This window comes from Malaclemys terrapin, chromosome 6, assembly GCF_027887155.1.
Source record: "Malaclemys terrapin pileata isolate rMalTer1 chromosome 6, rMalTer1.hap1, whole genome shotgun sequence".
NCBI classification, from domain to species: domain Eukaryota; kingdom Metazoa; phylum Chordata; order Testudines; family Emydidae; genus Malaclemys; species Malaclemys terrapin.
This window is the reverse complement of record NC_071510.1, coordinates 49621797-49765975: the sequence shown is the minus strand read 5'-3', so window position 1 is coordinate 49765975 and position 144179 is coordinate 49621797. Positions and strand designations below refer to the sequence as shown.

The following is a 144179-nucleotide window of genomic DNA, read 5'->3' as shown; positions in this document are numbered from 1 at the left end:
AGAGTTACAAACATTTCAGAGTTACAAACAACCTCCATTCCCGAGATGTCTGTAACTCTGAGGTTCTATGTACAAACTAAGTTGAGACCAAGCAGTATTTTAAATATTTCTGGAGAGATCTTCTAGGATTTCCTTTTCCCCCCTTTAGTTCTCTCAAAGGCCTTTCATTGGGCTGACCCAACAGTCTAGCTGAGAAAGGATGGACACACATCTTTCTCTGGAGAGTGCTACCACCATTTCTGAGTGCAAGAGAAAAGCAAGGTGGTCTCTTTCAGAGCTTGAGACTGTCAGGGCAACTCCAAGCCATAGTTTTGGAAACATGGTGATATGTTCCTGATACTCTTCATCAAAGATAACTGCGTTGGTTTGTATTATATAGATTTTAAACAAATGATGTTAGAGAGTCATTTTGATTTAAGGTGACCTCATCTCCTGATGTTTTCCCCCCACCATTTTTTATCTGTTACCAGAGCCATGTAGCACTCAGCACACTATTGATAGAGCTGGTGCTTGTTTTCTACATGCCAAAGTTCACCCCTTTATAGCAAATGTAATCCACACTGGCTACAGCCAATATTTTGCTTTGATAAGAGGTTTTAGTTACACAAATTAGTCATCAGTGCAGTTTCTTTCCAAGCACTTATGACTAATCATTAATTACTGTTCTGATGCACCACTATAGCTGAAAAAGAATTTATTAGGTGGTTAGAAATGTTTTGAGTTAAAGCATAATAGATCTCTAGTTTGCCAGACTCTTGACAACCAGGCATCCTACTTTTCTGACCATAAACCTCTAATCCTATACAGTAGAGTAGCTAGCAGGGCGCAGGGGAAGCAGCCGCTTCCCCTCACCCCTTTTCCCAAAAGCAGCGCCTGCCGGGCCGGCACCGGGGACAGCACTGCCGGAGGAGCCATGGGTGGGGTGGGCAAGTGCGGCCGAAGGAGCGAGGGGGCCGGCTCCTCGGCCATCGCGCCGCACCATCACCGCAGGCGCAGCCACCTCCTGCAGCAGCTCAGGGCTCAGCGGCCGAGTGCTCCCCGCCCGGAGCTGGAGCCGGGATTGGCCGGGGACAGGCGGCGGCACAGGACGGCCGGGCCGGCGCTGGGGGCAGCACGGCCGGAGGAGCGATGCGGGGGAGGGCGGCAGGCGCGGCCGGAGGAGCGAGGGGGCCGGCTCCTCGGTCATCACGCCCCACACGGCCCCAACATCCCCGCAGGAGCAGCCACCTCCTGCAGCAGCTCAGGGCTCGGAGGTCAAGCGCTCCCCGCCTAGAGCCGGAGCCGGGGCCGGGATCGGCCAGGGACAGGCGGCGGGGCAGGACAGAACGTGAGAAGCGGGGATCCGGTGCCTTGCACTGGGGGGTCCCCTCCGGGCGAGGGGCTCCCCGGGCCCGGGCCTGCAGGGCAGGGGCGCAGGCCGCACTGTCTGGATGGGGAGCCCTGGTGCGGCACAGGAGCCTGGAGCCCCGGCCGGGGGGGCGGGGGACACTTGCAGAGCGGGCTGGGCAGGAGAGACTCTCCTGGGACCGCGGGGGGACGGGGGTATCCGCACCCCTGGGAAGCCCGCAGGAGTCCTGAGCCGGCCCGGGGTTAATCTGGGGGGGGGGGGAATGGGAGGAGCCAAGGGGGGCATGGCCAGAGGAGGAGCGCCTTTTTTCTGTTTGCTCCCCCTACACTTACCTGGCTACGCCACTGATCCTATATAGGCATTACTACTGCTTCAAGTGGAAAACAGAGTGATTTTAAAAGGAGAACTTGATAACATGAAGTAGCTCTCCCATACCATACGTGCTTCACTCCTCCAAACTTCTGACCACCCTATTTTTTTCCATGTCTCTTTTACTCTTTCATCCCTAGCACAAAAACGGGCAGAATGGAGCAGCTGATCAAGGCCGACATGCTCTTCTTGAGCTTCAAACAGCCCAAAGGGAGCTCAGCCTCCCAGACACACATTTCTTTCAAAGCCTCCAATCTGCACTGTCTCCACAGGAGATGGCTTGCGGAGCAGATTAGGAATCGTGACCATGTGCCCCAGTAGCCTGGAGACAGACAAGGAAATGGAAGGAAAACCCTATTGATTTCAGGCTCTATGGGGGTTCTTCTGCTCTTGCCCATGCAACAAGCTGGCCTGTCCTACCACCAATGGACACCACAGTTTTCCCACAACCAATCCACCTCTGCAAGGTAGAAGAGGAGTGATTGCTGCTCCTTTTTGCATTGGCATGGGAGGGGAATAAATATTTTAGACTAACTGTTCTAATTCTTCACTCCTTTTTTCTGGTCATGCAGGGCAGAGTTCCCACATAGCTGCCACATAAGTGAGGGGAAAAGAGGTTTGAGTCATCATGCCTTCTACATACCAGTACCCACACCAAGCTAGCTGGTAAATAAGACATAATAAGCAGTAGAAGGAATTTTAAAATTTGTAGTTTAAGTACCTAAGACACTGATGCTTTTGTTTTCAGACTTCCACAACTGTAAATTGCTGGAATTCTGTGTGCAAAGGCAGCAACCAGTTTGTTCTGAGGGTTGCAGCAGCCTAGATAGAGGCGAATCACTCATGAAAAATTGGCTTTGTTTTCTTTCATCTAAAATAAAAGTCAATTTGGGCTGAACATAGATGGTTGCTTTGTATGTATGGAAAACAAAGGGAATAATAAAGGTAATTGTTTTAGACCTGGTCTGGAGTGCTATGTGGCTAGGACCATCCTGTAGATCCATCTTGTTCTTTTTAAAAGTTAACTTGAAAGTAGGGCTGTTGATGAATCACAGTTAACTCATGTGATGAACTCCAAAAAATTAATTGCTATTAAAAAAATTAATTGTGATTAATCACTGTTTTAATCACAGTGTTAAACAATAGAATACCAATTGAAATTTATTAAATATTTTTGGATGTTTTTCTACGTTTTCAAATATAATGATTTAAATTACAACACAGAATACAAAGTGTACAGTGCTCACTTTATATTATTTTTAATACAAATATTTGCACTGTAAAAATGGTAAACAAAAGAAATAGTATTTTTCAATTCACCTCATACAAGTACTGTAGTGCAATCTCTTTATTGTGAAAGTGTAATTTACAAATGTAGATTTTTTGTTTGTTACATGATTGCACTCAAAAACAAAACAATGTAAAACTTTAGAGCCTACAAGTCCACTCAGTTCTACTACTTCTTCAGCCACTCGATAAGACAAAGAAGTTTGTTTACATTTATGGGAGATAATGTTGCCCACTTCTTATTTACGTCATCTGAAAGCAAGATATTTACGTGCCAGATATGCTAAACATTCATATACCCCTTCGTGCTTCGGCCACCATTCCAGAGGACATGCTTCCATGCTGATGATGCTCGTTCAAAAAATAATGCATTAGTTAAATTTGTGAGTGAACTTCTTGGGGGAGAATTGTACGTTGCCTGCTCTGTTTTACCCACACTTTGACATATATTTCATATTATAGCAGTCTCGGATGATGACCCAGCACGTTATTTCGTTATTCGTAACACTTTCACTGCAGATTTGACAAAACACAAAGGTACCAATCTGAGATTTCCAAAGATAGCAACAGCACTCGACCCAACGTTTAAGAATCTGAAGTGCCTTCCAAAATCTGAGAGGGATGAGGTGTGGAGCATGCTCTCAGAAGTCTTAAAAGAGCAACATTCCGATGCGAAAACTACAGAACCCGAACCGCCAAAAAACAAACAAACAAAAAAAAAAACCGAAAAACAAAAACAAAAAACACCAACCTTCTGTTGGTGGCATCTGACTCAGAAGATGAAAATGAACATGTGTTGGTCTGCACTGCTTTGGATCATTATCGAGCAAAACCTGTCATCAGCATGGACACATCCCCTGGAATGGTGCTTGAAGCACGAACGGGCATACTTAAGGTGACACTGTAAAGAATAAAGGGGCAGCATTATCGCCTGAAAATGTAAACAAACTGTTAGTCTGAGCGATTGGCTGAACAATTAGTAGGACTGAGTGGACTTGTAGGCTCTAAAGTTTTACATTGTTTTGTTTTTGAATACAGTTATTTTTTGTACATGGGTCTACATTTGTAAGTTCAACTTTCATGCTAAAGACATTGCACTTGTATTAGGGGAATTGAAAAATGCTATTTCTTTTGTTTTTTACAGTGCAAATATTTGTAATAAAAAATAAAGTGAGCACTGTACACTTAGTATTCTGTGCTGTAATTGAAATAAATATATTTAAAAATGTAGAAAACATCCAAAATATTGAAATAAATATTATTCTATTATTGTTCAACAGTGCGATTAATCGCGATTATTTTTTTTAATCACTTGACAGACCCAGTTTAAAGTTTCAGAGTGGTAGCCGTGTTAGCCTGTATCAGCAAAAAGAACGAGGAGTACTTGTGGCACCTTAGAGACTAACAAATTTATTTGGGCATATGCTTTTGTGGGCTAAAACCCACTTAGTCAGATGCATGGAGTAGAAAATACAGTAGGAAGATATATATATATAGGGACACCATATATATTCAAGGGACACCATCATAGGACCTAATCACATCAGCTACACCATCAGGGGCTCACTCACCTGCACATCTACCAATGTGATATATGCCATCATGTGCCAGCAATGTCCCTCTGCCATGTACATTGGCCAAACCGGACAGTCTCTACACAAAAGAATAAATGGACACAAATCAGACGTCAAGAATTATAACATTCAAAAACCAGTCGGAGAGCACTTCAATCTCCCTGGACACTCAATTACAGACCTAAAAGTGGCAATTCTTCAACAAAAAAACTTCAAAAAGAGAATCCAACAAGAAATTGCAGAACTGCAATTAATTTGCAAACTGGACACCATCAGATTAGGCCTGAATAAAGACTGGGAGTGGATGGGTCATTACACAAACTAAAAACTATTTCCCCATGCTAATTTTCCCTCCTACTGTTACTCACATCTCCTTGTCAACTGTTTGAAATGGACTATCCTGATTACCACTACAAATTCTTTTCCCCCTCCTCCTGATAATAGCCCACCTTAATTGATTTGTCTCATTAGAGTTGGTATTGCAACCCCCATCTTTTCATGTTCTCTGTATAGATAGATAGACAGACAGATATCTTCCTACTGTATTTTCCACTGCATGCATCCGATGAAGTGGGTTTTAGCCCACAAAAGCTTATGCCCAAATAAATTTGTTAGTCTCTAAGGTGCCACAAGCACTCGTTCTTTTTTCTAGTTTAAAGTGAAATTAGTTAATTGATCTCAGCTCCTTATTGGCTGGCCAATATTCCAGCTCATGAACCTCAACCATAGTTTGGACCAGCTTAGTATTTAAAGAACAGTATTTAAAGAGAGAGCCAATTATCTTCCTTCCCTTTACAAAAGGTTGTGATGAACCTTAGCCAGTACATTGCAAGGTATTGACAATACAGTACTGAGTCACAAAAACTTAGCTTGCAGCAACTTTTGACCTCAATTGACTTTGAGCACAACTCTCCATGACATTAACATATGCTGGTACAAAGAGGTTTCATTTTCATTTACAGCCAAAACAGGAGACTGCTGTATTTATTGAATGATATTGACCTTTGTTCATGGCAAATATTGTCTGGGATTCTTCCCTTTTGTTTTCATTAAGGACATTAACATTATTGCTTTACTTAGTTCTCTAATCCTCTCTCAGATTCATAATCCTGGAGCTATTTATAGAGAGTCCCTGATCCTTCCTCAGGAGAACATGTTCACCCTAGACAGAGATGACACTGCCTCTCTGAAAGCTTGTAAACAATACCTGGTTAACAAAATCCTCTGGCAAATAACAGATTTTAACACAATTCAACATAAAACACTTTCCACCCTAAAATGTGCCATTCCGATATTTTCCTAGCAGATATAAACATTGAATATTAAGTTGACCATATGGTGGATGGTTTTGTTTTGTTTATTTTAACATAATGGCAAGTTAATATTTTTAGCTAATTCATATCACAGTGGGCATGATCCTGCTCCCTTGGAAGTCAATGGGAATTATACCATTAACTTCAATGGGAACTAGAACAGGCCCCAGACTTGGGGAATGCAACAGGAATGTCCAAGTTATATTAACAGCTTGCCTCCATAACATCTGATCTTAAATCCCATCTAAGATAGCAGTTTAAAGCCAAATCATCCCTCTGCTTGAACACAGAAGAAATGAAATGCAAGCAAATACTGGTCAAAATTGACTCAAAATTTCCTAAGCACAATGCACTTAAGTGGTATCATTCCCCTACCCTTACATTTGTAAAACTACTGTTCCTATAAGCTACACACACAAATTAAAGAACTAAGAAGTAGTACATAATGAAAGCATATTATATTTTACTCATAGTGCTTGTGCTTTCTAAACATACCCTGCATTCCCTCCTCCACCCTCTTTTTTGGCATCTCTTGCTGTGTCCCATGTAATAAAGGGCCTGATCCTGCAAACACTTTCAGTGCTTGCCTCTGCAAATAGCCCCTCTGAAGTCAAGAGGACAGCTCACACTATGGTAGGTAAGCAAAGGTTTACATGATTAGGCCATAGATTGTACGCTTCTCAGAACAGGGATGCATCTTTTTAATTTGCTTGCAAAGCAGCATGCAGTATATAGGAACACAGGATTGGGTAGTACAAATGAGTGGGATGGGCATAAAGCCATCCCAAAATGAGTGCCAATAAAATGTTTATCCCATGTCTCATTATGATGTATTTTGTACATCACAAGTATTAAAAAAAGATATTTTAGGATTATTTGAGAGAGAGAGAGAGAGAGAGAGAGAGAGAATTAAAAGAATTTTTGGGATTTTTTCTGTACCACTCCACCTTTAAACTCAGGTGTTAGTTACCATGAGTTCAACTATACAGATCTCTCTGGAAACCATAAAAATCTCTGAAGAGAACTGAAAATAACTTTCCTACATCTAGAAATGTCACAACTCTCAAGGTTGTAATCTCATGGCCCTGTAAGATTAGGAGCAAGAACTGGAACTCTGTCCATCCCAATGGCATAAAAACTCCTGATTAGAGCTCTTAGATAGCAAACTTTGAAGTTGTGTCCTATTTATATAATTGGTTTAGGACTTTCTGGGCCCAGGCAGGTGTTGATTTTGGCAGGAAATTCACATTTGGAGGAAGAAGCACCTCTTTGGTAGGCTGATTTATAAGATTATAAAAGACAGCTGTCTGAAGCTGTTCAGAGGGTTCAGAATGTTCGAGTATGTGCCAAGAAAGAGAGCAGTTTAAGGTGAAAGCTCATTACCTCCTCTGGTAGGAGACCAAGCCACGTAAATGTGGGCCCGTGCAATATGGGTACAGCAAACTACCAACACTGATCCACACTCTGAGAAACCTTAGTATTATGTTTCAATTCTTCACTTCAGACCTAATCCATTGAAGTTGATGGGAGTCTATTGACTTCAACAGACACTAGATCAAGCCCTTGGAGAGGTGTGAGAAATTGGAAAAGCAAACTTTTCTGTAGCAACTTTGGTTTGACAGTCAATGGGAACACCCTAACACACCAGCACAATATCAAAATGAATGACTAGCAGCCACCTTGAACAGACATTTATCAAACAAAACAAATACTTAGAGAGCTGATTATAGCAGAGGTTCTCAATCAGGGCTGGCTGGGGGTTGTCAGTTACCATTGGTGTAAGGGATCACAATCACATTGCCCTTCTATATTGCTAAATTGAAGGAGAGCCCTGCTCAGATCCCAGCTAGATGGGAGCATGGTTCTGGTATGGAAGAGGCAATCCCAGTATGGAAAAAGTTGAGACTCAATGAATTACAAAATACATAATGATATATGATCAAAAACAAGACAGACAGGTCAATTAATCAAATAATAATACATATTAATAATAACAACAATAACAGTAACACCACCATCTAGCTCTTATATAGCACTTTTCTTCTGCAAATACCAAAGCATTTGACAAAGGTCAGTATCATTATTCCTATTTTACAGATGGGGAAAATTGAACCACAGAGAAGAAAAGTGATTTGCCCAAGGTTATACATTAGGACAGTGGCAGAGCTGGGAATAGAAGGCAGGTCTCCTGAGTGCCAGCCCAGCAGTCAGCCCACTGGTTCACAATGCTCTGAAGAGAAATCATAATACAGACCAGAAAGACAAGGGAGACAGAAAATATAAAATTTCACCACAATGCAAAATAATATTTTAAATAAATAACATCTCTCATACAAAATTCACAACCCTATTTGTACATGCCACATCTGGCATACTATTTCCCAGTCAGGGAAGAGGGGGAAGACAGATGCACATGCATATGAGATATACGAAAACAGAATGCAATTCTCTAGTGAATTTTACTGGAATCACTTTCTTGTCTAATGAGTACAAAGACATAGTGCCCTCTGAACATGAAACAATAAACAACATATTTAGCCCAATGTTCCTAGATAACAAATTAACTAGTGCAAAAATTTTGTAAATTATGTCCCTTTCAGCCTTTTTCAAACTGTGTGAGAGTAACATACTGTATCCATAAAAGGCTAACAGCAAGTTAACTGGGTGTAAATTCCCTTTCCCTGGAAAACATAGATCTTTGGCCACATCCTGTAGTTCTTACTCAGAGAAAAAAAATTAATGTCAAGTAAGGAATGAGTATGGACTATAGGATTTGGCCCTTTACCAAAGTACTACAGGATGGTAGGGCTGTTCAATGCATATAAATTACATTCATTCCTTTTGAATAACAGATTTTCTGCAACTGTGACAGCACTACGGTATTTACTTTGCACCATCTCTTACATACTAACTTTACCCCAAAACATTGTATGGAATTAAAAAAAAAAAAACAATAAAAGAGGAAAAGAGATGTAAGGAAAGGGAGAAAAGAATGCGATTATAAAAATTTACAAGCCATGTGGATTTGAAATGTTGGAAGGAACAATTTTTTTTTTTTTAATCAGAAAGTACACACAGAGGCTAAATAAACATGTAGTATACTTTTATAAAGCATAGCGAGACTCAGGACTGAATTTCCAGCACTACTAATTAGCGTTTGAAATTACAGCATTGACTTTCTGAGCCTCAAGATAGCCTTGGGAAATTAGCTGAGGTTAGCACTTTCTCCCTAGAGAAAACCTGGGCTAGTAAGAGCGTTTCGATAACTATGTTCTGTGCTAAAGTACATTAAGCTGCCGATTGCTGTTAGGTATGCTAGACTTCAGAAGTCAAGAATGCTGATGCAATGAGCAGGTATGATTAGGGAGCAACTCTGAATGATTTAATACTGCCTTAGCATCAGGGCAACAATGAACAACGAGTGTGCCTGCAGCAATGGAAAAACACTGGCATAAAATTCTGCACAAGTTCATTTGCCTTCACTCATTCTCTTTCCCCCTCCTCTCTTTGTCCTTATAGCAATTTGCTGTAATTTCTTTGTGATGTTATCATGTGATTGCTCCTATCTCTTCTCTGGTTCAGACACAGGGTCCTGCACTACTAAAACTCTTTTTTCCCAGGGTTTTGGAAAAGGGTGTGATCTGATGGATACCTACTATTGGGTGGGGTGGGGTGGGGGCATAGGTGTTCTGATGAGGAAAGTTCTAGGTGTTTTAGAGATGGAGTTTTCCCTGGGGTTTGCTGCTGTTTTTGGTTGCATTGTTCCTTTAAATAATGCCCAGAGTGATAGATGGACTCCTTTTTTAAGGTTGTTTATATAGTTTTATTTATAGCAAATGAGAATTTTGCCTGAGAAAGGATATCAGGATTGGCGTAGGTGAGACCTTACTGTAAATTAGTCCTTTCCTCTGTATTGTAGGACTGAATTTCATTTTTTCCTAATGGCTCACATTCTATATAGATGAATTTAATCATTCTAATTAGATTAATTTATATTATGCAGAACATGACTATTTTGCTGCATAATCCAGAGCTCATAATTAATAGGTTTCCTTTCAATTTTAAAAGCTCTTTGTTTTATAAAAAATATTTAAATTATGGCTCTCCTTTCTCTGTTTCTAAAACAGGTAATTTATCTGTTGAATTTTCACTGTGTCTCATATTTCTTAAATATATAGACTTCAGTCATAATCTCCCAGTTTTGTCTAACATTTCATCGTGCATCGTTTCTGCATTTGCTGAACAATTAGGTTGGGTCAGACAACTCAGTCCTCTCAGTAGGCCCTCTCAGATTAAACACTCTGGGGAACCTGGAGAAGAAAATACCTTGATAACCCGCTGGAGGGTAGTCCTCCCATTTGAAGGCTGATGTGCTAGGATCGAACTATGTAGAGAAGTCTGTTTCACTCCCTCCCCATTAAGAACATACTGGTAATGTGTTCTGGTAAGACGTTTTGGCTCAACAGGTCTTCTATTTCTACATCTTTTTTTTTTTTTTTTGTCTTTAAAAAAGAATTTTGGTGATGAGAGAGAGAGAGAGAGCAAAAACAAGTAGGTAATGATGTAATTTGCTAACTTCAGCGGATGAGGTGATTATATTGTAGAACAAAAATGTGCACAGTGAAGATATACTCTAATTATAGTTAACATGACTCTGGAATAGTCAAGACTGATCAATGTCAAAATGTTTTCATCCTCACTATTAAATAAAAGGCTCACTTAACTGCAGTTCAATATCTTTACCTTCGTTAGATGTGTTTGTTAGAGAAAATTTTCAATATTAGGCAAGATGAGAATGAGTCACATCTTTCAAAATATTTACTTAAGAAATGACCAGAACCCTTCAGGTCTTCAAAGGGGAAAAAAAGGGATGATTTACATTTAAGAATTTTCTTTAAAGAAATGTTTTCCTTAAGAACAGTTCTTGTGTGTACATATATATAATTTATTACGATCCCTGGATGTTGAGAGTTTAGATTTCCCAATGATTAAATAATGCAGAAATGTGTTATTTCTCCACTGAGAGGCTAAATTTATAGAGCAAAGGCCATTTACTCAATTATTTGACAAAACTAATCCTGTTGAGAGAACACATTTCATGCAAAACAATCTTCACAGATTCTAGGATTGTGATTAAGCTCTGGCTTCAAAAGAATATCAGATGAAGGACTAACGCTATATCAAACAAATATTATCTCAAGTATGAAATAGTAAAATAAGATTGTCACCAGATATACTAAATTATTAAATCTTGTTAAATGGATTCTGCACATCATTTGTTGTTTTGATGGACAATTAATAATAAACCTTCTAAAGGAATCATGCATTGTACCCCAGGGCAATACATTCAAAGCATCTCTGCTATTTCATATGTGTATCCTGGGGGATGAGAGCAGGAGAACAGGGTGCAGTAAAAAACTGAGGCCAGTTCAGGATGCTATATTCAGTATTTTAGAAGGTCAAAGATGGTGTGTATTTTATAAGACCTCCATCAGTACATTATTGATACACGTACATCTCTACCCATCTAGGTTTGTATACTGCCCCCATCACTGTAGAAATTTGAGCACCATCCCTCTGGGAGATAGAATGTAGCACAGTGGTGAATTCTACCATGTAGCTTAGAAGTTCACCACTCTACTTATGAGTGACCATTTCAATAGGACCTACATAAAACAGTATCCACGATGGGTTTCCTTTGTTGTTCACCTTTCAAGTTAGATTAACTTTATAAACAATAAAAAGGTGAAGCTGTAATCTTTCCTTCTCTAAATAAGAATACCATTAACAATGCTTTATATGGAATGGTATTGCTTTAAGACAACAGAGTACTCGTATTAGGCAGAGTGGTTTGGGATGCTGTGCACGTCACACACACAGGAGGCAGAGCAGAGACCAATCAGAGAGACAGGAGCAAACCAGGAGTAAGCCTAAATCCTCCTGCAGGATCATGGGAAAGAAGAGTGTGGCTGTTGCAGGAAGATTTGGGAATGGGGTGAGCACTACCTCTGTTTTTATTGCACCCTTCATCATCATTTGGTTGACTTTATTCACAGAAAAACTGTCGTTGCCTGAACACTGATCTCTTGCAAAAATCTACCATTTTTTTGTTCTTGAGCGTGATAGTTCTTCAAGTGAACTTAGATGGGATGGTAAGCCTGATGTTAAGATTGCCCCTGTAGCTACAGCATGTAAATTTAATGTGTTTGGGTTTTGGCAAAAAAAAAAAAATAAATAAAAATGCAATAACTTTCTAGACATCTTTAGCAAGGCTTCAAAGTCTAGCTGCTTGGGATGAGTTTATACTAATAAAAAATGCAACAAAATATTTAAAGTCCTATTTTCGCAGAGCCCCAAGGAGAGAGAGGTGTGCTGCTTGAGTGGGTGCCAAGCCTCCAAGTACCATTTGTAAGTACTTCACTTTTTAATTTGTATTTTTTGGGTAATTTTCATGCCTGGTTATTTATGGAGACAGAAAAAGTACTGATGAATACAAGATAAAGATAAAACAAACACATTCAAGTGTAACAGGTATTGACTGATTGCTTAAAATAAAGGGGTTAGTGGAGAAAGAGACCAAGCTGTCTCTGCAATACTGTCTTCTGCAAAGCTCACATGTTTCGGGCTGGAAAAACAAGCAGGAGTTGGTGTTACTTGGAGCATCCACTGCTGTACTGTGCAGAAGCATATGTTTTTGCAGGGAGGGGGTCTCTGTCACTGGCTATGCTCCGGGGGGTTGGGGAGGGGTGCGCAGAGAAGAAGCTAGTGCTGTAATATGGAGGGAAAAAAAGCCTTTTCAGAGTAAACTAGGTTCCCTTCCCAGTGTATGCACAGGGTCAAGAGGCTGCACCCTTTGCCTCTTCTGTAAGCTGTCAGACCGTTCCACTTGAGGGGTGACTTAAGGTAATTTCCTGGAAGAAAATGTTTTGGACCTTTGTGTTATAACTTGCAATATCTGAAACGGGTCAGGAAGACGGCGTGATCCCAGCTCAAAAATAGTACATTTAAGTGTGACCAGGGCCGGCTCCAGGGTTTTGGCCTCCCCAAGCAGCTAAACGAACAAAACAAAACAAAAAGCCGCGATCGCAATCTGCGGCGGCAATTCGACAGGAGGTCCTTCGCTCTGAGCAGGAGTGAGGGGTCGTCCGCCAAATTGCCACCGAACAGCTGGACGTGCTGCCCCTCTCCGAAGTGGCCACCCCAAGCACCTGCTTGGTAAGCTGGTGCCTGGAGCTGGCCCTCAGTGTGACTAATTTTTCCCTGGTTATTTTTCTCCTTTAGTTTTAATTATGCTGACTGCAGGCTAGCAAGCTTACTCTCCCATCAGTTTTCAGAGTAGCAGCCGTGTTAGTCTGTATCCGCAAAAAGAACAGGAGTACTTGTGGCACCTTAGAGACTAACAAATTTATTAGAGCATAAGCTTTCGTGGACTACAGCCCACTTCTTCGGATGCATATAGAGTGGAATAAATATTGAGGAGATATATATACACACATACAGAGAGCATGAACAGGTGGGAGTTGTCTTACCAACTCTGAGAGGCCAATTAAGTAAGAGAAAAAAAAAACTTTTGAAGTGATAATCAAGATAGCCCAGTACAGACAGTTTGATAAGAAGTGTGAGAATACTTACAAGGGGAGATAGATTCAATGTTTGTAATGGCTCAGCCATTCCCAGTCCTTATTCAATCCTGAGTTGATTCTGTCTAGTTTGCATATCAATTGTCACAGCTATAAATTTAATGTAAGATTTGCTTTTAGAGAAAACAGTAGATATGGTTACTTCTTACCAGTTCCAGATTTCAGAAATAACTAATTGTTTGATTCGAACACGCACCACAGTAATTTAGGACTAGATATTTTAATTATGGAATAATCTCTACAAAGATCAGTCAACATTCCCATTACATCCCATGTTAAACAATGGATCCAAAACATATCACGTTTAAATAGTTAGAAAAAGTACATTTCAGCCATTTATAGCTGGGATATCTGTTAAAACACTTGCAATTTAAAATGACTAATCTTGTTTTACAGTTAAGACACAAGAAGGTCCCTTTGATTCCCCCTTCCTGTGGTTGGGGTTGACTTGACCATTAGGCCCTGTCTATAGTATAATTGTAAGAGTCAGGGAACCAGGTTACCACAGAGTGAATAGTAGCAGGGCGGGCAGTGTAGGACCAGGATTTTATAATTGTACTATGAGAATTAATGTATGATTTGATTTCATCCTGCCAGTCACCCTTTTTGAATAGCAGAAAGGAATGACAGACCAGAACAATCCTAATGACTGATTATGGTCTCCCTTTTGTTTTAGGATAAGTTATAATGTCTATTATGGTTTCCTATATGTATTACAAATTAGGCACTCTAGTTAGATATACATTTCTTTATTTTAAGGTTCAGAAAGTAAGAGACAGGATCTTGTATTGTGTCTATGTTAAGGAGATTAGAGGAACGTTAAAGGCCTGGGCCCCAATGTAAATTGTTTTGATTATAAGATTTAGGAAGGCTTAATTTACAATGCCTTTTCTTGCTCAACATAAAAACTGCTGTATAACTTTAACTGTAAAAGACTGTTTGTGTGAATGAGGAATGTATGCATCAGGAAAAGATAAGGTGTGAAGGTCATTGTTATAGCCAGATGGTCAAGGAAGAAGGAGTGAAGAGACTTAAAGGACATCAGAGAATCATCAACACGCATCCATAATGAAGGGCAGATTGACGACCCTGAGGTGAAGGCTGGCACCCCTAAGGACAACTGATTAAATCGAAACAAAGGACAGGATGACTCTCTCGGAGGTGTATTGGAATGTTTACATCAAAAGATACACCAATTAAGAAGTAACCCGGTCACAAACTGACACAGCAAAATCCACAGACTTCAGCAGAGAAAAAAAGACTGTAAGAACAGGGTGCTCTGCCATGGGGCTTTGGGTTCATCTTGCTACACTCCAGGAGCATCGGATCATGACCAACAGAGCCCTGCTCCCCTCTGCGACCAATCTGGCTGGCCACTAGATTGATCCAGGCTCTGGACTGGTAACTATAGGGTTACCATATCTAACAAATAAAAAAAGAGGATCCTCCACGGGCCCTGGCCCCGCCCATTCCCCACCCCAGCCCCGCCCCCTCCTCCCTCCCACTCCCAGCCACATGGAAAGGGCTGCCCGAGCACTACCGCTTCATGGTTTGCCGGGCAGCCCCCAGACCCTGCGCCCCCGGCCGGCGCTTCCCCAGCGCAGCTGGGGCCCAGGAGGGGAAGCGCCCAGCTGGGGGAGCAGGGTCTGGAGTCTGCCCGGCAAACCGTGAAGCCGGTAGCGCTTGGGCTTCGGGCAGCCCCCTTGCCTCCGGACCCTGCGCCCCCAGCCGGGCACTTCCCCTCCCGGGCTCCGGCGGCGCAGGGTCCGGAGGTATGGGGGCTGCCCAAAGCCCGTAGCGCTCAGCTCTTAAACAGAGCCGAAGAGTCGGGGAGGAGCAGAGCCGCCGCGGCCGGAGGCTCTGCTCCTCCCCTGACTCTTCGGCTCTGTTTAAGAGCGGGCTGCCCGAGCGCTACCGGCTTCGGGCAGCCCCCATGCCTCCGGACCCTGCGCCCCCAGCCGGGCACTTCCGGACCCTGCACTGCCGGAGCCCGGGAGGGGAAGTGCCCGGCCGGGGGCGCAGGGTCCGGAGGTATGGGGGCTGCCCAAAGCCCGTAGCGCTCGGCTCTTAAACAGAGCCGAAGAGTCGGAGAGGAGCAGAGCCGCCGCGGCCGGAGGCTCTGCTCCTCCCCTGACTCTTCGGCTCTGTTTAAGAGCCGAGCTGCCCCAGCGCTATCGGCTTTGGGCAGCCCCCATGCCTCCGGACCCTGCGCCGCTGGAGCCCAGGAGGGGAAGTGCCCAGCCGGCGGCTGGGGTCCGGAGGCAAGGGGGCTGCCTGAAGCCCATAGCGCTCGGGCAGCTCGGCTCTTAAACAGAGCCAAAGAGTCAGGGGAGGAGCAGAGCCGCCATTTTCCCGGACATGTTCGGCTTTTTGGCAATTCCCCCCGGACGGGGGTTTGAGTGGCGAAAAGCCAGACATGTCCGGGAAAAAGAGGACGTATGGTAACCTTAGGTAACTATAAACATCAACTGGCGAGACTGTGTGTGTGTGCATGTGTGTATGTGATTAAAAAGCATATGCTAACTGTTGTATTCTCAATAAATGCAGCGTTTTTGACTTCTCTATAAAAGATCCCGTGTCCTTTGTATAGCATAACAGCAGGACCTTGCAGCAGTGCGGTAACTGGACTAATGCTTTCAATTATCCTAGTTGCAGGGGCACAGTTAGATTCTATCTATGTTTCAGTTCTTAATTGTGCTGTCATGGGGTCAGGCAGAGTCAGATGAGGTTCAAGGCACTAAAACATCCTATGGCATACAATCCCGGGCTCACATGATGACATCATAATCTCAGCTTTTTTTTTTTTTTTTTTTTTTTTTTTTTTTTTTAATGAAAGGTTTTAGCCTGTATGGCTGTGAAAAATGCTTGAAAACAAGCCCAGCGTGACTGCTGCAGTGATATTTGCTTGAGCCTGCAGACACCATGAAATGGTTCTGAATAAAATGCCCCTTCACCTTAGCGGTTAATTCTGAAACCTGCTGCTCTTGGGATCCTATGCCAAGATCACCCCAGCAGAGAAATCTGAAGGGGACCTCAGGGAGGCTGGGGTTGCAAATACCGCATAAAGGCTTTGTTGGGGTGGTGGTAGCAGGGCTACCTGCCAGTCTTCTGCTCAGGTGAGTATGCATGAGTTCTCTCTCTGGGATAGACCCCAATTGCCAGAAGGCAGGGAGTGATGGGATGGGATAGGGTAAGCCTCATCCTGCCCAGATAAGAGAGTGGTGGTGACTTCCTATGCCCCCTGCCACTGTCACCCCAAGCAGGAAAGGAGCCCAAATTGCCCAAATACAGCCTGGGGATTAAGGGGACTTTTGTACTCTGATCAGAAGCCTTGCCCATTACAATTGAGATGTGGATGGGGCCTTTAATGGGTTGTCCTCTTCCTGACATACCTGCTCCTTTATTCTCTCACTTGCCTCCAAGCCGGTAGTAACCGATCAGGCAGTTTAGAATTTTAGAGAACTCTGGCACTTCCATTCCGCTTCCTAGTCTCTGTCCTGCCACAGAAATCCCTGTTTAATTCCATTTGTATTCAAGGCTGTTTCCAGTCCAAAAGACAAAACAAGAAGATAAATATTATATTGTTTATGGTACTTTTTCTAAATTTGACTTATTTTGTGTATTACATATTTGCCTGCTATTTAACCTAACAGGTTTATGGGAAAACTTAGCAGAAATTTCAGTGACAATGACGGCACACCCTTTACAGGATTTAAACTTAAACTCCTTTGCAATGTGGTGCAGACTCTCCACTCACATCAGACAACAGAGATCTAGGAAATGCAAGGTGTTATGCTGGAAGGTATTAATGGCTGCCCTCAATCACAAACTAAGTTATAATTAAAGGGTGTACTCAGCTCCCTTCATTCAGGCTAAAAGAAAAGAGCAATTAAATGCCACTTTGGCATAATGATAGTTGAAATAGAAGCTACTGCCCAAGGCATTGACCAGCATGGCATCCCCGTGGAAATAGTGTTAATATAGTTAAGACTGAGAATTCAACTAGGCAAGTCAACAATACGTCTGTTCCATTACATTTCTCTCTGTATGTGATCACAATGCCAGGCAACATCTCATACCATTTGATAAAAAGTGATCATCAAACTTTTTATGATCAAGCTCCACTTTTATCAAAGTCAATGAACTTGCCCCATAACTGCCATGTTGTGTGCAGCTCCATGTGTGAAATGTTTCACCAGTGATAAAGACGCAGATGCCTGCCTCAGTGACAGATGTATATGGGAAGCCAAAGCCTATTCCTTGTACCATGCAAAAAGCAAGGAGGGGAACAGGAGCAGCTAGGGGGTTGAAGCAGCTGAGCCAGGGAAACCTCGGAGATCAAGATGGAGAAGGAGGGAGGAACAGTCTCTTTAGGGATGGAGAGCATGGAATACCCTGGTGGGATTATTAGTGGAGGGAGAACACGGGACAGTTTTGGGGAGAGCCTGGAGTGATCATTTTAACTGAGATCCTGGAGAAACCTCTCCCTTTTGCCCCTGCTTCCCACTTCTCTTAGCATGTCCCCCTTTGAGCCTATCCCCTTCACTTCCCAGCTGGCTGCTATCTCCAGCCGCTCCACTGTGACGGTACCAACAGAGACAAGAGGAAGGGTTCTTTAGTGGTTAGTACACTAACCTAGAACATGGGAGACCAGGTTCAATTCCCCGCTCTGCTTCCTGTGTTCAATTCCAGGCTTCCTGTGTGACCATAGGCAAGTCACTTAGTACTTCCCCTTAAAGGTTTTGTGAGCGTAAATACATTATAAATTGTGAGGCATGACAGTAATGGGGCCATATAAGTACTGAAGATAGACAAAAGAGTTTAAGTACTGACACCAGACCAGCCCTCATTAATTTAAACTGAATTAACAAGATTGTATGCCTCATAGTAGCTTTCAGAATATGTCCCAGGGCTTCTTCTCAACAGAAATATACAGGGACTTGGCATTTTAGCTTGGTCCCAAGTTTTACAGTAAACAGCATGGCTACTTTTAAACTCTCTTACAATCCTTTTTTGTCTTTCCACTCACTGTAGCATGAGCAGACATTTGTCACAGGGTCCACTTACTGCTAGTGCACTTCCTCCTGGCTGCTCTGGGGATTAGTTCCTTCCAGGTCCAAACCCTCTACCCCATCTGCTGCTCATTTGCACGCCCTTGCTTTCACTGTGATTCAGGGCGCTCTCTTCTGGCTTGGCCCTCCAACCAGGTCACTGCAGTCCTCCCCTTTTGGGGTATCAAAGTCTCTCCATCCAAAATGTCAGTCTTCCTTTCACTGGCCAGACCCGGCTGCTTCTCCAGTCGTGATAGGGGAACCTGGACCTACCCTCTACTCCAGATTTCCAGTGCAGGGAACCTATGTCTAGCAATGGCAGCCTGCTTTCTCCCAGACCCTGTTGCTATTTTCCTGGACTCCTTCCTATGTCTTCTGGCTCCCAACATTCTGGGTTTACCAGCCTGAACTCCTTCCTCCCAGGGAGTAACTGAAGACTTCTTTACTCCATAGCCCCAAACACTCCTCCCTTCTCCCAGGGAGGGACTGCAGACTACTTCCCTTGCAGCCTTTTTCTGCTGCCATCTTGGCTTTCTACCAGCCCCACCTGTTCCATTTCAGCCAAGCTCCAGCATTTGTCTTTCCCCATTGGTGCAGTCCATCAGGTTAATTAACGTGGACACCCCATCACATATGGAGTGAATTATACTATTATACCAATTATGCTATTGATCTGAGTGAATTCTTGGCAGGCACAGAATTAATACACCTGGGAAACAGTGCAAGACCCAGAGAATAGATGAACAATCTCATGTTGGTGGGACTCTCCACCGAGATAAAGAAATTTTTGAACCAGTTACTGAAAACATTATTCCTCGATGCAATGCACAATAACATACCACGAGCAAAAGTAACTGTATGCTTCCCCTAGAAGTGAATTTGGTCAGCTGCTGCCATCCTTTCCCTAGAGTCAGGCATGTTCTTTGGGTTCCTGATTCTGTCCTTTGTTTTGAACCTTTTAGGCTACAGGCAGGAAGCTTTTGTGGCAGATTTCTTGCTTATCAAGCAATGGCAGCTTATGACTTTTTTGACAGATGAAGTACAAAATCATAAGATATGTATTTCCATACCTGTCCAATCTATAATTTAATAGCTATTAAAAGCTTACCTTCTTTATGGTGAAGAAACAGCTGGCTGACCCAGGATCTGGAACTGCCACTGGGCTTGGCAGGGGCTCCTCATGCATACGCACGCATACACTTACCCCTTGGGGAAGGGAGACTGGAGAGGTGCAGGGCCTTTGCAAACCTGGCCTAACTTCTACAATCCTGCTGTGGCCTCCCCAAGCAGGGATTACTACAGCAATGTTCTTATAAAGTGGCTCCTGGGTGTGGTAAATTGCTATGGTAACAAAGCAGCTTCTTGAGGCACTATTAGCTATCCCAAGATTTGAGCCTCATGCAGCACTACATTCTTCAAACTTTCTGGCATTGTGTTTTGCTACTGGAGGGAGTTGTGATATTTAAATCAAATCACAATTTGTCTTTAAATCTGTGTCTATCAATGCAATAAAAATATACAAAATGTACTTTGTAGCTTTTGGGAATTCTTCGTTAGAGTTTGCCTCACTTGCCTGGGCTGATGAGCAGTAATATTTAACTCTTTAGCATTTTCCCTCCATATATCTCAAGAGCACTTTAAAAAAAAAAAGCCATTATTCTCATTTTACAGAGAAAGAAATGAAAGTGACTTGCCCAGTGTCACACAGCAAACCAATGGCAGAGATGGGAATAGGACCCCTTTCCTAGTCCAGTGCCCTGTCCACTGGGCCATGCTGACTCCCAAACAAGGGGAGCCTCAGCAGAGAATTGCTGCAGCTTTCTCTGGACATCACAGGTCACATGATGTACTCACATTTTACAAGTATTTCCTTAACATGATGTTTATAACAATGATTTTTTTAAAAAAGTTCTCCTTATTTTTTAATTGCTCAAACTTGTGAAGAGATTTAAAAATGTAAATTGATTCACATTTTCAGAGGATTAAAAAAATACCCAGGGAAGAGTCAAATCATCAAAACACAGTGAAATCCACTCAAATGCCAAACTTAACAGACATGCATACGTTACAAAAAACTTCCTATCACAAGTGGCAACTTCATTGGAGAGCAGGAATAGAATGGGCACAAAGAATTATTCTCATGTCCCAGGGAGATGGGTCCACAGCTTAGCTCAAGGTGAGTACACCTTCATCTTTGGTTAGTGAATCTAATGGAATAACATCAAATGCCGAGTCAACTTCTACTTTTTTGGTAGGTTAACAAACCTAGTGAATAAAAAAGCCACAGCCATTTAAGGCATCTGATACAACATTATAGGGCAGTCTCACAAGCAAACTTAAGTGAGATAATAGGAACACGCATTAAAAAAGTTCTGAGGGCTTGTCTACACAGAGTTGTACTGGTTTACACTTAAAAATGTGGTATTAAATTACTGTAAAAGGCTGTGTGATTCTCTTATTTCATTTGAGTGGCTTCTTTTGGTTTAGATTAAGTCAACGTGGAACAGGTTTAAGGAACCAAAGTAAGTGTTCACACAGAGGTTTGCACTTGTTTAACTAAATCGCTTTTAATAAAACCAGTTGAAGTTTGGGTATAGAGAATGCCTAAGTAATTATTAGTGTCAAGTTGAATGGAGATGTTCCCTGAGGTCTTACAGGGGTCAGGTCTTAGATATAATTAATGACTTGATGGGTAGAGTACAGAGTATGCCAAATTATATATATGCTTCTGTGCATTTGTTTATCTGTGAGAGATTGTTTTGTCGAAGAAGATTTAAAATCTTTAAACCAGAACAATGGATTGAAATCAATAAAATTAAATTAAAAAATGTAGCAAAATTTCACATGTGGTAGGGAAGAATTATCAATTGTATCAAAATGGAATAGGAGATATTAACTAGACATCAGCTTATTTTGGCACTGGTTAGTGCCAAAATGATATTTTGATATTGATATATGATATTTGGATTGTTTCTATACTCCAAATTTGGAAGAGAAATTAATGCGAATTCAGAGAGAGCAGCAATACTAATAAAATGATGAGAACAGAATTTAAAGAAAGCTTACAGGAGTGGCAATGTCAATCTGAAGAAAAGTAACAGGGAAAACAACTCTTTACAAATATAAATGAGATGTTAGAATAGACAGGGATCATTCATTCTTATTTAGTCAGCCACATCACATTGCAGTTAGGAGCATCAGCAAGGAAAACAAATAGAATTGACAGTGTGTCATGCCCAGTAAGATTGCAGAATCACCATCACTGAAGAGAAGGCTGAATTAGACACATCTGTTAGATATGGCTGAAGAATTGAAATCTATCCTTCGACAATAGAGGAGGATGAAAAAAAAATCACTTGTTATTTCCTCAATTCCAAATGATTCATCATTCCTCCTCAAATTAGAGAGAGGCCATAAGGGGGAAACAGCACAAAACTTAGCAACAACCAGCTACTCCAATTCACTCCTCGCAAGCAACAATGGATTACCTGGTGTTTTTGCTGAAGTAATCAGTAAGGTAAATGTTAACAAGGATGCCATTAAAATGGCTATTAGGCTTCAAAGTAAACACCTCAGAGCTAAACAGGAACAAATTATTCCTTTCTGAGATATTGTTTTAGAAGTTTGCAGACACATGAAGATAACATTGCATTGGTTTAAAGCCATGGACTTGGAAGGCTATCCTTCCATTCATAAGAGGTCTAAAAAGACCTTTAGCTACAGTTAAACAGTTTTAGCTTCTGCAGTCAGAGAGTACATATAGCCCTACACAATACAAATGACTGTTTACGGCTGTGATATCTGTATCTTCAGTGTTTACACATTAAACAACTATTTGCTTGCTTTATGTATATTGCTTTCAGATGGATTAACACGTCTGCCTTCCTGAGTATCATTCTCTTCCTCCAAAAAGTTTTAAATCAGTTGTGTAAGGATGGTTGAAGGAACCTAGTACCATGAAGAGCTTAACATTTCTGAGGAGGTGGCAGAGGGGAAGATACACAACCCCCCAGGAACTCCTGTAACTATCCACTGTGGAAGCAATTAAGCAGTTTGTTGAATGTGATGAAAAAGGTAGAGTATCAAAGACACTGTATTTTAGTCCTGTAACTGGCTGCCTGATTATAACTATAATCCAGGGATTTGAACTGGTTGCAATGGAACAGATAGTAAACATTAAAATAAGTCAATTACTTAAAGTAACCACTCAGACTTATTTCTCATGCAGCATAATCCAGTCGATCGAGCACAGGATGGAATAAGAAGGATCAGGGTTCAATTCCCAGTGTTGCAGCTAATTTGCTGTGTGACCGCGGGCTGGCCTCTTAATAAAAATTTTCTCAGCTTGGTATGAAACGTTCATCCTTTTTAAAATCAAGCCACATATTTGGATGCCCAAAGAGCTGAGTACCCAATAGTCTTCACTGACTTCAAAAGGCATTCCTGTATGCTTAGCATATTTGAAAAACATCAGACCACTTATTTTAGGTGTCTAAAGATGGGCTTATGAGCTTACCTTTAGGCACCCTATTTTTAAAAAATATTGTCTTCACGTATACAGTGGGAATAATACTTACCCATCTTCATAAAGCTGAGGTGAAATATATTATGCCTATAATTGAAGCAGTTTCAAACCTCCAATTTTCAGTCTTTTCTTGTTGTGAGTGAAATAAAAATTCAAGTTTTATTTTGTTATTTAATTATGAATGTTGATTCAAAGCAGGCATGGATGTACGTGTCTACATATTGACAAATGCTTCTGGAGTTCACAATTTCTGAGTCACTGCTTTTAAGAGTGCAAACGATAATGTGCACTGAAAAGACATTAATTTACAGGTTCTTCACATATGTGCAGAATTCCCTTACGCAATTTTTTGTTGCATTTTGAGAAAGTAAATTTAAGCACTATGCTTCACCTCAATCAGATTTCATCCACTTTAAATGCCATCTTATCAACATTCATACCTACTTGGCAAAAGAAGGAATTAAGATTTGTCTTAGCAAGCAAAGATGTTTCAAATGGCAAATTATTATACCAGGATAAATGGCTCAATGTTAAAATAATAAGTCCTTTTTTAATTATAAAACTGAAGAAACTGCTTCTTCACAATTTTAGAACACACCACTACATTTTGCTCGTGAGAACAAAATTTACAGTCATAAGTTGCACATAAAGGGTTTATTTTAAATGTTTTAAGGATAGAGTTACATCATAATTATAAAAATTACTTACAGAATTAAGTAACAGATTTAAAGTGTTTATACTTCTAAATGCAGAGAACAGGGAACTGTCTACATTGTTCAAAATAAAATAAAAATAATGAAACCAAGCTCTAAAGATGAAGTCATTACCTAATTTTAAAATGTGAACACGAAGACCTTTGAACTATACACATACCAAGAACCATCCAAATTGCACTAATGATGTAAAATACAAAAAGCACAGCATTTTAAAGGAACCAGAAACTGTTTTAGCTGTAATTCACCTTCCCTGAATTGATTGTAATTGCTGCTGTCCTCAAAGAAACCTTCAGTTTTAAAATGAATCAATTAAAAAAAGACTTTTATGTATTGCAATTTATGAAGTTTAAAAGGGTTTTCCCCAATGTATTTAGGTCTTTATGTATTCTACTCCAACTTAATTTAGGGTTTGGCACTCAAAAGAAAAAAAGTTGTGGTGTTTTAGATTCAGCTGTGATTTTATTTACTAGTGAACAGAATACATGGTCCCTTCAAATGCTGTGACACATACAACTGGAAAATTACCTTCTGTTGGCACTATGCTCGCCTCACCAGTGCATTTAGTCCTACTAACAACCATTAAAACAGCACAATAAGCAAATTCACAAAAACTGAACACAAAATAAAAACAAAAACAAAAAACCTAAACATTTTAACATGCAACTTTAGTTTGTTACATTGAACATTCTACCTTCTAAGCATGCAAAAAAGGATGGTCTGCATTTAAGATTTTTTTTTTCCTTTTTAAAATTTTACATGGCAGCCTGACATCATACACACACACACACGCACACACACAATATACAACAATACTACAGCAGGTAAATGAGAAAGGCCAATAACTTTTATACACAGATCCTGGCTTGTGCTGTGACAAGCCCCATGATAAATTTGGAAAGTAATGTTGAACCCCTAGAACAAGGAACCAACATTTAGTTACCAGGGTAACGCAAGCACTGCATGCAGATCTGAAACATGAGCCTAAAACAAAGCCCAAAGCAGAAGGGCAGGAAGTGGAATTAGTCTCAAGCCTCAAAAAAGGTGGTTTAAACTATCAAAAAATAAAAAAGAAAAAGAAAATCCCAAACCAAAAAACAAAACCAAAAACCAACAAAGCAACAGACAACAGGGGACACTTAAAAGGCCGTAAAAATTTACAGATTATACTCCACTAATTGGTAGATTATGTGGTATAGTAAAGTGGCTTGCAGAAAACCCACAAATGCAAGCCTTTAATGCTAAAAATGTTTCAGTAGACCTGAACTTCAAATATTTCAAAACAAACCTTGTTTTCCTCAGATGTATAGCCCAAAATTCACTGTACTACGTTATGCACGTATCCTGTGTATAATCAATACACTCACTCATTCTTGTGCCACAAATATCAACTTGGACTCATGGAGCCAGGCTCAGCTTTGAGATTTACATGCAGGACTCTTAAGAGTCAATAGAAAACACATAACAGATCTGCAGGATGAAAACACTGTGTTGCAAATCTGCTCACTTTGTTCAAAAACACAAGGAACATTTATGATTCAGGTACTTAGTACTTAAGGACTGCATTGAGAAGCTATTAACTGAAAGACAATAGCCTGCCTTTGGTTGCCCATGATGAAATACTGGACATAATGCAATAGTAGCAATGGACAAAGAATTAAGGTACTGTATTTATATGGTGAGTATTTGTTACCATTCAACAGCATAATGAGGCACAAGCCTTAAGGCTAAAATATGAAGTCAGGCAAAAATGGATAGAAAGGGGCTTAAACCACTGAATCTTCAATGTCAAGAACATCCATAATAGAGGTCATCCGGGCCTCAGATCTCTGATTAACAGCACCTTTTTTTAGTCTTCTGTGCAAGGTTGGGATCTGGGTGTTCCTCCCCTCAACAGCAATAACTGGCTTCACATACTAGCCATCTGTGAAGCAGTGCTTTCAAACTTGCAAAGCTCTGCCTTAATATGACATGACAATTTTGTTGCTGAACTGACCATTTTTGCAATTCTGATTACTTTTAAAAACTGCCACACTTAAAAAACTACTTTGGGTTACAACTATCTTGCAAGATTAAAACTGTGAAAGGATCTGCTGCTGTGGGCTGCTATTTACATCCACAATCTAATGCAGATGACCGAACCACTGAGGCTGCCTATAGCTTTCATTAGTTAGTACACCACTGGCATGCAGAACTCTAGTGTTCATTGAATGAAATTCACGTAACAGCATACCTCAAAGCGAGTACAATGTACACCACAAAAGGCGACAACAGGTTTAAGCTGTAGATGATTTGTCCGGACACTCGTAGAAAAGCCAGAAAGAAGAGCTAAGAAAGATGTTTTCTCAGGGGGAAAATAATAAAATAAAAAAAAAAAAAAAAGGAATGCAGCAGAAGGCAACAAATGCTTCTCCTTCTCTAAAATAAGTCTTTAATGTAAGAGGACTGTTCTTTCATGAGGTTTTTGTCTTTACATGTAACAGATAAACTATTAGGCTTTTAAGTCCACACACAAACATCCAGGTTGCTAATTTTGAAATTAAATGAGAGACTACTGATTGCCAATGTGTAGTCTAAAGATCTTTCTGAAGTAACATATAATGTTATGACTGTTGTGGCACCAAGCACTTGGGTTTGTTAAGAAGTGTGTATAACAAAAATACAACATTTAGAATAGAAGGCAGCCTTGTTTTGTGTAGTTTTACTGGTTCCTTCAACTTGTAAATGTGGGTCTGCATTTTCGAATCAACAGTTTATATAGTTGATTAAACCTTTTATAGTTTAAAGCCTTTTCACTGAAAGGTGCAAGTCAAACACTTGATGTTGTACTGCCTTGTGTCTACGAAGATGCACAAATATTCCCATGTACTGCTAATTCTTAAAAAGCTACTTTGAAATAAGGTGTAGAAACACAGTAGATTGATGTTACTTGGGTTAGGCACTCCTTAAACACTGCACAAACCAACCATTTACTTTTTTTGAAATCATCTCAGCCCCAACCCTGAAAACAAGGACTGCCAGTAGCCAAGAAATTAAATTTAATGTTACATAAGAAGGCAATATTGAAAATATCAAACTACACTTGCATGTGGCAGTTGAACAGGTGAGTGCGAGGTTGAAGAAAAAGTTAAAGGCTATGAAAATTTTTTTAGATTAATGATTACAATACTAGATCAACTTTACACAGCTTGGATTTGCAGCTGTTTACTTTAACTCCCTCTCCCCAAAAATATAGTGACTTCCTTCAAGAAAAGGAATTCCCTTACACAAAATGTGTCACGTTCACACAAATTTGTTTGTATTATTCAGAACAAAACAGTTTTGTTGGCAGAGATTGTGGGTTCGCAGGGACATTTAAGCTTTCATTAAACTGGAAAGCAGTCAAGTCTTTGTGTCTACAAATTTTACATTTAATAGTTCCACAAGTTTGGCAAAAGTTCACGATGATGTCTAAGATGTTTTCACCAAATCATAGACATAAATATGGAAATCATCATCAAACTTGATGAAATAGACAGAAGGTTTGGCTTCAACTTGATGAATGACCATGCCAGTCCTTTTAGAGCCATCTTCTTTGGCATATTCAACTTGTTTGCCTACCAGGCTGTCCACAACTTCACCTGGTTCCCGTTCTGCTGGAGGTGAATCATCTGTAACACAAAAATATGATGTGTTTAGTTAGGAGTTTAAGGATTTTCAATCTACATAACAACTGCAGAGACCTCTTCAGAATGTATAAAAATATCAGGAGTCGTGAGTAGAGATGAATTACAATGTTTGAGAAGAACATTTTAGAAGTTGTAGTCTATTCAGTCAAACAGGGTTCATCAGTTCCACAATTTACCATTACAGGAAAAAATGTACTTGGGTAAAATTCTGGTTGCAGTGTTAAGAAACTGAAATCTTATACTAGCCTTCTAGACTTCCTGCATCCATTAGCTCCTATGTAGTCACATGCACATAAAGCAAAGTAACAAATGAGGAAGTTCTTTGAGATGTGTGGTCCCTGTCTGTATTCCACTGTGGGTTATGCATGCAGACCATGTGTCTGGAGCTAGAGAATTTGAAACTAGTATCTGTGTATGTGCCCTGGCTCACATCTATAGTTCCTTCTCTACCATGAATCAGATAAGATCTGAAGCAGAGGGTGGGAAGTGCATTACAGATAGGGACCACACATCTTAAAGACCCTCCAGTTACAGGTAAGTCACCTCCTTTTCTTATTCGAGTGATGGTCCCTATTGTAGTCCACTGTGAGTGATTGACAAATAGTATCTAAACAGGAGGAGGGTGCGAGGATGTGGCCGATGGGGCTGAGCAGACTACCATTGTTTCACAGGAGGCATCAGCAGAACAATCCTGTACCAGGGAATAATCTCTTGCAAAAGGTTGAATGGAACTCCACATAGCTGCTTTACAAGTGTCCAGGAGGGTACCTCCTGAAGAGATGCTACCTGCTGTTGCTTGCGCTCTGGTGGAATGAGCTCTTAGCCCCAGTGTGAAGGGGGAGGGGTCTGAGAGCTGATAGAGTAGAATGCAGACATATACCCATTTGGATATTCTCTGGGTGGAGGTGGCCTGCCCTCTGACTGTTGTTGATACAGGGACAAAATAGTCACAGGGATTTCCTGATTGATTTTGTTCTATGCAGGTAGAAAGCCAAGGCTCATCGAACATCAAGGGAGTGGAATCTGCGGAAGTGTGTGGTTTTGGGAAGAACACAGCTAAGTGAATGGATTGGTTAAGGTCAAATTCCAAAACTACTTTAGGGATAAATTTGGGGTGTAGATGTAAGAAAACCTTAACCTTATGGAATACAGTGTATGGAGGGTCAGCCATCATTACTCCAAATTTCCCAACGTTTCTTGCTGATGTGATGGCTACATGAAAGGGGACATTCATGGAAAGGAAGGACATGGAGCAAGCAGCTAAAGGCTCAAAGGGGAGTCTTGTTAGCACTGAGAGAATGAGATTCAGGTTCCACTGGGATGCAAGCTTCCGAGTAGGCAGGAAGGTTCTTACTAAGCCTTTCCAGAATCTATTAGGCAGTGGGTGTGCGAAACCTCAGTAGTCTTGAGAAGGTGAATGGTATGTACTGATTGCTGCCAAGTGGACTCATAAGGAGCTGATGCAAGGAGCCACGACTCCCTGCACATGACAATAGCAGTTGCCATAACTCTAGAAGAGGTATCAGTGGCACTAACTGCAGATTGGAGGGTGGTCCTGGCTATCAGTTTGCTTTCATCCATCAAAGCTAGGAAATGAGCTCTGTCAGTAAACTTCACAAACTTGCCATAGTTCAGGAAATTGTATTTAGCCAGCAATGCCTGGTAATTGGCTATTCTGCACTGGAGGCTGGATGATGAGAAGAACTTTCTTCCCAGTAGATCCAGGTGTATATCCTCCTTGTCTGCAGGAGTAGACCTGGCATGTTATTGTCTGGTCCTTTCAGAGATGGCATGGACCAACAACGAATTAGGAGCTGTGTGAGACAACAAAAATTCTTCACCCTTAACTGGCACATAACAATGCTTCTCTGCCCCTTTGAGGGTAGGAGCACAGGTAGCAGAGGTGGCCAAACTGTACTAGCTTGTTCCAGTATAGTTTTGTTAACAGAGAGGTGCAGCATGATTAAGAGATTGCCCTGGATCTCCTCAAGGAGAACATGAAGCTCTCCAGTGACTCTGCAGAGAAGGTCCTAGAACTTTCTCTTCCTGAAGTCATTGTGGAGAGAGAGAGAGAGAGAGAGAGAGAGAGAGAGAGAATGCATGTATGTATGTAGATGCAGAAGCCACCGCTTCATCTGGGGATGATGATGGCAGTCTTGCTGGTTCTGGTGGAACCAACACACAGTATTCTTCCTCTTCTGTCAGATCCAGAGGTAGATCGGAGCAAATAGGTGCTAGAACTAGGAGTGCCGGGGATGATGCTGCACCCCCTGGGTTGAAATGGTTTCTGTCATATACAAGGTTACAGTTTGATTCAATGGCTCTCAGCACCCCCATTATATAAATTGTTCCAGCACCCCTGATTGGAGCATTCCCTTACAGAGGAGGCAAGGGGTGACTCCCTAGTAAATTGGATCGACTCTGCAGGGTGGTACTGGTCCCGAGGCCCCCAATATGGCCAGCAGGAGGGGTTAGTGAGTGGTCACAGAGGCCCCCGTGGCCTGGGGTGCCAACGGCTTTAAGTCAGATGAGGCGGGGGTTGTTCTTGAGCTTGTGTGGGTCTTTTGGGTAGGGAAGGATAAGTATGGTAAGGGATGAGTAGTTCATCAGCTGGCTCCTAATCTTCCGAGGAGAAGGCTGATTCTAATTCCAGTGGTGGTACCATTGGTGCCGTTGGAGGGGAAATGTATTCTGCATCTGGTGGGGTGGGAGTTGATAAGCTCTATCCTGCAGTGGTTTCTCTCAGAGGAGATATTCTCTCCTGGAAATTGAGGGTCCCGATAGAGGAGGGGATTCTGAATCCAGGAAAGAGAAAATATCCTGGGGGTGGCAATAGATTTGGACCTCTGTGGTATAAGGGGGACTCTGCTTGTCTGGATCATCAGAGCCAGCAAGGAGGGTGGTATCCCACAGTGATTGGGCTTTATCAGTACTGTTTGGAAGCAACTGGGAATGATGGTACCAACAGGACACGGTCTGGAACCAATGGAGCCAAATGCTTATAAGCTTTCTTGTTGCACCTCTGGGACTTAGTACGTCCTAAGTCCTCATGGGCTGAACTAGTAGGTTTGCTTACAGCTGCATCGGACTTCTTTGAAGTGAATTTTCAGGAAGATAGTCTCTAGCTTTCTAGCTTCCTGAAAAGGCCTCGGCATAGGGTTGGGGGGGGAGGGGGGCGCGGAGAAGAGCGGGGGAGGAGTATCTCTCCTACATCAGACTTTGCAGTAGAAGGCACACTCCTTGTGGAATCAGGCTGATGTACAGGGAGGGTTCCCCAGCCTGGGTCTGACTGGATACTGCACCTCACCACGATATGAGCTTCCTCAAGTCAGTACAGATATGAGCAGTACGATATGAGCTTCCTCAAAGCAGTACAATATGAGCTTCCTCAAGGCAGTACAGATAATGTTAGTGGTCTTCACTGACCGAGAAGGATTGCAGGCAGGAAGTACAGAGTTCGAAGCCCAAGGTCCTGGGCATAGTCCAGTACCCAAATGAGGTACAGGGGGTTACCCCCCATAGACTAATCTAATGCTAGAATTGTTAAAACTGCTTAAACTATAAACTATTAGGAGTGTTAATTATTTACAATGAGATTATTTATTATTTATAGGAGAAAGTTGAAGCTGTGGATGCTAAAGTTGCAAGAAACTTGAGTGATTTTCTCAGGGCTTTATCCTAAACTTAACATCAAGTTTATTTAACTTAGCCTCCTTTGGTAATCAGAGTGTGGCTTAAAAAAAAAAAAAAAAAAAAGAAAGAAAACTAGTATAGGATCAGAATTCCTTCTGAATCAGACTTTGGGTACGTCTATACTTACCTCCGGGTCCGGCGGTAAGCAATCGATCTTCTGGGATCGATCCCGGAAGTGCTCGCCGTCGACGCGGGTACTCCTGCTCCGCGAGAGGAGTACATGGAGTCGACGGGGGAGCCTGCCTGCCACGTGTGGACCTGCGGTAAGTTCGAACTAAGATACTTCGATTTCAGCTACGTTATTCACGTAGCTGAAGTAGGGTGTCTTAGTTCGAAGTTGGGGGTTAGTGTGGACCAGCCCTTTGTTTGGGAAAAATTTAGTGTCAGGACAAAAAACAAACAAAAAAAATCGATGTCATCTTTCCCTCATGGAATACAGTAAAAAAAGGTCAGCCATAAAAGCCTACAGTTCAGTTACTCTCCTTGCTGATGTAATAGAAAAGAAAAAGGTTGTCTTATGGACAGGTGGTAAAGCACCCTTCCAAAGGTTTTAATAGAAGCTCCATCAATTTAAGTGCTAAGTTTCAAGCCCACACAGACATCCTTGGGACACTGAATTTCTGTACTCAAGAGCACAATTCAGACCACTAGCTGAAAGGTTCCCAAACCTAGGGAAGACTGTTCCTGGTATAATGTCTGGAAACACAGTGACAAGTACGAGAGGCTCCAACATCAAGCCCAGGAGATCAGAGTATCAGAATTCATTAACTCAATCTGTAACTACGAAAAGCATCTACGCCTTGTCCCCTCATCGATGAGACGGGGGTGGGGGTGGGAGGGGAGAGGAGTGCGGGAAGGGAAGACATAAAACGATGGCCGAAGTCCAATAAAAAGCCATTTGTTAGAGTTGGGATCCTTTCCTGTCCTTAAACAGAAAAAAGGACAAGGGACATTTTAAATTACTTTTAGTAGAACACAGATTTATTGATTCATGACCCCATTTCTGAAACAGAGTTTGTACCACTGACTATTTAGGAACAGGTAGAATTACAGCCTCCATCATCTGTGATTCATGCTGGGGGCACACAAGTTTTTTCCCCACTGCCAGATGGAGAAGCTGGGTTGGTCTGATAATTAGCATATCACTCCAAAGAGCCATTAAGTCACAACATAGGCTTTAACCATGAGTATATCTTGGTTGTTCAGGTACAATGACACTGGTGTGATATTGTCTACTAATAACTGTACCACATAGTTAAGAACCCAATTAATGGCTTCCAGCTCTAATGTTTATGGAAAGCTTCACCCATCAAGGACTCCAGCAACCAAATGAACAACCCATTATAAAGCCAAAACATCCGTCACAATTCATTCACCTAGATAGAAGGGTAAAGGGGTCCACCCTTGAAAATTTTTTGTTGTTATTTTTTTAAAAGGAGTTTTAGTGTTTGTTTTCTATATTTGCAATTCAATATTTTCTACCTTGGAGACACTGAATACCTGGAGATCTACTATTAATATAACAGCACAATATAACAGGACAAGAAACTCGTTCATTTAAAGTGGGGGCATATGATTTTTATTCAGACTATTTAAAATACTGCTTTTTGTTTTTCCTCTGTCTCGTTTTTAAAGATTCAGCACTTCTCTCCTTCAGTTAATGGAAGAGAAATCTTCTAGTACCCATCTGATACTCCTTCCCCTCGCCAAATCCACAGAGCAGCCAAGGGGGGGAAATGGGGGGAAAAAAAAAAATCAAACTAATAGTTTTAGCAGAAACGCTGAGCTAATGTGCTTAATAATCATAGCTGGATGTAGGGGTAGATATGCTACAGTGAAGTGAGGGAGACAACCTCTTTCCCTCCAAAGTTTATACAATGTAACCTCTATTCCTGGCCAAGAGGGAGACAAGAGATACAGCCCCCCTTCTCTCTAGTACCAAAAGCTTCAACCTTCACCTGGATTAAAAAAAAAAAAAAAAAATCCAAGACCCACAATCACCCCTCTACCTTCCTGGATTTCAAAAACCCATCTTTTAAAATCTACAGCCTCCCCTGGAATAACTCCTGTAACAAACATGGTCAATACGAAATCTGCAACATACGGAGCACGAAGTTTGGGGGCAGTATAAAGTGAAATTTAATCAAAAAGGGAATATTAAGACATGGCTAATTTTTAATGAACTAACATTCAAGTCTTTAAATATCTCTAAAAGAATTCTATTCTATTCTTTTTATCATACCAACTTGCAAACAAACTGGTTATTCCTATCTACAGTTATAGGGCTGAAAATTAAATTTAGGGAAAAACCTTCACTATGTGTATATGTTAATTTCATTGTGTATCATAATGTTTGAATGGCACATGTGCACACACATCAGTTTCCCTTACCATCTTTGCTATAGCTCGACTGACTCAGAAACACACATACCAAAAGTCTTTAAGAGTTATCACCCAAAATTCCCACGTCCTGATGTGATCATTTAAGAAAACAGTGTTTAATTTGGTGACAATGATTCTAATTTGTGCAAAATACTTTGAAAAAAATTCCAGATTCCTTTGTTACACTTGCTGTATGTCTGGTTTAGAAACACAGACTGTCAAGAGCTACAAGTGTTTTCCTGCATGCATTGTTTCATTTTAAAATGAACACTTATTTCCAACCCCCCCCCCACCAAAAACACACACAACATTTATTTAGTGTACATGAATTCATCTAGTTTCACTTTAGCCCTTGTGATCTGTTATATTTAGTTAAAAGGTAACACAAAGGAACAAAAAAAGCCTAACTTTGCTTTCCCATCAAAATAGTGCTATGATTAAAGCAATATTTTTGAGGGAGAATACCTAAAGACATGGAAAAAGTGGATGGTGGTAGGATAAGCTAATAAAATTACCATTTTATCCTGGTTTCAAATGACCACCATTTAAGAGTCATCCCTAATATTAAGATCAGATGAATCTTCTGCAGTTCTTGCAGTTTGTCAGCTCTTTCATTTCAGTAAACAAAGAAACCCAATGTTTATGGAAAATGAGCTGTCATTTTGGTTTAGAAGAAAAAAAACGTACTGGCGTACTTACTGGAATCAGGCATAATGCGGAGGTCACCTTCTTTATAGTCATCTAAGAGCTGATACATGTACAAGACAGGATCCTTCTCATAAGTAATATAAAACCACGTGTTCATTATAGGAGCTCGAGCCAAGACCATCCCCCTCCACTCATCTTTTGAGCCATCTTCTGTTTCAAACATATGTTCCACAGCTTTGCCAATCATTGTGTCTGCCAAGTGGGCATCACTGATTCGAGATGAAGCTGAAATACGTACACAATATTGCATAAAATTCAGGACAACTCGGAAGCCTGCATACTACATCTTCAATAGAAATCATAAAAAGGGCTTCATTCAAATTGTTTTCTTTACAAAATAGACAAAATAATTATATGAATTAACTGGTGGATATTTTTATTCTCTGGGTATATCCAGATTACAAAGATGTGGAATTCTAGCTATGGTTATTAAATAAGGGCTTGTCTACATTGTCAGTTATTCTAGAATAGCTATTCCTGATTAAATTCCATGTGTGGACACACTTACTCTGGAACGAGAGCATCCACACATGGAGCTAATCAGGAAATTAATCCACTTTAAACTCACACCCCTACTGTAGTCCAGATTAATTTTTATGTGTAGACAAGCCCTAATTTACACTACAAAAAAGTACAATTAGAAACACTAAGGAAAACCGATTGTGGGTTGCAGAGCAGATACCGCAACATCTTTGATTCTATTAAAAAAAAAATTTTAGCAAAAGGGGTGAGGGCTGATCATAAAATAGCCTCTAAAGTTTTCTACTGTCACTGAATTTTTTTCTTCTTGAAACACTGCTAACTCCTTGCAGCCAATAAAAAAAGCTGATCTAGTTTGAGAGTCAGTGACACTTGGCGTGAATTCTGAACTTTAATAAGTGTTTCAGACATCCTACAGGTTTTAAAAATTTCAGACTGAGCTATTGAAAACAAACACATTAATTCAATTATTTCATTTTTAAAGAAATTTCACTTTATTTTTATTACTTCTCAGGAAAGGCATATGAGAAACACTTCATACAGGACCACAGAATATGTAGTACAGCAAAGAAAATTTTCATGAAATTGAACTGTAAAATGTGAACTCTCACTCAGCATCAACAATTTAACATGTAACAGAAATATTAGTCTAAGCATTACATAAGCTTTTTAGAGCGAAATCTTGGCTGTGAATAAGGTTGATCAATATTATATCATATATAAGTATGCCAATTAGATGACAATTTACAGTACTGAACTTCTATAGCACTCAATGTAATATAAAAATAAGTTATTTAATTTGTGAGAGTAAAATTCCCTCCTCACTCCAAAATAAGGAGAACATTTACTAATGAAAGTCCACAGACTTGACAAAATGCAATCCAGCAGCTCCATCCAGAATCCTGTCAAGAGCATGCAATATATATGTATGTGCATCAAAAAGCACTTACCAACTCTGTCTGGAAGGACTTCAAGCGCTGACACTCTTTCATCTTTGTGCAGTTCTAGTCCATAGACGCAATCAAATCCATCATACTTAATAAGGTAGAGAGAAGGATTTACAGGAACCTGATCAAGAACTGTCCCCTTCCATTGTGTTACAGGTCCACTCCCTTCTTTCCATCCATGCTGTATTCTGCACCCTACAATATTTCTTCGGGGCTGAGAAATGGGTTTGCTAGGTCCTACGTTGTTTCGATGCTTTCTGTATATAGATACAAACAAGATTAAGCTAGTGTGCAGAAAAATGTTTATTATTTTATTTATAATCCAACGTAGTTCAATGTTTTATTTTAATATACAAGTATTCCTTATTTTTTTATTTAATGTTGGACAAATTCTAATGTAGCTTGTATTATAGTGCACTTCTTTTTGAATAGGCCAAATTACTGTACTAATTGCCTTAAATTATTTAGGAAACACACTACTACAATGCTGAAAAGAAAAACTACGGTCCTGTGATCAGTTGCTATGCTGCCAAATAATTTGAAACTAACCGAGCTGGTCAAATTTTTGCCCTAACAGATTTTCAGCAAAAATGCAGTTTTATCAAAATAAAAGTGTTTTGTAGGAACTTATCAATTTTAACAAAAATTGACAGAAAAAGATCCGAAAGCTGCATTTCAATAGTGTTGGCTGAAATCTTTTAGTTTCTACTTTAATATTAAAATATTATATTCTACATTATACATCTGGGATGGTTTAGGTATACTTGATCTGCCTCAGCATGGGGAGCAGATTTGGGTGACCTTTCGAGGTCTCTTCCAGCCCTACATTTCCATGATCCTACATATAAAATATAATATAAAAAAGTTTAAACATTTCCTGAAGCAAAACTGTGCTGAACTGAAATTTTTCAGAACTTTCAATTTGTGGGAAATTTTGAACTTTCAGATTTTTGCTCGGATTTGGAATGAAATTTTTTGAAACGTCAGAATTCCTTGCCAATTGAACCTCCTGAAAGCACAACTCACCTGTTTTAAAAGCTCAATTCAGACATCAAAAGGAAAGTTTAATTGGAGCCATGCCTATATCTCCTATTAACAAGGCATCAATATTTGTCAGATGCTTAACTAATCTGAGGCCAATATGAAGGATGCCTCTCACACCCACAAGCAGGATAAGCAGTAGCCATTAGCATTTGTTGGTCAACAATTTGTAGTAGTGTTTATGTATTTTCTCTGTTCTCCATGCTTATGCTGGAGTTCAAGTAACTTTTCAAACTATCAGTAAGTGCAGCATCGCCTGAGAAGTGCTCATCAAACATAGGCATAGCATGCCAACAAGAAAAGTACTCTTTTGATGGTCCTTTTCAGTACAACGCCACTAGGGTCAGATGCAAGGAAGGAGCAGGATGGAAGATTCTCCTTAGAGTGAGCAGTGAGGACTAGCAATCCACTTCTGCTCCTCTCTCTCTTCAGTGGTTTATTCTTTCTTTATGGAACCGGCCACCAAAAACAAATAATTGCCAGCACAAACCACTTGCCAATGGTTAATAATGCCAAGTCTTCATCAGTTATGGTTGTGAGAGATCTTACTTTTGCTATCTGACAAAGTAGCAAACTGTAACTAGCAGTATTTAACATTTAAAAGTCTTATTTTTGTAATTCATTAAAACAAGTGACAATTTATAGCATCTATGTAGGAACTATATGGTTACCAGTATATTGTAGCCATTTTCAAGAGATAGAAATATATGTATTAAATTATTTCATATATTATTTATTTTAGCTTGCAATAATCTGCACCATTAATATATTATTCACGTGGCTATCAGATTAAGATAAATCATTGTTTTTTCTTATGATAAACTTTAGATAATTTTAATACAGTTTTATAATAAATACTGTTTGCTGCAACCTTGTCAACTTCATTTAACCTGGTACAAATATTTACACAGCATTAATTACTTTAATTATTAGAAACTGAATGTCACAAAAAGCAACCAATACCATTCTCCGAAAAAAGTTGGCAACAGTGTAAAGCATTCTCAGCAGTAGCGAGCAGCCTCTCAGATCAGTTACTTACCTTACTTACGTAACTGAAGCTCAAGCTGCAAAGTTTCCTAAGGGTATTCTTGCCCTAGGCACCTGAGACTGGAAGATTTTTCAGTTGCAAGGTCCATTGATCTGTGCCTGCATCCTACACCACCTTGTGCTCTGAATCAAGGACATTAAGGGGTGGCACAGTCTGACCACCTCTCCAGTTCCTAACTCTACCCTGAATCAAGAGAGGATGTGAGAAGAGAGGAAGGAGGGTGGGTTGTGCAATACCCATAGGGACCACACATCTCAGAGAAGTCCAGTTACTGCAAGATAAATAACCTTACTTTCTTCTTCGAGTGCTGTTCCCTATGGGTATTCACTGTAGTTGACTCCCACGCAGCACTCATTGGAGGAGGAGGATGCAAGCAAAAATGCTGTGCCATAGATCGCAGGACAAAAGTAGGCATCTGATGGTGAAGCTTGAGCAAGGGCTTGATGTCCAATAAAAATGTGACTCGAGCCCCAAGGTGCCAGTCTAAAGATTTTTGAGGTGAATTCTTTGCAGGGAAGGCACTGAGGTAGCTTGTGCTCCAGTTGGGTGAGCCCTGACACTCTGTAGCAAAGGGTCATTCATAATCACGTAGCCAAGGAGGATGCAGTACAAAGTCCATTTACAGAGTCTTTGCAAAGGGACTGCTTCTCCTTTAATTCTCTCGGTGATGGAAACCCATAGTCTCAGCAACTTCCTAAAGGACTTTGTCCTTTACAAGTAGACGAGAACTCTGCAGACATACCTGTTACTGTGGGGTTTGGAGAAGAAAATAGGCAATTTTGATTCAAGTGAAATTCAGAGGGAACCTTTGGATGAACCTGAGATGGAATCTCAAGGGGACTCTCTCTGTGAAACAGTATAGGGAAGGGTCTGTTCGAATGGTGGGCTGAGAGAATCAGGTTCAGGTTCTAGAGAGATGTAGGTTTTCATAATTTTGGGGGGGGAGGGGAAGAGAGATTCTGATAATACCCTTTAAGAATCTCACACCTGTAGGATGGGTGAAAACCGAGCAGCTCACCATCAGAGGACTGAAGAAGTTAATAGCTGCTAAATATACTCACAAGGAATGAATAGATAGACCAGATGTCTTTAAGGACATATCTTCTCCAGACTAAACAAACACAATTTTTTTTTAAATCTTCCCTCAGAGGTCATGTTTTCTAGACCTTTAATAATTTTTGTTGCTCTTCTCTGGACTTTCTCCGATTTGTCCACATCTTTTCTGCAATGTGGCACCCAGAACTGGACACAACACTCCAGTTGAGGCCTGATCAGCATGGTGTAGAGTGGAAGAATTACTTCTCTTGTCTTGCTTATAACACTCCTGCTAATACATCCCAGAAGGATGTTTTCTTTTTTTTTTTTTTTTTTTGCAACGATGTTACACTGCTAGCATATATTTAGCTTGTGATCCACTATGACCCCCAAATCTCTTTCTGCAGTACTCCTTCCTAGGCAGTCATTTCCCATTTTGTATGTGTGCAACTGATTGTTCCTTCCTAAGCGGAGTACTTAGCATTTGTCCTTACTGAATTTCATCCTATTTACTTCAGACCATTTGTCCAGAACATTTTAAATTTTAATCCTATCCTCCAAAGTAGCTGCAAGATAACAGCTTGGTATTGTCCGTAAACTTTGTAAGTGTACTCTCTATGCCATTGTCTAATCACTGATGATTGTAGAGTGTTTCGTCTGTTAAGGATGGTTTGGACATCTTCCCGCACGATCTCTCTAATCTCTTTGTCTATCCAAAAACCATACTGCCAGATGGAGGGACCCTGCCTTGCGATGGTTGATCTGGTCTCTGTTCTGAGGCCGTAGGTTCGGGAACGGTTGTAAGCATATGCATGGGTAAGAGGTGCAGGGAGTCAGTCCGATATTTCAGCATGCTCTTTGCTTTTGGTATGGTCAGTGCAGATACATGCTCCCATGAGCTCTAGACACACCCCTACCTGGGTGTGGAGTCTGACTAGATGGGAGAGTAGGGGAGAAGCAGTCGTTTTCTTCAAGAACTTACGAGGCTATTTATCCTGCTTCTTATGGGGACATTTACCCATACCCTCCTCATGTCTCTGTTTAGAGAAGTCCTCAAATTTGATCAAGGATCCTGAGATAGGGAGTGCCAGTGCTGGAGGGGCACTACTTGGTAGCTCCAGTCGATGTGCTGGGAAGCTCAACATTCAGGATCAGATTGGGGCCCCATGGAGAGCTCAGTTAAATATCTGGAAAGCTAGAACTCACAAAACTGTCTAGTTCATGGGGGAAAGAATGGCAGTTCTCACACTTAGAAGGAATGTGTAATTCCTTGAGATAGTACAGGCAGCTCTTGTGAGGATCACTAACGAGGAAGACCCGGAAGGCAGGCAATTCATACCACCCCTTACACACTTGGTTTAGAGCATGAGGTGGTGTAGAGCGCAGGCATGGACTGCTACTGAAAAATCTTCCTGTCTGAGATGAGTGGAGCACATGCTCACCCAAAGTGAGTATCAGCAGGGACCTGCACTCAGAACAAAGAGTGCTTGGCAGAGATCCAAGACATGACGGATAGTAGTGAGATCTGGAAAAACTGTTCACAGAATGCTTCCATCATTCTATAAGGTTGCTGAAGTAGGAAATGTACTATTCCATCAGATATAATTAGAACTATACATTCACTGGGACCTGCAATTCCTCTAAATTTCTCTCAACTCCAGCCTTCCATTCTCCATGAAGAAATTCTTGGTGGGCAATTCAACAGTATTTTCTTTATTTTCAGATTTCATTTCTGTCACAATTATATGCAGTCTTTAGCAGTATTTTCTAGAAAGGCTTTGAATGGCCACCCTGGCATCACAGGTTACTATAACACATACATTACTGAAACCTTTTCCCAATTAAATACAGCAGAAACATGAAGTTCAGTATTTTGTTTTTATAAGCAACTTTTGTTAAGTACATTTTCAAAACATGTATGTTTAAGAGATATAACAGGTCTCTGCTAATTTCTCTTGTTAACTTTTCTTACTAAATACACCTCTACCTCGATAGAACGCTGTCCTCGGGAGCCAAAAAAAATCTTACCACATTATAGGTGAAACTGCGTTATATCAAACTTGCTTTGATCCACCGGAGTGAGCAGCCTCGCCCCCCCCCCCCCCCTTCCCGGAGCACTGCTTTACCACCTTATATCTGAATTCGTGTTATATCGGGTACCATTATATCGGGGTAGAGGTGTATATCCACTACAATGTCAGCATATTTCATTAGGAAGGAATCAGTGATGTGAAATTTGTTCCTGCACAATGAAAATAATCTGATATTTTGTGCAATAAGTTTACTTCAACATAGAGTCCCACACTAAGACATCTTTTGATTAACTGTTTGGTGAATAAGCCTAATTCTTTCTGAATGCTAACTGAAAAAAATCTATTAGGACAAGTGTTCAAAGAGACACTACCAAGTTTAGATAATTTTAAACAAGTTTTTGAACGTTACCAATACCTTAGAATTAAATTTGAATTTTTAAAAATATCTATCCCTCCACATCATTTATGCTTTACATTTCACTCATTTTAGACTTAGTAAACCACTCTATTTCAATTTTGTTTATAGTCAGTTTCACTTTCTGGTTATAATGCATATAATGCTTCAATATTGGGACTGCAAATAATTCAGGGGGATATTTAAATAAAAACCACTCGTCGTTTTCAGTGAAATAAAGTTCCACAATCACTTTAACTTAAATTTTGGGCCTGAACTACCTTTAAAATAACTAACAAGCTTCTAGCTCATAGCTACTTTTAAACACACCACTGCCTAAAGAAAGCATCATGAATGCAAACTTATAAAGTAAAAGCGAACCAGTATCTCTTCCAAAAGATACTGAATTTAAGAATAACTATTTCCAAAGTGTTTTACAGTTGAAGAGACGCCAAATAGTTTTTTTATTGTACTGAGATTTACAATTGCAAATTAAGGTCATACATGAGGAAAATATTAAAGTCAATGAACAGCTGTAATAACTTAATTCTAATTTAGCGCTACTTTTTAAAAAAAATGAATGGTTTTACAGCACAATTAAAGTTGTTTGGGTGCCCTAAGTGTGCCTTTCCAACCTTAACATATTTGGATTTTTTAAACTTAATCTTAACTCTCTATTTCCTGGTCTTATGCTGCTTGTTTCTGGGATAATTACAAAATCCTTGTAATATATTTTACCCTAAATTAGTGATATGTATTTTTAACCTTAACTTCATTTTAGCAGTTTGTCTCAGAATAGAGCCCAGAAATCTTAGTTTCTCCAACATGCTGCTATCCATCAGATAATCATGTAACTTACTGGCAAAGTGTATCATGACCATCTACCAACCAGAACAAACAGAGCATTACAGATGAAAAACCAGCTGTCTTTAGTAGAAGCATGCCATCCTGTTGAAACAGTAGCCTTCTTTATTCAGGGCACGGATAGCTTCAATCCCATTGGAAACCTTCAGTCTCATTGTAAATTATGGAAAACTATGGCCATTGTGAGTGAAGACATTCCCTCCCTCCACCTTCTCCATTATATTCACAATCATTAATACTGTAAATATACTTACTTGGAACCTAGCTTGAAATGAGTTATCTATTTCGAAGGTGCAAAAGGTAATAAAAATGAGCCATTTATTATCAAAAGCAATCTGAAAAAAATGAGATTTCTTAAAGGTTCAATTTTAAACTAAATTTTAACTCTAAGTACGCAATTTAGTTGAAAACCCCTGCAAGTTAAATCTTTATCCACTGGTTATCTGCTACAAATCTGTGGATGATGCTCTGTATTCTTTGTATATAATAAAGATGTTTACTCTTTCTTCAGCTCAAAATAAGTCCAACTTTACCAAAGGCGCTACCATCCCCCATTAGTATTGCAGAGAATAGGTTGTCCTCTTATTTAGAGATCTTCCTTGAAATATGACAGAGCCAGTACTTTGAGTTACCAAAGTGAAAGGTGAGAAGCACCACTATGATTGCACGACTGCTACTGCTATACTTGCATTTCCTGTCTCCAGTTGTACTATAATGATGCAGAGGAACCTGTTGCAAGACACAATAATGGTGTAAATACCTGTGCCCTGTGGCAAAAAGTTCTGTGCAACACTAGTTGAGTTACAGGCATTCCAGAGGCTTACAACACTGGTTGCAATGCCTAATGCTGTAATGTAGTAAGCTGTCAGGCAGCCAAGTCCCAAACAATTAAGGGCTTTGTAGAGGGCACTATATTAGTACAACCTGGTAGGTGACAAAAAGGATAACTGGGGTGGTTTGCCCTGGAGTGGAAAGGTCAAGTCCTAGCTAAGCACAGATAAAGTGCACTTTTGGCTACTGCTGCTACTTGATCACCTCACCATACCCTAAGACCTAATAAGATTCCTAGATTTTGCAGCTTGCTAAAAAAAAGTCAGAAAGAGGCCCCCCAGTCTAGGGATTTGTCCACATAAACCTTGTTAATCCTTTCTTGATGTTTTCCCAGCCAATCATCTCCATCTCGTGAGGCTTAAGCAGCCATTAACTGACATCATCCAGTCCCTAGTCTTAGTTAGGCACCAGGAAAGTAAAAGGGGAAGTTAGAGATGTGGTATTTACATGTGTTCCATTTTGAGTGTATATGCCTGATGTGCTGGAGAACAGAATGCTTTAGTCAGCAGTGACTGCTGATTGCACCTGCTCCCTTGATTACTTTAAGCCCTTCCCCCTTAAGCAGGGTTGTCAATTTTGGTTGGACATATTCCTGGAGGTTTCATCACATGACATAATCTTTAATTACAGATTAATCTTTAATTCCTGGAGACTCTAGAGCAATCCTGGAGGGTTGGCAACCCTATTCTCAATGCTATACGGGTTGGTGGAGTGACCAACCGAGTCTCAGTTCCTGCATCACGATCAAGAGTAGACTATTAGACTTGTTAGTATCATGGAAAGTAGGGTGGGCTGTGAACACATGGAAATACCACTGTGAGTTTCCTTAGACTGCAATGCAGCCTTTCCAAACTGGGCATCTGAACTAAGAAGTAATGGCTAGTGAAAGTATTCCTCCAAGCAGCAGCCCTACAGAAAATCAGCTATGGGTATTTCCTTGAGAAGCTGCAGAAGTTACCTGTGGTCTGCTAGAATATAACCTAATATGACCTGGAAGTTCTAAATTGGCCACCTCATAACATACCTTTATGAAGTGTGGCACCCATTTAGATATTCTCTGAGTTGAGGCTGCTTGACCCTTGGATTTCTCAGCAATAAATATAAATAGCATAGGGGGCTGCCTGAATGGTTTGTTCTAGTCAAATAAAATGACTTAGATATTAAGTCTTTATATGTTACAAGACTTTTATATGTTAACCAGATTCTCTTTTATGCTGGGTAACTATAAATGTAGTGCCCTCTACCTATTAAAATGTCTCTGACCTTCAGTTGAACCTTAGATGATAAAGGAAATATATATTCAATAATGGAATGTGTAATTTTACCCTTATCTTGCTAACATAGCCCATATGTCAAGGAAGGAACCCTTGGAAACTAATAAGGATTAGTATTATTATAGAAGTGTGTTATAATAAACCAGCCCTGATTAATTGATATGGGGTTCTTATAATCCAATTATGTTCTGTGATAAGAGTTATTTGTTATCACTGATGTTTTCTGTGATTTATCAAATGACCCAATAGAAAGAGGTTTTCAACTCATTAAGCTTGTTTCAACAGGTATTCTTAATAATAATTGGAATAGAAATCCCTTTAGTTTATCAATCATGTAAGTAATTAGGTAAATTTGGGGGAAAGTAAAGTATTATAAAGGAAAGTTTTGGGTGTTAGTTTGGGAGTGAATAAACTGCCATCATTCTGCCAGTTACAAAAGGGAAACAAGCTGCTCTGTCTTCGCCATTTGCGGGAGGTGGTAAAGCATACTTTCTTTTTTGTACTCTGTATACTGCTGTATTCATCTTTGACTAATGACCTCTGATTAAATAATTCCAATTGAGCTGGTTATTTGACATCTCAAATCATTAATAAAAATTCAAATATGCAAAGCTCAGAGGACATCAAGAGTATGTAATGCAGCCTCACAATTGAATTAATGAGGCTTTGGAAAAAACAGGTTAGTGAATGGACAGATTTAAATTAAAATCAGAGATAAATTTCTTCCTAAAGTAAGGGCATGGCCAGAGTGTAACTTTCAACGTGAAAAATGCAATGATTGCTTGCAATTCTCAGACCCTGGGTGCGGACAGAATTGCAATGAGGAATGTAGTCTTCATAGACAAATGAAGTAAAGAGCATTAGTCTAATGGAGGTTCCATCAGGCTGGTAAGCCTCACATTATGATTCCACGATGGAGGGGGTTGTCTTATTGAAGGAAAAAACTCTAAAAAGTCCTTTTACAACCTTTAACAGGTATGAGAAAAAAATTGGATAGTCTTGAATTGGGAGAGGATGCGCTGAGATAGCCGCCAAACAAACAAATAATGAGCTTAGCAACAAACCAGAGGTTTATAAGGATAATAGATATTGAAGGATGAAAGATTGATGTCTTTTACGGAGAAACATTATGCTGATAAGCCTAGGATGAAAAATGCTTCAAGTTTGGAGTATAATTTGTCCTTGGGGATTGCTTTCTGCCCTGAATCCATATGTTGTCTATATCACCAGAACAAGTCTTCTCCAAGTCTGTTAACCAGACAGTTTCCATGCCATGAGGTGTAGTGACAACATATCTGGATAAATGTTTTCCCTGTTATGAGTAATTAAGTCTAGTAAAAGTGGTAAGAGATATTGGCAATACCAAGAATTTCTGATTTCTGTGAAACAGTCTTGCATGGGCCAATCCAGAACTACTAGATGACTGAGGCCTTCTGAATTCCTTAACACATATGGGATCAGAGGAATTGGGAGATAAGTGTATAATAGGCCTTGAGACCAAGGGATTATGAAGGTATCTCTTTGAAAACCCAGACTCTCGTCCCTCCCTGGAATAAAATGCTTTGCATTTCTTTTTCCGTTCAGTGGCAAAGAGATCTGATTGAAAATGGACATGATGACTGAATTCTTTATGAACCATTCATGATTCTGAGAAAAATGTCTACTTGGATGCTCTACCAGCATGTTATGTAGGTCTGGAAGATGCACTGCAGTTAGTCTTATGTTGTGTCAGATACACCAGTTCCATAGAAGGACTGCTTCCCTGCACAAGAGCATTGGTTTGGTTCCTCACTGTTTACATAAAACATCATGGTGGTATTGTCAATTCTTACCTATACACTCATCTTTGATATGAGGTAGAAAGGCGATGTAGGCAAGCTTTATTGCTCTTAGCTCAAGGATGTTGGTATGAAGGCACGTCTCTCTGAGACCATTGATCCTGTACTGTAAAAGTTGTTGAGATGGGTTCCCCAACCCAAGACAGAAGAATCAGCCACTACTGACTTGTGCGAAGTGCTGGGAAGAACGGAACTCCCCTGCAGAACTGATGTGGATCTTTCCGTGATCTGAGGGAGTTCACAACTCCTTAAGAGATGTGTACCCATATCTATTTTGTGAACAGCATGGAAATGAACGATCCATAAATAGTCTTGAAGCCTATGAGAAGCCATGGGATCTAAAAGCTGGAGACGTATCCTTCTTGTAGTACATGGATTTTTATGAAGTTGATTGATCAACTTTATCACATTCTTGAATCCGGTTGTGGCATGTATTCTATGGAGGTTTGAGCACTGAGTAGAAGCCCAATGAATTCTATCTTCTGTACTGGGATTAAATGAGACTTTTTCAGATTCATTCTCAGTCACAGTTTGGACAGCAGATGTATGGAGGTACCAAACACTGTTTATTACCTGTTCTAGAAACAATCCTCTCACCAATCATTGAGATAGGGAGTAAACCGGCATTTCTCTTTCTGAGATGTGCCACTACGGTAGCCAGACATTTCATGAAAGTTCTTGGGGCTGACAACTCAAAAGGCATCACTCTAATGATAATTTGTGTTGCCCGCTACAAAAAATACTTGTATTTCCTGTGTTCTGGATGGATTAAAATGTGTTTTGTAGATCAAGAGCTGCAAACCAATCTAGAAGATCTATGAAAGGAAGTATGGAGGGCAGAGTTACCACTAGAAATTTGAACTGGCACATGAAGAAATTCAGATCTCTCAAGGCCTACATTGGATGTCAGCCTCTGGGTTTTTGTAGGACTAGAAAAATATCAGGAAATAGAACCCTTTTCCCAGATATTGGGGGGAATCTCCTCCATAGCTTCAAAAATCAAGTGTGACTAAACCTCTTGTTGAAGGATATTTTCATGAGGAGGCAGCTCTGAAATGGGATGGGGAAGATGATTTGTGGGTAAGAATGACTTAGAATTAATTTTCAGTACCCATCTGTTGCTGGTGATACTGTTCCATACTTTACATTATTTCCAGATATGGTCCCAAAAAGATGCAGGGAAGGGATAAAGATCCTCCAGGATTGGTTAGCAGCTTTTGATATATACATCAAATGACTTCTTAGAGCAGCCTTAGTAGTATTTGAAGTCGATGAAGGTATCCATGCATGTATATGTTGTTGTTTCTTAGAGAAACCTATGTTCTCTGATAAAGAGGATTAAAAAAAATAGTAACAAACTGTTTCAGTTGAGTATAATATTGAGACTGCTTTTCCTTATATTGCAAAGTATAGATGCTTAATAACCATGAAGTGGTATGAGAGTTTCAATGTATGTAATAACTCATCGGTTTTAGAGCTGACCAGATCCCTCCAAAGGTGAGGTCTTCCAGCATAGTTTGAACCTCCTTTGGCAACCCAGAAAACTGGAGCCATGACACACACCACGTAGTAATTGGTGCTCTCTTGATACTATATAAGCAGCATAAATGGAAGCTTGTAGGGAGGCTTTTTAGTTATTAACTATGTAGATACTCAGCCACTTTAATTCAAGTAAGATGATAATCTGATAGAAAAACCTGATAATTCACTATGCAAAGTTGAAGGCTAGCTGATCATTTCCTAAAAAGTCCAATCTTCTTACTGCCTTCTCCTTTGGAGTAACTCTAAAGGACTGATATTTCAACTTCTTTTGTGCTGCAGTCACATCTAAGTGACATCCTGGAGCAGGATGGGTATAGGAATATTTAATACCTGTTGACAGGAACTGATACCTTATTTCAAATTTCTAGAGGTTGGTGGTATAGATTCCGGAGTGTGCCATAAAAGCTGGGCTAATTCTAATAGGTCTTCATTTATAAGTAAGGCAAGCCTCTCTGCTAGAGACATGAAAAGTGTCCAATAATTAGGGCCCTACAAATTCACAGCCATAAAAAAAGCGTCACGGACTGTGAAATTTGGCCTCTCCCCATGAAATCTGGTCTTTTGTGTGCTTTTACCCTATACTATACAGATTTCACAGGGAAGACCAGCTTTTCTCAAACTGGGGGTCCTGACCCAAAACAGAGTTGCAGGGGAGTCGTGGTAGTGTCACCCTTACGTATGTGCTACCTTCATAGCTGGGTGACTGGAGAGTGGTGGCTGCTGACTGAGGGCCCAGCTCTGCAGGCAGCAGCGCAGAAGTAAGGGTGGAAATACCCCATACTATGCCATCCTTACTTCTGCGCTGCTGCTGATGGTGGCTCTGCCTTCAGAGCTGGGCTCCCAGCCAGCAGCTGCCACTCTCCAGCTACCCAGCTCTGAAGGCAGCGCTGTTGCCAGCAGCAGTGCAGACGTAAGGGTAGCAGTACTGCAACCTCCTCCCCCTCCCCCCCCCCCCAACTCATTTTTGGGTCAGGGCCCCTACAATCAAAACACAGTGAAATTTCAGATTTAAATAGATGAAATCATGAAATTTACAATTTGTAAAATTCTATGACTGTGAAATTGACCAAAATGGACCGTGAATTTGGTAGGGCCCTACCAATGTGTTCTTTTTTTTGAATAGTATGAGCTCCAAATCTCTCCAAAGCTTCTGCCATTCTGCAGACCAATTCTTGAAATGACTTATAATCATCTAATGAAGATGCCTGAGGAGGAGTCAGCCTCATTCTGTGAAGAAGATGGAATATGCTCTGGGAATGTTTCAGACACTTGTTGCTGAAATATATGTTCATGCAGAAACTGATAAAGAAAAAAAGAGTCTGGTTCAACAATACTTAGATTGCTGTGATTGCTTTTGCATGATAGGTAGATCTGGGGGTGAAGGAGATTTAACCCTGGAAACTGAAGCTGGGGAATATTTTGATTTAGGATAAGGCCATGGGGCCAGTGAGGCCAAGCAGTCTGTCCATATGGATAAAATGAGAGTGGCGAGGATGGAGGAGTACCAACTAGGGTCTTTGAACTAACATGCCTATATTTTCCCATGTCTGACCTGACTCGCAAACATATATGGGTCATAGAAAGATACCACCTAAAAGGTAAGAGAGTGAAACATCCCCACTATCAGAAGACGAATACCCATCCTCCTGTGAGGTGGGAGGCTGCTCCTGAGGTGCTCAGAGAATTACTCATTGAATGGGCTTACCAAAACTACCACTCTTAGAAAGGATACCAACTGACAAAAACATCTAATATGACTGCATGGAAACAGCCAAAACACTGTGTACTTTGTACATTCTGTTTGCGTATAAAATATACTAGAGTCATGCCCAAGCTTCTACTAATTTCTAGTTATGTGATCCATTCCTCTATCTGTTTGAACATTGGATGGAACACTGAGGAACACATTTGATGACCGGCAACCTTGGATTGTCACATACTATTTTGTAGAAGAGTGTACACTGAAAAATAACAAACAGGCACTTAGAAAAAATGTTTAAGAGTCATACAATGCACCTGCACTCAGTTTTTGTCTTCAAAGTGTCCCATCAGAAAACTAGCCAGACCCAACCTATTTAGCTGTTAAAAACAATGAGATCAAACATGTCCAGACTATCATACCTTCTCCTCCCTCAGACTAGCTCTTTCCATCATCTACTTCCTCTTAAAATCACAAGGTGAACAACAAATTAATCCCCTTTTTTTGGGAGCGATGACAGTGTGGAGGGTGACGAGATACCCCTAACAAAAAATAAAGCATTCTTATAAAGTGTTGCAGTATTTCCAATCACCACATTTGAAAAAATAAGTATGGGAAACCTCCATGACAAAAGTGTATTTGAAATGAAATTACTGGAACACAAGTAGTAATAAGAAATCTCTTATATGTCTGATGTTATTTTCCAGATGCAGTCGTCAGTAAAAATACTTGATGAGAATAGCTTTATACTGACCTAGTCACAACACACCATTTAGGCAATGAAGTTACTATAGTCTTTCCTTGCCACTTCTTCTCCCTGAAGTCTTCAAGCAAGCTAGAGCATTTTATTCACATGCTCGTTTCTCAAGTGATGGTGCTATTCAAACATCAGTAAATTTAAAAAGCAAGCATGTGAGCAAAAGCAGTGTAGAAAGTAAGTGTATATCTGCCAGTGGATATATATTACCTGAACACAATCCCACACAGTTCCTAGAACAAAAAGTAAAGGCTGGAACAGCAGTAATAAGAACAGAAACATATGCTTCTAACAAGGTAATTCTGGGTAACAAACCCTACACTGGGAAGTACAAACAGTTGAAATTTATAAAAATAAGTTTTAGAAATAGCTTACTTGTGAGAAGTTCTCTTCTTCATCATGCTGGCAGACACTCCTGCATGCCCTGTAACAGAGAAAGCAGCACATAAATGCCTGAGAAATGAACAGATTATGTTCATGCAGAGTGCTAAGAAAGGCTGCTGTTTTGAATGCCAAGATATAGATGAAGTGCTGCAATTCTATGGGAGTTAAATATCTAACAATAAAAAACAAGAATGTAAGTATCCTGAGTTAAAATCCTACAATTAATACACTTCTGGAGCTAAACTTGTATGAAATACACTTTTAACTTCTACTCAGATGTCAGATTAAAACAGATAGTGGTTGTGGTCAAGACCTGTATGTTCAAATTCCAAACACAACAATGGTGGGGGGAGTCCCACACCGGAGCCATTCTTTTAAGTGACAAATCTGAGGAACTGTCCCAGAATAAGGTGTCAAGAGAGGTAGTTTTGGAACAAACTGATAAATTTAACAGTAATAAGCCAGTAGGACCAGATGGTATTCACCTAAGTGTTCTGAAGGAACTCAAATATGAAATTGCAGAACTACTAGCCATGGTATGTAACCTATCACTTAAGTCAGCTTCTGTACCAGACGACTGGAAGATAGCTAATGTGACACTAGAGGTGATCTTAGCAATTGCAGGCCAGTAAGCCTACCTTCAGTACCAGGCAAGTTGGTTGAAATTATAGTACAGGACAGAATTATCAGACACCTAGATGAACACGATTAGATGGGGAAGAGTCAACACAGCTTTTGTAAAGAGAAATCATGCCTCACTAATCTATTAGAATTCTTTGAGTGGGTCACCAAACATGTGGACACGGGTGATCCAGTGGATATAGTGTACTTGGATTATCAGAAAGCCTCTGACAAGTACACTAAGCAGCCATGGGACGACAGGGAAGGTCCTCTAATAGATCAGTAACTGGTTAAAAAGACAGAAAATAAAGTAGGAATAAATGGCCAGTTTTCAGAGAGGTAAATAGTAGAGTCCACCAGGGATCTGTACTGGGACCAATGCTGTTCCAACGTCTTCAAAAATGATCTGAAAAAAGGGGTAAACAGTGAGGTGGCAAAGTTTGCAGATACAAAATTACTCACGATTGCAGTCTGCTTTGGGCTTAGATAAGAGTTACAAAGGGATTTCATGAAACTAGGTGACTGGACAACAAAACGGCAGATGAAATTCAGTGTTGATAAATGCAGAATACTACACATTGGAAAACAATTGCCACTATACATACAAAATGATGGGGTCTAAATTAGCTATTACCACTCAAGAAAGATCTTGGAATCATTCTGGATAGTTCTCTGAAACATCCACTCAGTGTGCAGCAGCAGTCAAAAAAGCTAACAATGTGAAGAACCATAAGGAAATGGATAGAAATAAGAGATTACATAATGCCACTATATGCCCACACCTTGAATGCCGCATGCAGTCCTGGTCATCCCATCTCAAAAAAGATACATTAGAAATGGAAAAGCTATAGAAAAGGGCAACAAAAATGATTAGGGTATGTAACAACTTCTATATGAGGAGAAATTTAAAAGACCTTGGGACTATTCAGAGTGAAAAAGAGATGACTAAGGAGATATGATAGAGGTCTATAAAATCATGAGCAGCATGGCGAAAGTGAATGAGGAAGTGTTGTTTACTCCTTATCATAACACAAGAACCAGGAGCCACCCAATGAAATTAATAGGCTACAGGTTTAAAACAAGCAAAAGGAAGTACTTCTTTATACAACGCACAGTCAACCTGTGGAATTGACCCAAAATATGCTACCTTATATTCTTAACTTTAGAATATATGGTATAGAATTAATATCAGCATTATGTGTGGTGTCACAGTACTTGTGATGGTCAACTTTCGCACAGTGTTGAACCTGACAACACCTTTATAAAGTTAAGTATTGTTCTCATTTTACAGGCATAAGCAGTGAGGGTTTACTTGCCCATCACTGGTCACACAGTAAGTGGCAAAACTGGGACAATACCCTAGATTTTCAACTCTTAACCCTGTGCTTAATCCATTAAACCAAGTTGCTTCTCCTGAGGACTTGAATAAGTGTTGAAGTCTTAATACTTACTGAAATATAGTTTAAGCCTGCCATGTTGGTTCATAAACAAAAAATAATGGGGTCCCAATGTAGAAATAAAATTAAATTATTTTAGGGAAAAAGTTAAACAGCACTAATTTAAAAAAAATCCACAGGATTTTTATATGGCCATCTTTGTTAATCAGAAATTAAAATAAAAGATCTTATGAGAAAATCTGAAAAGATAGTCTCTTGGATACCTGAAACTTGGCTGCTTCTGTCTTTAGGCATATAGGCCCAAAATGTTTGGCTGTATTACTGACCTCCATTCTAGCAAGTTATGTAGAGAAACAAAACTTAGTTAAGATATTTAATTGACTCATGAAATCTGTTTGAACACCAAGAACGGTAAAGAACAAATACTGTAAAATGTGAAATTAAGGCATCTAGTTAACTTTTCACTCTCAGTGCCTCCGGCTGACTAGTTCAAAATTTAATTTCTGGCTATTCAGCCCAAGCAGTAAGAACAATAATCATCATTGGAATATATGGATGTTTGTAAAGGAAATAAAATTCTTGTACCATGCAATGAAGTTCTTTCACACTTCTGCAGTAACCTGAAAAACCTATACTCCACACTCATTCTACTCCCATGTAAAAATAATAAAATTACTTACGTAAACATATGACTATACAAAATACATATTTATTGCATTGCCATTTAAAACAGCATTAAAAAGACTGGAAATGACCAGTTAAGGCAGTTGACAAAATATTTTATCATCTTTTCAGTTCACACTCATCAATTAACAGTACTGACACTGAAAAATTAAATGTGTTTCTAGAATGTATAAATTTAACTGACCCACAAGACAAAGTATTCCTGTCAATATTGTCATTAACTGAATGCAGGGTAACAGAATATTAAGTTACCTTAATTGGTTACTCCCAGTCTTCTGCAGTTAATTATTTTGTACCAGGGTAAGCTATTTTAAAAAATGGTACAACTTTAAAGTTGGAGATTAAAAAAAAAAAAAAAGCTCAGTGATATCTGGTTGGTATAGGAAAAGACAGTAACTTATCTCAGAATAACTGATGTTTGAGATGTGTTGTCTATGTATTCCACTCTTGGTGCTCATTAACCAGAGATCAGAACCTTGGCCTCTGCCTGCACCTTAAATGACCTCAACCACCTCTCCACCCCAAGGCATAAAAGGGCAAATGGGCCAACTACTTCTCAGTTCTTTTGCCAACCAAAATCCAAGTAACAATAGATTCAGATATAGCAGGGTAAGAAGGGCAGGTCATGGAATACATAGACAACATATCTTGAGCAGCAGTTAGTGTAAGGTAAGTAACAAGTCTTTTCTTCTTTGAGTGATTGTCCATACATACATCTTGGTGACTCAAGCAGAAACCTTGTGCTTGTGGGTAACTTGAGCCTTAACCAAATAATGACTGAAAAACCACTTTGCCAAAGCAAACGTAGGGTCTGAATGGATAGCACAGTGTTTTGTGACTATATGAATTGAACTCCAGATGGCAGCTCTACAAATGTAAGCAGTAGGGACATTTCTAAAAAGCTGCAGATGTAGTGTGATCTCTAATAGAGTGAGCTTTTATCTGGCCAGGAAAGATTAAGTTTAGCTATTTGATATTGTGAAATACAATATGAAATCCATCTGGATAACCTCTAGGAACAAATTGCTTCACCTTTCATTCTTTTGACATAGCAATGAATAATCTAGAAGAGACTGAGTTCTATAGCTAAATAAAGAGTATGTTAATGTCCGAGTGTAACTTTTCAGAATCACTAGCATGTTTTGAAAAGTAAACAGGTAAATTAACAGTCTGATTAACATGAAAATTAGAAGTTACTTCGGATAGAAACCTTAAATGAGACTCAACAGACCATATCCTTATGAAAAATGGTAAACGGTGGGCCTGCTGTTAAAGCTTTAATTTCTCTCCCACTCTAGTAAAAGTAATGATCAAAAACAATGTTTAAAAGGTGATGTAATGAACATGTAGCTAACGGTTCAAATGGGGGACCCACCAGACCAGCTAACATCATGTTAATTTCCCATTGGGGAAGGAGGTCTCAAATTTGAGGGAATACATGTACTAATCTCTTTAGAAACCTAGACACTGTAGAGGGTGAAAATATTCTGTGCTTTTGAATCTGCTGATGATAGGCACATACAGCTACTAGGTGAACATTTAAATAATGAATTGAAAGTCCAGATGATTTCATTGAGAGGATGAATGGAAAAGTCCATTAGGAAGGGTGAGGTATGCTGAGGTTCTGTCCAAATGGTAAATCTTTTCCAGTTGGCATTGTAGGTCAATCTTGGAGTCCAGTCCTTCCTTCCTACTATCAATCAAAATGCTCTGGACATCCCTGGAACAAGATTTCGCCCATCAATTAGGTAGCAAACATCCAAGCTACAAAGTGCAGAGACACTGGGTCTGGATGAAACATCTTCCCATTTAGTCACTTTGTCTTCAAGAATCATTAATGAACTGATCTTTATTTCTGTGAATGTATTAATTTGTAGTAATCATTTGCCAGATATCCTGACCAATTTTCATCCTATGGATTTTTTGAACTGTTCTACCTTATTCAGAATTTGTTATATGTGGTATATGAATGAAAATCCAAGTCACAAGGTCATGCCCTAAGATTGTGGCAAAATTTCATGTTTTTATCATAAAACCCACAATTCTTTCACAAATTTGATCATCTACTGAGAGTCCCTTTATAGACTGCCATTGGCATCACCTGGTTCTTTTGTTCAGCCTTTTGGTATTTCTTCCCACTGCTCTGATACCCTCTTCAATGACATGGTAATTTCATGATACAATTTCTTAAAAATTATAAGCAATTCAGAAATGGTACAGACAGAATGCTCAATTCGCCACAGCCTCTATGGCTTAAAACAATGTTGTAAAACCAGTATAAAAAAACCTACACATTTGCTTCCCTTGAGGGTGACTGCCACACATTTGTTCTCTACCTTTTTCATTGCCTTTCCTGAAAGATTCCAAACTATAAGCAATTCCAAAACAATTTAACATTTAATTTTCAAAATCAGTACAAGTTAAAGGCTTTAACCATCTGATTGCTTGATCCACCATTTCCTAAGCTCTTTACTCCTGGGGAGAATTCTGCGCCACTGCGCATGCACAGAATTTATGTCCCCTGCAGATTTATTTGCTTCCCTGCATAAAAATGACTTTCTGTCGGGGAAGGCAAAAAAGCAGTCATGCGACCCACCCCAGCAGTATGTTTCGGGTGCCCTGAATCACTGTGGGGCAGGAGGCAGGATTGGGGAAGACCCGGCTGGTGGCTCCTACCCTGAGCAGGGCTCAGCTGCTAGTCACAGCTGGGCTGGGGAGGACGGGACTTCCTCTTCCCCTGCACGGCATCCGGGACTGGGTCAGATCCACCCGCAGATTTCTCTCCTGGCTGCAGTAAGCTCTGTAAACTCCCCTTCCCCCCCATCCCCAATTCCTGCACCCATCACTCCTCAGCTGCCCAACCCCCAGGCATCCAGATACCCTCATACCCAGACCCTCCCACACTCAAAACCTCCCTGTACCTGAACCACCCCGACGAGCCACCTGCACCTGAATGCCAACCCCACCGAGCCCCAACCAGTTGCACCTGGATCCCCACCCCACTGAGCCCCACTCCCTCAGCATCTGGACCCCAAACTGAGCCCCCAACATCCAGAAGCCCCTGCCGAGCTCTATCCCCCCCACACCAACTCCACCCATTCCCCCCATTGAGCCCCAACCACCTTCACCTGGAGTCCCATTCCTGTTGCACCCAGAACCCCCAACAAGCCCCGGTGCATCCAGATCCCACACCCACACCCCCCACTGAGCCACCTGCACTTAGACTGCCCCACTCAGAACCCTCTTAACCCCCAACTAGATCCCCTCACATTAAACCCCTCCACACTTGGATACTGCCTTGCTGAGTGTGCCTGCCCACACAGAGGGGCAGGGCCCTAGGGTGTTTCTGGGGCAGGCCGGGTCCTTGCACTGTGTCAGCCTCACCACTGAGTCAGTGTCCCAGTGAGGAGCTGCACAGTGATCTCCCACCTCTGTGCAGCCAGTGGCCTGTGCTCCCCAATGCCATGCAGGAGCCTCCACATTTACTTGACAAATAAAATTTGCAGAGTTTTAAAATATTGTGCACAGAATTTTTAATTTTCTGGGGCAGAATGCCCTCAGGAGTAGCTATTGGTGGAAGTTTTCTCAGTATTTACAGCCATTTTCCATTTACAGCATTTGGTTTTATCCTTACATAAACAAGACCAAAACTACTATTTGCTTGTTACTATAGTGCAGGGGTAGGCAACCTATGGCTCGCATGTCGAAGGTGGCACCCGAACTGATTTTCAGTGGCACTCACACTGCCCGGGTCCTGGTCACCGGTCCGGGGGGCTCTGCATTTTAAATTTAATTTTAAATGAAGCTTCTTAAATATTTTTAAAATCTTATTTACTTTACTTACAACAATAGTTTAGTTATATATTATAGACTTATAGAAAGAGACCTTCTAAAAACTTTAAAATGTATTGCTGGCACGCAAAACCTTAAATTAGAGTGAATAAAGGAAGACTCAGCACACCATTTCTGAAAGGCTGCCGACCCCGGCTATAATGTTATCAGCCTGCCTGAATCTTTTGTTGCTCAACTGATCTTACAGTCGCTAAACTACCTAATCTTAACTAGCAAAATATATCCTGAGTTCTGCTAGCATCTTGCAGACCTTCATATTGTTGAACAAGTTTCAGAGTAGCAGCCAATTATTTGGGGAGGAAAACACTTGTAACCACTCTGTTGACACATTCCCCTCCCGCACTATGAAAAGAGAAACACTTTTTGTTACCACTACCATACATCTAGAGCAGGGGTCTCAAACACACGGCCCATGGGCCACATGCGGTCCGCGAGGTAATTTTCTGCAGCCCATGAGCCCCTCACAGCCCCCGCTCCCGCCTTCCCCCAGTGTTTACCTAGAGCAGCTCCGGCCCGACGCGCACCGGGGGCAGGGCAGGCTCCCTGTCTGCCTGCCCGCCCTGCCGCCGCGCCATGCCGGGAAGCAGCCGGAACATGGGGAAGGGGGGGCACATTGGTGTGTGTGTTGATGTTGCTTCAGGCACCGCCCCCAGCAGCTCCCATTGGCCGCGTTTCCCCGTTCCTGGCCAATAGGAGATGCTGGGGGCAGTACCTGAAGCAACAGCAATACACACACCCCGGAGCTGCGTGGGGGCAGGGCAGGGCAGGGCAGGGCAGGGCGGGGCAGACAGGGAGCCTGCCCTGCCCCCGGTGCGCGCCGGGCCAGAGCCCGCCCCCCGAACCCTTCCTGCAGCCGAACGCCCTGTCCTGAGCCTCTTGCCGCACCCTGCACCCTGACCCCCTGCCACACCCCTCCTGCACCCCAACCCATGCCCTGAGCCCCCGCCACACCCTGCACCCCGACCCCCTGCCCTGCACCCCGACCCCCTGCCCATAGCCTCTGTCGCACCCCACACCCCTCCTGCACCCCAACCCCCTTCCCTGAGCCGCCGGATGTACCTTGCACCCCTCCTGCACCCCAAACCACTGCCCTGACCCCCTGCCAGACCCCTCACCCCCTGCACCTCACACCCCAACCCACTGCCCTGAGCCCCTGCCACACCCCTCCTGCACCCCCTGGGGGCAGGGAAGGGGCGGAGTTGGGGTGGGGATTTCAGGGAAGGGATTGGAATGGGGGCAGGGAAGGGGTGGAAAGAGGCGGGGCAGGGGTGGGGCCTCATGGAAGGGGTGAAGTGGGGGCGGGGCCGAGGGCGGCGGGGGGGGGGGGGGAGGTGTCAGTAATGAGGCCCTCAGGCCAATGTACTAGTCCTCATGTGGCCCTCGTGGTCATTTGAGTTTGAGACCCCTGATATAGAGAACACACTAGCTGTAGCTAAAAGATTAGATACACATCTACCCCGATATAATGCGACCCGATATAACACGAATTCAGATATAACGCGGTAAAGCAGTGCTCGGGGGTGGGGGGGTGGGGGGTGCTGCGCACTCTGGCGGATCAAAGCAAGTTTGCTATAACGTGGTTTCACCTATAACGCGATAAGATTTTTTGGCTCCTGAGAACAGCGTTATATCAGGGTAGAAATGTACTAATAATCCTTACAGATGTACATCAATGCAAAATACAAAAAAGTGTGCACACATGTAGGGTAGGGGAAGGAAAGCAAGTGTTAAAAAAACACACATCCAAGTGATTTGCAACCGCATTTTTGAACCTTTAGAAAAAGTTGATAGAGGTTTACCAACAAAAGTGGCATACTTGTTAAAAATATGCCCTTCTTCCCCCAACCGCCACAGGAACACGTCTTTTTTGTGAGATGGTAAGAACTAATCAATCAGTTATATGACAAACTGTTTTTTCCCTTTTACTAAAAAAAGTGCTTAAAGTACCCAGGATCTTAAAACATCAATTCCCATAATTTTAAAATGACTGTAAGAAAATTGCCATATTCCCAGCTTGCTTGATGTATTTGTGAATTCCTAGTGGATGATGGTCCATATGCTTGAATGTGAAGCTATGTACTATGGACTTAGATTGAAAACTGCTCTAAAAAGGTGTGAAAGGACCCTATTTTCTGTTGTGGTTTTTTTTTCTATTGCAGTAGCATGTGGGAGCTCAATCAGGGATCATGTCCTGAAGCAGCTGGCATTGGCTAGGATGTATCAGAAAACAGGATACTGGGCTAGATGGACATTTGGTCTGACCCAGTATGCCCATTATTATGTTCTTAAATAAGTGCTAACACTGAATCCCAGCAATGGAACCAAGGGCCAGATTTTCAGACAGACATGCAACTTGGCTGCCTTTGCACGGGCAGGTACTGCACAAATAGGATAAGTGACCAATAAAATCAAGAGTAGATACAGCTGTTGAATTTTTCTCCTCACTGGACTGATATTTGATGTTTAGAAAGTAATTTGTCCCTAAGCAGAATGATAGCTCTACGAGCAAAACAATAATATCCAATAGTCCTCCAATTACATCAAACATTGGTCTTTCAATTTTGCCCAATTCACTGTGGCAAGCTCACAATAAAAGTGTGTGAATAATAATCTTCTCTTTGTAGCACACATTCCAGGACAAATTTATTTAAAATACTTTTAAATTGCTCTGGTGATGTTTTGAGGTATATTTTATTTCTATGCAAGTCTTTTCTTTATGCAAATTTGCCCTTTAAAAGTACTTATGAATAAAAAAAATTATGAAATAATTTACCAGGATCTTAATCCTATTCCACTGATCATCACTTAAGGAAGACCCAAAAATCTTGTACTGCCAGAGTGTCAAATAAATTGTGCAGAAGAAATAATTTCTATAAATATTAATCAAAAACTAATTCTCTAGCTACTTTTGGATTATTTTAGATACAAACCTATTTGCATAGGTTTGTATAACATATGATTTAGTGAGCCTGAGAAAAGCTTATAATGCTTGATGCATTTTACTGAAAAGCATCTTAAAAAATGGCACTACAGTCTTTTTTCCCTGCAAATATCATTTTAAACATTACTGAAAATTGGTTGGCTTTTGGAGAGCAAGGGAGTTGATAGTACCTGATGTTTGTGGGTAAAGGTTTTGATCAAGGCAGAGTTTTGCTGGAAGCTGATACTGTTTAGTTTTGTTTCTTTAGGCACCTTTGACAGAAGCGTGTTAGATAGGTTTTCTGTACATTCTACTAGAAATCAAACAAGCAAGTGTAGTGCAGTCAGATCCCGTACAAGCTTCCTCACACCATTCCCAACCTCAAGTTAACTCTTAATTTCTAATCCTCTCTTCAGCAGAGAGACTTCCAAACACACTAAGTAGGGCAGCAGTTTTGTGGTGTGAACAATTTACGTCATTCACTGACGCTACTTTTGATTTGTGATCTAAACAGTATTTAGAGAATGAACAGTGAGTGGCTAATTCATTAAAAAAAAATAAAAAAAAACCACTGATAGCAATTTCAATATCAGTATTTCACCAGACATTTAATAAGTGGAAAGATCAGTGTGTATGTTTTTCAGTATAAATAAAGTTTGGTCTCAGGCAGTAATTGGTATTAAAGCAGCCAACATTAATGAATTTATCACAAGGGAGCTGTCAGATTTTACAACGCATGAATGCTATTTCCATTAAATGTGAAAAGGTTTAGATTCACATCACTTGCTGCAGTTTCTGTACTACTTTGATAATTACACAAAACAGCATACTACTGTTCCACTTGAGATACTGCTTTCAGGATTAGCTTCCTCCAGCTACCTACATAAGCTTTCAGAATTTACTTTGCAACTGGAACGGTTAGAAAAAAAAAAATCTCAGCTATTTATTATATATTCAGCAAAGTTAATAAAATCATACTGTGACAAGGGACACTCCTTCTGTCACCTGGGTGTTATACTGCAATCTTTTCTGGTCCTGGCGCCTCCTGTAGGTTGCTACCTGTAGGTGGCTCAGCCCTCCAGCCAAGTCACAGTCAAAAAGCAAATCTCTCCCAGGGGTAGCAAAAGTCCAACAAGCTACCTGCCCTCACTAGGGTTTTCAGCCCCGTCTCTTGGCCTTTTAAATCTCACCTTTCACTTGGGCTTCTAAAAGAGCCTTGTCCCCTTCTCGGGGCATAGGTCACTTTCCCAGTGGTGGGTGGAAGAACTCAGGCCTGCCCACTACTCCAAGTCCCAACCCGGGGACCCTATAAACAGCAGCCATGTACCGCTGCTCTGTTTGCTGCTGTTATTCCCTGGGCTTTTTCCCCCCATGTGGTCCTGTTCCTTTCATTGGTTACCTTAGGGTTTCCGTTTTCATGTCCTCTTTCCCAGGTCCTGTAAACGCGACCTATTAACACCTTTGGTCATTCCTTGCCTCTCTGGTCCCACCCATGAACTGACCTGATCAGGCCCTGCAACTCCTTTTATCTGACCCTGCTGTGCTCTGATAGAAGCAACCAATGCAGCCTTTCTAGGCAGGCCTGGGGGATCAATTTTAACTGCTCATTCCTGGGGTGGGGTGGGTGGGGCAGGAAAGCGGTGCCTCCAGCAGGGGGCCTCAAAGGACCTGGTACACCCCATCACATACCTCCCCCGACACCCAATCCCAAAGAAGGGATTTAGGGTTGTGGGCCTATCTGAAGGTTAATGTCCCGTCCTATGCAGTTTTTGCCCTGCTTGCTCAGGGTCTCCTGCATTGGCAATATTAGTACTTCTGCTACAAGCTTCCTTCATTTTTATTATGGTTGACCAAACAAGGAAAATTTGCCTGACATCCTCATTTCAGGAAACCTTGCATCCTGTTAGTTCACTGCCAAAATTTAAATGAATTACAGTGGTGTGCACAATTAAATAAGCCTAATTGTCAGTAGAAGCTCTTCCGGGGGCGGAGGAGAGAAGAGGATGAACATGTCCTCCTTTCTTCCTGGCATCCAGCTACCAGGGAGGAGGAGATTAAGGAATTACCCATTTGCCAGAAGATTCAGCAAACAAGTCCTTGGAGATAACTGAAGGAGCAAGAGAAACTGTTACTGTGCAAAGGGGATCCACAAGGGTACCTGAGGAGAAAAGCTTTGTGATCCAAGAAGTATTCCTTGGATTGAGTGCTTCCACTCTGGCGAACAGAGCACCAGGATAGGAAAAGTTAAAGTGAATTGTTTAGCATTCCCTCCTCTCTTTTTCCCATGATGCTATTGTGTCAGGTGGCTGGCTCTTGGGAGGTTCCATGATCCATGTTGTAAAACGCTCTGTTAGGCACCATTTCTACCAGTGGCTGACAGAGGAGAGCCTACATACACAATGCTGCAACAGGGAAAGCCCAGGGTGAAGGGGACAAATTGGGAAGAGTATGGAGGCTGAAAAAGCAGTGTTGCAATTAGTTCACCTCTTCAGACTTCTTTACTGAATTCTTTTCTTCCATTCTGATATAGCAAAGGCAAACTGAGACTGCAAATCAGTCTGAGACACCATTAATTAATACTCTACAAAGTGAAGAATAAAATGTTGAGCCTAATGGGAGAAAGAGTAGAACCAAACAGGAAGACCTAAATTTTTGAAGTGACCATTGATTTTAAATGCCCCAATTCTTAAATCCCTAAGGTGCCGGACTCTCAGAAGGAGGGTACTCTGTACTTTCTCAAAACTAGGTCCTTTAAGGCATTTCACTTTATACACCCAAAAGTTATTTGAAAGAATAGGTGAATGCTTCTGTATCTGGACTGACTACCTCTTCCTGCCTGACTGAGAATGGAATGCCCTTTGTCTATACTGGTGGCAGTTAACCTTCACTGAAAATTAACTGCCATTTCTTAGACTGCTGCTGACAACTATCATTGTGTCAAAAAACAGGTATTCTGCTATAGCCAACTGGAGGAAAAAACTAGATTTATTATCTGAGACAAAAATACTTTGATTTTGAAACAGTGATGTTACTTTTCTGGATGGCTAAGAGTATTAGAGCTGCATGAACGTATGATAGGTATGTAACTGCTGGGTTTAGCCATGCTCACATACAGGTTGGCAGCAGCCCTTATGCAATGTTTTTTGCAATCCTAACGATGACTCTAGAAAGTCTCTCAGGAACTTATCGGTTTAGAAAATACTTCCAAAACTAGAAGAAATGAAGGACAAAAAGAAGAGGAGGAGGAATACATCAGCCTGACAGATATTCACTCGCAGGTAGGGGTAAGATCATGTCTAATTCTCCAGGAAAAATGTCAAACTTTCCAGGAAATAAATATCTGTCAATCCTGTAGCTGCTGGGAAGTGACAAGCAGTAGAAGAAAGAAAGAAAAAAAAAGGGGGGGGGGGAAAAGAATACCTCAGGAAGAGAGAAGAAATTATACAGAAAGAACTACCTGTACAATCTGGCAACCACAAAACTCAGACAATTCTCTGCTAAAAATGACAAAAGGACCATATGTGAGCATTAGTACACAATTGTTCTAATAAACTAATATGGCAGGCTGGAAACTGATTTACAGTCTTATGTGTTGTCTTCTAAACTGTCGGGGTCACAAGTCAGGTCACTTGTTTTTGAATCAAAATGGCTTCAGCCAGTAGATTACAGTTAATGCCAATTTTAATGACTATCCTCAATGTTCAATAATTGCCTAATTTATTAATGATGAACTCTCAGCATCAGATTAAGCAAGAGGGGTACATCTTCTCCCAATAGATGTTTGCTGCACTAGTTTTAAGAAAATACATGACAACATTATACATTTTAAGGTCAAAAGGATCACTATATAATCACCTAATCTTATCTTCTGCACAACACAGGCCATAGAACTTCATCCATTAATTTCTGCAGTGGAGGCAATTCTTATCTACCATGTAAACAAATTACCAAACTTAACTTGCAGCTGAAATAGAGTGCCTCTATTAGAAAGATGTCCAACCATGATTTCAGGACTTCAAATGCAAAACCATGCTCTGAAGTGCTCTAGGCTCTGTTTGCCAGAAGCTGGGAATGGGCAACAAGGGATGAATCACTTGATGATTACCTGTTCTGTTCATTCCCTCTGAAGTGTCTGGCATTGACCACTGTCAGAATACAGGATGCTGGGCTAGATGGACCATTGGTCTGACCCAGTATGGCTGCTCTGATGTTCTTAAATGACAAATTTACCCTTTTCTTGGAAAGCTGTTCCAATGATTAATTGCCCTCACTTTCATGTGAGTCTTCTTTCCTATCCAACAATTTCATCTTATTATGCCTTGGTCTGCTAAATTAAAGGACCCCTTATAGGTAGGGCGACCAGAGAACAATTGTGAAAAAACAGGACAGGGAGTGGGGGGGTAATAGGCACCTATATAAGTCCCAAAAAGACTATCCCTTTAAAAACGGGACATCTGGTCACCCTACTTATAGGTCACATTCAACTCACCTTATTTAGCTTAAGTCTCATCATAAGGATTGTTTCCACTCCTCAGTTAATTTTTATAGCTTCTCTGAACCCATGCTAATTTTTTAACAACCTTTTCAAAGCATGAACACCAGAATTTAATCACAGTAGCTGGTGTTCTTCCAATATGAATAAAAATGAGGTGGGAGGATAAGATCTAGTTATAGGATCAGCTCAATTTAGTAACTATAGATAAATAAATTTTATCCTTCATTAAATAAATGTTTTGGATAAACTTTTTCCATAACTATCCTTATCTGTGTACACTTATGGCAGTTTTATTTACCTAAGAAAAAATTAAAATACTGTTTTTGTGCATTTTAATTGAACTGAATTTTCCTTCAAACGTAACTTGATGCAAATCATGAGTAAATAAATAGGACTGTAGTAAACAATAAATGCATCATTCACCATTTTCTAAACATTTATATATGAAACTAAAGAAATCAAAAGAAAATGTTACCATGTGACATTTCTAATGATTTAAACTTATGAAGTATGCATTTTTTTTAAAGTTTTAAAAATGGCTGCTTTGTCCTATTCTGGAATAGCACAAAGCAGCCAGAGCATACAGGTCAGCTAAACTGGGTTTACAGCTGCTTTGTTCTGACAGTGCATCACAAGACAGCTGAGTGCACACTCCGTTTCCCCCATCTTCCAAATTACCTCTGCCTTTTACAACACACACACAAACTTCCCCGTCCTTCCTGCAACCCCTCTTGTGTGCAAGGTATATATCCTCCTCCTGTAATTTCCCCCTCCTTCTTGGCCTACCTATTGAGTAGATGTAGTGCCACAAAATAATTTTTGAAAATATATTTATGATTTTTTTTAAAAAAAATTCTAATGGAAATTTTATCTGTCAAAAAGAACACCTTTCTTTGAAAATGGTCACCATCTCCAATATTCTCAGTGAGACTAAAGCCACAAGTTACCCTCAGGGAAGATAGTTGCTTTCCATGCTGTGAGCAGGCTGAGACACACACAGAGACCCTTCTCAAAGTCGCCACCAGATGAGGGCAGTGGAAGTTGTGGAATTCTCTGTAGTAGAACACTGTAATCTTCAGCCTATGCTGAAGGAGAAACTTTACCCATTATTCTCGATAACAAACACTACCAATAATCCTAAAATAAGTTATTCAAATGTAGCATATGCACAAGATTTTAGTGAATTTTCACTTTAGAGGAAGTTTGACAAGTGTTACTCTGTCAATGAAATCAGGGGCAACAAAAAAATAATATTGGGTGTTACATTTCTTAAGGATTCATTTTTAAACTTCATTTTAATGCCTAAAGAAACAGATTTACTTGTAAATATTTGGAAAATTCATTTAGCATTCAGTAAATGCTGTAATTCTGGGGAAGGTATGCTGTATTTTTACCACATAACAGAGTTTGCATCCCTGCTTTGGAGTCCAAAACTGAACTCAACCTTAACCCTGGCATTACTATTAATGCCTCATAATTCCTCCAGAGTCCAACAGTTCTGTTAGCCTCTTGCCACAGAATACCACCAGGAACTTGTGTTCAATCAGTTACCTAGTGTGACTCCTGAAAATGAAAGTGTAGGGTTTTCCTTTCCCCATAAATGATTAGCTTGGTGGCGAAGTATGATTACTTACCTTGAAAAGTAACTGGAGTTTTTTGAGATGTATGGCTCCTATCTGTATTCCATTCATGGTGCACATATGCTCCATGCACTTAAGACTGGAAGATTTTTCATTAGAAGTATCTGTTGGTCTGTGCCTGCACCTTTCTCCTCATGCTCCCAGTCAAGCATATAAGGGGCAGTGCAAACACCGCCTGCCTTTTCAGCTCCTTCTCTTCTGTGAACAGCTTAGGGTAAGAATCTGAAGCAGAGGGTGGGTTATAGAATAAATATAGGGACTACGCATCTGGAAAACTCAGTTATTGTACAAGGTAAGTAATCCTTACTTTCTTTGCATGGTGGTCCCTATATGTGTTCACTCAAGGTGATTCAAAAGCAGTATTCACTCAGGTGGAGTATGTGAGGAACCCCTGCTGTACCACTGACTGAATGACTGCTCTGCTGTTGAAGCCTGCACCCGGGGTGTAATGTCTCAAAAGGTACGCATAATGCCTCATGTTGCTGCCTTACATATCTGGAGATGAGACACCTCTCACAATGAAGCTACAGAGTCTGCCTGGGCCCTAATTGAGTTTGGCCTCACACCCTGTTAGGCAGAGGTTACTATCAACTCATTGCAAAAGCAGGGGGCAGCTCAAAATCCATTTAGAGAAGTCTCTGAGAAGATCACCCAACATATAAAAGAAGAGGCCTAGGAGTCAAATAGTTAAGGGAATTTTCTGAGGGATTTGTACTTCTTATGTAGAAAGCCAAGGCTTGGACTTCCAAAGAATGAACTTCATAACCTTCCTGTTAGGACATGACTTCAAAACAGAGAACAGATTAAATGGATGATCTAGTTTAGATGGAATTCTGAAATCACCTTCAACTTAGCATGTAACCTTAAGGAAACTTTAGAGAGAGAGAGAGACAGACTGACTGACTTCCATAAGGGCTCCCAGCTCTCCAGGTTGAAGTGTTTGCAACAAGAAAGGCAACTTTCATAGATAGATGACTGAAGGAACATGAGGCTAAGGGCTCCAATGGGAGTTTTGCTGATGTAGATTGAAGTCCCATATTGTGATGGCTTTGAGCACCAGTGGAAAGGCACTTACAAGGCTTTTCAAGAACCTCACTATGACCGGATAGGAAAAGATGGAATAGTTGCCCACTAGGGGTGTGGGACTGAGAGAGAGAGAGAGAGAGAGAGAGTGCACGCAAAAGCACGAATAGTTGCCAAGTGTACTTATAAGGAGCAGAATGACAATCCCAACATTTTCAGAGAGAGGAGATAGTTCAGTAGTTGGCATCTCGCAAACTTACAGTGATAGCTGACAATGGTGGCACCATATAGAAAATCTCTTCCATTTTGCTGTGTACCACTTTCTTCTGGAGTCTTTCCAGCTGTTGATCATGATGGACTGTATAGCAGCAGAACACAATCTCAGAGTTAGCTATTCATCCATATACCAAGCAGTTAGATGGACAGATGCTGAATTCTGATGGAACACCATGCATGTGTCCTGGGTCAAGAAATCTGGTAGTAGTTTAATGTGGATGCATGGATGTGCAGCCATCTGGAGAATGCTGGTGAACTGTCTCTGACACACAAGAGCCACAAGCATCACTGTTGCTTTGTCTTGCCTGATCTTCCTCAGGACTTGTGCTAAGAGTGGGATGGGTGGAAATGCATATATTAGCGATTCTGACCAGCAGACTAGAAATACATCCTGTGTCTCTGGAAAAGAGTCTGCTAAAGCTATTTGCCACAGTTTTCTGCACCCCAGGTAGATACACAACTGGGAGAATGATGTGGTGGGACGTACAAGTTCAAGATTGATGGCCTCTATGAAAATAGGTGAATTGCACTCTACCTCCCTACTTGTTGCTGTAACAGATTATCACGCTTTCTGACATGACTTGGAAATGTAGACTTTCGATGAACAGCAGGAATCTTTTGTAAGTCTTGTGTACAGTATGTCGCTCTAAAAGGTTTATCTGCAACTTGGTCTCCTCCGGGGTCCAAGTACCTTGTGCTACACACCAAGTATCCTGATCAGCTCCCCAACTCAATGGGGAGGCACCTAACCTTTTTTTGTGTGGGTGGGTGGAGGAAGAGATGAATGAAATTCAGACACCATCTCATGTTTTCCTACCAGGTGAGTGAGGCTAGACCTTGTGGGGTAGAGACGCAACTTGTCCAGGCTGTGTCTGTCAGGGACAGACTTTCTATAACCAAGCTTGCAGACATTGAAGATGACATCTTGAATGGTATCACATAGATACATACATACATACATACATAAGGCTATGTGGGGAAAGACAGGACCTCACTAATGGCTGGGGGTTCACTTGGAACTCGTTATGAGTCCTGCCATAGCCCGTAACCTGTTGTCAGGTAGGCATGCCTTGGCCAAGACCAAATTCACAGTCACTTCAAAAATGTCCATAGTCTATGTGGTGGTTAAAGTAAACTTTTCTGTGTTTACCTGAAGTTCTAATGACTGTAGGAGGTTAAGTAAGAATAGAGTTGCTATCTGAACTTTCTGGCATAACTTCCCTTTCAGGAACCAGCCATGTAGGTAGACCACTGACATGCCCTGATGATGCAGGTGTACCACAACTATTGATAACACCTTTGTTAACACTATTGGCACTGGTGAGAGGCCAAAGGCAAGGACTCTGTATTGGTAATGGGTTAGGCTGATGGTAAATCTTAGTCTCTTATGTGCAGGGTGGAGATTTATGTTGAAATAAGCATTCTTCAGGTTGAGAGATATAAACCAATCTCCTTGGTCTAGCAAGAACATTAGGGAGGACACCGTGATCATTATGAACCTCAGGCAGTGGACAAAAGACATTCAGACATAGTGTAGGCCTCTGGCCTCCTTTTTGGGGGGGGATGAGGAAATATCTCAAGTAGAATATTTTTCCTCTGTGCTGAGGTGCCATCAGCTCTACAGCTCCCAGTTGAAACAGGAAGTCTACTTCCTGTCTGAGCATCCTCTCTGTGTCAATGGGCAGAGCTGCTGGTACAGATAGTGGTCTTACTCTGCTTCAGGTGGCTGACGGTGTCAGTGATTGCCGAACCAATGATATTGTCAGGATCTCTCGACAGTGCTGGTCCAATTGCGTTGATGATTCCAGGTGTGCATAGATTGGGCCCGCCTCAATAGTCCATCTGGTCCCTGTTGCTGGGTAGTCAATGGGGCTTCAGTCTTTCAGCAGTGCCTATCTGGGCTGACTGCTTCTTGGTATTGTCAATCTCTTCTCCAGGCAACTCTCTACAATCAGTGGTGTCTGATGCATCCAATTGCTCCTTTCCCTTTTCAGTACTCAGGATAGATCCAAAGTCACTACTCCAGTAGGTGGCAGTCTCAGATCACTTTTGGCTTTCTGTGCCAAGGGACAGGTACCAGATTCTCTTTGAGCTCCTGATAAACCTGTACTGGGGCACGGAGTCTCGCCCAACATAAGAATGGACTGGAAAAGTCCTTTTCTTAGATACGGACATAGAGGAGATTGCTTACATTTGTCCTTGTGAGGATGCTCATTCTTACCTTCTTTGTGTCTACCCTGTTTTCTGCTGGTCCCTAATTCTGCTTACAACAGTCCCAGAGTAGTCCTGGTCTACGCTAGGAGGGGGGTCGACCTAAGATACGCAACTTCAGCTATGCGAATAGCGTAGCTGAAGTCGGCGTATCTTAGGTCGACTTACCTGGCCATGAGGATGGCGGCGAGTCGACCACTGCCGCTCCCCCATCAACTCCGCTTCTGCCTCTCACGACTGGAGTTCTGGAGTTGACGGGGAGCACGTTCGGGGATCGATTTATCGCGTCTAGATGAGACGCGATAAATAGATCCCTGATAGATTGATCATTACCCGCCGATCCAGTGGGTAGTGAAGACCTGCCCTGAGACAACTGTGTACCAAAGGCTGATACCTGGTGCCTCTGACTGATGTACCAGGGTCAGACTCTGGTCTCATCAAACAATTCATCAGGAAAGTATGAAGTCTGAACTCACGTGATTGAGGAGTTCAGCAAGAGAAACTCTGGCAGATATGACACTTCAGGGGATATGTGCTTCCCTGCGGCACTACATATTGGTGTCATGACCTTCACTGACTGGGAAGGCCTGGAGACAGACTACAGTGCTTAAAACCTGGGGCCCTGGGCATGATAGGTACCAAATACTGGTAGATGGCCAGGGCTGGGAGGAAACCCCCGAAGTTTTCCAAAACTAACACTAAAACTAAGAATTAGGTAGAAAAGGAGAACTATTTACAAGTAATAAAACAAAAAATGCTAGCTAAAGCTGTAGACACTAGAGATGTTTCATCTCAGACCACAGATGGTAGAAAGGAACCGTAGAAGTGACTGGTCTGCACTGCCCCATATTCCCTCAGCTGGGAGCACAAGGAGAAGGGTGCAGGTGCAGACCAAGGACACCGCTAATGAAAAAAAAAAAGTCTGGTCCCAGGCACATGGAGCACATGCGCAACTCAAGTGGAATAGACACAGAAACCACCACTTTGTTTATAATCATTTTGATTCAGGCCTATCCATTCTCCTCTTAAATCTTCATCAATGCATTTTACCTCTTCTCTTGCACTTATACGACATGAATGGTTTAGACATAGGCTTTGTTTGATTCCTGCTAGTTGGCCAGCCAAGCCTTCCATAATTTTTAGTTTTAATTCATAGACTGACATTTGAAAACTTTCACCCACTTGTCCCTCAGATGTGAAGATTCATTTCTGAAAGAAAAAGGGGAGCAATTCTCAAATCTCAGCCAATGAACAAAGTTTAATCAGATAATTATGAACTGAACTGATACAAACAATCACCAAACTGATTTCTAGTTACCAGAAACATTTCCATGTTGAATGACAGTAGAAGATGCAAAACACTATTTTGTAAGTACCAATTTAAAAAAAGAATTTATAGTTTGCCATAGCTGAAATTTATTTTATTATAGTTGAACACAGAGTCTTAGATCAGCTCTTTAAGAAACCGATTCATCTGTTTCTTTCTAACCCTCCCAACTTTGTAGGTAGCTTTCCTGTACCTAAGCAAAGCTATAAAACCAACTGTTTTTAAAAGTAACCAAAAAGTTTATAATTGCAAAAGAGAAACTAAGTGTTGTAGCATTACTATGAATTTGATCAGTAAAAATGCAAGTGAAGCAAAAGCACCCTTTCCAGAACTATTTCCCCCCAACATTAGTTTTTACTGTGTGACACTCATTGGACAATCATAACGCAGGTAAAGACATGCTAACGTGAACCATATATGAAATCAGATGCACAATATCCCTCAAATCTCATGGAAAAGAATGCCTTCAACAGCAGGTGTTCCTTTCAAAAGTTGTCACTAGCAATACAGAAGATTAGAGATTGTTGTATTACTACCAGACCTGAATACTTCACACACCACACTGGAAGACAATTATATTTCACAACCCAGAAGGAGTTAGTGTTGTGCTGGTTGCTTCTATGTGTCTAATATTTAAGAGATTAGGTTATTGGATATGACAGACTTGCAGCCTTTCATGGAGATTAAAGACTTTTTGTAATTTATTCAACAAATCTGAATGATGAGCTGGAAACACATTTGGAAGCATCAATATGGGCTGTATGGTTAGTTTCATATCAATTGAGCTTTCCCAATTTCATATTAAATCACAGGAGCTTCACATAAATCTATTATGGTACATGCACCATACAGTGTACCTAAATACTCTTTTATCCCTTCCTTCAGCTCATTAGCTACGTTCTATGCTTTACAAAGTGAACATATGATTTTTCTCTGCCGGGAATGAAAGCTTAATAGAATGACCCTAAGCAGAAGGAGGTGTGGGGGTTAGGAACAAACAAAAAAACCTCAAAAAAACAGTTGTACCAAGCAAACTCTCTGTCTCAAAGATAAACTATTTTGCTTTTTTTAATTAAGGTTTAATCAAACAGATTAAAACAACAGAACTTCCAGCTTGTGGTTCAACAGTTTTCTAAAATGCCTGGATGTGGAGTTCTAGGTCCCAAAGCCATTCTCCCCCCAACTCACAAGAAATTACTCTTAGGGCTTGTCTATACTTGAAAGTTAGTTCAGATTATGGTAGGTGGAAATTTAAAGTACAATAGCTATTTCTGTATGACTCCATGTGTACATATAAGCCCTTACAGACATCCCCCCTTAGCACCCAGTGCAAGGGGAAAGCTGAATTAGTTAGCTTTTGTTCACAGAGACCCCAGGCACTTAATTCGTTTAAACCTTGTTAGTTTATACTTGCATTGTCTTAAATTCTTCTTGCCCTCAAAGCATGGAGTAAGTACTTGTCTGCAAGACAAAGTTGTACTGGTTTAATTATATGTGCAATTTTAAACAGCTTTAGTTAAATGGGTGCATAAGGCTGCGTGAACACTTATTTTCATATAGTTTAAGTTAGTCAGGAGTTGATTTAAACTCAACTGAAGTAAGACATTCAAACCAAGATAAGGATTGTCCACATAAAAGGTTGCACTGGTTTAACAAAAGATTTGTCTACAGGGGGAGGTATTCCTGAGTAACTTCGGGCATGGATGCTCTAGAAATAGATCAAGCTAATTTAGAGTAAGGCACTCATATTGTGGAAGAAGAACACCCACGTAGAGTTAATCAGGAATAGCTTTAACTTCACACACTACCTTAATCTGAATTAATTTCCGTACTTAGATGACTCCTAAATCTCATATAAACAAAGCCAAAAACAGCTTAGAGATGCTCCTTTACCGTTATTGGCTGATCAGCTTCTTCAGACTGCTGACATTTTATAGCAAGTTTTAAGGAGTACCTAATGAATATATCATGTTCCAGAGTTCTCTTTACTAGCACTGTGGGGAATCACTGATGAACTGCTTATATTCTGAAACCGACAGACACTAATCTTGTTGTGAAGCATTTTCCCCTTCCTTTCAAAATTTCAAGTCTGTGTGCAATATGAAAGCTTCAGCAAAACTAAAATACAACAAGATATTTTTACATACAAGTCTCCACTGGATTTCTGACAAGCTGATGTCAGAACAACTACAACAAAATAAAGCCAAGGAAGTTGACAGGAGCAGAACACACACAATTTTAATACCAAGATGGAAAAGAACTGAAAGTTACTAAAAACTTCAAAAAACCATTACAGACACTTTTGTGTTTTAATATTTAATTCAGTATTTCACCACCCAATTTAAAAAAAGATTGCCTACCTGCATCAGCTCTGGATCGCTGACCTGGTGTCTTTCCGAATGGGGTCTTCATTCATCTGTGTTTAAGTGAGCAGCAAAGCTGCTGGACTAGGGTGAAAATCCAGTTCTCTCCAACTCTTAAAATTTCCTCTTAGCCTTAGAATGATAAAATTACTACTTGTTAATCCACCATTCAAACGAGAATTTGCTTGTCCCAAGATTAGCTGAAGAAGTATTTTCAATTATATTTCTCTGCAAAACAAAAAGAGATTTTAGTATAAGCATTCAAATTTGAAGTGTGGTCAAGATGAGCGATGTAAAAATTAAAAACTAAAATTATATTAGCAAAAATGTTAATTTTCATGCTCAGGGAAGTTTTACTTTTTATTTTAATGTTTTAGCACTGTGTACAGTAAAAACAATGGAATAACCTGGCACAAAACCAGTTTGGACCTACAATATCTGGTAGGGTTTGTCCCTTAAGTTAATTTCTGTATACGATACAGTGTCATTTTATAGGCCAGTATTTAGAAATATGGATCAGAATGATCTGAAAGCAACACGGAATAAAATGATTAGGTGCCAATAAACTAACAGTTTGTTTTCAGCCAGGGTAGTACAGGGTGTTAATTTTTAATTCTTAAAATGTAGATGATTGTATGAAAGTCTTTGTTTTAGAATATGAAACTACACATCACTGTATTTGCATAGAGGTATTGGCAGTAATCAAATACTTCTGTTAGCTGATAAAACACCAGATTTACTTCTCAGTAGAGGAAACCAGCTCTACAGAAAACAGTGATTTGAGACTTTAGAACACATTACTGAAAAAATAATTCAACTATGACAAAAGGGAGAAGAGTTCTTCAGTGTGTGAAATTAATAATCACAAATTTAAAGAAATTTTGCAGAAAGGTTAGGTATTTGAGTAAAGTAATTTGTAAAGACAAGTGAAGAGAATTAAAACTTCTGAAACATTTAATCTCATTAAATGTATCTAGATCAGTTGCTACATGAGCTCTTCATAGAAATCTGCATGGAGCCCTCTTATCAAACATTTTTTCCCCTGAGAGTTGGCAACATCTTTGCTAAAACAGTTCCTGCTAACCAAACAGAACAAGAGAAATCACAGTAACTGATCTGAAACAACGTAAAGCTTTTTTAGCTTTATTCGCTTTTTCACACCACAAACATCTGCTGTCCTGGCTTAATTAGGCTTGGTCCACACTGGGGCGGGGGATCGATCTAGGAAACGCAACTTCAGCTACGAGAATAGCGTAGCTGAAGTCTATGTTTCCTAGATCGAACTAAGTTCACTTACTGCGGGTCCACGGGGCGCAGGCAAGCTCCCCCGTCGACAGCGCTTCCTCCTCTTGGTGAGCAGGAGTTCCGCAGTCGACAGGGGAGCGCTTCTGGGATCGATTTATCGTGTCCAGATGAGACGCGATAAATCGATCCCAGAAGATCGATCTCTACCCGCTGAATCAGGCGGGTAGTGTGGACCTAGCCTTAGTGTTTACCAATAGCTTTACAATTTCATGAGGTCATGGTAAATTGAGACAAGGAAGTTAAATCTAAAGGAAATAAAAAGCGTATTAAATTGGTTTGTTCAATGAAACCAGGGGTTAACATTTTAGAATACCTGATTTCTTGCAGTGTGTAGGGAAATGGGCAAAAGAAACATCAAACTGGTGGTAAGAAGTCAAAATCATTCATTTTTAAATTAAGAAATTTACAGCCCCTTAGATTACCTGACATTCTTACGACTCCATGATTTTCATCCTTCAGAGATCAAAATCCCACCCAGTATATATTAAAACTATTGAGAGTAAAACTATGTTGTAGTCTATTAAAAAATGTAGATACTCTAAATGTTTAAATTTTCCATTGACTCAAGAGTGAACAAGACATGTGGATCGACATTTTGCTGACAAAGGAAGCTTTCTTTGTTTGGAAAAACATTTAGTAGAAAAATCTATCAAGATAAATTCTTATTTAGCTAGCTTGTTCTGCTGCTACCTGTGGATATGAGTCAAAAAAACAAGACTGATATCAACGTGGACAAAATCAAGATCTAGAATACTTCAGTGTAGCCAAACAAATATAATAATTATCTCCAATGCCATTTTGACTTAAGTCTGTCTTGCACGGTTTATTTGTAATTTCTGCTCTAAGGCCTTGGCTACACTCGGGACTTAGCGCTGTGAAGCGCGAGTATAGTCGCGCCGCCAACGCTGAGAGAGAGCTCTTGCAGCGCTGTATGTACTCCACCTCTCCGAGGGGAATAGCTTGCAGCACTGCGAGCGAGCGTGCAGCGCTGCAGGCTCTGATTACACTGGTGCTTTACAGCGCTGCACTCGCTGCGCTCAGGGGGGTGTTTTTTCACACCCCTGAGCGCAGCAAGTTGCAGCGCTGTACACCGCCAGTGTAGCCAAGGCCTAAGCTAGAGGCTCTTCCAAGTCCTTGCAGTGCAGCTGCCTAGCACAAGTTATCCCTGCCACTCCTTCCTTAACACTCATATTGGACAAAAAAATCACTCCACTACTTCTGTATTGGATCTTTAAAACCCCAGTATGTCAACATTGGAAAAAACACATGGGCTGCATTTAAAAATGATATTATAATCAGTTAACTATATATCTATGAACAAATTAAAACTTTTCTAGATTCAGAAGCAAACTAAACAGTACTTGTGTGCGGGGGTCTAACTGACCCCAGGAACACACACATTTATTTAAAAAAATATATTATGCAGCTTTCAGCATTTAACTGACCCCACATTTAGACAATGGAAATTGCAATATAAATGGCACAAACACAGCAAAGTGGCAGTGACTAGCCTACTACTTTGGACAAATGGAGCAAATAGGTGACATATGTCCTGAACATATTAAGTTTTTACACTTCACACATTCTTGATGCATTTTTCTATCTTGTTCTCTGGAGCAGATGTAACATCTTTCCTGTTTCTTAGGCGCTGGATCAGTACTATACCTGGTTTCATCATTTCTGTACCCAGGTCCCTGAGAAACATCCAGCTCTTACTCAAAGATTATTTTGATTTTGTTGAATTGCAAATCGCATAATATATGCATTCAGACAGTCAACGTACATGTGCAATGTAATAGCCAGTCTGCAGGGTCTGCCAGCCGCCTGGTATGGCTGGGCCGCTGCAGGGGGCTGGGAGCTTGGCGGTGGGGGGAGGAGGCGGGGACGACAGCTGGGAGCTCCAGCCCCGGGGCAGAAAATTTCACAGAGGTCAATGGAAATCACAGATTTTTATATCTAGTTTGTTTTAATGGGGTCCTGATCTCACTTTCTGGAATATTGCATTCATTTCTGTATATACACTATCTAAAGAAAAGGCAAAACTAGGAAGAGATCAGGGGAGGAAAGAGGATAGAAATGTGGAGAAATCAGAAACAAAAAGATCTGAAATGTTTAATTTAAACAACAAGGCATGGTAAGAGACTTATACAACACCCCTATCTGCCTTCTCTCATAGAACTATGACAAGATAACATTAAATTAAAGTGAAAAAAGGAAGTATTCTGTACATAATGCATAGTTAGCCTATGGAACTCATGGCCACAAGATATCACTGAAGCCAAGAGCTTTGATGATTTCAAGAAAAAAGAAGATTAGGTGTTTACATTGATAAACACTTGAAGCAATATATAACCCCACACTTCCAAAAATAAGACAACTACCGACTGTTATGAAGAAGTTTCACCTATAGACAGGTTATTCTATACTTGTCCACCATTAGACTTCTTGCTTCTTTCTTTGAAGCATCTGGTACTGGGCACAATATTCAATTAGCTAAACCCTGGGCCTGATCAATATGGCATTTTTCTTAAGTTTCTAAATTTGTATTCCTCCATGCAAGCTAGCCATCTGTTTAACAAGTCTTCATGTTAATTACAAGGTTGGGTCTGGTTTTCTTTCAGACTTAAAATATTATAGTAGCAATTGCAGTTTTTAGCATAAAACAGCAAAAAATGACAGATGGATACAAAATGTACTGTTACGATGTGTACAACCCACTGTCAATTTTTTCTTATCGTTTTAGGAAGAACCACCAGGAGGTTGCATGCAAAACGTTACATTATAAAAGTAATTTAATGCCCAAAAATGTTGGCAAACTTCAAAATTTAGAAAACCTACTTGCAATAGTCCTTGAGTTTAAATATTGATTCAACAGTTAACCAGTAATATTAAAGACAGTCATATCCAAAGAACTCTAAGCTACAAAAAGTATACTAATGTAAAGTAACCCTTAAATATGGAATGAATTTGATGTACATTGAAAGTGTACTAGTAGCACTACAAAATAGCAGCACATTAGCATGGGCAGGTGGTCTGCAAGTTTGCTTGCAGTTTGTTAAGGCACTGTTCTTCTTGAGCTACATACACAATGACTCCCTGTCACCATCTTGGGCTTCAAGAGAAGGCTGGAAATTTTGCCAAACTATTTGGTCATACACTGTTGACAAACGTCCTCTAGGAACTAAAATGAAAACAGATTTAGTCATCTCATTTGTAACCAAATTAGGATTTAAATTCATACCTCCAGAGGTAAAAGACCACTATATTAACCTGGCTAGTATTGAACTACGGAAGAATTTTCAAAAAGGTGTCAAATTAGTAATTTAAATTAATATCTAATGTTGCCATGTATAGTTTAAGATTAGAGCTTTTACTCTTCTGATAGATTGTTTCAAAATATTACCTCTCAAAAAATACAAATATTTGCACTGGTCAATAACTGAACATCACGGTGGCTCACTGGAGTAAAAATATAAAACTCCAGTAAGCAGGCTGCAACTGGTCTACCTAACCTACACAATATTCCCAGATTATTATTTAAATAGCTAAAGAGACAATTTGATGGGTTATACAGATCGCATTTTACTGCTGTGGGGGTTTTTTTGCTGATCATCGCATGTAGCATAGTTATCCAACAGTACCTGTAATTGTGCTCAACAAATACAAAGTCAAAGTGCAAAACAAGACTTTGATAATGGCCAGAAGGGAACCATTAGTTTGTTTCACAGAGTTTACCATTCTCACATTGAAACACAAGATAGCAATATTTTGGTAAAGAAGGCACATATGACCAAGTATAATATTTTGTTGTAAACTGGTGCCACAGAGGTTTCCTTAGCAGTACCTGTAGGGGTGGACCTGAGGTCCACATGTGGCAAAGCGAGGGTATACTGGGCAGAGTCCTGCCCCATCCCTTCCTCAGCTCCTTTGCATTGGAAATGGATAGGAGATTCTGGGGAAAGAAGATTGTAATAGTTGTCTTTTACAACAAACCAAAGGAATCTGCTGACCAGGATGAATTATCACATGGAAGTACGCATCGTACAAGTTGAAGTAGAATACAATTCTCCAGGATCTAGGGAAGAGATAATCATAGCTAAGGACACTAACTGGAACTTCGTCACCTTGATGTACTTGTTGAGGTTCTCAAAGTCTAAGATGGGTCAAGATCACCTCTGATTTTGGGTATCAGGAAGTAATGGGAACCTCCCCCCTTCTGGTGCCTGATCATGCAAAAAGGCACAGTATGTCTCTGGCCATAGCAAAGGCCTCCAGAGTGATTGGAGCAGACATAGGCTGTGGACCTACAGGAATTAAGGACTGCTCTGTCAGATGATGAGGTAGCTAGTTTCAACAGTCCCTGAATGGTGCCACAGTTGACAGCTCAGATCTGTCTGAATAAGATGGGATTGGCGAGCCTAACAGAAAATTCTACCATCAGTACCAGACGAACCTTCTGTGGAGGAGTTCTGGACTCTGGACTTTGAAGAACTAAATACTGAATTCTTCTTATGCTTTGAGGTCAGGACAGTACAGAAATTCTGGACCTTGAAGATGACAGATCTGGTGGTAGTGATTTCCTCTGGCTCTGCTCTGGGGAATCACTTTGACAAGAAGCCTTTAAAGAGCTTCCCTTCGATGATTAAGAGGGTTCTGAGGTTGGTCTCAGGATTGCCTCCATTAGGATGTAGCTAAGATACTCCTCCCTCAGTTTCTTTGTCCTGGGTCTTAAAACCACAGGAAATAGAGCACCTGTCTCTAGCATGGCTCTCATCCTTGCACTTCCAACAGTGACACTGACTGGGTAAAGGTTTTCTCCAGACCACCCAAGGCTTGAACCCTTTGGCATAGGCCTTCCCAGCACCAGGTAGGGATCAGTGGCCTGCTAAGCAAACTTCAGCACACGTAGTGATGGAAATTTCTCAACTCCGGAGGGAGGACTGACTTACCAATGACCTTTTCTAAAAGTTGCAAAAAAGTATCAATTGTGACTACATGCACATAGACATACAGCTGTCCACTAAGAAATGGACAGGGATCATTACATGGATTAAGGTAACTCCTCATTTGCTGGATTTTACCTAGCAACCAAGAAGTTTTTTTTATTATTAAAAAGAAAAAAGCTGTAAATAAAATTAGTTCACAGCTATGAAAATTGAGCTGAATGCCATCAATCAGATCAGACTTAAGAATGTTTAATATTGTGTATAACAAATAATTCTGATCAGTTTTGAATGAATGACGAACATTTTTCTTTCTATCTACATACCAGTTAAAATTTGGATCAAAGATTAATATATTTAAAGAAATCTGATACCTGATACAATTGCAGTATTAATACAGAAGAAAATAAAAATTACCACCAGATTTACCACAAAAATTTGTTGCCGGTTGAAAAGCAGCAGAGGAGTGGAGCAGATGAGTGGAGAGGAGGCAAAACAGAATGAGTCATGCCTTCCCAACACAGTATAGATTATAAGAAATTTTCCCTTTTCAGCAAAATAATTTCATTTTATCCATAAATCCTTTAGGTGTTATTTTAATGAACCTATAAACATTTCCCTTTAGATAGACATTTTTAAAATCAATCTAAATAGATGTATATTGTACTTTAATTAATTATGTAGATTAACTGTTCTCTGAATAACATGCATGCATACTCTGAGCCCCACTGTAACAATTCAATAATGGCACAGTAATGCAAGAGAGTTGCTTACTGCATTCCAATTTCTGCACTTTTCAGTAAGTGTCAAAGTGGAATTACATCTAATTATTCATGAATGGGCCTTTTGGCACCCTCTAGTGGCTTTCTCCCTCTTGGACTTTTCTAGTTTGGTCTTTCAAAACCTTCCCCCTTTCTAGAAGTGTTTAGAGTTTATCATAGTTTAAAACTAGAGATGTGAGATGTAACCTGCAACTTCTAATGAAACAAGTTAAATGTCAAGAACCCATAATATTGATTCACATTTTTTTCCGGAGTGAGTCATTCTGAACTGAAATATGACTGATGCAGAATATGAAAGTTTATCCATGCCTTTCTCCAAGAACGAAAATTTACAGGAAATGAGTTATGGCTTTAGGTCTCTGATTCATGCAGCCTTGGGGGCAAACCAGATCTGTTATGCTGTGGCAAGGGAGATATGGCTCCATCTCTGTTAAGCCACCAACTGAAACACTTGCATAGCCGAGGAAAAAGCAACTATACTAGTCAGCATTGAAACTAAATAGAATAATCCTCCAAAAGAGCATGAAATTCAATGTAAACAAACAAACAAAATCCACTGAGTGACAACTAATAATCCCGTACCTTTCCCCAATTGACAGCCTATTTGAGGTGGGTTAGATCTGTGAACTTCATTACCTGAAAACTTTTCCTTTGTTGGAATAGAGCATAAATAAATCTGTCTATTCGTATTTGTAACGAAGTCATCCAGGACATTGGGATTTTCATAGCAGCGTACACTTGAGTCAAGAGGGGGTATACTATACATATAGTTATGCAGAGATGTGAAAGGGGGTAACTTCTTTCTAAAAATTACTGGAATAGCACAATGAGGAGTACCCACTTACCAAAGACAACATCAGATGATTTTTACTCTTACGCTTCCGAGATATTATATTTTAGCCCTACGTAAATGGAAGATTTTGAAGCCTTCTTTCCTCTTGACAATGGATAATAAAAGAACAATTTGTCTTTCTGAATTGAGCTTTGCAGTGAGTATATACTTTGGGAACTCTACAGAAATCCAACAAATACCACAAATTCTCTTTGGGGTACTCAAAGAGCCTGGAGTTAGTCTTTGGTACAAAGACACGGTTGGTTGAGAGTATCACTTAATCTTTTTGGAAAGATAGGTGTCAAAGTTGAGAGCACTGAGGTTCAAGGTAAGGTGCTCCCAATTCTGATAGCCTGTGAACTACCATGATTGTAATAAAAAAGACCACTTTACTGGTTAGAAAGTAATGAACCACCTTCATAAGTAGTTTAAATGGAGGGCCTGTGAGGGAACTGTTAAGCAGGTAAAATCCCAGTAAAGAACTCTGTACTTTGGGAGGAGGTAGAAGTCATGCTACTCTCCAAAAAGGAACACTAGCCATCTAGGAGGGATGAAATCCACTAATTCTCTGCTATAACTAAGAAGCTGCCAGATGAAGCAGCAACTTGATTTTCAAATGTCTGAATTATCAGGCCCAGCCTGAGTCCATCTTGAAGAAATCAAAGAGTCTGTAGTACTGACACAGATGTAGGGATGAGACCGTTGTCCTGGTACCAATAGGTAAACGTCACCAGGCCCATGAATATGTTCTGTTAAATTTCTTTCTGGAACCTTAAAACATGGATATTATATCTTCTGAATAACCTCTTTCGCTTAAGAGGCTCTGTTCAAGAACTTGGCAGCGAGGCTCAGACTGTCTGGATTTTGATGTACGACTGGCCCTTGTAATGCAGATCCCTTCTGGATGGATAGCAGAGGGAAGGTCTTTGTACCACATTAAGGAGGTCAGAGAACCAAGGTATTCATGGCCAGGACAGGGCTACCAGAATTACCAGTCCTACTTTTTTTCTGAAGCATTCTGATTAGAGGAAAGGCATATTTAAAAAAAAAGTCAGTCCCTTTTAGACATCTTTGCAACAAGGCATCTGTTGCCTTGACTTTATAATCTCACTGACAAGAGCAGAGCACTGAATCTTTGTGATTCAAATGGGATGCAAACAGATGTATTGCTAGGAAACCAAATTCCTTTACCAGTAAATGGAAGACCTCTGGGTATAGTCACCATTCTGTATGATCTACCTTTTGCCTGCTGAGTCGGTGAGCTGTTACATTCACTTTTCAGCAGACACAAAGGGAGCAGACTGACTCTAGAGTCTCCTCAGCTCACGTAATAAGACATGAATTCCCTCTGACAGTCTGTAGATTTGTTCCCCTTTGTCTGCTGACATACGACATGGCTGAGGTGCTGTCTGTCATAGTCCGCATGAGGGAAGTCCAGATATGGGAGCAGCGCCTGATGATATATTGGACTGTCCTGATCTCTCACCAGTCTATACTGTGCTTGTTCTCTTGAATGGACCAGCTCCCTTGGACAGCCCTTGACCCCATCCTTCCAGCCTTGCATCTGTGGTGATAAGTGTCCTCATGAGTTTGCTAATTGGAAAGCCTGACTTGAATCCTCTCTAACTCACCCGCCGTCTGAATGACCTGAGAATCCTCCTGAGGAGAGATGCTTTCACTTAGGGGAGGATAACAGGAAGTTCCATAGCAGCCTCTAGTGAGCATGGGTCAGCTAAGAATATCCACAAAGGAGATCACTAATGAAGAAAAGACAGAAGTGTTTTAATGGGCACTTCCTTTTGATAAAATTTCTCAGCTTCTCTCATCTATCCTGCAAGAAACTTTGTCCTCACCCACAACTATTTCAGATTTGGGGACGATTTATACCTTAAAGTCAGCGGCACTGCTATGGGTACCCGCATGGCCCCACAGTAAGCCAACATTTTTATGGCTGACTTAGAACAATGTTTCCTTAGCTCTTGTCCCCTAGTGTCCCTTCTCTACTTGTGCTACATTGATGACATCATCATCTGGACCATGGGAAGGAGGCCCTTGAGGAATTCCACCAGGATTTCAACAATTTCCACCCCACCATCAACCTCAGCCTGGACCATCCCACACAAGAGATCCACTTCCTGGACACTACCGTGCAAATAAGTGATGGCTAAATAAACACCACACTATACCGGAAACCTACTGACTGCTATATTTACCTGCATGCCTCCAACTTTCATCCAGACCACATCACAGGATCCATTGTCTACAGCCAAGCCCTAGGATACAACAGCATTTGCTCCAATCCCTCAGACAGAGATAAACACCTACAGGATCTCTATCAAGCATTCTTAAAACTACAATACCCACCTGCGGAAGTGAAGAAACAGATTGACAGAGCCAGAAGGGTACCCAGAAGTCACCTACTACAGGACAGGCCCAACAAAGAAAGTAATAGAACGCCACTAGCCATCACCTACAGCCCCTAACTAAAACCTCTCCAGCGCATCATCAAGGATCTACAACCTATCCTAAAGGACGATCCCTCTCTCTCTCTCTCTCTCTCTCTCTCTCTCTCACAGATCTTGCTTACAGACAACCCCCCAACTTAAAGCAAATACTCACCAGCAACTAAACACCACACAACAGAAACACTAACCCAGGAACCAATCCCTGCAACAAACCCTGTCCGCATATCTGTTCAAGGGACACCATCATAGGACCTAACCACATCAGGCACACCATCAGGGGCTCATTCACCTGCACATCTACCAATGTGATATATGCCATCATGTGCCAGCAACGCCCCTCTGCCATATACATTGGCCAAACTAGACAGTCTCTACGCAAAAGAATAAATAAATGGACACAAATCTGACATCAAGAATTGTAACATTCAAAAACCAGTAGGAGAGCACTTCAATCTCCCTGGACACTCAATAACAGACTTAAAAGTGGCCATTCTTCAACAAAAAAACTTCAGTGAGAAACTGCAGAACTGGAATTAATTTGCAAACTTGACACCATCAAATTAGGTCTGAATAAAGACTGGGAGTGGTTGGGTCACTACAAAAAGTAATTTCCCCTCTGCAGGGCCGGCTTTAGGAAGTGCGGGGCCCGATTCGGCGGGGCCCTGGCAGGGATGACTCACCCGCCGGCGCTCCGGGTCTTCCGCGGCACCGAAGGACCCGCCGCCAAAGACCCGGTAGGGAACCACCCAGTGAGTACATCCCCCCCATCTGACCCCGCCCAATGTCCTGCCCCCAACTGCCCCCCTCAGAAACCTCAAGCCCCCCACGCTCCTTGTCCCGACCACCCCCTCCTGAGACCCCCCACCCTAACTGCCTCCCAGGACCCCACCCACTACCCAACTTGCCCTGCTCCCTATCCCCTGACTGCCCTGACCCCATCCACCACCACCCCGACAGACCCCCGAACTCCCACGCCTACCCAACCCCCCCTCGTTCCCCATCCGCTGACCGCCCCCCCAGAACCTCTGCCCGATGCAACCCCCCTACACCCGCTCCCTGTCCCCGGGACTGCCCCTGCCTTATCCAACCACCCCCCTCCCCCCCGGCCCCTTACCAGGCTGTTTACCCCTGCCGGAGCCGTGCCAGCACTGGGACCGGGGCCTGGGCTGCGACCCGGGCCGGAGCCGCGCTGCCCTGGCCAGAGTCGGGGCCGGATCCGGGCCGGAGCCGCGCCGCCCAGCCAGAGTCAGGGCCGGAGCCATGCCGCCCAGCCAGAGTCAGGGCCGGGGCGCTCAGTCAGGGACGGGCCGGCCCGGAGCCACTCGGCCGGAGCTGGACTGGGCCACACCTCCCTGGAGCCCTCCTCGCGCGCGCGCACACACACACATCCCCGCCCCAGCTTACCTGCCGCTGCTTGTTTCCAGGCTTCCCGTGCAAACATCTGATTCGTGGGAAGCAGGGGAGGAGTATGGGGGGAGCTGGGGCCGGGGCAGCTGTCCAGAGCTTGGGAATTGGCTCCAGCTCACCACTGGGCGCGGGGCCCAATTCAGGGAAATCGGGGGAAGTCGGCCTAAAGCCAGCCCTGCCCCTCTGTTGATATTCACCCCTTCTTATCAACTGTTGGGATTGGGCCACATGCACCCTGAGTGAATTGGCTACGTTAGCACTGACCCCCACTTGGTAAGGCAACTCCCATCTTTTCATGTGCTGTATATTTAGACCTACCTACTGTATTTTTCACTCCATGCAATGATGAAGTGGGTTATAGCCTACGAAAGCTTATGCCAAAATAAATTTGTTAGTTTCTAAGGTTACACAAGGACTCCTCATTGTTTTTGCTTATATTGTTTTTGCTTATACAGACTAACACGGCTACCACTCTGAAATTTGTAGAAGTATGTGTCTATCTCCACCCTGAGGAGAGGTAGATAAGGACCCCTCCCTTCCACACAACCCTGAGAGCTGCTATTACCACCACTAATACTTTGATAAACACTCACGGTGCCACTGCTCAATCAAAAGGACAGAGACCTGTATTGGCAGACATTGTGCTCTGACAGCAAAGTTTAGGAAGCAACTGTGTGACTATCTCATGGCATTCACCCAAGAGTTCTGAAAGAACTCAAATGTGAAATTGCGGAACTATTAACTATGCTTTGTAACCTGTCCTGTAAATCAGCTTCTGTACCCAATGACTGGAAGATAGCTAATGTAACACCAATATTTAAAAAGGGCTCTAGAGGTGATCCCGGCAATTATAGATCGGTAAGTCTAATGTCAGTACCAGACAAATTAGTTGAAACAATAGTAAAGAATAAAATTGTCAGACACATAGAAGAACATAAATTGTTGGGCAAAAGTCAACATGGTTTCTGTAAAGGGAAATAATGTCTTACTAATCTATTAGAGTTTTCTGAAGGGGTCAACAAACATGTGGACAAGGGGGATCCAGTGGACATAGTGTACTTAGATTTCCAGAAAGCCTTTAACAAGGTCCCTCACCAAAGGCTCTTATGTAAATCAAGTTGTCATAGGATAAGAGGGAAGATCCTTTCATGGACTGAAAACTGGTTTAAAAACAGGGAACAAAGGGTAGGAATAAATGGTAACTTTTCAGAATGGAGAGGGGTAACTAGTGGTGTTCCCCAAGGGTCAGTCCTAGGACCAATCCTATTCAACTTATTCATAAATGATCTGGAGAAAGTGGTAAACAGTGAGGTGGCAAAGTTTGCAGATGATACTAAACTGCTCAAGATAGTTAAGACCAAAGCAGACTGTGAAGAACTTCAAAAAGATCTCACAAAACTAAGGCTTTGGCTACACTTGCGCGTTATAGCGCAATAAAGCCGCCAAGAGCACTCTACCTCACTCCCCGTCCACATTGGCAAGGCACGTAGAGCGCTCTGACTCCGCGGCTGGAGCGCTCCTGGTACTCCACCTCCCCGAAAGGAACAATGCTTGTTGCGCTCTCGCTGGAGCGCCGCGGTGCCAGTGTGGACACCTAATGTGCTCTGATTGGCCTCCGGAAGTGTCCCACAATGCCTGTTCTAGCCACTCTAGTCATCACTTTTGAACTCTGCTGCCCTGTCCTCAGGTGACCAAGCATCAGACCCGCCCTGCAAACTTGCATCAACACAATTCCAACCGTCGACTTTCTCACTCCAAACTGGTTAGCGACCAATCGGTAGATGTCTGGAGTTGCCAGCTTCCAGATTGCAATAGCCACCCGCTTCTCCACCGGCAGGGCAGCTCTCAATCTCATGTCCTTGCATAGCAGGGTGGGGGAGAGCTCAGCACACAGTCCCATGAAAGTGGCTTTTCTCATCTGAAAGTTCTGCAGCCACTGATCATCATCCGAGACTTGCAGGACGACATGCTCCCACCACTCAGTGCTTGTTTCCTAAGCCCAAAAGCGGCGTTCCACAGTGGAGTGCATGTCCGTGAATGAGATAAGCAATTTTGTGTCGCATGCGTTACGCAACTCGATATCATCGTCAGACTCCTCACTGTCACTTTGGATCTTAAGCAGTAACTTGATTGCCAAACGATACTTGCTGGCAAGATTCGTCAGCATGTTCCTCAGCAGTTCGGGCTCCATTCCCGCAGACCAAAAGGGAAGACAAAGCGCGCTCTGCACAGAAACCGTTGAAAGATGGCGCCAAATGTGGATGGAAACACAGGGATTGCTGGGATGCTAAGCGATGCATCACGGGGTGTTGGGATAGGATCCAGAATGCCTCGCACCTCACGCCCCCTTCCCACAGCACCAGAATCGGAAGAGGTGCTCTGTGGGATAGCTGCCCATAATGCACCACTCCAAATGCCGCTTATGTGGCCATGCCAGTGCGCTTGCAGCTGTCAGTGTGGACAGACTGGAGCGCTTTCCCTGGTGCGCTCTCCAAAGGCTGGTTTAATCCAAAGCGCTCTACATCTGCAAGTGTAGCCATGGCCTAAGTGATTGGGCAACAAAATGGCAAATGAAATTTAATGTGGATAAATGTAAAGTAATGCACATTGAAAAAAAATAACCCCAACTATACATACAATATGATGGGGGCTAATTTAGCTACAACTAATCAGGAAAGAGATCTTGGCGTCATTGTGGATAGTTCTCTGAAGATGTCCACTCAGTGTGCAGCAGCAGTCAAAAAAGCAAACAGGCTGTTAGGAATCATTGAAAAGGGGATAGAGAATAAGATGGAGAATATCTTATTGCCCTTATATAAACCCATGGTACGCCCACACCTTGAATACTGCATACAGATGTGGTCTCCTCATCTCAAAAACGATATACTGGCCGTAGGAAAGGTTCAGAGAAGGGCAACTAAAATGATTAGGGGTTTGGAACGGGTCCCATATGAGGGGAGATTAAAGAGGCTAGGACTTTTCAGCTCGGAAAAGAGGAGACTAAGGAGGGATATGATAGAGGTATATAAAATCATGAGTGGTGTGGAGAAAGTGAATAAGGAAAAGTTATTTACTTGTTCCCATAATATAAGAACTAGAGGCCACCAAATGAAAGTAATGGGCAGTAGATTTAAAACAAATAAAAGGAAGTTCTTCTTCACACAGCGCACAGTCAACCTGGGGAACTCCTTGCCTGAGGAGGTTATGAAGGCTAGGACTATAAACGGGTTTAAAAAAAGAACTAGATAAATTAATGGCTATTAGCCAGGATGGATAAAGAATGGTGTCCCTAGCCTCTGTTTGTCAGAGGGTGGAGATGGATGGCAGGAGAGAGATCACTTGATCATTACCCTCCATCTGGGGCACCTGGCATTGGCCACTGTCAGCAGACAGGATACTAGGCTGGATGGACCTCTGGTCTGACCCAGTATGGCCGTTATCAAATTGGGATATGGAGATAGGCATTTTTCAAATCTATTTATGTCATACAACCCCCCTTTATTGATAGTGGCCAGAGTGGGTTTTGTAAAATCTCCATCCTAAATATTGATTTCTTTACGGAACCGTTGAGATACTTGAGGTCAAGAATTCCACTAACATTCTAACTTTTTTGGGGCTAGGAACAATAAGGAGTAAAGACCTTGTTTCCTTTTCAGAGAAGGGACAGGTTCTATTACTTCCATTCACAGAGAAGTTAGGATGGCTGTCTGCATGCCCAGACTCCTCTTCTCAGGAAGAATCCTTTAGGCAGTGTTTTTGTTTTTTTTTTTAAATAGGCTGAGAGGGACAATACTGTCCACCCAAGTTAGCTTTGCTTGTGAAAACATGCAGAGATATTTAGGGTGTCAGATAACAGTTCTTTTTTTATTTATTTATTCTGGTTGGCCTGATGCCCCCAATAGTTTTCATGCCTGAAGAAGAGGGCTGAGACTATGCCTGCCTGGATTTGGCTGTCCAGTGAGGAAGCGACTCTTTCAAAACTCTCCCAGTTAGAAACAACACTCTGACATCAGGGAAATGTGCAGTCTTGTTGTAGCAGCTGTGATGGTCACAGGATATGAGAGAGACAAGGTGGGTGAGAGTATCTTTTATTGGACCAACTTCTGTTGACGAGAGACAAGCTTTCAGAAGCTTTTAAACTTCAGAAGAGCTCGGTATAGCTCCAAAGCTTGTTTCTCTCACCAACAGAAGTTGGTCCAATAAAAGTTATTACCTCACCCACCTTGTCTGACCAGGGAAACAGGCACATTATCTCTCATAGTGATTACAGGATAAACTTTGACTGGTGCACAGCAAGGAGCCTTTTGGCCTTACATAATGGAGGCTGGGGTGGGGAATGATCGTGCAGTAGAAATAAAGTAGTGGGTCAAGAAGCCCCTTCCTGCCTGCCAGCACTTCCAGAACCAGGCTGTTGTCCCTCATCACTCCCATAATCATCTACTTGGGGTGGGAAGTGGAGTGGAGGCAAGGCAAGGCAAGGCACGGCAACCTGCAACAGAAGTTGGGGGCAAAAACCAGGACATTAAAGCATGGTGACCCCCAGCAGCAGCAGTGAATGACAGCCTCATAGTTAAGGGCATGGTGACCTCCAGCTGAGGATGGACAATTCAATACTTTCACAACCTTTTAGATGTGGCAGGAACACTGTGTCCCACTGTTGTACCGTGGAAGGGTGTATGAGGCATATATACCTATAACTTTTATAGGGCATCCGTAGACCTCAATCAATTTACATTACTCAAAATACTCAGATCACTTTCACCTGAAAGTCTATTTTACGCATGTTTTTTATTGTTTGTTTTGTTTTGTAGCTATTTTACTATTTGATCCCCTAAATCTGATCTGGAATACTGCCCCTCCTCCCTTAAGCAAGAATTTCCTTTTGCAGGGTTGTGAGTATGCACGCCTAGAAGAATCAGCACGTGTATATGGCCTATGTTTTTTTGAACTGATTGCCTTGCTGCACGCCATGAAGGTGAACAGGGGAGCCTTGACTGATATTCATTTGCCCCACTGAACACTCTGCATATGTATGTGGCTTAAGAGAAACAGATTCCACTTTGTGCCTTTAGAAGCACCTCCTTGAGGAATCCCCTGAATCAGACTCTTCAAAAAATGGAGGACATGGGGGCCTTTTTTCTTCCCTTAGTGCTTTATGCTGGGGCAACTAGAAGAGTCTGAACGTCTAATAGATCTTTCTTAGGTCTCCCTTGATCTGCCTCCTCCTTAGCTGGAGAGTGAAAATTCAGACAGAGTCCCCTGGAAGAAACAGTTATGGTGATGGTGAGAATTCTGTGGTTACTCTTTCAAGCAGTTTTCTTGCCCTGAGAAAGAGGAGGCTCCGACTGAAGGGTTGTGCTGGACTAGGTGAAGACGTCTTCCCATGGTCCCTTTCTCCATTCAAGGGAGATATTCACATGCAGCCTGGACATAGGATGACCTCACCCTAGGGGCACCAGATTCAAACTCTGGAGATTCAAAGGGAGTCTTTGGTTTATCTGCTGCACTGGGAGAGAGAGCTGACACTTCTGGCAAGGAGTAGCAATGAGCCACTGCAGAGCTGATATGGGGCATGCTGAGGAATAGAGGAAGGGGTTCGGTCCAAGGTCCCCTTTCCAGACTCACCTTGTGTTGAGTGCTCTGAATCCCTGTTAATAGCTCTCTGCCAACACAGCAAATGTGGAGGAGGGGGTGGGCAGTTGCTCCCCAGTTAGTCAGGACTGAGTGCAGGTTCAAGAGGCTGGGCATTCCCTGGCCCTTTGATATTGTGCTCCACCCTGTATTGCACCACCCTCCCACATAAAGGGAAGGAAGAGGGACCAGCCACTTGTGCAAATCTCGGGGCTGTGGCAAATGTGAGGCCCGGGGGATTTTGCTGCTGAGGTGCTGCTTTCAGGGACTCTTGTGGTCATACTGACGTTTGACCTGCCAGCTCTTGTTCGGAAATGTTTGAATCTCCTCCAGGTTGATCAATTCTTCTCTGCATCTGCAGGAAGGCGTTCAGTAACACCGATTTGCATTTTGATATCCGCCTCAAGTATTTTTAGCTGTGTGCCCCACATTTTCAATCGTGTGGCCCTTTGTGATTTTGTATGCTGTTGCACTGCATCTAGGAAGTTTTTTCTGCGACTTCAGGTAGCTAATTGCCAGAACTAACAGGAACTTAGTAACAATATTTCAGCTACAAAATATCATAGGATTGGTTATGAGGGGCAAGAGAGATGGGGCAGATAATGGTTAGGGAGCCAGAGAGGCTGGTGAGCAAGAATCTTAGTTTTCCAGGGGAAAAAACCAAAAATGGTTTTAAAAATAAAAATCCGCTGTTTTCTGCGACTAAAATGAAATGCTGGACTTTAGTTTCCCTAGCTACAATATACATAGGTATCAACTGAACACAATGTTTTACTGATATACAATAGAATGCCATTTATCCAAGCCTCCATTATCTGGCTCTCCATGTTAACCAAACCACCAGGCACCAGGGCCCTACTGCTAGTGGATCAGTTAACATGGAGAGCCAGATAACAGAGGCTCGGATAAACAGGATTCTACTGTATGTAAATTAAAAGCGCATTCAAAAAAATCAACCACAAGAGGGGAGATTACACACATTGAATCAGTGACACTGGTACTTTCAGTAAAATGTAGTTAACAGTTAATATGTTTTTAATTTTTTTCACAAAATGTAAAAACTAAAGGTTCTCTGTAAAAATGCAAATTCCATGTTTTTCTGTGGCAAATGGATTTCTAGGATCCCTGTTAGTCAGTACAGAAAAAAAGATTCCATTCTCATGCAATTCTTCTATGCAGGCCCCTTTCTTGCACCCTAGAAGGCTACCAAAAGCTTCAAAATATTAACAAAACCCAAACATAAAGCAAAAACTAAACAAAAAAATGCCCATGGCTCTTAGTCTGGATTAAGGAACTTTCCTCTCATTGTAATGGTATTAAAAAAAAAACCTCAAAACAGAGCAGGATCTTCTGCATAATCATTTGCATATTAATATTTAGACTCCTGCTAGCTCAAACATTACTACTAATAATCTTTGTAAGATTACGATTATGTCACAGAGGTCACAGCTGGAGGACCCTGCAGTTACCAGCTGCCCGGGGTGAGGGGACCCACAGAAGCCCAGCCCCAGAAGCAGGGGAAGCCCGGACTCCCACACACTGTATCGGTGTGGGACCCAGGAGCCCCAGTAGCAGTGGGTGCTGAACCCACCTACCCCTTTTGTCAGGGATATTTTTAGTAATGGGCTGCCGTGAATTTTGGTTTATTTCCCATGACCTGTCCATGACTTTTACTAAAAATATCCATGACAAAAAACAGCCTTAATAATGTTAGATGTCTGTGAACAAAGATTTGAGTGCCCACAGAGCTTTTTTTCTTTTTCTCCCTCTTTTCTACAGTATGTGATTTGCAAGTGACAATGGCAGAGAGCTTTACTTTTCAATTGTAGATTCATTGGTTTATAGGGCTCAAACTTAAGCATTATCTATATCTCTTCCCTTACCCCTTAGGCTTTGTCTATGCAATTTTTTCATGAGTTTAACTCTATCCATTTAGAAGTTTGCCAAAACAAGCCAAGCAGATATAAACACTTAAACCATTACAGTTGCAACCATGTGAGGGATAACACCAATTAAACTGTATCGGTTGCTAAACAGATAGTTAAACCAATGCAAAATCTGTGCATAGATCAGGGGTGGGCAAACTACGGCCCGGGGACCGCATCCGGCATTTCAGACGTTTTAATCCGGCCCTCAAGCTCCTGCCGAGTAGCGGGGTCTGGGACTTGCCCTGCTCTGTGCATGCCGTGGCTCCATGCGGCTCCCGGAAGCAGCAGCATGTCTCCACTTCGTCTCCTATGCGTAGGGACGGCCAGGAAGCGCCGCCCCTGAAGCTCCCATTGGCCACGGTTGCCTGCGGATGGGGCAGTGCACAGAGCCACCTGGCCACGCCTCTGCGTAGGAGCCGGAGGATGGACATGCTGCTGCCTCCAGGAGCTGCTGGAGGTAAGCGCCGTCTGGAGCCTGCACCCCTGACACCCTCCAGTGCCCCAATTCCCTGCCCCAGCCCTGATCCCCCTCCCGCCCTCCAAACCCCTCAGTCCCACCCTCCTGCACCCTAGAGCCCACACCACCAGCTGGAGCCCTCACCTCCCCACCCGCACCCCAACCCTCTCCCCCAGCCTGGAGCCCCCTCCCACACCCTGAACTCCTCATTTCTGGCCCCAACCTAGAGCCCGCACTCCAATCCCCAATTTCGTGAGCATTCATGGCCCGCTATACAATTTCCATACCCAGATGTGGCCCTCGGGCCAAAATGTTTGGCCACTCCAGCATAGATTGACAGTTAGCAGAGTGAGTGAGTGTGTGTGACTCTAAAAGCTTTGTTCCAAGGCCAGGCCTACCTAATTTGACTTCCTTTCATAACAGAATTAAAAAGCAGAACTAAGACACTACTTACTACTGCTTTCACTGAAAAATGAAGTGTTTGACTGGCAGCTAAATACAAACCCATTCCCCAGCCATTCCCTCCATCCCTCCCCACCCAGCTTGAGAACTTTTTAATAAAAAAGTTGAATTCATCTTACCACCATTAGCTATTATCTATTATTCAGTAACAAGGGGGAGAGGAAATGCCCATCCCATGATTACAACACAATATATATAGCCACCCACATCCTTCAGCTCCGCCCCTTTTCCCCACACTGCCAAACACACACCAGAAGACAAAAATCTCTCCAACCCACTCCAACCCTAATGCTGGAGGGAGACAGTGGGTCAAAGTGTGGTCAAAAGTTTAACAATCCTTGGCTTGTGCAGATGGGGGAGTGTATGTATGTGTACACACACATGCAGTAAATTCCAGAACAAAAGGATCCCTTCAAGGAGGAGGCCTCACTAGCGGCTCCCTCTCATTTATACCTAAAAGAGCTCCACCCCAAGTACCTCCACTGATTTCAAAAGCAGCAGTATGGCCTAGGGAAACATGGAATCAGATTCCAAATCTTTGAGGCTTTACAGATCAAAACCACCACCTTGAATTCTACCCATATGCTTTTGGCAGCCAGTAACAGATCCCAAATCACTAGCATTACAAGCTTCTAGTGTGAAACTCCATCTGAGCAAGCCACTTAGATTTTAAGTTTCCAAGGTCTTAATTGTAGCAAACATGAGAGGACATCATCAGTGATCCAATCTGAAGATAAAGGCAAAAGGTAACTGGCAAAGTGCACATTAGAAGGAAAATGGCACATTTCTCACAAAGTGCATGTTCCCACAAGCAATTCTGAGGAGCCTAAGGTCTATTAACACACTGAATTACAAACATACTATAGTTCAGGAATGTCAATAAAATCCTTATCAACTGGCAGCTTCCCTGTGCCTAGAAATGTTCCTAATCTTAATGGTATTAAATCACAGACAGGTAGCCCTTATCAAAGCCCTACATTCATCTAGGCCACGGGTCAGCAACCCTTCAGAAGTGGTGTGCCGAGTCTATATTTATTCACTCTAATTTAAGGTTTCACATGCCAGTAATACATTTTAACATTTTTAGAGGGTCTCTTTCTATAAGTCTATAATATATAACTAAACTATTGCTGTATGTAAAGTAAATAAGGTTTTTAAAATGTTTAAGAAGCTTCATTTAAAATTAAGTTAAAATGCAGAGCGCCCTGGACAGGTGGCCAGGACCCGGGCAGCGTGAGTGCCACTGGAAATCAGCTCGCGTGCCGCCTTCGGCCCGTGTGTCATAGATTGCCTACCCCGATCTAGGCATTGAATGATTTCTTCCACTGTAGCAGCCCAAACTATACATGCCATGTGACAGAGCAACATGTTGTCAACATATGAACTCCATCACAGCCCATGTTCCCTAATTAACTTTCAGTGTTCTCATGTGTGAGGACAGATAATCCCCATGTACTAAAAGAGGAGGAGCCCCTGGGGCAGAGGAGCAATTGTTCATTTTTATCTCATACTGAACGGAGCAACACTCAAGAGCAATACTCTACTATCCACCTCTGCTAGGTTCTGCAGGCAAATCAACAAAAACCTTGTGGTCAACTGTACGGCATCAGGTCTAAAAGAATTAACAGAAACACTACTGCTAGGAGGTTGTGTTAGTTTCTGCCTCAAACCCAGTTCTATGGCCCAAAAGTTAATGTCTGGAACCACTGAACTTTCTTGTCCCAGTAAGAGAAGCCTCCGAAACACCTTTCAAACTCCTGACCCCTGTGAAGCAGAGATTAGAAACTGATGAACAGTTGGTAAGATTGTCAACATCCAAAGTTTGTTTTTTGAATAAAAGTCAACACAACTTAAGACTAGTTGGCACCCTCTACCTTCCTACACTTAGGCGGGGGGGAAAGGGAGGAATGTATGTCCATCCTCATTCTCTTGGAGTTCTAGAGCTGAGAACATATACCATTAATAGAAGCTGTGCTCCTGGTACAGTTCACTGAAATGTCAGAACTGGGAAAGACTGAAAAATACGCATCTTTCCTTTGCTATTCTGGAAATGCTGAATATATACTTCAATCCCTCCACTTCTTCCCTGAATTCCAGTAAATCCAGCCTGTTCAAACTGTCTTTTGACCAAAAGGGATACTGTTCAAAATTAATTTAACATCTTTTGACTCCATACAGTATATGGATGTAGAAAAAGTGTAACAATCATAAATTAGGTATACAGTAGAAAATAAAATTTTATTATTAATATTTCAATATTACAGCATGAACCTGACATTACATAAAAATGTATTAATAGTACAATAAACTTATTTCCATACTTGGTGAGGATGATGAGAAGTGGGCTTGAGGAGTGACTTCCTTCACTTCAGTCTCCAGTTCCTCCCTTGCCTGTTCGGGGTTCAGAAGCCCTGAAGGCAGCAGCTACAGGAGGGCGTTTCCTTGGTTGCTGTAGGTCACATCAGAGGTAAGGGACGCTTGTTGTCTTTGAGCCTGCAAAGGATCCTAGTATGGCCATTGCAATGGGAAGGGACCAGGTGGTCGGTACCACGGTTGGCCAAACCAGGGAGGCTGTGGATCAGGGGGATGATAATCATGATGTCCATAGTGAACTGAGCCCCATATGGCGGGTGAGAAAAGCAGCGGGAAACCACATCCTCTTGCTTACTTTCTGACTCTGGCGACAAGAAGGGCAGTCGGAGGCAGGAAGATGTCGGCAAGTCAAGGGCCCTGGCACTGAGCAGAGGAGAGTTCAGTGCGTCAGACACCGAAAGATCTGTTGCAAACCAGAAATCTGAAGGTATGGACAGCATCTGTACCGGTGGTGGTTGTCAGTGCCAAGAGGCTTGCATTGACAGGGTCAGAGATGTGGAGCTGGTAGCAAGATCCGTCGGTGCCTGGCATACCACAGCCGGTACCAACGGAACCTTCCCTGCAGCAAATCTTTTGTTTTTCACACCCCCGTAGTACCAGCGCTTCCTTGCCTGTGCCCATTGGGTCTTTAGGCAGCCTGATTTGCTCTGTTGGCTCAGTACTGCACATGCCCTGGGTACCAGATTTAGATGGTATCAGTGGTGTCTGTACTTAATGATACTGATTGAGACAGAGATCATATTCAGCTCGATTGGGGCTCGCTATGGGGACTCTCAGATCTTTTCTTACAGGCCTTAAGTGAATGCCTCATGGGCGTCTCCCTGGGCTCACCTCAATTCAAAGTAGAGGGTTGTGGTGAGGGCTCCCATTGGGACTCTGGAGGTTGAAGGGCTGACTCCATGAGTAGGAGTTTGAGAATCTGTTCTCTGTCTCTCCTGGACCTGGGCTTCAGTTACTGACACATGCTACAGAAGTGTAGCTTGTGTTTCTCTCCCAGGCAGCAAACATACAGAGTGTCCATCAGTCACTGGGATAGATTCCTTGCAACTGAGGCACTTTTTGAAGCTTGGAGGGCTGGGCATACCCTTTTCCAGGGGGGGTCGCCCTGCACAGGGGTTGGTAGGAGACAAGTCCTTTCCTTTTTTCTAAGCATGGCCAAAATAAAATGCAAAAGAAGAAAAAAGGCTTCAAACAAAGCTAAAAATTAGCAATTCTAGAAGAGTTATCCATCTAAAAACGGATAACTACAGCTCTGTCTCTAGCCAGGGGTGGTTGAGAAGGAACTAAGGAGGGTTCCCCGTGCATGCTTGCTAGCCTCATGACAGGTGAGGAGCAGCTCATGTGCAGGCTGAACAGATGCTGCTACCAGAGTTCTCCAGTCAAACAGCACACGGACATCTACAGTGTAGCACCCACAGGGCCACTACTCGAAGAAGCAGCTGACTCTCAGTGGGAGTCCCTCTCCCCCCCCCCCACAATGTAATTTAATTTTGGAATTCCACATTGGAAGCTTGATTACAACAATAATGATCAGCTATTAGATAGATTACTCTAGCTCTTATGTTATTTTCCCATCAAAATTTATCCCAGCAATATTGAAGACTTTTCAGCTAAGTGGTTTACAAGAGAATTACCTTCCCATGAACCAAGTCTCTGAGCAACTCACATGTTCCAACTTTCTCCTCCGACATGCATTGCTTCCCTTAGTTGTACTAAGGTTAAAAATAAATTAAGTCACATCTTTTGTGAGAAAGTTTTTTTATAAGTTACAGTTCCATGACTTGCAGCTTTCTGCGCAGCTTTACAAAGCTGTGCTATGTCTGACAATAAATATTGCACTTTTAAAGTGAACAAGTCAGTCCTTGTGAGAATCTAATGTGCAACCATCACACTGAAATTCTAACGTTAAAGTATTTCCATTATCTTTCCTTGAGACATATATAGAATGCTCATCTTGGAGCTATCAGTGTACAAAATGTAGAATCAAAGAGTAAATATCATCCTCTCTCATCTACAGAGCTTTTATTTATGCAGCAGAGACAATTTGAGGAAAATCTAAATAGTGATGATCTGTGTCTGAGTAAGTTTCTGCATTCAGTTCACTCTAAAGGTAACAATAAGACTCATTACAAAAAGCAAGCTCAAACCCTTGAAGGCATCAGTATTATGAAATGGAGTGCTTTAGTGTGCTTGTTCAAATGTCAAGGTCCAAGGACTCCTGACTGATAGCCTCATGACAGCTGAAATGAACGAACACATATTTAAGGTTGCAATGTATGTATGATAAAGATTGTATGTGGTTCTGCAGTTTATCATAAACCTTTCATACCTCATCCGCACCCTGACCAATAATCTCTCTTCAAGACTAGCATCCAGAACCTCCACACATCTTTCTAACAGCTGTGATTTCATTTTTTTAAAATGGTGTTAAAGACTATTACAGAGAGGTTTCTTTCTATTCCCCCAACATGCATAGGATTTCCCCTTAAGAAATTGCACTGGTCCAACTTGTCATTCTGAGGTTTTTATATGGTGTAAGTGACATGCCAAATTGCTGTTCCTTCATACACCTATGATTTCTATCTGGAGTGAAGTGCTTGAAGAAATGAAACTCTTCATACATCTAATTGACTCAGTTATTCTGGGAGATGAAAGGCACAAGAATTTTGTGAAGTAAGTCTTTGCTTGAATTGACAGAATCCATTCATCATTTGTTATTCCAGTCCAGGCCGTAATAAAAACAAAACAATAACAAAAAAAGTGTAGGATTTTCTATCAACTCTGAAGAAGACCAAAGATACAGAATGATTACATTCCAGACTGCCTGCCCTGGAAGATTACAAGAACTTTTTCTCCAAAATACCATTCAAATGAGCACTGCAACTGTATGTTATTAGCTTGGGACTTTCTTCTAAATAATTTCTTCTCATCTTGGATACATTTGCAGTATTGTCTGTGACTACGGAGGTGTGGGGCCCGGGACATAGGTGACCAGTTTCTAATCTGCTGGGGGTGCTCCCCCATGGCTCCACCCAGGCCCTGCCCCTACTCTACCTCTTGCCCCAAGGCCCCACCCCCGACCTGCTTCTTTCCACCCCCGCGCCGCCCCAATCCTGCCTCTTCCCACCCCTGTCTCTTCCCTGCCCAGTTCCATCCCTCCCCCAAGCGTGCCGCACCCTTGCTCTTCTCTCCTCCCCCCCAGCGCCTCCTGACGCCACAAAACGTCTGATCCACGGCAGGTGCTAGGTGCTGCGGGGTGCGAGTGCTGATCAGCGCAGCCCACTGGTGGGCAGGAGGCACTGGGGGGAGGGGGAGATTCTGGTAGGCGGGCTCCTCTTCACCTGCCTGCCTCAACTCTAGCAAATCAATGGCACTGTAGTCATTTGACCAAGTTGCCATCCACATCTAACTCAACTGCCCACGCAATTAGTTTTTAAAAGAGATTTCCCAGATTCCCTCGGAACTAGAAACTCAGGCCAAACTTGCCAACTATGAGTGGACCAAGAATTAGGCTCTTACATGTATCTTGCACTAAGCAATTAAATCCAAAGTTGCTTGATTTTTGAGTGCTGTGCTCTCACAAATCCCATGGAGGTCAATGGGAGCTGGAGGTGCTCCTCCTAACTAAAAGTATGAAAGTTTGAAGATTACAACCTTCACTACCTTACTTGCATGCAGCTGGTTAGCCATTCTATTGCAGCCTAGAAGTGTAAAAAGGATACATTGTAGCACCTAAGACAGTTGTAGAAAGTTCAGCTTCAATGAACTCTGCAGTCCAAAACATTCCTTGGTTAATATTGTCTTCACTTGATATTGATGATTTCATGCAATTAGGCCATAGATGGTGTGTCGGGTTGGATCACAGAAACCCCCTTGGGAGCTGCCACCCGATGTGCAAAGACTACCCCTGCTTCTGTTTTCCCTGCCAGCTCAGGACTCCAGCACCCTGTCTTGCTGAGCCAGACACTCCCGTCTGGCTCCAGACACAGATCCAGGGTCTGAATCTCCTGTCCCAAAGCTGCAAGTTATCTGAAAACAGCTCACAGAAGTGCGCTTGTCTTTAGCACTCAGATGCCCAACTCCCAATGGAGTCTAAACCCAAATAAATCCGTTTTATCCTGCATAAAGCTTATGCAGAGTAAACTGATAAATTGTTCGCCCTCTATAACACTGATAGAGAGGTATGCACAGTTGTTTGCTCCCCCAGGTATTAATACATACTCTGAGTAAATTACTAAATAAAAAGTGATTTTATTAAATACAGACTGTAGGATTTAAGTGGTTCCAAGTAGTAACAGAACAAAGTAAGTCACAAGCAAAATAAAATAAAATGCGCAAATCTATGCCTAATCAAACTGAATACAGATAATCTCACCCTCAGAGATGCTTCAGTAAATTTTTCTCAGACTGGACACCTTCCAGGCCTGGGCACAATTCTTTCCCCTGGTACAGCTCTTGTTCCAGCTCAGGTGGTAGCTAGGAGATTCTTCATGATGGCTCCTCCCCTTCTCTCTTCTGTTCCACCCCTCTATATATCTTTTGCATAAGGCGGGAACCCTTTGTCCCTCTGGGTTTCCACCCCCCCTCACTGGAAAAGCACCAGGTTAAAGATGGATTCCAAGTCAGGTGACATGATCACATGTCACTGCAAGACTTCATTACTCACTTGCCAGCACACACATATACAGGAAGACTCACAGGTAAACAGCCATCTGCAGACAATGGGAGTCATCAAGATTCCAAACCATCATTAATGGCCCACACTTTACATAATTACAATAGGCCCTCAGAGTTACATTTTATATTTCTAGTTTTAGATACAAGAGTGGTACATTTATACAAATCAGATGATCATACTCAGTAGATTATAAGCTTTGTAATGATACCTTACAAGAGACCTTTTGCATGAAGCATAGCCCAGTTACGTTACATTCACTTATTACCATATTTTCTCTAAAACTATCCCAGTTACATCATATTGACTTATTATCAAGTTTTTATAAAACCATATAGACTGCACAACTTCACAGATGGACCTACATAGAGAGCAGTTAACTAGGTATGCTTAGGTAACTTGTAATGTTGAATTTTTCTAGAGTAGCCCAGCAACTACCCACTAGTTCAGGGGTGGGCAAACTACGGATCCGGCCCACGAGCCATTTTAAGCCGCCCTGTTCTGGCCGGGGCGGGGGCTGCGTGGCTCGGCTCGGCCCAGCTCTGGCCGGGACGCTGGGTCGGGAGCCGCACCTCACCCCAGCTCCGGCCAGGGCCGTACCACACAGCTCCTGGAAGCCACAGAATGGCCCCACTCCGGCTTCTAGGCGCTCCAATGGGAGCTGCAGGGGCAGTGCCTGCGGATGGGGTAGCATGCAGAGCCGCCTTGCCGCATCTCCATGTAGGAGCCAGAGAAGGGACATGCCACTGCTTCCGGGAGCCGCTTGAGGTAAGCGCCGCTTGGAGCCTGCACCCCTTGAGCCTCTCCCCATGCTCCCTACCCCAGTCCAGATCCCCCTTCTGTTCTCCAAAACCCTCGATCCCAGCCCAGAGCACCCTCCTGCACCCCAAACCTCTCATCCCCAGCCCCACCCCAGAGCCAGCACCCCCAGCCAGAACCTGCACCCCTTCCCACACTCTTGCCCCAGCCCTGATCACCCTCCCGCCCTCCAAACCCCTCAGTCCCAGCCCAGAGCCCCTCCTACAGCCCAAACTCCTCGTCTCCAGCCCCACCCCAGAGCCCACACCCCAACCCCAATTTCATGAGCATTCATGGCCAGCCATACAATTTCTATTCCCGATGTGGCCCTCGGGCCAAAAAGTCTGCCCACCCCTGCACTAGTTAGAGGGGAAAATCTTGGTCTGACTCCTTTTTTAGTGTCTTCCATGTAGATAGTTACATAGTAGGTTTACCCTGTTCAATTACAGGTTAAAATTTTAAGGGTGCCTTGGTTTCTCAGGAAAAGTTTTCTTTTATACCTACATACACAGCAAGGATGACTCCTCATAATGAGTTAACATGAACACTTCCTTTGAAGTGGTACCAAAAGATGCTCCACCAGCTGTGCAAGCAGGGCAAAAAGATCCTGTTATAGAAGCCTACAAAACCCACAGAAGATTAACATTTACAGCCTTTTTTCTTTTTAGAGGGCACTTTTTTCACCTGGAGATTTCCTTTTTAGCATAACATTAAGAAGTGTACAATATACAAAGTTGAAAGATTACTTATTAAATGGCAAAAAAACCAAAAACCCCTTTGTTATGCAGCATGTAGTTTCCCAGTGCCCTTACAGAACATAAAGATCAGGAAAACTCAAATGTCAGAAAACTAGGAAATCCAGAACTACGGTACATACCCCTGTAACCTTGACTCTGACTGCCTAGAGCTGACAGCAGCCACTGGGAATTATCACTATACACTGTAGCTGTGCTCAGGCTGAGACTGTAGCAGTATTGAAAGGTTTGAATGATGGACGCAATAGATGGGGCAGGTTAGTAGAGATGTGTTTGTAAGCTGAGGAGATAAGGATTAGTTTGAGGAGTGTCACAGAGCTGTGACTGTGATACAAGATCAGATGTGTGTCCACCCCATGTGTGCAAGTAAAGAAAGGACAGCATGTCTACCCTGAGGCGCTAGTCTATCATATTGAAATATTGTGTAGGCACTGGAGAGGTGGAGGGGGTCTTGCCATAGAAATTGTTAGTAGTGAAGTTGGATATGAGAGCAGTCAGTTTACTGATGGGTAAGGGAAAGTACAGGTTTAGAGGGCATCCTGGGAGTACACAAAGTGTCTGTTAAATTTCACAAGTGTGGAATTCTGTCAGGAAACTAAGCTAACTGTTCAAGAATAGGACCAGTGCAAGTACAGCCTTTTTTGTACATGAAAAGAGAGAATGTATGTTATGGGTGTTTCGGGGTAAAGAGGGCAGAGATAAAGTTATGTACAGTAACTCTGTTTGCTGAAATTTGAGTTTTGCTGAACTCAATGTTCCGGAAAGACAAGAGTTGTCACTAGGAAACCGTAACTCTGCATTGAAGTGTTTTTGCCATTTAATTCTTTAAAAAAAGAACAAAAAAACCAAAACACAAAAACAGAAAGAAAGCTTGCTAGTAAGGGTTAGTAGTCATTGTAGCAGTTATTGACAGCATGCAGTTCAAGTGGACTACTGATCCCAGCCCTATGCCAGGGTTTCTCAAATTAGGGTCCGCGAGTGTACTCCACAGGGTCTCAGAGCCATGTCTGGGGCCACCAGCCCCGCTGATCAACTCCTCCCCCTCCCTCCCAGTAGGTACGTCTATACTTACCTCTGGATCCGGCGGTAAGCAATCGATCCCGGAAGTGCTCGCCATCGATGCCGGTACTCCTGCTCAGCGAGAGGAGTACGCGGAGTCGACGGGGGAGCCTGCCTGCCGCGTGTGGACCCGCGGTAAGTTCGAACTAAGATAGTTCAACTTCAGCTATGTTATTCACGTAGCTGAAGTTGAACTATCTTAGTTCGAACTTACCGCGGGTCCACACGCGGCAGGCAGGCTCCCCCGTCGACCTCACGTACTCCTCTCGCTGAGTGAATAATGTAGCTGAAGTTGCGTATCTTAGTTCGAAGTGGGGGGTTAGTGTGGACCAGCCCAGTGCCTCCTGCATGCCATGGAATAGCTGTTCAGCAGCGTGCAGGAAGTGCTGGGAGGGTGGGGGAGGAGCAGGGTCGGAGGAGGAGGTGGAAAGAGGCAGGGAAGAGGAGGGGCCGGGGTGGAAAGTGGTGCGGCGGGAGTGGGTCTTGGGGGAAGAGGTGGAGTGGGGCCAGGGCCTGAGCGGGGGACGTTGGGTGTCTGTGAAAAGTTTTAAACCAAAATGGGGGCCCTATTGGGTTGCTAAAATTGAGTTGCTAAAGTTTGAGAACCACTGCCCTATACCAGTCTCACCCTGATGCTCAGCCCCACAAACCAGCCTTTCCCCTTCCCAGCCAGCTCCCACCACTCTAATTTTATCCAGGCTTCCCTCTCACCCAGCTCACACAGAGGAGCAGAGAATGGGACTCAGACTCCCAAGCAAGCAAGCCCCCTCCAAAACCTGGAGCACATGAGGGACACATTGAGGGGGATCAGACCCCCATACATGGGCAAGGGTCCCCAGATACTGGCACACACAGGGTGGGGAGCAGGACTCAGACACTCCCATAGAGGCAACCCTCCCCCCCCCCCCCATATCCCATTTCACATGAGGGGAACAGGGAGCCCCACCTGAGAAGCAAGAGGCCCTCTGATCCTGCCACATGCACAGGGTGGCAGGGAGGGGTGCTCAGACACCCCTTGGGGGTAGGAACACCCAGATGCCTGCTCACAGGAGTGTGGGCGGGGAGGGGGGAGTAGGGAGAGGGACTCAGACCATTCTAAGATCCTGGCACACACCCAGAAGGGGAAAATGTGGGGCTGACCCTATTCTCCTTCAGACCGTCACTCACTACCCATGTATCCTTCTCCCCCACCTAAGCCCCCATTCCCTCTCTCATTCTGCCTTTCACCCATCCCCACCTATCCCTCCTCCTCCCTGGATGCAACCCTGAACTCCTCATCCCACTATTCCTTCCACTTCTCCACCCCCTAAAATGACCTTCCCTTGCCAGCATTTGCATTTTTAAAGGGAAAAATACTTGATTATATTCCCCAACAAATTAATAACAAAAGAAGTGACAGATTTTAGCAATAGGCTATTCAACCCCTTCCAAATTTCTGACCGAGGTAGAACCTGAAGTGACACTGGCTGGGTGGGTCAGGTTCAAAGGAGTATTTTTTAGCCACTGAACCAATGAGAAACTTCGAAGACTAACAATCCTGTTATCGCCTTGTTCCACACATGCTCAATATAACCCCTTAGGCATGTGAATAGCCTTGTGAACCTTAGCATGCCTAATTGGAAAAGCATAATCTTATTCAAATAACATTTTAATTTGATTTCCTCCAAAGAGCACCAGGTCCTCAAATGTTTGAAAACCCTGGTACAATGATCTGAGGCCTGATTTGATCTCTATCTATAAGGAAAAATAGGTTTTAAGAACCTGACAACTTTAAGGAAAGCTGGTGTCCTCCCACACCAATGGTTGCATCTTGGGGAGCCCCTGGGTTAAATGGCCCCAAATTTGGATCACTAACAGGACCCACGCACCCGAGACACACCAAATTTCAGTGCAATCCAAGTAACCATGTGATTAAGAGCATTTAAGTGTCAAGTTTTAAACAGAAAGCTGCTTTTAATCTAACACTAACTTAATCTTAACTACACCATCAATCTGTTTTAATAAAGCAAGCCATCTAAACAGAGCTGCCTCTGTATGCATGTTGTCTCTACAAAGGCAGAAAGAGACACTCAGAAGAGCAGAAGGCTACTTTTGGAGGGCATCGTAAGTACTCCTACTGTTTGCCAGCTGTTTAACTTGAAGTGCTAAACACAATTACCTATCATCCTACACTTGTGGCAACATGGGTGCAAAATTCCAAACAACCACACACTGTGAACACAGAAAAATCCCGAAAAATCCTATCCTCTGTGCCAGTGGTCTCCAACCTTTTTATGCCCAAGATCACTTTTTGAATTTAAGGGCAACCAAGAATCTACCTCACACCTTCCTCGAGCCCCCCCCTTCCCGAAAGCCCACGCCAGTCACTCTATCCCCCCTCTCTCCGTCACTTCCTTTGCCCCACCCTCACTCACTTTCACCGGGCTGGGGTAGGGGGCTGGGGTTTGGGAGGAGGTGTGGGCTCTGGGCTGGGGCTGAGAGGTTTGCAGTGGGGTGGGGGGGGGGCACCCTGGGCTGAGCCTGGGACAGGGTGGGTGCAGGAGGGGGTGAGGGGTACAAGCTCAGAGAGAGTTTAGGTGCAGGAGGGGGCTCCAGGCTGGGGTGCAGGAAGGGATACGGGGTGCTGGCTCTGGGAGGGGGGTCATGGCTGGAGCTTGGGGTGCAGGAGGGGGTTTGGGGTGCGGGAAGGGATATGGGGTGCTGGCTCCAGGAGGGAGCTCAGGGCTGGTCTGGAGTGCTAACTCTGGGAGGGGGCTCAGGCTTGGAGTGCAGGAGGGGATTTGGGGTGCTGGCTCCAAAAGGGGGCTCAGGCCTGGGAGTTGAGGTGCGACCTCCCACCAGGCAGCACTGACCATGGCTGCCACTAAGGCATGCTCCCTTCCTACCCTGGCCCCACGCCGCTCCCGGAAGGGGCCAACACACCCCTGCATCCCCAGAAGTCTTGAGGTCTCTCTGAGTGTAGCCTTCATTGATTTGAGATCTACCATACCATTCTCTCACTTGAAGGGAAAACCTATAATGGCAGCAGGCCGTAAAAGAGAGCCATTTGGGGAATATTTTAATGAAGTTCCTCTAGTTGTGGGTAAGACAGGCAAGCGTGCAAAATGCAAACAGTGCAACAAAGAAATGAAAGGCCTGCTTGCCCGAATGAAACAACATTGTGAGAAGTGTTCCTTTTCAGGAGGAAGCTGCGTTGAAGATGATGAAAGGAACAAATCTGAACATGCAGGATCTTCAGGTTGGTAAACTTTTTTATTTCATACTTCTTTATTAAGGACTGCCTGTCTTCCTTCTGGACTATTCTTGAATTCTCATGTTTGAGCTAAAAATATAGTTGTTACTCTATGGTACTATCATTTTAGATGCAGTTGTGATAAAAAATAAATAGCTGAAATAAGCAGATCTTCCTTTTACAATTTCACCCTTAAAGTAGTACCGAGTGTCAGTGAATGCAGTGAGTAATACTAAATGAGCAGTATGGCAATAATAATTAAAGAACTGTATTGACATTTTGTTTAGGAGAATCCATCTCAACATACAGGATTCTGAAGACTATCCACCTTCAAGATCACCATCATTTTCTATAGTTTCAGAGTTATCTGCTAATGATAGTGTTTCAGTCACATCATATATGTCACATAGCCACAGTATATCACCTGTAGCAAAAAGGAAAAAAAAACTTCATCATCCAGAAACAACCATAGATACATTTGTGAGAAGAACCAGCAGATTACAAAAAGAGGTAATTGATGAAAAAATTACCCAGTTTGTTTATGCAACAAACTCTGCTTTCCGTATGATTGAGAACCCAAACTTCATTAATGTGGTTCAGTCATTAAAACCAGGATAAAGTCCACCCAACAGAGCAGATGTGCTTGTGTGACAACAAAAGAAGGGAATGTCTTCCTTACAGAAACAATTCATACATCAGGAAATGCACACACAGCAGAATACTCACAAGAAGTAGCAGTAAAAGCTATAACAAACTGTGGGGGGGAAAAAAATCAAATGTCTAGTACACAGCTTGGTCACAGACAATACTGCAAATGTATCCAAGATGAGAAGAAATTATTTAGAAGAAAGTCCCAAGCTAATAACATACAGTTGCAGTGCTCATTTGATACATCTCCTAGCCAAAGACTTCAGTGTTCCAGAAATAAAGGCTAATGTTGTTGAAATTGCAAAATACTTCCGTAACAACCACTTAGCAGCAGCTGCTCTGAAAAATGTGGGAGGAACCAAGCTAATTCTCCCACAAGACGTGCGATGGAACTCAGTAGTGGACTATATCAAGAACTGGACTAATCTGATGACAAAAAGAACAGGAGTACTTGTGGCACCTTAGAGACTAACAAATTTAGTCTCTAAGGTGCCACAAGTACTCCTGTTCTTTTTGCGGATACAGACTAACACGGCTGCTACTCTGTAATCTGATGACAGTTTGTCAACAATATTGTGAAAAAATAGACAGCACTATCACAGCCAAAGTTCTCAACATTGGGCTTAAGAGAAATGTTGAACACATGCTGAGTACCTGGAAGCCTATTTCTGTAGCCTTGAACAAAATGCAGGGAAATGGCTATTTTATTGCTGACGCTGTTGAAATTAGGAAGGAACGGAGTGAGATCTTAAAAAGAGAAATATGCAATGACAGAGTTAAATTACAGGCATTAAAAAAAATGAATGGGACAAGCGCTATCTCCAGCTCATTTTCTTGCAAATATTTTCAATACTCGGTACCAGAGTCAAACCTTAAATGCTGAAGAAGAGTTGGCTATGACATGGACATCCAGCAATCATCCCTCCATAATGCCAACTGTAATAAACTTCAGAGGTAAGGGTGAACCATTCAAGAAATATATGTTTGCTGATGATGTTTTAAAGAAAGTCACACCAGTGAACTGGTGGAAGTCACTTAAGCACTTGGATTCAGAGACTGTTGAAGTGGTAATCTCACTTTTAACAGCAGTAGCTTCTTCTGCCTGTGTAGAAAGAATATTTTCTTCCTTTGGACTAATTCATTCCAAATTGAGAAATCACTTGGGACCTGAAAGAGCAGGAAAGCTTGTTTTTCTCTTCCAGATTATGAACAAACAGGAAAACGAAGGTGAAGACGACTGAGCTAGCTGCAGAAGCCAGTATTTTAAAGTTTCTCATGTTGACATGGCTGACAGTCAATTTAATTTTTGTTTTTTTGTTTTGTTTTAAATATTTCATTTAACTATTTTAGTTAAACAATTTTAACAACACAAACCTGATTTTAAAAAAATTGAATGTTTAACTACATTCAAAAATTCATATGCTTGTTTTGTTAAAATATTTGGTTTACTGTTGAAGAAAAAAATCCAGAATACATAACGTTGTTGTTTTAGTTAAATAAAACAATGTATATGCATGTCTGGTGATGTTATCCTCCTAATACAGCATGGCAAGAAATCCTCCAAATATTAATGATTAGCCTGTTGAATTGGAGATATTGGGAGGTGAATTGACTTCATAAATATCTGCTTCAATTACTTTTGGTAAATGAAATAACCAATCATTCATTTTCTGATATAGCTGTAAAACGAATCTGAAAAGTTTTCAAAATAAATCGCTTTAAAAAGGTATAGTGTGTACCTTCTAAAAATGAAACCTACATCTATCTCTGAGTTGTGAAGAGTATAACAACCAACAAGAATGCACTTTTATGTAGAAATCCATGATTGAGTCTTCCTGACTAGTGATTTAATCAATTTGATTTAAATCATATCCACCCTGCTGCTAAGAATCTTAAAAATCTTCAATGAAACCTGTTAGAGAAAAAGAACAAAGACAAGACTTGGATTTCTATTAGGTCAAAGATGGTGTTCTTGTTTTCACCCAGAAACACCTCTCTCCCTTGGTACCTCAGCAAGTTCTGCATTTCTATTAACTCTGTAAAATACAGCGTAGGAACCAATACTTATAGAACTGCAACCTGAACTGTCTGTAATTTGTGTCATTGAACTCTCATAGCATTGTGATGAAATTGCTGGAGAGGCATGGAAACAAATAGTTAGATTTTACTTTAGGTTTTCCATTATTTTCTCCAGTAGGCATTATAAAAGCTTTTTGTCAATATGTTGAGCAGCATAAAACAGAAAAAAAATGCAATACATATTTTCTTACTGGTATGACATCAGTATATTTAAATATACAAAACTACACTAAAAGAACATTAAAGTTCCAAAGTTAAGTGTTCAATAGTCTGGAAGGACCAAAATTAAGGTTGTCTGCACATAGGCATTCTTAATTCTGGCATTTTTTAACTACTGTGTGTTTGAATTTTCCACCTTGTGTTTTTACCATAGTCTGTGTGTGTGTTGAATTTCCTAGGTTCTTAAAAAAGAAAACTGAAAAAACAAGCATGTGGCATCACAAACCCACATGGCTCATCAGCAGGGTTGGAACACCTTTAACTCCACAGCACAGATCTCCACCACTTGAGGTAACTGAATAAATGATAGCTGTAGTAGGCTGTCATGCTCTAGTGTCCATCAGCACTAGAGGAGGATGAGAGTTCACAAGTAGTTGCCAACGCACTGGGTTCTTTGGTTCAATTTGAAGTTTGTAAGGGAGTGTGCTTGTAGGGGAATCATAGACACTTCTGCTCTGGCCCCTCTACAGCCTGACACCTCTGGCCACGTCCTCTACAGTACTATCCACAAACTCCTTCCCAGTCTTCTGCACCTCCAGCTCCCTTACCCAGTCATCCCTTCTCAGGGCTCCTCATCCCAAGCCTTTTGGCGTAGTCTCTGCACCCAACCAGTCCCAGTATTTACGCACCCCTGACTTTGACTGCCAGTCTGCCCCTAAAGGCTCCTTGTCCGAAAACTACTCTCACAGCCATCTCAATGAAACATTAATGGAGGTACTCTGCAATCCTCTCCTGATGGTTTTTAGGGATGGCAGCCAGTGTTCCCTCTAATTTTTCCCACATATGTGTGGAATGAATTTTGTTAGGTTCACCAATATGGAGATGTGTGACATCACCTTCATATTGGTGTACCTAACAAAATTCATGTGGTAGAGGTGGGGCCGAGGGGTTTGGAGTATGGGAAGGGGCTCAGGGCTGGGGCAGAGGGTTGGGGTGAAGGGGTGTAAAGGCTCTGGCTGGTAGTGCGAACTCTGGGCTGGGGCTGAAGGGCTCTGGGCTGGTGCAGAGGGTTGGGGTGCATAGGGTGAGGGCTCCAGCTGAGGGTACAGGAAGGTGCTCCAGGGTTTCGGAGGGGAGAGGACTCCGCCCAGCTCTCTCTGCCCGCAGCAGTACCCAGGCTGGGAGGGGAGGGGGGAGGGCGGGGAGAGGCGCCTCTCCATGCCGCGGCAGCTACAGGGCTGGTCCGGGCTGCTCCCCGCACCCCCGGCTGGTCCAGGGCTCAGTGGGGGCCAAGGGAGGGGCACCCCCATAGGTGCCAACTCAGTGGGTGCTCCAGGACTGGAGAAAAATATGGAGATATGTGACACATCACCTTCATATTGGTACACGTAACAAAAATCATGTGGTGGGGTGGAGCCGAGGGGTTCGGAGTATGGGAGGGGGCTCAGGGCTGGGGCAGAGGGTTTGGGTGCAGGGGTGTGAGGGCTCCGGCTGGTGGTGCAGGCTCTGGGGTGGGGCTGGGGATGAGGGGCTCTGGGGGGGCAGGGACTTGGGGGAAGGAGCGGAGTGGGGGCACGGCCTGGGGTGGAGGGCAGGGCTGAGCACCCCTCGCCCCCGGCTAGAGTGGAAGTCGGCGCCTATGGCATGCCCCTCTCCTGGCTGCAGCAGATTCACTTTCCATTGTGACTATATTGACAATGTGTTTTATCTGTAGCTGCTATCGTTGCAGCCTTGAGGGGTTTCCCCACACACCTGTGGAACACCTTAGCCAGATAAGGAAGAGAAAGAAAATTACTCGGGATGACATGTTCAATGAAATCCTGTAAGCCAGTATTACATAGGACCATGAGCAAAGGGCCTGGAGGATGAACACTGCAGACAGCTGGGAGAAGGAAAGAGCAGACAGGAGAAAGGTCCAAGAATCCAAGCAGGAGAAAGGAGAAGGAGATGCACCAGGACATAATGAGGCTTCTCCAGCAGTAAACGTAGATGGCTCCAGTCTCTTGTGGACCTACAGGTTCAACAAACATGGGTTCACCTTCCTTTGCCGTCCATGGAGACGTGCATTACAGCACCTCCCTACTCTCCCTCAACATTCCATGGGGTATCAGGGGCTTCATACCTACCTCTACCACTACTCCCCAGGAGTCATTAAAGACAAACAGCCTCACGTACATTGATTTGTGAAAGCTGCTGTTTCTGTATGTCCATTCTACCTATACAAGAATGTTCTTTCCCCTTGACAATATATTAATAGAACAGAAGTTAAGTTTTTAATGTATTTGATTTCAAATTGCAGATTTTATTTTGCACTGGTTTTGTTACATAATAAAATTCTATTATTCAAAAAATGAGTCATCTTTATTAGTTCAAAACATATGCTGCAGAGAGCACCCACTTTTACGTTACAGTGAGACAATGGATAGGATCAGTGACAAAAAAACATAATAATCATAAGAGCACCAAAAAAGTAGTATTTGCATTGACAGTGTTATAGTCAAATGTACGCCAAGCACCACACAATTCCCAACAGGCCCCTAAACAGCACAGTACACAACAATGCATTATGTGGCTTGCTATTAAAGTGCTCTTTCAAAGCCTTCCTGAGCTGTGTAGCTTCGCTTGAGCTCCCCTAAAAGTCTTGTGGCTGGCTGTTCAAAACAGACAGCAGCCACTCTACTACCACCAGCCATGCCAGCAGCCCCCCACCCCCTTTTGTTTCACGGATATTATGCAGGACATGGCAGGCAGCTATAACCATTGTGATTTCCCTCACCCCCAAAATCCAATCTTGTGGATAAACATCAGTGTCCTTTCAATCTACCAAAAGCACAGCCAACTGTCATTCTGCACCTGCTGAGCTACCGGTAGTAGTTGAAACTTTCTATTGTGTTGTTGAGGTGGCCAGAGTACAGCTTCATGAGCCGGGTAGTAAGGGGTAGGCTGGGTCCCCCCCAGGATCAATATTGGCATTTCCACATTGCCAAAAGTAATCAATCAGTTGGGAAAGAATATCCCTGTAGCTTACTGAACAGTCCTGTGTTCAGAAAGATTTGAGTCCCCAGGAATCCATCAACACATGCATAGCTATAGAAAAGTTACCTTTTCTGTTGATGTACTCTGTGGCACGGTGGTCTGGTGCCAAAATAAGGATAAACATGCTGTCTGTTGCTCCACCACAGTTTGGGAACCATACTGCTGCAAATCCATTCATTATGTCCTGAATATTTGCTGAGAGTCACTGTCCTGCATTGCACGACGCTCACAGATTCATAGATTCCAAGGCCAGAAGGGGCCATTGCGATCATTTAGTCTGACCTCCCGTACAGCTCAGGCCATAGAAATTCCCCAAAATAATTCCTCGAGCAGATCTTTTAGAAAAACATCCAATCTTGATTTTAAAAATTGTCAGTGATGGAGAATCCACCATGAACCTTGGTAAATTGCTCCGTTAATTACTCTCACCATTAAAAAAAAATACCTTGTTTCCAGTCTGACTTTTTTTAGCTTCAACTTCCAGCTCTTGGATCATGTTATACCTTCCTCTAGATTGAAGAATCCATTTTCAAATATAATGGCCTTGCACTCTTGCATGACAAACTGCCCCAGAGGGGATTTTCCAACTCCAAAATTATTTCCACTAATCGGTAACAATTTGGTGATGGAAGCTTCCAGAAGGTGATCACCACTCGCTTCTCCACTGTCAGCGCAGTTCTCATTTTGGCATTCCTGCACTGGAGGATGCGGAAGAGCTCAGCACACAGATCTAGGAACATGGCCTTGCACATCGGAAAGTTCTGAAGCCACTGCTCACCGTCCCAAAACTGCATTACAAGCTGATCCTACCTGTCAGTGCTCATTTCTCAGGCCAAGAAGTGGTGCTCCCCCACCCACAGTAGCTCTATGAATGCCACTAACAACCTTAACTTGGTTCTCACTATGTCCCATAGCAACCTGCCCTCCAGGAAACTCTCATGTTCCCCATTGATTTGATTCTTCGTATGGTTCTGTAAATACCAGACAATCTGGCATCCTGGGCTTGCAACGCTCATGACAATAGTGCAGAGTTGTGCAAGCAACACGTGTTTGTGGAATTTTTAAAAAGGCACAGATGGGATATAGATGATATTATGGGATGGAGACAGTTACACTCTGGGAAGTTGACCCTTTGCTCCCATTCATCCCTGCACGACTTGTTTCTGCTCCACCATGCATTGCCAAAGCTTTCTAAAAGACAGTGCACTGCAAGGTGGCATATTGCAGCCTGGGATGCTTACCCATGGTGCACCACACTGTGCATTGACACAACCACTGGTGTGTGCATGCAGCACCAACACAAGGAGCCAAGTATCCAAGCGTATAAATGTTAAACTAACTGCAGTGGCTTTATGTCAACATAACTAGTGTCAACCAAAGTTTGTAGCGTAGGCATAACCTGAGCTCAGTTCTAGTACTCATTATCTGCTGAAATAGTTAATTCTTTTAACACTGGTATTACATATTAGTTTCTCTCTTGTTCACTTTTGGTATCTATAGTTTTAATGCTTGAGAAAACACATAAGTTATCTAAGTCCCCTAGGTCAGTGTATTGACCTAGTTAAAATCTCCCAGAATATGTTGTACTCACGCTAAGCTTTATTGTGAAACTCTTGCAGTTAAAATTGTTCCTTGTATATGCAGAATTTGTCAGAAGCAATATTATGTTACAGAAGTTCGTCAAATATGGCTTGCGTGCTAGGTACAGTTAGTGTAGATGTTTCCGTGGTCTAATGAAATCTGGAATGTTATGTACAAAATCTAGATAAGGAAAGGCGTATAAGGTATGTGGACTCTGTTGAAAACAAGAGGGATATAACTCTATTGCTACTATACAGTACTTTATAACTCGAGCTGGTCAAAAATGGGGAAAAAAAGTCTAGTTAAATGCAAAAAAGTTTCCTTTTCTTCAAAATTATAAAATGTTGACCAACTCTATTCATAATGCTTCTAAAAAAATACCAATCAATGAAAACAAATGTAAAGGTTTAATTTAAAGCTAATCATGATCATAACACCTTTTGCATACGACTATTTTAATGAAGGAAAGTTGGAATTTTTTTTTACTTTGATAATCATTTTCAATTTAAGCAGTCTCTCCCCTCTTCATATGTCCCAATTTTCTTTTTCCTGCTGTGCGTGGCTTGAGATTTGGCTCCTTTTACTATAAAGATATACCAGGTTTTCAGCTTGCAGTCTCTCCCTATAGTTCTGAGTGGATACTGGTGTATTCTTGCTACTTATTTAGCAGAACACAGACTACTAAAAATTTATTCAGTTCTCACATGCATGAACGTAAAAATATTTATGGATAGCCCTTCAGCAATTATATGGCTAATCGATATATGGGACTACATAAACCTCCCTCAGACCAAAAGGATGCATCTTAAGAAGTTGACCAGCAGTAAACCTTAAAGTGATTCAGCTTTGTATTAATTACACTGATGTATGTTTATAAAAGATTCTCTTAAACTTCTGAACATTATTTACCATTTTAAGCATAGTTAAATGGATAAGATAAAGAAAAAATTTTAAGGATAACCTATGTGATAGCAGTGAAATTTGCTGGTTTAATCTTTGTCGTTTTCAGAGTAGAATCAAAGTATAACAGTTTCCATTAGTGCTACCATATTTTACAGACACAAACGATTTCATTATAAACCTATTACCACAGGTTAATTCCACATATATTTTCAATCTACCCATTCACAGCAGGAGTTCCAGGGAGCACAAGGAGTCAATCACATGTCCTCCCCAAGCTCCCAACTTCGTCCGATAAAAATGGCTTGGGAGAAACAAGTTTGAATTCCTTAAAGATGGACCTCAAAAGATAGACTGATGACATCCTTCAGGTATACTTTCCATCTAACATGTCTTTAGAGTAAGCTGTCCTAGGTTGTTTTTCTTATCTCACCAATCATGAGAAGCATGTCAAATCACTTCGTAAGGTTTCGGTCACTGGGATGACAATGCAGTAATATCAGTTTCCCCCTCCCCCCCCCCCCCCCCCCCCGAGAAGAATGCCAACAACTGCAAGGTATTCCAAAAAGCAAAGAAATTTTACTTTACTTTTTTAGGAAAAGAACATAACTGCAAGATGCATGGTAGTTCAACTCTGATTTGTAACATAGTGTCACGGACCAAAATTTCTACCCACATAATAAAAAGATCAATGAAAAATTCATTGAGCATGTCTTCTACATCTGTCTGATTTATCAATCACCTAAATAAGTGAACAGAGGCATATTCAATAGTTTCAGAACCTTTTCCAGAGTTTCTAGACTTCTTAGAAGGAAACAACATACTTGCCAAGTTTAGTTCTGTCTCTCATTAGTTGAGCACGTAGATTATTTTAAAATCTAAATGCATAAAAGCTTTACTACAAGCCAGTTTACAGTTCTCAAAGTTCAGAAGACTCTGCATAATAGAAACCAATCTCTGTGAATCTGGAAATAAAAACTGAGATATTCCACCATAGTCCTAAAAATTATTTTCACTTTTTACAACATGCATAAACTTTTAATCCATGTACAGTCATTTTATTTAGCTTATCAAGCACTCTGCACTCAAACTTTTATCCACATTTTCTCAGGACACTTTATTAAGTAAAATTACCATTTATGCTCAGATGAACAGGAACTTCATTAGAAAGTAGTGGCAGGGTATATCCCAAAATTTCAAGACTACACCTTATGGTGCTTTGTGCCAATAAATAAAAATTAAAAGATTCCCTTATTACTCTGCAACTACTCCATTATTATGCAGGAACACAGCTAAAAGAAGAGTCTGCTTTTGTCCAAATAATTTGAACAGAAAAAAAAAAAGTTTAAAGTCAAAGTTTGAACTGCATGAAGAAAAATTTCAATACCAGCAGCTTGCCTCAAGGAACTGGAGACAATGAAATGACAATGAAAAAAAGTAAACAGCAAACAAGAAGTGAAATAAGACATCATAGTCTTAAAAAGCAAAACAACTCAGAACATGTTAAACCATCGTAAATCTCTTCAAAAATTGTTTTCCAAATAATGAGACTCAAACACACAATCTACTGAGAACCGTTGCACAAGGCAGAATGACCATGGTTGATGCCATCGCACCTGGCATCATGTATTAAGTTCTCAGAGCTGGCTCAAACCTGCAAATCCATGAATCTCTGGGGTGGCCCCATGGAAGGCACCAGCTAGGGTGACAGAGTGGGCACTCCACCCCCTTTACATGTCAATGAAGAGTTTGAGAGCACGGTGTGTTGGGGTGGTTTGTCCATCCTGGCAAGATGGTCAAAGAGTACACACAACACTGCTTTTTCATACAGTGAGTGACTGAAGGAAAGCCAGATCTCTGCAACACTTCGCACAAAGTCAAACCTTTTATGCTCAGGATTTGGCACAGACAGCACATATGAAATGTTTCTAGCCACTTCAAGTCTGTAAGATGGCTCATATAGCAAAACAGGCAGCATACGTGTTTGATAGATTCAGAACTTTGTCTCAGTTCAAAAACATTTTTGTGTCCACAAACAAGACATGGACATCATACACAAGGCTGTGAGACCTATTCATCGAAGAACACCTGATTTGCTACAACAGTCTGAACTCTGCTTGCAGCCTAGCTAGATGAACTTGTCAACGCTCTCCACAGGACTTGATCCCACCTGAACCAGGGGGTTCTGGCAGCCCAGTTTGTGATTAATTTGAACAAGAGTATTGTCAAGCTTAAAACTAACAACAGTATTGCCAGTGTTAGGCCTAAAACTTCCAGTAGCTTTATAGAGCAAGCTTTGTAAAATTAAGCTTTAAAAAGCAAGCTTTGCAAAATTAAGCTGCAACTTGTGGTCAAAAGAACTTGCAACCAGACAACATTTTATACTGACTCCTATATGGTAAAATATATGCCCACAGGTACAGCTTATTAAGACCACCTTTGAAACTTGTGGTTAAGACACGCTGCAACCAGAGAACTGATTCCTATGTGGTTTTGATGGGCTAGGCCTTCAGGCATAGATCAAAATAACCTTACCCACAATCAAGACAATAGCCCATTTAGAGATAAATTATATCTATTTTTGTAACCTAAAAAACTAAAGCACCAATTGGCTATTAGAAAAACCAATGTAGTCGAGACAATGGACTATATGGAAATAAGTTATCTCCTTGTGCATAACTTATTAAACTAAAACAACAACTGGATATCAAAGTAACCACAATTACCACAGTAAATATTTGGCCTAACCCAATTGGTTGGCCTGTTTTGGAACACGGCCGACAGACTAGAAGAATTCCTAAGGTTCGGGACTGTGTGTGTGTGTTTTGGTCAACCGAATCCACTCCCCCTGAACCGAAGGACGTGCACTTCGCAACCGTCTGTACCTGGCCAGTGCGGAAAATGGCCAACTGAAGGGGTAACGTATTTTTCGGAGGAATGCAGGGTAAGGTTATGGAATAAAAAAGTCTGGTTGCATGCAGAATAAGGTAACGGAGTAGAGAAGTCTGGTTTGCTCAAGCTGATTTGATCTCAAATTGTACAGACACTATAGTATTAAGAATGGTAGTGTCAGGATAATTTGATCTCAGGTTATATTAATGCTGCAGTATTAAAAATAGTAGTAAAAGTTTGATGATACTAGTGTTAAGTTGTTTAATCTCTGTTTGTACTTGTGTTTATTAAGGGCAGGAATAGTACTTGTAAGGTTAATAGTTAATGAGTAATAATAACCTTGCATATATTGTGTATAACTTGCAATGTTAAGGATAGGGTTTTATAGTCAATAATTAATGCAGAATATTACTTGTACTTGTGCTTGTCTTCAGTATAATTTGTCATTTATATTAATCCTTATTCAATGCTGGTCTTTAAATTTTTCTTTTCCTATTCTGTCTGTGTTGCATTTATAGCCGTAAGTCATTAAAAGCCTTTCTTGAGGAATTATCAGTAGTTTTAATTTCTTTATACGGACACCACTTAACCTCATTACATCTGTTTTGGGTGATGGGAAGTAGCGATCACCCAGAGCCCCATTTGGGCCCTGATGTGTGTCCACTTCTTCCTATATCTCTGCACAGTTCTGAGGTTCTGGACCTTTGCCTTCTGCCATGAGATGTGCAACTTCACAGTACCGATGGTATCTTGGAAACTTTGAGGGCAGAGCTAAAATTCTCCAAGTTCCCCACAAAGCAAGCCAACATCAATGCCATAGTTTTGGTTGGTGAACATATCTTGCCAAAAACTGATTCCAAACATGGAGCAGCAAGTCTTAATATTCAGTTTATAGCACAACAGAATAGTGCCACCACAAGAATGCATCTCTACCACATACGTGTAGTTGTGTAGAAACGTGATGAAAGCCATGAACCAACACACACTCACATGGGGGACCAGTGTGAAGAATGAAACTCGGACAATGGTCAAATAGTTAGTTTACCCTTAAGTAAATGCAACACATGATGCAAAAAATGTCACGAGGATCTATAGTAATAAGCCTATTCTAGCTTACCTGTGCCAATGAAAGTCATGTGGTCATACAGTGAAAGTTCTCTCCGTAGAAGAAACAGAGCATAAGCTCCTCAGGCGGGGATCATATCTTTTGTATAGCATAACATTGTGAGTGCTATCTGAAACAAAGCTCATGAAAAGACTACATGGACAAATAAAATTACTAGTACTAGCACACCAATGAGATACAAATAAGTCTCCCTCCTAATTCTGAAGTTCTGCAGCTCACTGATGCTAGTCCCAAGAAGAACTATGTCCAACTGGATGTTCTATCCAGCAATCGACTTGTCCCAGAACAAGATTATGCTTCTCAACCACAAATTGTTGATCCATATCTGCTGGAACTGTCAAGATAGCCTCCACTAATTCATTGTAGTCACCTCAAAACAGGATGGATAAAAATAGGATTTTTATTTAATTTTTTAAAAATAAACTTGTTTAAAATGAAATCTGAATTTAATACAAAATACATTAAGGTCTAAGCTTATTACAATCTCTTAAAACATTTAAATAAAATAAAAAAAAATGCTGAATCCATAAGCCTCTATCAAAAACTAAGTCAATGGCTGCTTTTCTACATAAAGAAAAATTCAGGGGGGAACCATCTAACTTTTGAAGTCAAGCATTATAAATATGGCACAATAAATTCTGTACTACATTAGGGGATTGATCCTGTGGAGGACCCATGGGCTGTGCTACTGGGTGGTGCAACAGACTGGGTTATCACAGGCATGGGGACCTGGCCTCTGACTCCAAGTGACATATACATGTATCTCATCAGGATCATCTGCTGAGATCACCTGGGAGGTCTCATATTCTGTGTTACAGCTTATACCTACTTAGCTTTGATTGGCTCAGTTCTCAAATTATGAATATTTATGACTCCACCCACCATGGACACAATCTCCAGCTCATGGAAAAAACACTGATCTGACCAGTAACTACCAGCCTTTGCTTCTGGATGGTTCTGGGCACATCAAGTAAATTACTCTGCTCTGTCTACTTGCATGTGTACACAGATGAATCTCCCTTGCCCCAAAAATCTATTAACTGTCTCCTGCTACCTCTAAATAAAATACCACAGTGCAAAAGGCATGTAGGTTACACAAGCAGAAATGTGGATTGTTGTTAGTTCTTTTGTTTATCTGGGGTAGGGTTGGGGGATGTGGTGGGGCAGAGGCTATATATCACAAGATGCAGAGTGTGCTACCACAAAGTAGCAACACTGGTGCCAAAGCAGGACACTGTGCACATTCTTCAGAGTGCAACCTCTAATTCTGACTTCAACACCTGGGAACCAAAGGAAAAACTGCAATGGCTGCGGATCGTAAAAAAGACCCTATTTGTGAATAATTCAAGAAATTCCTGTAACTCTGGGTTAAAAATAAATAAATAAATAAAATTGCCAAATGGCAGCCCAAACCCAGCCACCCAGTTCGGTTAATATGGAGAACCGGATAACGGAAACTCGGATAAATAGGGTTCTACATACTTAGCATGTGGGAGTATTTATGTTTCTACTGTTACTGCTGGACTTCTAAACTGATTTTTTTATTGCTCAATATAATCAAACGACCTGGTGAAAATGTCCTGTTTAAAAGTTTTATTAGGCACTTATGAATTAACATGTAAAACATTTATTATTTTCCCTATAAAACTGGGTTTAGAATAAATCATATCATTGCAACAGTGGTATAAACAATTGCAGTAGGAGGAATCTTTCATTTACCATCTCATTTTTTAAAAGCAACGCACTGAGTAATATACTCAGCAAGTAAAAATGACTTTTTTAAAATAATTTTGTTTCAGGGCCCAATTTAGAAATAAGATGTTAAGAATGTCCGTCATCTGCAATGTCTACAACAGGCCTGCACAGCGTATGGCCCACGGGCCGCATGTGGCCTGCGTGGGATCATTGTGCGGTCCGCGGGGGGTGAGTAGGCATGCGGCAGGGTGGGCAAGCCAACGCAGGTGGGCGGGGTGGTGAAGAGGCCAGTGGCAGGCTGGGGCGTGAGGGTGAGCCAGCGACAGGGGGCGGGGGGCAGCGGCAGAAGGTAAGAGGCCAGCAGCAGGCAGGCAGGTGAGCTGGCAGCAGGGTGAGCAGGCGAGCTGGCAGCAGCAGCTGAGGAGGCGAGCGGGCGGCGGGGGGTGCCGAGCTGAGCAAGCGGGCAGGCAGTGGCGGGGGGGGGGGGGGCAGGTGAGCTGGCAGCGGGGAAGAGGGGCTGAAGAGGCAAGACAGAAGGGGTGGGGGAGGGGGGCTGAGGAGGTGAGCGGGCGGCAGGGGGAGATTAGGCGAGCCGGGCGGGTGGGGGGATGACAAGCTGAGCAGGCGGGCAGTGGCGGGGGGGCAGGTGGGAATGACGAGCCGAGCGAGTGGGCAGTGGCGGGGGAGGGGGGACTTTATACTTAGGGCGGGGGGGTAAGGAGGTAAGCGGACAGTCGGTGGCTGACCTGTTCTACTGATCTTGCCTCTCATAAAAAATTGGTCCTTTTTGCTGCTTTTCTCTTGGCTGGGGGTTGTCCCAATGCTGCAAAGAGGGTGTTCCCAAAGGAAGGTGCTTGTTTCTAACCCCCGAGGCCGTCAGTATGTCTGCTCTTCTCTAGTCAGCCCACTTTACAAGTTTGATTGTCCTTGGTCTGGCTCCCATCCCCTCTCCAAGGGTTGCGGCTGTCTAGAGGTGCCTGCCTTCCACGCCTTCCTCCTTCACACCTCATTTATTCAACAGGGCAATTGATTACAAAGTGGGGGGAAGGATCTTATTCTACTTCTAGCAAAAAGACATTTTTCTTTTACCTTAATTATACTATCTTAGGGGCCTACTATAACATATTACTGAGGTTCAATACTGCTGTTTCGGCAGGGTGGCACTGGGGGGAGGGGTTGTGTTTTGGGGGAGCTGGGGGGTTTCAGCCCTCAGCTGTTTTCTTTGGAGTAATATGGCCCTCGCCGCTTTACGAGTTGAGCAGGCCTGGTCTACAACCTCAGGAGTAATCTGCTGGTACCACTAGCAGTGCTGTAACTAAACATATGTCAGACAGTAAATTTCCTGTATAAAAACAAAACAAACAAAAACCCTCTTTCACCATCCAGTAAAATCATGGACGAGCTCATAAATCAGGACAAGCAAATTCCAGCAAAACTCCACGGATGAGAAGATTGCTTGTTTCATTTATTCAACAAATTCTCCCTTTTGTCTAGTTCAGGTCCAAAGATTTCATTAACACAGTCAATCATTACGACAGTACAGACATTGCTGGACGGTTCCTGGATACAGTGTACGAGAAGGAAATTGAACAGCGCGCAAAAACATTGATGGGAAATTCATTAATCTGAGTTTTTAATGAGAAGAGCATTGTACACAATAATCCTGTAATTTGCACTTGTGAGACAGAGGATGTTGTTGTCTATCTTATGGAAAAACTGATACACCAGGAAATGCCCATACAGGGGAATACTAACAAGTAGCAATAAAACCTATAACAAACTGTAAACAAAAACGAAAGTTTCAACTGCATGGTTTTGTTACAGACAAGAAATCTACAAAAAGATAATGAAGGGAATTTGAAATTTATGATATGCATGAAGTGCTCATTTAACACCTTTTTTAGCTAAAGACTTAAGTACACTCCAGGGTTAAACGAAAATGTTGAAACTACAAAATACTTCCATAGCAACCACTTTGCTTAAGCTACACTGAAGAGAGCAGGAGAATCCAACATAATTCTCCCCCCAAGATGTACAACTGGAATTCAGTGCTTGATTGTTTTGAGCTATATATTAAGAACTGGCCTATTCTGATAATTTGTGAAGAAAATCATAAAATAGATGGAACTACTACCAGAGCCAAAGTAATCAACACCAGATTAAAGAGAAACATAGAAAATATCCTGAATATACTGAAACCTATTTCTATAGCCCTGGACAAACTGCAGGTGGTTTGCTTCTGTATTGCTGATGGTGTTGAAATTTGGAAAGCACTTAAAAAAAAGACACTGAACAAAGAAATACCCAAAAACAAAGTTAAATTACACGCAGTGAAGAAGTATATGGACCAAAGTACCAGGGAAGATGCCTAACTGCCGAATATGCTGCTGCTGCTATGATATGGGCATCTAACAATCACCCATCAAACATGCCAACCATAATAAATTTCAGGCCTGGAGATGTGCCATTCAAGCAGTATTTGTTTGCAGATGTTTTAAAGAAAGTCAAACCACTGACCCGGTGGAAGTCATTAGCTAAGCACCTGGAACCAAAGCTTGACAACATGCTATTCAAACTTTTGACAGCAGTAGCCTTTCCTGGGGGCACAGAAAGAATATTTTCTTCATTTGGACTAATTATTTCAAAGTTGAGATTAATTATTTGGGAGTTGAAAAGATAAAAATACCTCTGTCTTCTAGTCTATGAATATAAATGAGGAGGGAGGGCATGAGATCTATTAGTTTTAAAGGTTTGAAGGACTGCTTAAGGAACTTGGGGACACTTGTCTCATTTTCAAGAGACTTAGGCAAGTAGGAACTTAAACTTCAGTCACTTTAATTTAGGCTTATTTGAAAGTTTTCCCAGACTGACCTGAAATGACCAGTTTAACTCAATGACTACAAGTTTCAGAGTAACAGCCGTGTTAGTCTGTATCCGCAAAAAGAAGAACAGGAGTACTTGTGGCACCTTAGAGACTAACAAATTTATTAGAGCATAAGCTTTCGTGGACTACATCCAAAGAAGTGGGCTGTAGTCCACGAAAGCTTATGCTCTAATAAATTTGTTAGTCTCTAAGGTGCCACAAGTACTCCTGTTCTTCTTTCAATGACTACAGTTAATCTCTCTGTTCTTTTAATAAATCATTTAGTCTTAAAGGTGAAAATTTTTGGTAAGAGAAGTTTATGTATCCAAAACATTTAAGATTGTTTAATACAATTTGTATATGTTGTATTTAACTTCCAATTACCAACTAATGCAGTTTGACACAAATCATAAGAAAAGAGTTAATTATCTAGTAAACAAAAGATATAATTCACCATGTTCTAACATACTAAACATGCTCAATAAAAATCAGAAAAATATTAAGCAATATAATTAAATTATTTAAGCAGAATTATAGTATATCCTCTAAGACAGCAAAAAGATGTACCAAATCTAGGGTAAAGACTCATTTAGTTATAAAACAACATGTTTTAATCATTAAGCATCTGCCAATGCAGGGAGGATAAAAATCAATGATTTAAAATATATATATCAGTTTTTTTGATAAAATGCTTTTTCAGTTTTTTTTTCCCTATCTAAAGATAGTTTTAATTAAGACACATTATAGCTCAAAGATATCTCATCATGGAATAGGGATTATAAATTCTACTTCTATAGTATGAGACAATATATTCATGTAATGTTTAAGAAAAGTTTTGTAAATGAGTTCCAATAGCTCATGGATTAGGGACCCAATTTTATGGGGTTCCAGGGGCTTCTGTATAGGTTATTTAGGTTAATCTTTCTATCTACCCAATGGGACTCAGTGCTCTGTCTAGACGATACCATCAGATATGCTTAGTTTTGCAGTTCTCAAACGGTGGATTTGTGTCTCTAAAGATAACATGCTTGTTAACAGCAAAAATGTTTTTAAATAAATAAATAAATATACAGAGGTGAGAAATAACAGACCTCAACCCCATTGTCCCTCTGCAAATTTGTGTACACAGAGTCAATCCCTTACCACTCTCTGAAAGTGCCATAAAAGAGAGCCAGTTTGGGAATATTTTAATGAAGTTCCTCTAGCTGTGGGTAAGACAGGCAAGCGTGCAAAATGCAAACAAGCAGTGCAACAAAGAAATGCAAGGCCTTGTTGCCCGAATGAAACAATGGCCTGGTCCACACTAACCCCCCACTTTGGACTAAGGTACGCAAATTCAGCTACGTTAATAACGTAGCTGAATTCAAAGTACCTTAGTCCGAACTTACCGCGGGTCCAGACACGGCAGGGAGGCTCCCCCGTCGTACTCCTCTCGCCGAGCTGGAGTACCGGCGTCGACGGCGAGCACTTCCGGAATCGATCCGGGATCGATTTATAGCGTCTGGTCTAGACGCGATAAATCGATCCCAGAACATCGATTGCCTGCCGCCGGACCCGGAGGTAAGTGTAGACGTACCCAACATTGTGAGAAGTGTTCCCTCTCAGGAAGAAGCTGAGTTGAAGACGATGAAAGTAACATGTCTGAACATGCAGGATCTTCAGGTTGGTAAACTTTTTTATTTCAGACTTCTTTCTTAAGGACTGCCTGTCTTCCTTCTGGACTATTCTTGAATTCTCATGATTGAGCAAAAAAATATAGTTGTTACTCTATGGTACTATCATTTTAAATGCAGTTGTGAAAAAAATAAATAGCTGAAATAGGCAGATCTTCCTTTTCTTTGACCTGGCTGACCTAGTCGATTTAATTTTTTTTTTTTTTAATATTTCATTTAACTATTTTAGTTAAAAACAAATTTTAACAAAAACAAACCTGATTTTAAAAAACTTGAATGTTTAACTACATTCAAAAATTCATATGCTTGTTTTGTTAAAGAAAAAAATCCAGAATACCTAACGTTGTTGTTTTAGTTAAATAAAACAATTTAGATGCATGTCTGGTGATGTTATCCTAGTACAGCATGGCAAGAAAATCCTCCAAATATTAATGATTAACCTGTTGAACTGGAGATATTGGGAGGTGAACTGACTTAATAAATATCTGCTTCAATTACCTTTGGTAAATAAAATAACCAATCATTCATTTTCTGATATAGCTGTAAAACTAATCTGAAAAGTTTTCAAAATAAATCACTTTAAAAATGTATAGTGTGTACCTTCTAAAAATGAAAACTACATTATCTCTGAGTTGGGAAGAATATGTATGAAGGTTATAACAACCAACAAGAATGCACTTTTATGTAGAAATCCATGATTAAATAGAGAGTTTTCCTGACCAGTGATTTAAATCATGATTTAAATCAAATCTACCTGGTGTCAATGAGAATGCACTTTTTTTTAAAGAAATTAACTGAAGCACAAATTGAAAGGTTGATTAAAGGATGATTTAAATTGAGCCTTTCCACTTGCTGATTTATATCACTGATTTAAATCAATTCACGCTGCCTAAAAAGCTCCAACAAAATCCTTTCCTATTGAGCAAAGAGCAAGAACTGAAAATTTATCCTAGCTTATCGTTTTCCAGGCCTGGTCTCAAAAATATAACTGATTCTAGAGACTTGAGAGTTTGACTCCTCTACAATTCTCTTTGGATTGCACAAATGCCTAAGTTTCCTACAAGCAGACACTGAAGGTAACTGCACCAATAGTTGTGAAATGGGTACTCAAAAACAGTGCTACTGAAATAGCAAAGTAAAGAGTAAGCATGAAAATAGTACAAGACAAATCAAAACACTGGTTAATTTGTACACACTGTACTGTGGGCACTTAGTTCAAAGTTATCTCACTGGTTCCGGTTATCAGTAGTTTAATTCTCTAGTGTAGACAGCACTGAGACTATAACCAGTCACTGTTCAAAGCCCAATTTGAAAGGAAAAAAATCTGGATGTCAGCACAATAAAGGAAATGAGACCCAAGAGGGTGGTAGTGGGAGAAAAATTAAAATGGATAACATGGATGAGGATGAAAGAAAAGACAGACAGATCCAAAGACAATTAGGGAAAGAGTGAGCTACTTCATTTCAGCACAAGAATGACAGCCTCCCCGCCCCCTCACATCCAAGACAGACATATAAAACATATCCATTAATTTTCAGGAACCCACCCCAGATGCCTGGGGCGGGGGGTGTATGAAACCAAAAACAAATGAAATTCCTGCACAGGATGTGTCCCAGAAAGTGTTGGTTGTTCTAATATTACTTTAAAGGACCTTTGACAGTAAAGCAAAATGAAAGTTTACAGTTATGTAAAATGAAAATTTAATAGTTTCCTGTTTGCTTTGCCTCCCTCATAAGTAACACCACAGCCACATTCAAGAAGATTTGGCTAAGGCATTGGACAATTTGCTATCCCTATGGAGAATGTCTTGCTCCCAGATTAAACCAAGGATTAAATTAGAACAGAATGATTCAAAGAAAGTGGATTTGAGGTTTAATATTAAAAAAAACCTCAATGGAACAACCCACTGTTTAAGAGTCAGCTATAAGAGAAATAAAGATCAGAATACTGCCAAACAAAGCTGGAATAAAGCTTAAAAGTCAAGTTTAAACAAAGAAGTGTATTGGTATCAACCAGTATAAATATTTATATTATGAATGTACATATACATGCAAGTTTCAAAAGAAATTCACTCAAGCTACTAGTCTGTTTCAATCTGACAATCCCAAGGACCTCTTGAAACGTTCATCTGCATAATGACCTTTCATAATCATATATCTGATCCAAAGAACAGGAACTTCTTTTTTTTGTAAATTATTGCAGAATAATTATTCACGCACCTTGGCTACTAGAACACTAAAGACATGTATACAGGGGCACTTTTAATGGTGGTGCAGCCCCTTTATAGCTATTACACACTGCAGTTTACCACATCAAAGTTATATACAAATATCTATTTATCCACACAACCCTGAAAAGTGGGCAAGCAGTTTCCTATATGTAAAATGGGATCAATGCAAGTCATTTTGAGAAGGAATTCTTAATGCTACAAACCCAGAGACATAATGGGGATTAGAACTCTGGAATTCCAGTCCTGTGTTCTTTTGTCTTTACACCATGCTATTGTTATATTCCTACAATTTTAAGGCAGACATTTCTGCCACCACTTACAAACCTCCCAGTATTATGCTAGACCATTTGCTCCTTATCTACATCAATACCACTCTTTTCAGGAAAGAGCTAACTGAAATACTTATCAGATCCACAGTGTTTTGTTCTACAATCTACTTGGTTATTAAGGGATCTAGTTTCTCATAGAATCATATAGGCACAGGGCTGGAAGGGACCCCGACAAGTCACCAAGTGCAGCCCACTGCACTGAAGCAGGACCAAGTAAAACTAGACCATCCCTGACTTGTGTTTGTCCAACCTGTTTTTAAAACCCTCCAATGATGGGGATTCCACAAGCCCCCTTGGAAGACTATTCCAGAAATTACCTACCTTTAAAGCTAGAAAAATTTTCCTAATGTTTCATCTAAATCTCCCTTGCTGCAGATTAGGGCTGTTACTTTTGTCTTAACTTCAGTGGACATGGAAAACATTTGATCACCATCCCCTTTATAACAGTACTTAACATAGTAAGGCTGTTATCTGGTCTCCCCTCAGTCTGCTTTTCTCAAAACTAAACATGTCCAGTTTTTTTAACTTTTCCATATATGTCAGGTTTTCTAAATCTTTCATCATTTTTGTTATTCTCCTCTGGACTCTCTCCAATTTGTCCACATCTTTCCTAAAGTGTGGTGCCCAGAACTGGACAGTTCTCCAGCTGAGGTCCCACCAGTGCCAAGTAGCACAGGACAGTTACCTCCCATGTCTTACAGTTGACACTCCTGTTAAAACACCCCAGAATATTAGCCTCTTTTGCAAATGCATCAAACTGTCTACTCCTATTCAGTTTGTGATCCACAACCCACACATCCTTTTCAGCATTACTGCCACCTAGCCAGTTATTCCCCATTTTGTAGTAGCACATTTGATTTTTCCTTCTTAAGTGAAGGAAAGTTCACCGGTCTTTATTAAATTTCATCTTATTTAATGCAGACCAATTCACTTATTTGTCAAGGCCCTTTTTAATTCTAATCCTGTCCTCTAAAGTGCTTGCAAAGTGCTCTCAGGTTGGAGCCATCTGCAAGTTTTATAAGCATACTTTCTACTTCATTATCAGGTCATGAATGAAAATAGTGACTAGTACTGGACCCAGGGCTGACTCCCGTGGGACCCCCTTAGATATGCCCTCCCAGTTTGATAGTGAAGCACTGATAACTACTCAGAGTATGGTCTTTAAACTAGCTGGGCAGACCCTTATCGTAATTTCATCTAGAGCATATTACTTTAGTTTGATTAGGAGAATGTCATGTGGGACTGTGTCAAAAGCCTTAATAAAAATCAAGATATATTAGGTCCACTGCTTCCCCACATCCACTAGACCAGTAACCCTGTCAAAGAAAGAAATCATCATCTTCAGTATCCTGATGAAAATACTTTAAGAAACATCAAGTTCGGTCTCAGTTCATTACTTTGGCTCAAGTAGGAGTTAAAAAAAAAGTTTCCCTTCCTGTATCACAGTAACCATTCTACCTCAAATTCTTACACTTAGCAGTGTCAGGCCTACTTGTTACTTGGATAAGAGGCCAAGAAGAGACCAAGACTAAGAAAAAAAAAATCTCAATGTGTTAAAGGACACTGCACGTATTGCACCAAGTAGGTGTCACTTTCTCCTTGGAGTACTGAGGCTATATTAATAATCTTTCAGATCAAATAAAATCCTAAACCATAATCACTCATGTCATTAGTAGATCACAAACCACTATTCACAGGCGGAAGTAACAGAGGGTCCTGTGCCACCTTTAAGACTAACAGAAGTATTGGGAGCATAAGCTTTCGTGGGTAAGAACCTCACTTCTTCAGATGCAAGTCACAGGAGGGAATTTTCTAGTTAGATTTCAAGGTTGCTACTCATGATTTACCTACTAAAAATGAATCCTGTAATTTCAGTTAAAGAAGTTATACTTAACTTCTCTCCTCAAGTTTGTGTACTGCTGCCATGTTCAATTTCTATGTGTATAGTCTACTCTAACACACGCTTGAATGCTTCTGGATCAAAGGTGCTATATAAATATAAGCTATTATTAAGGAGTTACAACTCCCTTTTTATACCCTATTAGTATCTGGCTGATCAATTTATAGTCCAACTGATAACACATTTATCATTACTGGCTGTCAACTAAAACCCTATTTTGCATGTTTTAAGAGTTCTACAGCTCATTACAAGCAGCACTGAATGGATAAAGAAAACAAGTCCTATTGTGTATCAACTCTATAACCCACTATCCCCTCCCCCCCCAATAATAATCAAATAAAGTTAACACTACCAACAAGGAAGAAGTCTCCTTCAGTTTTTAGAGACTAACCAAAGTGATCCTGTTAAGTATTATCAGTAGTGAAAGGGCAGACTTTATTATGCAATTCAATACATAACTGAACTAAGAGATTCCAAAAATTGTCCAAAGGCAAAGTTATCAGTACTATCTGCAGTCTTGATCCTGTAAAGACTTACATATGTGCTTAACCACTATGTAAGTTTTTACAGGATCAGTCCCATGAGAAGAAAAAAAATGAATAAATGAACATGGAAAGGAACTCTTCCACTGACTTTAACTATATGTTTGAAGAGACTAGAGGAACAAACCATCTCCAGCTGAACTTAACTCATGCATTTTTGCTAGTCTCTAACAGTCTTAACTCACTATTTGATTAGAGTTTTACATGAAAATAACCCCAATTGTGAAAATGTTTTACTTGACATATCTGAATAAAAAGTTTCTACAATATGAAATACCATGGTTATAAATAGCACGTTCATTGTGTAATCTACATTCCTGCCAAATTTAAAGAATAGCACAATATTCCTCTCATTGTAATCATAACATTTATCACTGTTGTTCCTCTGAACCCCAGTGATGCAAGGACTTACACATATAAGCAACTTTAAGCATGCAAGTAGCCACAACAACTTAGCACGTACTTAAATTTTTGCAGGATCAAGGGGCAGAAAAATGAAACCTTGAACTAAAAGATTGTGTTGGTATTTTCAGAATCTGTAACAAGCATACATTTAGCTTCAGTTAACAAAAATTAGTTTACTGGATAAACCTGGAATGTGAATGGAATAAAGTTTTTGAACAAAAAGTTAATGAATTGAAGATGGAGAACAGAAAGAAATGAAAACTCTTAACTGTTAACCAGTATTACAGTCCATAAGTGGTTAAGAAAATTCATATTTACAACTATTTACTAATTAAACTCTGAATGCTCCATAAAAGTGTTTATTCTCAGAAAAATGAGAAGCAGTGATAGTGTATGGTTCCTTATTTATTGTGCCTCAACTTATCACATTTGCTCAGTTTACAAGTAAACCATTTTCCCTTAGGGTTTGAAAAAAAATCAACATGTCCAGGATGAGTAAATATTCTGACCGGAAAAGTCAAGCTGGGGAACTGATTGTTCCTTGCTTCCCTACATTCCTTCCAAGAAGGACAATTCCAGACAAGCCCAAATGTTGCTATTTTTTGTTTGGGAGGTGGGGGGGAGAAGAGAAGAGAGCAATAACTTCAGAGCTAGACAGTGGAGGATATACATGCACTCAGGAAGACAGTGGTAGCAAAACAGCCCAACAAAGATGAGCGTGGGGCAAAACTGTTTAAAAGTATTTTGTGGAAAATGATTTATTGAACTCTGAGGAGAAGGAAAGAAGTGATTAATTTAGGGAGTGAAAATATTCCCTTGTCAGTTTAATATTGAAGTATATGCATTGCTTTGGGTGGGCATGGCATCACTAATACACATCAGGGAATTCCTTCAAGGTTTTGGGGGATGAGAAGGGGGATGTGATCAGAGGCCCAATGCTGTATTAAACTCTGACTAAGGGTATGTCTACACTACTCATGTTACAGCGCTGTGACATGGGCAGTGTAGACATGCTTTATCGCCGGAGGAGAGCTCTCCCGGCGATTAAAAAAAATAATAATAATAATAATAATCTCGAATGAGCGATGGTAGCTTTATTGCCAGGAGCCACTGTCTATACCGGAGCTTTTCAGTACTAAAACTTTTGTCGCTCAGGGGGGTGTTTTTTCACACCCCTGAACGACAAAAGTTTTAGCACTGAAAGTGGCACTGTAGACACACTATGTTAGACCACTAGTCTGATCTCCTGGATATCACAGGCTACCAACCACTCAGCAACCCTTCGCCCCACTAAACCCAATAACTGAAGTATTACAGCCCACAGAAGACTGTTATGTGCCATAAGAAGCAAAAAAGGTGGGATCAAGGCACACAAATGCCTGAGGCCCCTGCAATGGCCAGGAAACGATTAAATAAGATATACACAGATAATCCTGGCAAATAAGCTGCATTCACACACTGCAGAGGAAGGCAAAACCCCCTCAAAGTCACTGCCAAGCCTGACCTGGGGAAAAATTCCTTCCCAACCCCACATACAGCAATCAGTTAGACCAGGCCTGCACAACTCGTAAAGCAGCAAGGGCCATATTATTCCAAAGAAAACAGCTGAGGGCTGAAACCCCCCAGCCCCACGGAAACACACCCCCCCCCCCAGCGGAAACAACTCCTCCCCCCAGCGCCCCCCCCCCCCGCCCTGCGGAAACAAACCCTCCTTCCCCAGCACCGCCCTGCCGAAACAGCGGTATTGAACCTCCGTAATATGTTATAGCGGGCCCCTAAGGTAGTATAATTAAGGTAAAAGAAAAATGTCTTTTTGTTAGAAGTAGAATAAGATCTTCCCCCCACTTTGTAATTAACTGCCCTGTTGAATGAATGAGGTGTGAATGAGGAAGGTGTGAAAGGCAGGCACCTCCAGACAGTGGCAACCCTTGGAGAGAGGATGGGAGCCAGACCAAGGACAATCAAACTTGTAAAGTGGGCTGACTAGAGAAGAGCAGACATACTGATGGCCTCGGGGGTTAGAAGCAAGCACCTTCCTTTGGGAACACCCTCTTTGCAGCATTGGGACAACCCCCAGCCAAGAGAAAAGCAGCAAAAAGGACCAATTTTTATGATAGGCAATATCAGTAGAACAGGTCAGCCACCAACTGGCCGCTTGCCTCCTCACCTCCCCCTCGCCCCCCGGAAGTATAAAGTCCCCCTGCCACTGCCCGGCCACTTGGCTCACCATCCCCCCTACTCATCCCGCACCGCCCGCTCGCCTCCTCAGTCCCCCCGCCCCCACTAGCTCGCCTGCGCGCCGGTGGCCTCTTACCTTCTGCTGCTGCCCCCGCCCCCTGCCACTGGCTCACCCTCACTCCCCAGCCTGCCACTGGCCTCTTCACCACCCTGCCCACCCGCCAGCCAGCCGTTGGCTTGCCCCACCCCACCACTTACCTATTCACCCCCCGCGGGCTGCACAGTGCCCATGCGGCCCGCGGGTCGTATGTTGTGCAGGCCTGAGTTAGACCCTGAGTGCATGAGCAAGAGCCAGCCAACCAAGCACCTGAGAGAATGCACACAGAAAAAGTGCAGTTTTTCAAAAAGCAAGATACCAACTTTCATGGACTACATTAAGTTTTCATGAAATGTAATGACATTTAATAGCCTATACCAACAAAACAATACTTAAGATGCTACACTTGGACAATTTAGCTTGCTGGAACTTTCAACTTTGTAATCTTTCAAAAGAAAGGATAGTTTGTGAATAAACTGTCTACAGAAACAGCTCCTCAAGGACAAGCAGAGTAACCAGGAGCCTGCCTGTAGTGAAATAAATTAAACCTTTAAGAAGTGGGCTTGAAAAGGAAAATAATAAAGTCAAGGACTCAACAATGGGAGCGGGTTCTCCATTCTAAGAGCATTGTTTTCTCTGGAACTTTTTTCTGGGCAAGGTCAGAATAAGGAGAAATGTGCATTCCTTTCCCCCTTAAGTTTGTAGTTTTTCCTACCTGCTTCTGCTTGACTAAGGCTATGTCTTCACTACAAAAAAAAAAAAAAAAAAAAAAAAAAATGCTAACCATGTAAAAAGGCACCTATCTCAACGTAAAATCCTAGAGGAGACAAAAGGCACAAATAGTTTTGACCTAGCTGAGGTCAATTCCAGCTGGGGAGTACATGATTGACTTCAACTCCCCACAATGATGTAAAAACTATCTGTGCCTTGTCTCCTCTAAGATTTTATATAAAGATAGCTATCTTGATGTAAAAAAGAACCAAATACTGTGGGGTTTTTTTTTGGTTGTTGTGATGTTACAACTTATGTCATCTTCACAAAACATGTCCTACAAACTACCATATCACAGAGTACTGGGGGAGGAGGGGAAAGAAAAGGACTCAAGAGGAAGAACTGGACAGTCTTTCAAGAAAATAGTACTTTAAAAAACAAATAAAAGTTGGGTCCCCTTTCCCCTAGGCTTGTGAGTTTTCCCTTCTCCCTCCTTTCTCAGGCAGGCTCAGCCTGAGAGTGCACAAGAGCAGGCCACTGTTCCACCAGTCTCATGTACCCATTGCTACCTTGGTGAAGTCAATTCCTTAATTATTTATATTACAATAAATAGTGCCTACAAGCCCCAAATTGAAATGGTTCATAACCACACTCGCACTTCAAAGCGCTGCTTCGGGAACGCTTTGGAGTTTCGAGTGTAGCCATGCCCTTGACCACCAATGATTTTTACTACCAAGTTACTTAGGTCTGCTCTGAGCTTGGTTAGACAACACGGTGGTCATGCAACAGAACATGTTAAGAAAGTGACCAATAATATTGCAGCTTACATTAATAAGCCTCTCTAACAACCATAGGGTTTTGAGAAGAAAGGTGTGAATTAGTTTCTAAAAGGCTACCAAAATTCATTTAGCTTCAGATACCTCTCTCTGTCCTTTGATTGTGTTTCTGGGGATGGAAAGAAAGACTAAAATGACATAGTAAGGGTTATTTTTACATTATTGTAGGATTTAAAGTTGAGAGAAATTGTTTGAAGGAGACAGACAGCTACATCTGTTTCAGAAGAAAGAATCCAAGGCAAGGTGAAAAAGCAAAAATGTGGGATTATAGAGAAAACAAGAAGGAAGCTATGTTAGGCCATGAAAGCTTCATATATAGTTTAGAACAAACATGATGCATTTTACTGTAAAGCGCTCAATTTTTTCACTTTATGAGTGACTACCAAGTGTGTGCAAATAAATTCCATTCTAACTGGGGGGAGGAAGACACCTATGGCTGATATGCAGCTGCAATACAATAATCTAATACAGGTATGTAATTTTATGAATACAGAATGTTATCTAGTCTGTGAGGTAAAGTTATTGTATAGTTAACTGGGTTACCAGTTTCTTGTGTCAATGTATTTGTCTAGCTCAGTAGCTCCCAATCTTTGTTTCCCTGTCTTCAACTGCTGAGAAGTGAATGGACGGAATATCAAGATCACTTAACACAGTTTAACAGGGAGCTGCTGGAATAACAAGCAAGAAAGCAACATAATGAAGCTAGATAAGCAACCTCTCAACAAACAGTTGGGAGGGGGGATAGTTCCACAACAATTGCCTATTTCCAGGCTCTACCCCAGGGGTTCTCAAACTAGGGTTCGGGACCCCTCGGGGTCACAAAGTTATTACGGGGGGGGGGGGTGTCACGAGCTGTCAGCCTCCACCCCAAACCCCACTTTGCGGTCAGCATTTATAATAGAGTTAAATATATTTAAAAAAGTGTTTTTAATTTATAAGGGGGGGGGAATGTCACACTCAGAGGCTTGCTATGTGAAAGGGGTCACCAGTACAAAAGTTTGAGAACCACTGCATCTAGCTAAAGTTACACAGCTGTTTTGCCAAGGCTGGGAACAGAAGAGATCAAAAAATCACTAAATGGGTACCACCGCTGCCACTGCTTCTGAGGAGTGGAACTATAGGTACAGAAAATAACTCTGGCCTGCTGAGGTAATCATGGTTTGTACTTTGGACTGACACCTAAGGCCAACTCTGTGTGGTAAAGATCATGTGATTCTATGCAGAGAGAAGTGAAGGTGAGATCTGACACCAGGAGAACTTGAAGAGATCAAGAAAGGTCAGAGATGCAGATAGCCCAGTAACTATGACAGCACATTCTTCCCAGATTTAAGTGTAATGATGTCACAAGTCACCATCATGCAATCACTCAATGAACAGAAAAGGCCATTTTATAAAAGAAAAAAAAATGAAATATACCAACATCATTCTCTGCCTGGTATTTAGTGGTGATGGGGGGGGGGGGGGAGGCACGCGGGAGACCCAGGCCCTTCTTCAATGAGATTACAATCTAAGTGCATCAGCCAACACACATCTGCTATCGAACACAGTGCTGCATTGAAGTTGAGGAACTTCTGATAGCAATACTCTTGACAGTAAACACTTGCACAATCAGGCCCTAAACAGTATGCATCATTCAGCAATGATGGATAATACAGGAGTGTTATAGGATAACTTTATTAAAACTTTATTAAACTATTTTAGATGTTCGCAAAACTATCAGTGGTTCTTGACCTTAGCTTCTTGAATAGTAAGCTTCCCGGCTCTTTGAGCTCTGGTCAAGTGAAAAATTCTCTAAAAATTTCCCACAATGTAACAATTAGTTGAAAAATACATAATTGAAAACCCTGAGATGTCTTGTCTTGCCACCTTCCTTCACAAACCCAAAAAAAACCCATCTACAACTCTATAATGTCTCAAGCATGCTTCAGAAAATAAATCTCTAGTACAGCATTGTTGCTCTTTTATAGTTCACTTACAACTCCCCATGTCTTTTCCAAATTTACTCATATTGATGTAAAATGATTCTATAGACATCAATAACCACCTTGCTAAGATCTGCAGATACTGGGACCTCGTGTTGAAGAATAAGATATTCTAAAATATAAGCTTTTGCCACCATCCGTGCCTGTGATTAATGCATTGTGGCAGTTGGACTTACCACTACACTAAAAAAATAGTTAAAGGTAGATGGAGGGAAATATGTATGATCTCACTTAGTATGGAATTACACCAGTTTCATACCATACGCTGCCGAAGAGGAATATAGAAAGAGTCTCCAGTTAGGAAAACACTTTCAATACTTGTCAATTTCACTTTTAGAAGAGTCAATTACATTCTTAAATTCAGAATTACAGTGGCTTAAAGGATCTGGCTTCCTGTTTTGGTTTAATATGTAACATTCATCCATATGGTAAAAGCGGTCCTACATACTGCTAGTAATTCAAGTAAATGCCTTGGTTGAGACTTTCAAAGTAGTTTAGTGGTTTTAGACACATCTTGTATTAAACTTTAATGGCATATCTGACAAATCCCTAGGATGCTTTAAAAATCTCATTCTTCACTGTATGTTGAGGGAGGTGTAGAATACAGACATCTACTCATAAAATGAATTCTGATTCTTCATGATCTTGTTATGCAATATGTTGATGTTTAGGTAGGTTTCTCTTGAGTTAAAGAATGTGCAGAAACTACTAGCTAGTAACAGTGCAATAAGAAACAGGATTACCACAGAGCCATAACCAGAGATCTTTTAAATCATACATAAAAGCAAGTTGAATGATTGACATTTTTCTTCTAAGTACACGCTGCATGTCTATGCCAACTACTTAAAAGAAAGAGATGAAGATGAGAAAATAAGTCAACTTAGAAATCTTCTGTAAAAGTCAGGTTTTCACATCCAATATAGTAGTTGGTTTAAAACCACCCACAGTGACATAATGAAAATAATATAAGAACATTTCAAAGAATAAAGATGAATCCTTTACATACAGTATGAAAAAAATTGAGCCGATCATAGTATTTTATTGCTATTTTCATCTGAAAGTTTACTTCTTCTCAGGTCTTCTAAAGCACCAACACAACGATAGGGTCAGCAAGACATAAAATAATCATTTTTCAGATAACATCCTTTGGACACATCGACATTAGGATATTTTGGCCATGGTCTAAAATTGTTACATACAAAATACCTTCCTGCCCATACTATCAAGCAGAGTCAGTTTCGTCTTCCTAATAAGTTTGTGAGTAAAACCAAAAGCACAACTTTAATGGCAAAGATAAGCTGTTCTGTTTTGCTCTTCAAAATCTTAATCATATTTGGCAAAACAAGTTGGAATTTAATGAAGTTATCTGTAATGCATTAAAATATTTTAAACCAAGTTTGACAGACATTGCATCAGCAAGATTTTTATCAATCTCAAGATGGCAAGAAGGGTTTGTCAGCTATTACTGGGGGGAAGGTACCAAACTAAGATGAATGATGGAAGGGTAATATTCACACACCCTTATGAACAGCTAAAACAGAAGAGCTGTAGGAGTTCAAGTGGACGTGAACTAAAACCGCCTATTACCTCAAGAGTTCATTTAATCATTTGTGAAGCTCTGTGCTAAAATGAAGAATCACACTCTATTATGGTTTGCTGTTTGTACCAAGATCCACTGATAAAAATGTTAATAAAGGGTAAATCAGTTTATAAGTTTCCCACTTTTCACCTCCTCCTGTTAACCTACCTGTACAATAGGTGTTTTACAAGTTCTTTCCCTTTCACTCTTGTTTTACAATATGGTTATATTAATGAGTAATTTATATTAAATCTTCATAGAATGTCAGGGTTGGAAGGGACCTCAGGAGGTTATCTAGTCCAACCCCCTGCTCAAAGCAGGACCAGTCCCCAGACAGATTTTTGCCCCAGTTCCCTAAATGGCCCCCTGAAGGATTGAACTCAACCCTGGGTTTAGCAGGCCAATGCTCAAACCACTGAGCTATCCCTCAATCAATTCTATATGCATCCGAAGAAGTGGGCTGTAGTCCACGAAAGCTTATGCTCTAATAAATTTGTTAGTCTCCAAGGTGCCTCAATCTTGATGCACATTGTTCTGCTCTATGTTTTTCCATCAACACGATACTTTGTCTTTTAGGCACAATAACCTTGACAGTTTCTTGAATTTTATATTTCATTGTCTCCCAACCCCAATATGCAAGAAGTGGTCCTCCAATGGCACCCACCTGCTCTATTTGTACTTGAAAAAGAGATGAAAATTGAGAGGATTCTCTGGGCAAATACCTAGGTCAGACCAGTTCCCTATGCAACACTACTGAGAAAGATCAATGACTTCCATTCTGGGCTAGGATTCATCTGTACAACTAAAAACAAACAAAAAAAATCATGTTGTAAAGTGTACAGGGTATACAAAATTACTTATAGGACACCTACAACAGTACCAAGCAACCATGAAATGAATTTATTCAACTGCAAGAAAAGTTAGTTGCTAGCTTTATAGAGCAAGGTCCAATTCCAACATAAATGACAGTTTTAATTGATAAATTATATGGGTAAACATTTTGAATTCACATTCCATTGAAACAGTTACAATATAAGTCCAACATTCAAGTTAGTTTTACTTCTGCAATGAAATTGCAGCTGCATATCAACAGGACTAAGGAGGAGAGGGGACCTGAACACACATAGTACACTTGCAGGCTTTTCATATAAAAAAAAAATTATAGCAGTTTTGAAGTGTGGTTGATACGTAATGCATAGCTATTTACCTGCTACTATTAGAACATTTTAATGGTTCCACAGATATTACTAAAGAACCTTGTGAGGTTAAAGGAATAACTGAATATTGCAATACCTCCGTTGTATGAAGTATAGCGGACATAGATACACATTCCAAAATGATCTTCTAATTTGGACCTCACCTCTACTCAATTTACATTTTGTAATAGAGATGCAAATGGTAGAATATTTATACAGCCAGTATAACACATCATACCTAATTCCAACACAAGAAATATAATTCCACTTAACTATCTTTCAAAACCTATACAAATGCAAATATACCAGTCTGTTTCTCTTCTAGAAACTACCAGAAGCTTCCAAAGCAAAGCAGGCTATCCAAAACTACAAAAGCTAAAATGTTACCTTGGAGCACAACTCAGATATTAATGGAAGTTAGGCCTATCAATAAGTTACTGCAATGATTCCACACAAATCTGCAGTGTATGTTATCCAAGTCAGTGAAATAATTTTAGTTTTACCTATGTTAACTTCATTTTAGACAATACACCAGCAGCATTATACTGTAAATTTAAGCTTTGAAAATGAAATGTTTACCACTAAAGTCACAAAACATGTAGCAAGAGGCCTAGGAAGCACTAAAAAGTGACTATTAAAACTCATCTAGAAAAAAATTCAGCTCTACTCCAGGTCACTTTAGAATGGGGAAAATATGCACAAGAAATTGCCATCAAACAATATTATTTTGGCATCTAGTTTAGAAATTCATCATCATTTATACACTGACTTGAGGACATTCTTCTGGAAGCCAGAAGGGGGTACTGTGGATAACTGAGGCCTGAGGGTGTGGGACTGAATGTTCGCCCAGTGCTAGGACTCCATCCAGAGTCCAGGAGCAAGTAGGAAGGAAACATGCTTTCTTGTTGCAGTTCAGCACAGCACACTGAAGTTCACAATTCTTTTCAGATTTCTGGCATACCCAGCATCATGTTTCTTTTATAAAGGAAACATCCTTCAGCCATGATGTGGTCATCACAAGGGCAAATAGGTTTGTACAACAAACCTGGCATTGCAAAAGAGGATTCAGCAAGCCTCCATTCCAGTTCTGGATCCTATGGTATGAAAGCTCCTCAATATATTGATACTGTATTGGAGAAGGTACAGCCAAAAATTCCAAAAGCCTACATTATGGCATTTATCTACCCAACACCCATTCTGACCTAAGTGATCTAGTTCTTTTTCAAGTGACTGTATTGGGTTGATACCTTTATAATGAGCCACATTCTAAAGAAAGAGAAAAGAAACTGCTCTAGAGCATTCTGCAAGTGCAACACAGAGTATTTCATCTCTGCCAACATTTTGGTGCATCAGTTTTTCTCCCCACCCCCACCACCTCCCTAAAGAGAAAAAGACACGCACATTCCAATCAAGCCTCTCTCAGCAGGGCTCACCCCATTCACCTCCCTCCCCCTCCGCCCCAGACCTTGCCAGGCTCCCTCTGATTTTAGGTTTCATTTTGTTGTAAACAGCAAAGCGAAAGGAGAAAGCTTCCAAAGCAAGGATCCTTACCCTTGAAATCCCGCCATGCGCGCAAGAAGGAGGGTGAATTGCTTTTCCTCCTTTTGGGGGGGGGGGGGATGGGGAAGGAGATTAGGGATAGGGAACGAGACAGAAAAGCACGTACGGATGAAACATTAAGAAACGGAGAGAAACAGAGGAGGAGAGCCTGGTGGAAGAGCAGGGCGAGCGTCAGCCATGTTGTGTGTGTGTTGGTCCAGTATTTACAAACCTGCAGCTGCAGCAGCGCTTGGAGTCTGGGAGAGAGGGGAAGGAAGGGAGGGAGGGGGAAGGGCGAGGGGGCGGGAGGGAGAGAGGTACCGAGAGAGGGAGGAGGGGAGCGCGGCGGCAGCAGCAGACAAAGGAAGCCAGCAGAGCCCGAGCCAGGCGCGCTCACACACACGCGCACACGGAGTGTCTCAGATAGCGACAGCGCCGTGTGTCGCTCCGGTGCAGGGAGCCGGGCGCAGTCCCACCGCAACAGCTGTGCCCCCAACCCCCGCGTACCCCAGTCGGGCACCAGCCCCCGTGCGACGCACCCCCTCGCCCGGCCACATGGGGGGGGCAGGAGAGACACACGCTGCAGCACAACTGGGAGGGGGGCTTGACTCAGGGGCTTTGCCAGCGAGGGGGGAGGCCTTCCCCCCCGTGGGGGCCCCCCGCTTGCAGTCTGGCAGCGGGGGAGAAGGGTGCAGCCCGAGGGGGCGGTATTAAGGACGGCGGCGAGAGGACCCCTCCCCCGGATCCCAAGGGGGCGGGGCAGGAGCGGTCACACCGGGGCCTCCCCCCGCACACCCCAGGATGGAGCTGGGCCCCGAGGCTGAGTCACAACAGCGACGGCCGGGAGGGGGCCCTGGGGCGGGGCCAGCTACGAGTGAATAACTAATGGCAGCCCCGGGGGAGGGGGAGGCTGGGAGCGGCGGCTCCGGCTCCCCCCACAGCGACTCCCTCCGGCTCGGCCTGGTACTGGGCCAGGCCAAGGGCGGCGCGACAGGCTCCCCCTCGGCTCTCGCTCTCACCTGCTGGCCGGACGGGGCCCGGGGGTGCCAGGCGGACGGCCTGGGGGTGCCAGAGCGGCAGCTGACGGAGCCCCCCTGCCTCGCCAGGCCGCTCAGCTCCGCCGCGGGGACAGCTGCGCCCCTTCTCTTGTGTGCCCCCCTCCTCTGCCGCCGCTGCCTGCTGCTCTCCTCTGCCACATTTGGAGCCGCCGCTCCCCGCCTTGCCTTTGCTGCCAGGGTAGAGGCCTCCTCACCTTCCTGCCAAATAGTGAGCCACCCGCATCCAGCCGTTCAAAATACAGCCCCGCCCTCCTCCACCACCACCTCCCCAGCGCGCAGGCGCACTCAGCCTGCCTAACTGCGACAGGAGCGCAGGAAGCTCCCCTCCCCATCTCTCCATGCCCGCTTGCTGCCTGCGCTGGGCAGCAGTGCGCCTGCGCAGATTGAGCCTGCCTCATCCCCCGGTGGCTGCGGTCAGGACCCCCTCGATGCGCGGACCCCTCTGCCCGCTAGAGACGGGACCGCGGGGCGGGCCAGTGCTATGTCTCCCCACCACGCACCTACTACGGGGTCTCCTCGGTGTTACCCGGCCCTGCCTGTCCCTAGCGGCCTTTCGAAGGAGGTGGCACGTGTCAGGCCTGATGCCCCCACCTTTGATGGCAATGGGAATTTCGCCTCTGAGCCAACGCAGCAAGGATGCTAAAGCTTCCTCATGTATCCCATTGATTAACGGGTGGTGATGCTAATTCTCTGCAGAACTGTATGAAACGTTGGGGAAATCCGAAACGTCCACCAGTGTGTAGGGGCACTCTACCTGTAGGGCTAGATCTTGTTCCTAACTGAAATCAAGGGCAGAATCTCTAGTAATTTCTGTGGAAATAAGCCAGAAACAATATATATATAATGGAAAAATCAGTTGCAGAATTAGAGAAATACAACCCTACTATAAAAAAAGCAAGAATTCCCCCCCTTCCCCTTCCTTAACAGGACAATGTTTCAGCATCCCTGTTCATTCATTTCTAGAACACAGGGTGACTATTAAGATGTGTGCAAGACTGGCTGCCTTTCAACCAAAATGAGCTGCCATGTAATGTTCACATCATAAGAGTAAAATTAATTCAGTGTTGTAAAATATTACTATTTCATTATACAAATACACTTGCTCCTTCTCAAGACCTATGAAAGCAACTGCTTCATTTCTGATTAAAGAACTTCTCTACACACATACTTTTGAAGTATATTGATGTTGGCCAGTTATTTCTAGTTCCCAAGTCTGTTTTCACTCCTTCATTCTAATGCAGCTACATATATCGCATTCCAATACAGTCACTGATGTAGTAATATCCCAAAAGTACTGGATGCAAGAAGCCAGGAATTATTATTGTGAATATCAAAATCTAAGTTTAAAACTTTTTCATATTCATTATTGCATTGAAATGATGAATTTTACATAGAAATTGCCCGACTGGGGAAATTGGGAGAGCAGAAATGTAAGTCTACTCCCAGCCAAAAATCTTTATTTTTATTTTGAATTTTATTTATTATGAAGGTTCTGAATACATTGACACTTAAAATAACAGCAGAATGTTTAAAAAGAAAATCTAAACGCTAGAAGCTCAGGAAATTTGCAGGTAAGTTTTCCTTATATTTCTCAAAAAGAACAGGAGTACTTGTGGCACCTTAGAGACTAACAAATTTATTTGAGCATAAGCTTTTGTGGGCTACAGCCCACTTCATCGGATGCATAGAACATATAGTAAGGAGATATATATACAGATACAGAGAATATGAAAAGGTGGGAGTTGTCCTACCAACTCTAAGAGGCTAATTAATTAAGAGAAAAAACTTTTGTAGTGATAATCAAGATAGCCCATTACAGACAGTTGTGGATACAGACTAACGTGGCTGCTACTCTGAAACCTTATCTTTCTGTTCATCTTCCACAAAGAGATTGAAGACCACCAAATATGTCCTATTCATGTCATTCTATTGAACCCTGTATTAGGCTATTAAAGTCATATTCAGGGAATCAAAGTAGTACGGATCCCGGACTGCAAGAGTCAGCTAACAAGGGATCCTAGGTTTCAAACTCAGAGGTTGAGAACTGAATGAAGGGGTGTTGAACAGTCACATTGAGTTTGGTGCATGAGCACCTGAAGAGAAGCTCTTGGGACATGGAAGTGGTTTCTTCCCTGGAATCCCTGCAAAAGGTAGTTGTCTACATGCAGTTTGTTCCTACTACTGTCCAAAGAAACAGGGCTTGTGTAAATTTTTAATTGTGTAATAAATTAACTATGAAATTTCTGACTCCACATCACCAATTTCAGCTCCAAGTGGGAAACTTCCCTGTGAGAGCCTTGAATTTTACCTATGACTCAGCCAGGAGGCAACACCTCTTGTGGAAAGTGACATATAATCCAATGGATAGGACCATTGTTTTACATTTCACTAGACTCACAGGGAAAAGTGTCGCCTATTGAATCATTAGCATCACTTCCTGCAGCACTTCCGAGTTCCCTGAAAATCACTCCAAACATTAGTATGACCCGTCTATTTAATTTATGAGATCTGCACAAAGTAGACAGCAAAAGGCACGATAAAAGTTTTCAAGAGGACAAAATTCAAGAAAATATATTATGACAGAAAAATTACTC

The 144179-nt window shown here is 41.8% G+C and overlaps 1 protein-coding gene across 5 annotated transcripts; it reads right to left on the bottom strand.

Annotated features, from left to right (window-relative positions):
- Nucleotides 1-23631: 23631 nt before the first annotated feature.
- On the bottom strand, nucleotides 23632-141822 carry SPIN1 (spindlin 1). 5 transcript variants are annotated; one of them, XM_054031728.1, is made up of 6 exons: nucleotides 141547-141822; nucleotides 73245-73475; nucleotides 50430-50478; nucleotides 35702-35955; nucleotides 34263-34496; nucleotides 23632-27470 (listed from the first exon to the last, which is right to left on the bottom strand). In XM_054031728.1, exons 2-6 carry the CDS (start codon nucleotides 73294-73296, stop codon nucleotides 27271-27273), a joined length of 789 nt encoding a protein of 262 aa, XP_053887703.1. In that variant the 5' UTR covers nucleotides 73297-73475; nucleotides 141547-141822; the 3' UTR covers nucleotides 23632-27270. The 5 variants fall into 5 exon arrangements, with proteins under 5 accessions (XP_053887703.1, XP_053887707.1, XP_053887705.1 ...); XM_054031732.1 differs by lacking the exon at nucleotides 141547-141822 and adding an exon at nucleotides 141035-141124; XM_054031730.1 differs by lacking the exon at nucleotides 141547-141822 and adding an exon at nucleotides 140760-140825.
- Nucleotides 141823-144179: the final 2357 nt, after the last annotated feature.

Excerpts from the sequence above, each read along its gene's own strand:
- SPIN1 (XM_054031728.1), bottom strand. The coding sequence starts at position 73,296 with ATGAAGACCCCATTCGGAAAGACACCAGGTCAGCGATCCAGAGCTGAT. Across the intron at positions 35,956-50,429 it reads AAGAAGAGAACTTCTCACAA|AAAGCATCGAAACAACGTAG; the intron begins GTAAGCTATTTC and ends ATCTATATACAG. Across the intron at positions 34,497-35,701 it reads AGTCCTTCCAGACAGAGTTG|CTTCATCTCGAATCAGTGAT; the intron begins GTAAGTGCTTTT and ends TACGTATTTCAG.